The 136438-nt window shown below is 44.4% G+C and overlaps 3 protein-coding genes and 2 long non-coding RNA genes across 7 annotated transcripts; 2 read left to right on the top strand and 3 right to left on the bottom strand.

Annotated features, from left to right (window-relative positions):
* The first annotated feature begins 2205 nt into the window (after positions 1–2205).
* Positions 2206–24596, top strand: LOC138107731 (uncharacterized). Its single transcript, XR_011149671.1, has 3 exons — positions 2206–2419; positions 24160–24299; positions 24419–24596. It is a non-coding gene; the product is annotated as an uncharacterized lncRNA (long non-coding RNA).
* A 547-nt stretch (positions 24597–25143) lies between these two features.
* On the top strand, positions 25144–76885 carry XDH (xanthine dehydrogenase). Its single transcript, XM_069009302.1, has 37 exons — positions 25144–25448; positions 32849–32906; positions 35313–35409; positions 36569–36677; positions 37730–37856; positions 38664–38725; positions 41500–41568; positions 42371–42439; positions 42896–42982; positions 44240–44381; positions 44968–45060; positions 46015–46166; positions 46987–47080; positions 47906–48015; positions 50794–50978; positions 51760–51928; positions 52374–52463; positions 53140–53309; positions 55729–55852; positions 56263–56382; positions 57872–57968; positions 58979–59103; positions 59839–59972; positions 61390–61477; positions 62111–62197; positions 63622–63813; positions 64289–64434; positions 65030–65111; positions 65678–65773; positions 66474–66602; positions 67613–67687; positions 68541–68593; positions 69699–69813; positions 70463–70528; positions 72091–72279; positions 72719–72886; positions 73625–76885. The coding sequence occupies exons 1-37, from the start codon at positions 25395–25397 to the stop codon at positions 73673–73675; spliced, it is 4074 nt and encodes a 1357-aa protein (XP_068865403.1). The 5' UTR covers positions 25144–25394; the 3' UTR covers positions 73676–76885.
* LOC138107729 (carbohydrate sulfotransferase 14-like) lies at positions 74407–81366 on the bottom strand. Of its 2 annotated transcripts, XM_069009304.1 has the most exons (3): positions 81055–81366; positions 80311–80445; positions 74407–78891 (listed from the first exon to the last, which is right to left on the bottom strand). In XM_069009304.1, exons 2-3 carry the CDS (start codon positions 80405–80407, stop codon positions 78092–78094), a joined length of 897 nt encoding a protein of 298 aa, XP_068865405.1. In that variant the 5' UTR covers positions 80408–80445; positions 81055–81366; the 3' UTR covers positions 74407–78091. The 2 variants fall into 2 exon arrangements, with proteins under 2 accessions (XP_068865405.1, XP_068865404.1); XM_069009303.1 differs by lacking the exon at positions 81055–81366 and having other exon boundaries at positions 80311–81029.
* A 5481-nt stretch (positions 81367–86847) lies between these two features.
* Positions 86848–91512, bottom strand: LOC138107733 (uncharacterized). 2 transcript variants are annotated; one of them, XR_011149673.1, is made up of 4 exons: positions 91390–91512; positions 90786–90878; positions 87981–88043; positions 86848–87116 (listed from the first exon to the last, which is right to left on the bottom strand). It is a non-coding gene; the product is annotated as an uncharacterized lncRNA (long non-coding RNA). The 2 variants fall into 2 exon arrangements; XR_011149672.1 differs by lacking the exon at positions 86848–87116 and having other exon boundaries at positions 87699–88043.
* Positions 91513–102201: 10689 nt separating this feature from the next.
* EHD3 (EH domain containing 3) lies at positions 102202–132991 on the bottom strand. The gene is made up of 6 exons (XM_069009305.1): positions 132006–132991; positions 125177–125353; positions 120336–120433; positions 106770–107182; positions 105605–105769; positions 102202–104241 (listed from the first exon to the last, which is right to left on the bottom strand). Exons 1-6 carry the CDS (start codon positions 132230–132232, stop codon positions 103714–103716), a joined length of 1608 nt encoding a protein of 535 aa, XP_068865406.1. The 5' UTR covers positions 132233–132991; the 3' UTR covers positions 102202–103713.
* Positions 132992–136438: the final 3447 nt, after the last annotated feature.

Raw genomic sequence — 136438 nt, forward strand, 5'->3', positions numbered from 1 at the left:
GCAAAACAGGGAAGATAGAAACACAAACCCTTATTAGAATGGACAACTATAATAACATAACAGCTCCTAGGGCTGTGATGTGTAGGCAGCATCTGCCAAATGTGGCATGGGCCAGGAATTAAAACTCAGAAAGGAAGGAACTTTAAGGAGGAAGAGGGCAGGAGGCAAAAAGCATCTCAGATGTACTGACTGGAAATGAGGGAACAAGGCCACTGTGGTTAACAAAATGCAGACTCAGGTTTTGTTCTTCAGCTTGCCACAGGCCTCTTGAGTGATCTTGGGAAAATAATTTAATTTCTTATACCTCATTTTCACACTCTTTTTCTGTCTTACCTATTTACATTTCAGGCATTTAGGGCTGGGTCTATGTACTTACAGAATGGAGGAGCTTATGATGAATTTATTGGAACATATTGATGTGATATGAATAATGCATTGGAATGATGCACCATCCTAATGACAGTTTACACAGGTTCCCTTCTTTCTGCAGGGGAGGTTAAATGACCTCTGTGGCAGCAATGGTGCTTTGAATTGCTGTGCTTTGCCTAAAGCTGCTCACCCAGTTTATGACAGGAGTGCAGTGTCTACCCAGCCTGTAGGGTCAGACCAGCTTCCCAAATTAACTGAGCTGTCAGGTTTGAAAGAGTAAATAATTCCCTGGAAGCATGTGTGTTTAAATGCAAGGCATAGCTGTGTGATCCTTCATTTGGGAAAACAGAGGAATGATAAATTTCTGCTATAGGAAAAGCTTTTTCCTTGGCTAAGACTCCCATCAGGATTCAATGCCTCTTGGGGGCTTATGGGGCAGTTCAGGTTTAATGTCTGCCCCTTCCCTGATTCCCAACACATGCCATGTGTTGTCTTCACAAGTCTTAGCATAAACATTTATTTTCTCTGGCCCCAGGAGAAGGGAAAAAAGGATCAGAGATGTTTTTGCTGATCCTTTTAGGTGGGGCTGTGGAGCAATGACAGGAACAGCAGACGAGGCGAGCACATTAGTGTGCTCCTGACTGACAAACTGCTGGAATCAGAGCTGAGGCAAAGCATTCCTATTAAAAGTAAAAAAAAAATAGTAGAGAATGGTAGGGAGGGAGGAGGCTAAATAAGACTTTTTATCTCCAGTGGTACTCTGAGGGCCTTGCCACAGATGGGCTGGGTTAGTAATAAACTGAGTAGAAATAAATGCAGAGGAAAGGGAGGAGGAGGAGGGCTGGCTGGTGGCTTCTCCTGTACCTGTTCTGGTATTTCCAAGTTTTGGTGGGACAAACTGTGGCATCTCTGGATGGGGGGAGGGGCTGTAAGTTACCTCTGCTGGTGATCTGAGCAGCCCAGCAGCCTCTGAAGCTCTTTGGCTAGTGGAGTGCTGTGGCCACCACAGGTCCTGAGTGCTTGCCAACAGCCTCCTGCTGGTGGTAGGCAAAACAGCTGCGTGCTGCCAGCAGGCTGGAGTCCTCTGCCTCCTCTGGGGAGGCTTTTGATGTCTGTGCATGTGCTTGTCTTCCCCCATTTGAAAGCAAGCAAAAACCTCTGGTGTGTCTTGAATGGTGCACTGGTAGATCAGTGCTCACTCCTGCCCTGGGCTGACCCCACTGTTTTAGGTGGAGGCCATTCCTAGCACTTTGGGCAGTGTGGCCCACCTGCAAGTGGGGCCAGGGTCTCTGGCTGTCCCTGCTGGGTGTGGGGTGAGGGTGACAGCCCTGCAGTCAGGGTGAATGTCACCTGGAGCTCTGCAGCCCTGCATCAACTCTGCACTGGAATGTCCTGGGAGCAGGGCTCCAGAGGGGCTGCTGGAAGCAGTGCTTGCTTGAGGAGCCAGCCCAGTGGTTCCCACTGGCTGCCTCCCTGCTGCAGGGATGAAGTGTGTCCATGGGCTCCTCCTCAGGAATCCTGCCAGCTTGTGCTCCTGTTAGTGTTGAGGAGCTGGCCCTGTCAGAGGGATCTGTGCGTTCCCATGCATGGAAGAGCCCTGTGTGTGAAGAGGCAGGTGCCTCATGTCCTGGCCTTTCAGAGGGATGGGGCAGAGCAGTGTGAGGTGGTGCATCCCCTCTCTGTGCCCAGGGTGGAGGTCCTGGGGACTCTGTCTCACTGGCAGCCTGCTTAGGGTGACCTTATCATAAATGAGGTTCACGTGCTTGAGTCTACACAAAAGGGCCTTAAGATAAATGAGGGGAGACTGATGTGCTCTGTAACTCCACAGCTGGATGGTGCCCTGGCTTGGCCTCAGCAAATAGTCCTGGGATGCTGCACCTGTGCCTTAACCCCCTGTAATCAGGAGCAAAGCCTCTTCCTCTGTGGCTGGTCATCCCTGGCCCTGGATGCTTGGAGTACCTGCCTGAGCACTGCCAGAAGTTTGGCAGCCCTGGGTTTGGTCAGAACTGTTGGTCCCCTCCTGCCTGTTGGGCAACTCTGGTAGCTACTGGTGAGTACAGGAAATCAAAAGAAGACCACACAGATAATGATCTAGGAGGGATTTACTAATAGTTAATATTTGCTGTCTTCAAAAGGCACCCCTGGTTTCATTGAATTTTCTGCCTATGGTGTAACTTTTTCTCTTTTATTCAGCATATTCTTTTCCCTGTTATCAAAGGCCAGTTAGCAACTAGGTGTCTCCTTCAGGAGCTGAGAGTACGAGAGTCTATTAGTTTCCCTTTGAGAATGAGAGCAACTGCAGTGTATTGTCGGAATCACAAAGCTTCGAGGAAAAGTGAAAGCCTCAGCCTGCAACCTCCAAAGATCATTAGTGAAGTTTTTCTTTATTTCTGTGGGAATAGAAGAGTGTCTGGGCAATTAGCAGTATTGTAATGCAACAGATTGCTCAGTGAGTACAGAGGAGCCCTGATAGCTGTGCTCCTTTGTAATAGCAGATGAACTTTTTAAACCTTTGCTTGCCAAGTTCAGCTGAGGAAAACTTGCCTGATATATTGCCCAGGTATAACTTCTGTGGATGCTCTGCAAACCTCATTAAAATATGAGTTAGTGACTTTAATATTAATGTCATAATCCGCCTGCCTACAGAAATGCAGTTATAGGATATGCCTTTAGGATGGGCCGGTGTAAGTAACACAGTGCAAACTCATCCCCAAAGTTCCATATGTGTGTGAAGTGTTTAGGAAATGCAACTGTGAAGTTATAAAAATCTCCTACGCATAATTGCTTCAAACTACATCCCACTGATAGACTAGTCCTGGAGGAAGTTAATTAGAAAGTCTTTGGCAATCTGCTCAGTTTAATTCTGGTTCTACATCCTTCTAGGTCAAAGTGTCTGGCTGCTATTACTAATTGTCTTCTAAAAATGCTGGCATGTCTGAGGAGCTGCATGTCATGAATACCTGCACCTTCACTGCAGGTGTTTTTACATATTATCTGATCAGATTTCACAGTTAGAGATACAGCTGCACTTACCTGCCTGGAAAAGTCGTGAGTGGGCTGAACTAATATTGGGAAATAAGAGGAATGATCTTTCTTGATTGGTTTAATTAAAAAACAGAACAAACAAAACCACAGGTTCCACCCCCCCCCCCCAAAAAAAAAAAAAAGTAGTCTTAATCTCACAACTTTGTTATCAGTTCTGTGGTCTGACTTGCCTGAGCTTCTGAAGGGCAAAGAGGTGCCTGAAACAGCAGAGTATCCAAGAGCTACAGGAAATACCTAAGATCTTTGATCTTAGATATAAGGGGCAAAAGTACTACCTTAACAAGTTGGAAAGCAAACTTTTTAGGGTGAGTCTGTACACTCTACATCTGCATTCTTTAGGATATCTAGCAAAAGAATCTGAAGGAGATGTGATCAGTGTAGAATAAATCCAAGGTATGATCTTGTTTTTCTGGTGTAGTCTGAAACTGGGCACACTATCCCTTGGCTCTACTGATGCAGCAACATGTGTGGTGGAAACCAGGCCTCTTGTACTAGCTGCACGAAGCAGTTTTTGTCTGCTGATGTGATCTGCTGATTTCCACTGGCTAAAAAGCACTACCTCGCCTGTGGCTATAGGCCAGGTGTTCACTGCATCCCATAGATGAGCATCAGAGAGATGTCCTTGCCTTGGGCTCAGCTGAATTTCCTGGGACAGGTAACTTGGGATTTAGGAGAACTTGGGTGTGGAAGGGAAATGCCAGGATACTGTAAATAGTTGCCTTTGCAGAGAGCACAGTCTGCATCAACAGCACAGCTGGGTGACAGACTGCAGGGATGTGCTTTCCTGACATTTCCAGTAAGGGTGTGGGAGCTAAGTACCTTAGTGAAGAAAATCTGTAATGTGGTAATGATGATGATGTGCTTGAACATGTTTTGGTGTTGCAAAGTTGATGAAATGGGAAGCAAAGAGTAGACCAAAAAAATTGTATAAATAGCTTTTGAAAGGTAGTCACATTGTCTTTTTGAGACAGGAGATTAAATGGCCCCAGAGAGAATTCAGGCAGTGTTTAGCCAGGGTAAATACTCACACTTGCTACTTTACACTGCTTCTAGAGGATGATGGATACTCACTTTAGAAGTATATGAGAACCAATTTTTCAGGGAGTGCCTGTCTCAAAAATAGATTAGTGTGTCCAGGAAATTGTAGGTGTGACACTTGAAATTGCAAGAAGGTGTGACTAGAAGGCTTGAAAAGCTCTGCATGGTTGAATACACGTCCGTCATGAAACAATCAGAGACTACATGAAGTAGGAAGATATTCAATATCAGTTTCATTTTCTTTTGAAGGGCACTGTGTGCTTTTTCCCTTTCCTTCATCACTGATGTGAGAAACACATGTAATGCTTTCCAAAAAAGGAGAGCATATGCATATGTCCCCAGACATGGCTATATTAAGTGTTGTAAGGAATACTAAACTAAGGAGGGGCTAGGTGATAATGCTTTTCTTAACAAGTTCTCCCCTGAAGGCATAAGGTAAGGCAACTGTGACTCTGCTCTTTCACCAGAATGTGTTTTGTAGGCTCTCACTGCATTTGGACAAAATCTTTTTGGGAGCACTCTTGAAAAGCTTTAGTTTCAACATTTTCTATTTCTGCCATTTGCCAGGAAGATTAATGACATGGGTGTGCCTGTCATGAATAATCTTTAAGCCAGTTGTGTGCTGTGGGAACAGTGAAATACTTGGTGAATATTCTGAAGTGCATGGGGTCTGCTCAGGGTTGTGCCGTTTACCCTGAATGGGGAAGAGGCTGGAAAGTATGGCAAGCTGCAGCTGATAGATCATCTAGGTGTTTGCTAGACAAGGCTGGATCAAGGTCATGATAATTATTCACATACTCATCTCAAGACAACAGGTTACTTAAATCAGACTGTGTCTGCCCTTCTGTGATTGTGAAGGGAAAACATACATCTGTAAAAATGCCCTCCTCACAGTGACACTGGGCTTGGAGGTGTCACTCACCTGGAGGCCACACTTGCTGCTATTGTGGTGAAGAACGAGAGGAAACTGGTCAGGTAGTAATGAGCACTTTCATGTAACTTATTAAAGTGCAACATCGATTATTTGTTGCAAATGATGAATTTATAATCTAAAAAGATCTCATGATAATGGACATTTCATGACATTATTAATGGAAGTGGTGAAAAAAGCAGAACTAGTTTAAATCACTTCAGTTTACTGTGTTCTCACCAAGTGAGTAAACACACCTTTGTATTAAAAAATGCCCTGGGGTATATTACCATGTCCCGCAGCTGTAGGGAGGAGGAGGAGAGAAGATCCAGCAGGCAGGAGTTGTGCAGTAAGATTGATTTATTTAATTATTTTACAAACTTTTTTATAGACTTTTCTTCATAGTCTAATTGGACAAAGATCAACCACCCCTTGGGGGTGATTGGCTAAAATCCTAAAACATCCATTGTCAAAATATTTTTCTACTATACCATAAACAAGACTTTTCAAGGTTGCAGGTGTTTCATTGTTTACAGAACTCGGCTACTATCTCTGTGGGAGAGAAAAGTCTCTCATGGACTTAGAAAATAGCAAGAAAATCCTTGCTAGCAGCATTTTTGTATCCACACCTTTGTAGGACATTTCATTATCTGAGCTGCATATAGAATTGACACCATTACCTTTAAAATCATCGTTACTGGCTTGATGCCACTACTAATTGTCTTCATTATAACGAGGGAATCCAGTGTCATCTGTAGGCTGCACTTCAGGCACAAATTCTCATGGTACTCAGTCCAGAATAAACATGAGTGTCTTATTGATTACATCATTACCAGGATTAGCAAACTTCAGGGTGTCAAACTTGTTAACACCAGGGGGAGAATTAATTTTGAGCCTAAATGCAAAGACCAAGGTTGTATTAATTGTCCAACCTAGAACTACAAAGCTTTATGTAGAACTTCTGAGTGTTAAAATTGAATCAAAATCTTAGCTAGTATCTTGCTAATTGCATTATCTTGCTGATTTTTATCAGCATTAAACTGAATAAACAGTAGAAGTCCATCACTGGTATAAATCTAGAAGGAGTAGTAAGAATAGGTATACATCTCTTTCCAGCAGCAGCAAATATTTTCAGATTCTTAATTGGCATAAATCAATGAAGATCACTTTGGGTTGGACATGTTCCCTGTTTAAAAAGAAACTTCAAGGGGCAGAATTGCCAAAGACTGGAGAAATAAAAGGTAAGATTTAACTGCAGTAGAGCAGGTTTAACTTTAGGTAAGGGCTCTAGTTATCTTAGATGAATTGGTAAAATACTAAAATTTAAAGAGAAAATTAGCAGCTTAATTAAGCACAAGGTACTGATTTTTACAAATGCTTCAGTTTTCACTTTATTCTATGTTTTGTCTTTGAACCAGAAGCAAGTTAACACTGGCCCATCGTACTGTAGGAGAAATTTGATCAGCACCACTCTTATGCAAATAATTTGGCAAGATAAAATGACAAATAATACTCTACAAAGCTTGTGCAATTGGTAGTCCCTGGAGCAATCCACATAACTGCTCGCTCCTTGGTGAAGGACACCAAGCTTTTGCAGTTTTTGATTGAATGGACTTTTAATAGTCCAAAATTAAACCTTCAAAAGGACTATAAGCACATGTGATGGGAGTATTTGAAACTGATATGTGGGCTGGGTTTGTCTGTGCAGGACAATTCTTCCTGGACGGCCGTGTTTGTTTTGGGAGGGTGTTCATTGTGTCTCAAGTGTGTGTGGGGTAGGATGAGACTGGGGACTCTTTTCCCTAAGTTTGTGCATGCCAGGTGCTCCTCTGAGGAGGGCTCTGAAGTTAACAGCTCTGTTCTGCTCTAAAAATGCCAGAGCAAGAGGACATACTAATATGTGGGAAGGTAACTGAAAATACTAGATGATCTTGGGTAACACCTGGACAAGGTAGTTATTGGGAAAGAGGAGGAATTTGCAGGCAAAAGGAGAGTGAAAAGCTCTAGCTGTAATCAGCAATTTCTCCTGTGGTCTGTTGCTGGATCAGCTGAGAGAGTTTGATGGAAAACTCTTCTTCCCTGCCCACCATGCCCCAGAAGCAGGTGGGAACAGTCTTAATTTAGCTCTGAAGTATTGCATTTGCTGTTTTCTAATAATTTAAGAAGGAACCTGGGTGTTTCTTGAAAAAATCCAGACTAAACGAAAATCCAGGCCATCATTACTGGGCAAAAAGCTATAATATAAATTCCATCAAATTATTTTGAAGCAATATTTTGAAGCAATAGAATTAGTTGGATGGTTTAGTCACTTAAAGGGGCTTGGCCAAGACAATGTAGAAATGGGTTTGTGGATTTTTTATCGTTTTTCCCATGCTACTGCTGATTCACTGTATGATCTAAGCATTTCTTTTAGTGTCTCAGCTTCTTCTGTGTGTAAAACTCCACATACCTATATTACAGGGTGTTGTGCCAATGCTTATTAATGTTCATTATATTATTTTATCTCTTTGTAACATAGAAACGTGAAGCTATTACACAGAAAAATATGTGACCCAGCACTAGTGATGTGCAAAAATGAATTAATATATTTGTTAATGTTTGTAAAGGATAGATCAAATCAACCTTTAACACTGGGTAAAGTAGACTTAAAGGAATTCTGCTATTTCCTACAGGCTCTTCTCAAATTATTAATATGCACACTGAAGATTTAAAATTTCAGGTTTGAATTATAACTTTAATAATTGACTTGGGAAGCCTAATTGGAAAGATATGGGATTCATAGGTCCAGCTTCATAACTCTCTTGGGGATGTATACCCTACAAAGGCCCAACTGAATTTAAGGATTGGTGGTTTGAAGAAAAGAGATTCTGTATGTGGAGTTTTAGGTTGTTTTTTTTTTTTAGGAAGCAGTTCAGTTGACCAAAACTACCCTTGGCAGTGCTCTGCTGGTTCCTCTGTGATGATCCCATTCTACAGCCATGTACAGGGATAGCTTTGCAGTCTCTGCTGTAGTTGGCTTATGTGTGTCAGCTGCATCTAGAGTGTAACACTCTGCATAAATGCACACAGGCATCTTCGTTCTGCAATTCTTTTTGACAGCTTTTATGCCCTATTATTTTTTCTTGCAATGTTTTCTCTGGCAAAGCATCAATATTTTTGTATGTACTGTTTCATCTGTAAGGTGTAACTTTTGGCCTGTACCTGATAGGTAAATTGGGTTCCAGTTAGGTGGCTTTAAGTTTACTGTTCATATCCTATTAATTTCAAATCCACACCAGGAGGATACAAAAGGATTATGCTTGAATGGGATGTCTCCTTTGGTTTGACAGTTTATGAACAGTTCCTGGGTAATTATGAATACTGGTATAAATTTTCCAGAATGACACATTTGACAGTATATCATTGAGTCATTTGAGGCATCCTATTGTATAAGTGAGTCAGAGCAGAAATCTTATTTGCTTTGTTTCTGGTATACTCTTTGAAGGATTGGTCTGTGATGTGTAGGACCCCACGTCTGACTTTACAGTTCCTCTGCTGTGTCTGTTTCCCAGATAGGTTTTACCATTGTGGGATTGCATAATTTAATTTGAAAGAGGAATGTGTTGTTTCCAAATGCTGATTTCTCCTTGCATCTCCAGCTGGGGCTGTGTGCCATCGTTCACTCTGTTCCAGTGGATGCTGAGGTGACACTCCAGCCCCTTGCTTTCCAGCAGTCAGGTAGCCAGCGTGGTTCATTGAGACTCAATCTCCCCATCAGTATTGCACTTGGGCCATGCAGGCAATCCACAAACCTCACACACATTCCTTGCAGTGGTGGTTGTGGAGGGCTGGAGGTGCTGCCTTGCTCCTCAACAGCGTGGGGTCCCTGTTTGGCGGAGAGGGAAATAGGTGTGGCAGAATAAACGATGGCCAGCTAGAGACACAGAGAAGGGAGGTGTCCAAGCATTCTATCAAGAAGAGATCCCTGTGCCCTTTGGATTCCCACTGCTCTTGTTTAACTGATGCATCTTGTGGTGGGGGCTGGGACAGAAGGGGAAGCTGTAACTGGCAAAGGTGTGCTTTGTTAGAAGAATTTGTCTGGTATCGGATCCCGATTCTTCGGGTCTCCCGTCGGATTATTCAGTTAAGAGACAGGATGATACAATTACTCAGGATTTATTATTTAAAATAACAAAACACATCAGTTTCAAAGTGTAAGATTCACAATACCTCCGAATAATGGCGACTAGTCACAACATTTAGAGTTACATCATAATTTATAACTTTCTAATCCAATAGGCACTTGAAATGACACTTTGTTTGACTTTATGACCTACCACCTGTGGCACTTCTCACTGCAATGCAGCTGTCTTGGCCAATCAATTCTCATGTCATGTACACACAGATGTCTCTATTATACCATCTAAATTCTTAACTTAAGCTATATAAAATCACATTGTTATATTTAAAACCCTTCACCAAAAACACCCATTTACCTATACTATAAAAACACAGGCTTGTGATTCTCTTGCTTAAGGTTTATAAATCTGTCAATTAAGCCAGACCTAGCCTCTTCCAGGGTTGCAAATCAAAACCTCCTTTAATTGCAGGAGTTTCTACTCCTCTGTGTCCCACAGTCTGGGGCTAGAGAAATCACAGCTAGCTCTCAATTTCTCCTTGCTAATTGTATGCATATTGGAAAAGTTACAGAGACTGGGCAAAACAGGCATGGGTGCTTCATTTTGGCGTTACCTGTCTAGCAGAGCAGTGACTTTAGACATGGAGTTTGTGAAACTAAATCTGTATAAAAAGCAAGAAGGGTCTCTGAGAATAATGAAAGACTCATTTAGGGTCTGCTGCTGTTTATGCCTGAAAAGCTTGTTGTCATCAAGCTGCTTGCTTCTAAGAAATAGAAAAATAGTAAACTATTCTGGACTGTAGACTTTTTGTCTTTAGACTACTGAGAGGGTGGCAAGGAAACCAAAGTTAACCATTGTTTGTTTGGCAGAGACCATGTGTCTTCCTCAGAGAGGACAGCAGGTGCCTCTCAGTTTTCTACCTCTCCAGGGGGAAAGAAGGCACACTGTCTCTGCTGCTATTTCTGCTTCTGTCTTGGTGTCTGCAGTTCTCCACCTTGGTTTTGGTCCTGACTTGTTGGGAACGTAGTTCTGATACTTTTGTTAAAGGGTGCCAGATAAGAGGTACCAGCCAAGGTGAAACGTGCCAGTTGCTACAGCTACTGCAGGTGGTGATTGAATTGCCATAGTGGCCATACATGTTTGCCACCTGTAGGACAGTCAGGCTGGAGAAAGCCAGCTGGCTTGATCCTGGAATGCAGGAACACAGCTGCAAGGAGAACCCACTTATCCACACCAAGGAGCCAGACACTGACCATCCCACTTGGCAGATGATGCTCTTTTCTGCAACCAAGTCTCCTCTACGCTGAGGTCAGAAATAAGAAGGCAGGTGTAGAGGAGCACTGCATAGCCAAGGATGGAGGTCTGCTGCCTTCACCCCCAAGGAAGTCAAGCATAATTAATCCAGTCTTTGATTCAGTGGACCAAGTCTTATGGGGCCTGGGGTGACACTCTGCCAGGTGGACATACTTGTGAATTCTTCATCCTGATGATCATGTTCTTGGCCACTTTTCCTGGGTTTGTAAGCTGCTTAGGAAATACTACAGGGCTCAGATATTAAGGTTGGAGTTGGCCAGGTTAATCCTTTAAGCTGAGCATAGAAGCCTAGGTGAGGAATGCTTAGTTGAGTCAGAGAAGCTGACTGGGGGCTGTAACTTGTTTTGTTATGGGAAAAAGTACTGCCAACAGAAAAACTTTAACTGGGGTTAAAAGGACAGATACAAAGGAGGGTTTAAAACATTTTTCTGGATGCTGAAGACTGAGAACCACAAGAGGAAAACAATGGACTGATCAGATTATGGGCAATGGAGGAGTGCTGAATAGATGACATGGTACAGGCTTGCTTTGCACCAAATGGAAGAAGCTGGTTATGCTTGGCATGAGGAAGATAAGGGGACTAAAAGTTACCAGCTGAGGAAAAAAGTGTAGAGAATCTGTCAAAATCCTGTTTGTGTTAGGAATACTTTTTAATTCAAAAAATGTTTGATTTCCTTCATGGAAGAGGAACCAGCTGACAATAAAAGAATGGAAGTTAGTTCCAGTGAATGTAGTCATGAAAGATTTCCTGAGGAGAGCTCAGTGTCATAGGAGCAGGAGGGAGGGAAAACAGCAGAATCAGATGTCTGAATGAGATATTAAATGTATGTGTCTGGTTACTCAGGTACTGATACTTAGGTGTCTAAGTACTTGTTTAAACATGCTGGTCAAAGAGGTGCTTCTGCAGTCAATCTTTCTTTTAAACAGCGTATGCTTTTTGTATGTCCACAACAGACCTGAATGCATGTGCTTGCACCATGTTTTTAGCCTATCTGGGCAGGTTTTGGCTGCTGTTACACTGCCTTAAGAATGCCCAGCAGTAATCAAAAGGGAAAGGAAGTTTTTGTTGATAAAATGTGAATGGTGAGTTGTACCAGCAAAAAAAAGCAAAAAACAAACAAGCCACAGAACCTTACCGAGCACAAGTTTTGAAAAAGTCAAATAGAAGACATTGCTCTGTTTAACATGGTCCTTGGGAAACACAGCCCAGGAGAATGAAATTAAATGAGGGAAAGACCTCCAAGCAATGCCAGGAAGACTGTATGAAGGAGCAGTAAGCCAGACTTGAGTCAGTAAGCTGCAGAGCAAGTAGGCAACTGAAGAGTGGAAAAATATAAGGAAGGGAAATATGTCATCATCTCTGCAGACAAACAACCTGTATCAGAGGGGTAATCACCCTTCTGTTGTGGCATGGTCAGAAGTTGAGGCAGCAGTGGTCTGCTGTGGAGTGTGATTCTGCAGTCTAGCATTGCTTCTGCACTCAGACATGGGCTGAAGAGTCTGAAACACATGGCACGAGTCCTGAATTAATTTGGGTTTTCAGTGGAGATACACAAGATTTTGGGATAGATATTGTAGTGGGATCAGTTCAAGAAATTTCTTCAGGGGAGTCACTGTCAAAACCTATTTATGATTATTCTGTTTAGAAACTTCAAAGGAACTTTTGAAGTGACAGTTCTATATGAATCAAAGATAAAGTGGATTCTGAGTAAAAGCTCAAATGAAGGCAGCAAGAGTTATGGTCTTAAGATAATTATTATGGAGGAGATAGACTAAAAGCTGAAGGGGATGAGGAATGAGAAAAAGGAAGCATTAAGATCCATCTATCCCAGCTTTTCCTTTCTTGCATCTGGAAGTTCTGTGGTGCTAGATGGGAGACTCAAAACACCTGGTCATAATCATAGATGAGATGTCTGTGTGAACACTGTGACTCCTGCCTGGCTTAGTCTGTGGACATATTTATACAGACAGTCTTCTGCTGAATTTGGGTACATTCAACTCAGTGTAGTGCCTGTCTCCAAGAGTGCTGTAAAATCAGTTTGCCTCTTGTGGAACTGCGAGGCCCAGGCTGAATGCTATGCTACCTAAGAGAAGGCTTAAAATACAGAATAATGCATCAAATAAGTGTCCTCTGACACCTCAGTTGAAAAAAAGCTCTAGACCTCTTTTAACATCATAATCCACTTGGTACTTCTTCATCAGAACATTATCATCTTTTTGGAGAATGTCTGCCTGTGCTTTTCCAACTATGGGGTTTGCCCTGTTAAAAAGGTGTCATCTGGAGTGAGTTCTCCTTTTCCTTGAGGAAAGGTAGTTCCAATGCTTTGCCATAACTTGGCAACCAGATCATCATTCTAACTCTCACTTTTGTACCTCAAAGGTGCTTGTTTAAAATATTGTGTTAGGGGTGGGATAAACAGGTCAACAGTTTAATAGCTCTGGTGTGTGCAGTGATCTTGATACATATTTAACATGGAAAGGCTAAAAAAAAAAAAAGAGCTAAATTTGGTCTTGAATTTTTCATTGGGAGTCAGTGAAGAGGGTTATAAAATCTCACCAAGCAGGAGTGACAAGAGCTTGCTTTCTCCAGGCAAGGAATTGAATACTCTCAATTGTGTGATGATATTCAAATGATTCAATAGCATATTGTCTATGAGCCTTCTCAGTCTTTTTACGGGATGAGAGGAAGGCTGTGGATAGGTAAAAAAACTGTCAGGATGGCCAGGCCCAGAGAGTGGTGGTGAAAGGAGTTAAATCCAGCTGGTGCCCAGTCACAAGTGGTGCTCCCCAGAGCTCAGCACTGGACCAGGCGTGTTTAATACCTTTATCAATGATCTGGATGAGGGGATTGAGAGCACCCTCAGCCAGTTTGCAGATGACCCCAAGCTGGGCTGGAGTGTTGGTCTGCTGGAGGGTAGGAAGGCTCTACAAAGGGATCTGGACAGGTTGGATTGCTGGGCTGAGGCCAGCTGTACAGATTCAATAACGTGAATCCGAAGTGCAGTCCTGCACTTGGGCCACCGCAACCCCAGGCATCGCTACAGGCTGGGGGCAGAGTGGCTGGAAAGCTGCCTGGTGGAAAAGGACCTGGGGGTGCTGGTCGATAGCAGCTGAATGTGAGCCGGCAGCGTGCCCAGGTGGCCAAGAAAGCCAGTGGCATCCTGGCCTGGATCAACAATAGTGTGGCCAGCAGGACCAGGGCAGTGATTGTCCCTCTGTACTTGGCACTGGTGAGGCCACACCTCAAATCCTGTGTTGAGTTCTGGGCCCCTCACTACATGAAAGACATTGAGGGGCTGGAGAGACTCCAGAGAAGGGCAATGGAGCTGGGGAAGGGTCTGGAGCACAAGTTTGATGAGGAGCAGCTGAGGGAGCTGGGGATGCTCAGCCTGGAGAAAATGAGGCTCAGGGGAAACCTTATTGTTCTCTATGATTACCTGAAAGGAGGCTGTAGCCAGGTGGGGTCGGTCTTTTTTCCTGACACAGGACAGGAGGAAATGGCCTCAAGTTGCGCCAGGAAGGTTTAGACTGGATGAATTTTTTTCATGGAAGGGGTTGTCAAGCCCTGGAATAGATTGCCCAGGGAGGTGGTTGAGTCACCATCCCTGAAGGTATTTAAAAGATCTGTGGATGTGGCACTCAGGGCCACGTGGTTTAGTGGTGGACTTGGCAGTGCTGGATTAACAGCTGCACTCGATCTTAGAAGTCTTTTCCAACCTAAACAATTCTGTGATTTTGTAGTTGTAGTCAGTCATAATTGTTTGGAAACTTTTTGTGTTGTGGGGAGCACTTGTAGAAGTTTGCGCTATCAGTACATCAGGAACAATTTGCTGAAATAATTTGTGAAGAATTTTTTTAAATAGGAAGCTTGCAGGAAAACTGTCATCTACTTACCAGAGCATAAATTGAAGGGAAAAAAAAGGAAAATCATTCATTTATCCTAGTTTATCTAGATTGTCAGATGTATCCTTTTAGCTTTTATGATGGAGTAAATAGAATAAACAACTATTTTTGTGCTGTCTTTTTTGTTGAAGTTCAATATTAGTAAGGCTGTATGGCAGAATATCGATGAATAATTTAAAAAAATTTTTCTTCCAGTGTAGGAGTTCCATATTGTAAATTGAATTTACCTTATGCTATGTTTGTTTTCCCCATGTTTTCCATTTCATGTATAAAAACGTAGAAGAGGCCCATCAGCTTGCTGAGGTGTATTCTGGGTGTCCCAATGTAACATGTCTCAGTTGCATAAATGGATTTTGTAATCTTTTGCTATGTTGCTTGCACAATATGGATTAAGTTAATTATTTATAGCTTGTCAGGGCAGCTGTTGAAGTGTCCTGTGCAATGCAAAGTTGTGTTGCACAGGAAACCGTCCTACTCTGCCTTTTCAGTCTGGGTAGGGCCAGAAGACTTTTTAATTGATAGCTGAAATAATTTAACAATCTTTTTTGTTTCCCCAGAGAAAATAATCTATTGTATTTGTCCCATCAAATAATTTTTTCTTTGCTCACTTTTTCCCTTTAATTTAATTTTTTTAAATTTTCCTTTAAAAGTGCCTCTGGTCTTTCCTAGCTGCTTCTCTCTCTAGCCACAGGTTGTTTTAGCTTTTGGTGGTTATGTTACCTACATGTCTCTCTCACAGCCCTTCTAGGAAGAGCAGGTGCTCCCAGGCCGGACAGTTTGAGCCCACGTCAAGCTGGAAAGAGCAGCCACTAGACTGAGGTAGGGACAGGGGTCACTGAGGCTCCAGACAGTGTTGGTCCTTGCTCCCCATTATCCTTTCTACAAGCAGTGGGGTGTCTGGGCTTTTTGCAGGTCCTCTCTTCTTTTAATGTCTGCTTGCGAGAAGGTTTGCTGCATTTAAGCTGGTCTGCACCAAGTCTTAGCCTGGAGCAGTGATGGTAATGCATATCCCAGTGCAGGTGTCCTGCTGAAGGCTGTGGAGTGACCAGAGCAGGGCAGGCAAGAGAAATACCCTGCTGGTGCCCTGTTGGCCATCTGTGCCTGCCCTCACTGGGAGCAGGGCCCAGGCACTGTCTGCCAGGCCCTTGACCTGCCCTACAGTCCTGCCGCTGACCTCTCCAGCTGACCAGCCCTGGGATCCTCTCCCTCTGCTCACCCAATAGGGGCCTGTTTTTTAAGTTGCTGCTGAGTCAGGCTTTTCACAAATAAGCAGACCCTGACCGGGAAAGTTCTAAAATTGTTTTTCCCTTTCATTTATCCTGAACATTGTGTCACCTTTCTGCATCTAAAGTTCCCCTGACGTCAATGTAGGTAAGGGATCAAGGACAATTATATTTTTTTCTTACAAGGAATCCTGGAAACTGGTCAGGTTAGCAGACCTGACAAACTCAAAGCACAGGAAAACAAAAAATCAAAGAGGTCATCAGTAGTGCCCCAAAACTGGTGGGTACTTAACTAATAAAAAAATACACATAGATAAAATTGTTTTATTGTAAAAAAAAAAAGTTCTTCTGCTAGATAGATTTTCCTGAGATACAAGAAAGAAATGTGAATAGCTATAAATTGAACCATTCCATTTACATCTTAGGAGACTGAAGCATTACTTGAGAGTCTGCACTCACTAACCAAACTCTTTAACCAAATAAGATATAACAGACATATTGGAGTTGTGATAAGACAATATGCTTTGAACTCTAAACTCTCCTGCCCTTGGAAATTCACTGGATTATGCATTGTGGAATAAGCTAGTTTATAGCTGTTTCTTCTTCCAGAAAACAAACCAAATCACTCTTCCAGGAAAATTGGTAGTATTTTTGTTATTCTTCAAGCTTATGTCGTTTTCATGCTGCTCAGGTCAGCGTGGAAAAACAGTCTGTTTACTTTTGCTTAATTGATCTTACTTTGGCTTTGCATCATTTTTTCTGGGGCATCAGTCCTGGGAACTGTAAACAAAGTGAAGATATGTACATGTTATGTTTCAGTCAACAGGGTACAGATTCTGGGTTCAGATTCTAGTCTCAGTGAAAGCAGTGGGTGGTTTCTCACTAGGTGGAATTATTCAGAATGCATTTGATGTTTATTTAACTTCTCTCCCACTGAGTGTAGTGAGAAAGGAGCTCAGCACTGAGTACTCTTGAGCATTTCACTCTTGTTGTCATCACTGTCCTGCTGTTTGGTCAGGTTTTCCAGCTTTTGTACTGCAGCAATTTCTTTTCTAAGATGAAACTAGCTTTTTTATGCACATAGAATTGGGAAGTGTAATGTGTATAAAAGGCTGGTTTTCTAAGAATGTTCCTTTTATAAGGGTGGCTTTGTACACTCTAAAGAATGTAAAAGGTAGATATAAAAGAACAATGTGTCTTTTTTTGTCTAAGTATTGGTTATATTCATAGAAAAGTCGAGACTATTCAATACATGACTCCAGTAATGTAATGATGGGTCAAAGGGGGGGTTTGAAGGCCAGCTTGGTTAAGGTCTTCATTTTGTAAAGGAAGAGGCAAGTATAAGAAATGGCACCTGCCTTTGAAGAATAAAATACAGCTTCTGGAACAGTGTCTAGTGAAAACCTGTCTACCATCACATTTAGCTGTTTCTAAAGTAATAACCATCACATCTCTAACTGGCTGCCACTCCTTGATCTTACGGGTCTTCTGCTAGTTTGTGGTTCTTCCCCTATTCTGCAGCTGCTCTGTCTAAAGTGGAAGTGGCAGAGCAGAGAATAACAGACTGGGGCCTTGTTCCTCATCTTTGTTCACCATCACTGTAAACATGGCTGACAGCAATAACCTTCTGAACTAAGGAGATTAAATGGGAACAAGTGAAATCTAGGAACACATGCAAATATTTGCTGGCCAGTGCAACAGATCAATTCACTAAAATAAAGATGTGACTTTCTGCCATGCACAGCTGTGATATAGGATGATGTGATGATGGAAAAAAAGAGGGTATTTCAGATGACCATTGAAGTTCCTCAGGGACTGGGTATTTGGTATCAATATCTTGGTGTCGATGATGCTGGAATCCTGTCAGCTTTCCTTGTGGTGTTTCAGCTCTCAGTGCTGGTTACTGTTTGCATCTTTGTCCTTAACATTCTGTAAGGCATAGAATATGCAGGAGGTTCAGTGTTACAGGCTCCACACTAGTCCCTTCTAAAAGCTATTATCTGCTGCAGTAATTACTGCCATAAAAATAGTAAGAAAAGAACTAGGTCTTTCCTCTGGGCTATCTTAGCCTATTTTTCTTTTCTTCTGAAGCTTTTGTTGTAGATCACAAGCTTTATGACACAGAAATTAAATTATCTCCCTTGTATCTCAAGTATTCTATTGTGGTGATAAACGAAATTATAGTTTAGGACCACTGCTGCAGCTTCTCTGGGACAGAAATGCTTTTATGTATGTAATCCAATTAGGATTGGAAACATTATGGTCTTCAAGGGGAGATGGATTTGAAGCTCTGAATTCCACTCCACTGTGTTTTTGCTTATATGGAATAGCTTGTACTTTGTTCAAGGGAATAAAACCTTTTTTTTTTTTTTTTTGTGTTGTCTTTAACAAAGTGAGTTGGCTCCTTTAACCACTTAACTTGAGTTGCTCTTCTAGAGCTGATTTATCTCCTGGAAGGATCGCTGAAAAATCGTCAGAGAAATCACAGGTTTATTCAGCAGAAGCCAGACACGTGTGATTGGACACTCCTGTCTTGCTGTCAATAGAGATAACAGAGCAGGAAACAACGAGCAGCCTGTTAACAGTTTCTGCAGTCCCAATCTTGTTAATCATTAGGACACAACTTACCTTGTCCTGGGAAAAGAAAATCTGGGATTTTCGGTATACATACATCTTTATCCTACTCTTTCACCACTTTTCTCAAGTATTTTTCTAAGCTGTTTGGTTTAAGTCCATCTTGTCATCTTAATTTAACAAGGTTGTTAATTATGTTTACATCAAGATACACGGTCAGCGTACTCCAGAAAGTGCAGGTATATCTGTACTCTAGTTAGTCTTCATTAGTCATGCTGGGTATTTTATTGCAACAGCCTGTAATTAATTTGTGAGTGAAGATCAAAACCTCACAGTGCCTGCTTGAATGCTGCAAAGTAGACTCCTGCCAACCCATGAAAACTATCAGCTCTGCCTTTTCTTCTCAGATATATAATAATATTGGATATAAAATGGCAGTGGGGGAAGCCTTTTTTGTTAGAAAAGGAAGCCACTCCAATTCAGAAAGTAAATGAAGACTTTGTGATACTTGTCATCAGGTGGTACAAAGGGTAATCATGTAAAGGATCAGAAATATTAGAGATCTGCAAGTTCATCGTGCAAATGTTTGAAGAAGCACAATGGAAGTAATATATTAATCTCTCTTTTAACTGGTTTCCAATTCTTGAAAAGTGGAAGTAACTTGTTCTTCACGAATTAGAAAGCTTCAGGAATGATGGCATAGGACTTCTGTTCAGTGCCCTTAAATGTTCATACTTGGGCATAAAGTCTATCACTGAAAACAATGAGTCTCACTATGAGGTACTTCTGTTTGAAAATGATCCAGACAATTAAAAATAAATCTTCTAAGTAGTCAGGGATTCAAAGACACGTTTTAGATGTTCATCATTACAGGCCGTCTACATACAGTCAGCTTGCTTCCCTGTCCATTCTTAATAAACTAAATTTGATGCTATGAAAGCTCTTTTACTTCAAGTTGAGACTGTAGGCTATCAGGAACATGACTTGAGAAAGTCTGTCTTATGGACATTAGGTAGGATTGGAGGGGAAACACAGGACTTGAAGTAATTTAAGCTTCAACTTCTGCAGTATGTGCTTAAGATATTATCCATTTTGTAGGCTGTTCAATTTTCATTTTGTAAGCAGTTCATCTTTCTTTCATGCACTGCTTCTCTTGGAAGGGCATTCCTGAATGTTACTGCTATAATGTTTATGGCTTTTCTAATTTTCACCTTAAATGATGCATGCTGGGTTTATAGCAACTGCTCTCAAGCCAGAACTGTCTTTTTCTTTCCTGCCTGATGTTTATTGTCTGTTACTATTGCTTGGTGGAAAATTATTTAGAATGAATTTGTTTTGAAGAGAAATTAAGAGAGCCTGGGGGATCCAAGCTGACCATGATGGCTGCAGTTTGAGACAGCTGGCCTGTTTCAGTGATGATGATGGCATCTGCTCTCCTGCACTATGGTAATAACAAAACTCTCCTGAAAGTCTCTGTGGGACTGACTTGCCACACTTGTCCTCTCTAGATAAGCCATCTTAATGGCAGAATCTAGATGGGAGCAAGAAGGAAATAACAGTACAGGGTACTAAGATGTGCAGGTCTCTGTTTAGGCAGGGTCTGTGGAGAGAGGCAGTCTTTTTCTTAGGCAGACTTACGTAGTTGGAGGATACTCACAAGCTTTTGGCATACAAATCCCTCCTAGACAGAATGGTCAAATGCTCAGTTGATTCAGGAAACCACCTTGGTTCTTTGTTACCAGAAGCAGCTGTGGAAGATTTCTTGTCTTTTGAATGAACTGCCCATCAAAATACTGCATTCTGAAATGAGAAAAGGATTGCCAGCAAGATACACAGGGGCAGCCAGAGGATTTGTGCAGATGCCCAGGCAGGTTTAGGATAATATATGAAATAGAAATTTACTTCATATAGCTGGTGTCAGCGTTTTGACAAGGAGCTACATGCTAGACTGCATCCAGTGTATAGACAAGAGAAAACTAGGTATTACTGTCTCCCAGACAAAATTAATTCATACCTTCACAGGGGCAGAACAAAACAAGCAAGGCAGACCTCTGTATAGAGACTCTCTCCTGTGAGGAAAAGCAGTGAAAATTTAGCCATGCATGAGTATGGTATGGGAACTAGTTTTCACTTAGTTAACCTGGCCCAGAAGCTCCTACTTGCCTGTGCAGGGATCTTGGAATATCATGGTATTGTTAGATGCCAGAGAGGCAGTGCTTTAGCAGCTGTTCAGATGCATGAAGAGCCTTGTGTGGCTCTTGAAGCTGCTTCCCTCCCCTTTCCTCTTCAGAACACCCACTGGAGACAATGCTTCCACCTGCAACAGGGGCAACAGCCAGTCTCTGCAAGTGAACTCTGCCTCCTTCTGGGACAGAGATACAATGTTTAAATACAAAAGATGCCCCTAAAATGTCAACAGATGAAGAGAAAGAAAGATCAAGAAGAAGGTATGATTTTACTGAGTTAGGTTATCGGGACTGGTGTATGAAGTTTCTCTCACATGGCACCTGGAAGCAGGTAAAAGACAACTGATAGGTGTCAAGTTTGGTGCTGCTAAAGGCAAGGAACACACATTAATGAGCCTACTTGAAAAGAAGTTGCTTTTCAGGTCAGATATCTGAAACATCCTTTGTTTAGCCCACTGGAAGTAGGCAATGGAAGAAATACTGAATGAATTGAAATAAGTCTTGCTTTGCTAACTGTTGTGAAGAATAGTGGCAACCGGGACTCCTCAACAGAAGGCTGACTTAGCAAACTTTGTTCATTTCCTGCTCTCATAGGAAGACAGGTGGTAGGACAAAGAAAAGAGCTGTAATTAAACTCCACCCATCTTCAAAGGAAGGTGAAGATAAATCCATGCAATTAGACAATATTTGTACAATTAGAAGCTGAACACTGAGTGATTAGTGATTCATGAATAATGAGCTAGTATCCACTCACAAACCTCAGTGAGGAAATCAACTTTGTGTTTGCTTTGTGACGGTGATCTTTCTCAAACCTCTATCTGTAACCAGAAAGGCATTTAGACACCTCATAAGAAAGTGCATGAACGTAATTTCTTTTTTATAATTTCTGAGAAATGCCTTTGAAAAAATGTCCAGTACCTTACTTTCATAATCATATGGCAATTTTATGTGGAGATTTTTTTGGGTTTTGGTGTTTGGGATTTTTTGGAGTGTTTTGTAATTGCAGAGTATTAAGTTTACTGTCTGTATTAGGATCTCCAAAGGTTTTGTTTCTTTGAGCTCTTTTTGGAGACTTTGATAATAAAGTATGAATGTCCCTATCCAGTAAGAGATTCTTTCAGGAACCTGTCTTCACCAGTGGTTCATAGGTGACGCCAAAGAGAAGAACAAACATCCTCAGGCAACACACTCTGTCTTTACACCTAATCTGTAATCATTACTCTATGATTTCTTTTTTAAACTCATACAAAGAACATTCAGAACAAAACCCACAATCACCACTAGCTGAGGCCCTAAAAAGGAATTTTTAAGAAGTAAGAGATGGTGTGTACAGCTCTAATTAACCTTGTATGCCCTCATAGATGACCCTGATAACAGCAGGTAGAGACCTCTTGAGATCCCTGAGGAGTGTCCAGTGTGTGCCCCCACTAAGATACATGTGCCAACAGAAGAGGGATCACCAGAACTCAAGCAAACAGGTTGTTTCCACTTCAGGGGAAGGATGTTGTCTGCAGTGGTTTAGCTACAGTGGCTCCTACCAGAGGGGCAGTGGGCACACAAGAGTGAGTGTGCAGACACTGGAAGCTTGATACAGGGGGTACTGCATTAAAGCACTGACTAGGGACTCTGTTTTCTTTCATGTTTGCTTTACTAATTGCTCTTCATAAATCCCTTCACAGAATCCTTTTCAGTGCCACTTGTACTTTCTTCTCTCCTATTTCCTGGAAGAGAAACATGAGAACAGAGCAACAAACCTTCTGACTTCTATTTGTTTTTAATCTTCTCCTTTATTACCCCTGGCATTGTTTTCTTGTTGTACTTTCATGCATTTACCTAATTCTGGCAGTAAACTCTTGGCAGGAATGGTGTTTCCATAAATTTCACTGTATTTATTGAGCTACACATGATTATCTGCAGAACAGATTATTATTATTATTATTATTATTATTATTATGATTGCAACAGCCAGGTCTCCAGGATTAATCAGTCAGAATGAGGAAAGTCAGCTGCTTTTTAAAAAATATATGTTCTTGACTAATATCAACTGCTTTCCAAGCTCTATAGTGAGGGAATGAGACTTGCAAAGAATTTTGAACTTCTAAAACATTCCCACCTCAGAGTTATGAATGGGCAAAGGGATAATTTCTAAAATGGGAAACTTGCTAAACTTTATCTGACTGGTAAGTCAGAATACTTTGTCTCATAATGAATTTTTGTTTGACTGAGGGAAATTTTCCATTTTAGCTCACTTAAGGGAGTTCTGGGTTGAGCATTTTGTGAGCTGGCTTTTTTTAGCTTTCACTTTCTTTTCTGTGACTTCTGGTAATCTTCTGTTCTGCTTCAAAACAGGTGGGATTTCAAAAAATGGACAACAGATTTCAGTAGCACAAGCTCTCATGCTCCAGAGTTATTTGGAGCACTAGGAAAATTCCTGTTCTATGTCTTGGTTCTCTGCCTTTGAAACGGGCACAGTAATAGACTATCCCATCAGGGTGATGAGAGAATGAGTGACTTTGGTGTTGTGTGATCAGTCACTCTGTTGAGACGAGGTCTGAAGTTTTAAATTATCATGTAATCTACATATAGAGATCATTGTCATGGTTGTCTTTATCTTTATTTTTGCCTTATGTATATAATAGGTTGAGGGATCATAAATCAATAGGTTGATGGATCAAATTCCTGTGATGGAATATCATAAGGTGCTGTTTACTGATTTAGCAGAAAGGGATTGTTTACCTTTAATATTAATCACCGAGCCTAGGCAAAAATTTGTGTATGGGCTTCCTTAAAAAAGAGATGACATGATTGCAAGTGTTCTTTAAACCTAAGAACTGCATCATGCATTATGGAAAACACAGATTGGGAAACTAAACAAGTTTGATTTTGGCGTTAATGCTTTAATGGCTGGTTGCTTTAAGATTGCTGTAATAACACGTTACTTGTGGTTATGAGTAATAACTGTTATTTAAAATATTACAAAACTATTAATGAGTACTAAGCTTGCGTACACTGATTTTGAGATTGAAGCTTGCTACGTGAGGGTAGTGCTTGTGTAAATTTTGCACATAAATACAAAGCAACAGAGCTGAAGATTACTTGGAGAAAAGTGTTTTTCTAGTACTCTGATACTGCAAAGTGGGAGGTGCCAGACAATAGGTGTCAGCACAGGTTCAGCTATGCACAGCTTCACTGCAAACGTAGATTAAAGCAGCTGGTGTTAAGCACACGTTTGCTGTGAACTCTGCTTTTAGCAAGCTGAAATGCCTGTAAAGAAGTGCTGAAACAGTGTTTGACAGTTGTTATAAAATAGCTTTTCTTGGGTATAGACTGGGAAACAGAATAAATGAGTCAGAAGATAAAAGCTGGTAAAAATAATGTATGTATTGTATTCACTGTGAAATGTTTCCACAATACTTAAGGGAAGACTGTTTCTGAAAATTGTAATTTAATTAGGTTTTGTTGTTTCATGAATTATTCAGGGCGGTTTCTGAGAAGAAGACTTTGATATGGTGCTTTCCCAGGGATTGTAAAGAAATAATAAAAAAACCTAATCAAAACTAATTGGAACTAAAGAAGGAAAGCAAAATCACAAGAATCAGAATGGAGCAGACAGGATAAGGTACAGTGCCAGGAAACTTCCACAAGACTTTGGAACTCTGCTGTTTTGTGGTGGAATTTTAAACTAGGACTAGAGGCTTTACATATCTTGTTCATGAAACCAATGCATGCCATATGCAGGGGCCTGTGGAGGAATCTGCAACACCTTTGGAAGAAAAAGCAGGAAGACTTCACGCAAAATGTGTGGTTGTGTAATGGAGAAGCCAGAAGAAACCACCACCAGGGAAATGGAAGGCAAAAAGTCCTTGGTTTTCCTCTGTGTTTTACTGGCAACATGTACCTAGGAACCAGGATGTGAGGCTTAAGCCAGAAAAGGTAAGACTAAATGCTTTAAGAGCCCAGTGTAAACATTATGGTCTTAGCCCAGCACCTCAAAAGAGGTGCTGGATCAGAGTGCCAGTTCTCTAGAAATGCTGTTATGTGGACAAACACATACCTGTTTAAATTATGTCCTCACAGGTAGAGGGTACTGTAGCTTTAAAACTGTGAGGAAAAATAGTGACATAATCTTGCAGTCAGTCTACCAGCAGATGTGCACATATCAAGGAGCTTTTTAAATAAGCAGGTGCCGTCATTAGAAACCTCTGTGTGGTGAATGCCAGGTGGATGGCTGTGCACAGAACAAGGGAGACAGCTTTTTCTTGTCAATATTTGTGAGGGATAACTGGGAGAACAACCCCCTCCCCCCCTCCCCAAAGTTTGCATTGCATTGCAAAATCCTGTGAATTCCCTGCTAGCAGCTGTGTCAGTGGCACAGGGCGAGTGCCCCAAGCCTGGCAGGATAACCTAAAGGAATGCAGCTGAATTGTGAGCCACTGCTATATAAAAGGGGGCGAGTCACTCTGCTCGTTCCTGCTCCCTTTCTGTCATTAGGGCTGCAGAAGCACCAACCAAACACAGCTGGCACGCCTCTTCATTGCCTCTTATATAATATGGGGTTTCACAGGGCACTGATGTAGAAATAAAGTCAAACATTGTTGAGGCAGACTCGTATTACTTGTGGTGTGGCTGGTGCTCACTTCGCTCTGGGGTGTAGGGCTGCTCTCACAAGGGTGGTCTGCGGCCCCGTTTGAGTGAAATTTGGAAGGTGTGCAGGATGGCTCCAAACGAGGCAGGGGATGAACTTGTTTTCTTTGTGAATGGTAAAAAGGTAAGGAAGATCCCAGCTTTCTGTCCAGCTTGCTTCTGGATTGTGGCTTGATTACTTACTTTTCTAGTTTTCTTTTTCCTCCTCTGAAGTTTTCTGATACGAACACAAATTCCATGGATTTTAGATATTAAATTGTGAAGACTACATATTGCTTTGCTAAGTGGCTTTTTCTTTTCTTTGACTTTACCTTGTGAATTATTCTGAGAGTAGCTCAATTACATAATGTTTCTTTTAGAATTTAGATTTGTTGGCAATAATTTACTACAGTTCTGAGGTAACTACTTATTTATAAGTGTGCACTGGTTAATACAGGCATTTCTACTAGAAATAATTTCAGTAATTACAACAGATCTGGAACATTTAACTCAAATGTAAGCATCCATATAAAATTCATATGTTCAATAAGTAATTCTGACATATGGTTTTTGAAAGGGATTTAGAAAAATGGTTATTCCATTTCTATTTAAGAAGCTAGAAAACTCTTCAGAATCAAAGCCCTTTAACTGATACTGATTCCTGACAATAGCCTAAGAAGTGACTGTGTCTCACAGGAGGCTGGGGTGCTCATTGCACGTGATGGACACATTTGAACAGTTTGTCCCAGAGCCCCCTTTCCTCACTTTGGACTTTGCCTGGCTATCAATGCAGCCTTGCCCCTTCAAAAGCTTGTAACAAGTCAAAGCTGACTCTTTCTTTGACCAGTGGCTACCAAATTAATTCTGTTTCTGAGCTCAGTTCAGAGCTAACATTGCCCCACCACCTTCCCCTTGCCTAGATATTTGGACAAGGAAACTTGTGCCAAAGCAGCTTCCTGCTGGGAAACCTGGGGAGAGGAGAGAGTTGCATAACCACTTGTGTTGAGCCAAGTGTTTGCAAACCTTCCCTGTGCTTAGGGGTAAACCATGCTGCACTAAGTTTGTGCTAGACAATTAATTTTTTAATCCCTTGAGGGATCATACAATACTCCCGGTTAAAAAGCTCTGTGCCATGCCTTACAGACTGGCACAGAATTACTATCCATTTTGCTTTTGTTGGTCTTTCATGCTGGTTTAATCAAGTGTAAATGTGGATGAGAGTGTGGCTACAATTAGGGGTTTTAGTTATGAATTTGGATCCCAAACTGGATTGGAATTAGAACTTTCCAAGGTCCTAGTGGATTTGATATCAATGCTTTATTTTATTGAAGTATCAACAGTTTACTGAAGAATGAAGTTTATCTAGTATGCAGTAAAAGTCAGTCATAGATCTGTTGAATGTAATACTGATGTAGAACCCAGGCTTGGTTCTGAGGTTTAATAGAGAAAGATGGCAACTGAAGCTTTGCTCACACAGATTAGCAGTGGTTCATATGGGTTAATTGATGTATCAGCTGTTCATTGTTTCTGGAGGGAGATGAAAACTTGAAGCTCCAAGTTAATTGCAACTAGATAATTGCATCTGGTAATTGAAATCATGGCACAGAATGGTCTGTGAATTTTATGTGATGAATTTTCTGCTATGGTGGGCACAGGTGGTGCACCATTAACTTGTCGTCTTCTTGCTCTGTGAATTTTTAGTGAGATTCCTCCTTTGTGAACCTCAGTTTGTAGAGGGCGAACTTGGGGCTCTTTGGATCTTGCAGTAGGAGGTTCCCACAAATGTGTTGGGTAATGCAGCCCCTGATACAGCCAAGTGTCCTGTCTTGTTTGGGCTTTTTTTCTGGTATGCCCTAATGAAAGAGAATTGTAGTGCTGGTGCCAGATCAGCTAAGGTTCAAAATCAATATGCCACTCATGGCAGGTATGAAGAATTTATAAACAAATCCCTACATGCAGTTACAAGTGGTGCTTCAGCACTGGCTGGTGCTCAGGTATTACAAGAGCACTGCTCTGTGTAAACTGGTAGAAAAGTCCTTCTTCCTGGAGAAAACTTTTGGCTAACACATGAGAATGTCCATTAGTCAAAGCCCAGGGCTGGCCCTATGGGCCTCCCTTTTATGCACGTGGGTGAGGCAGAGAAAGAGAGAAAGAGGAGCCTAGGCCCTGAAGGCCATCAGCAGAAAACAACCTGTTCATTTTGGATCTTCTGTCTGTCCTTGCTGTGTCCTGCAGATAATGAACCTGCTGTGAGTGACGCTGGCCTTGGTGCATTTCAGCAATTTTTATGGAACTGCTGTTTCTGTTTACAAAAGCCATCTCTCAGAGCTGACTGTGTGCATGTGTAAAGGGGTTTATCACAGTGTGATCTTGGCAGCTTGGCTAAAAAGAACCACCAAGGGACGATTAATATTGCCAACGGTACCAACTCATTTAAATGTCAAAGCTCTCTCAGCATCCTTTCCTACTGCCCCATGGAGCAGGCAGTGCTAGTAAAGGAGCAGGTTTCACTTGCTCTACCTAGAGCCTCCAGTGGCTTTGTTTTTCTATTCCCTTTTTTGAGTGTGTTGCTAAAGTGGCTGAAGTTACAACCCCCCAGCCAAATGCAGGTTTAAGAGAGAGAATTGAACTCATAGGGCAATCTGATCTGTGGCAATTTGTTGGGACATTGCTGCATGTGAAAAGTTATGTGATGGGAAGAGTGGTGGGAAGTGCGTGGGCAATTCTGGAATAGCAGGTAGCAAGAGGGGAAGTGGAGAGGCAGGCATTAATATCTTCTCTCTGGTGACCAGTGGCAGGACCTGAGGAAACAGCATGAAGCTACATCAGGGGAGGTTTAGGTTGGATATTAGGAAAAGGTTCTTCACCCAGAGGATGGCTGGGCACTGGAACAGGCTCCCCAGGGCAGTGGTCACAGCACCAGCCTGACAGAGTTCAGGAAATATTTAGACTTTCACACCATGCTTTCAGGCACATGGTGGGACCCTTGGGCTGTTCTGTACAGGGCCAGGAGTTGAGCTTTGATGGTTTTAGTGGGTCCCTTCCAAGTCAGTATACTCTGTGATTCTAAGTTAGGATATGGCTCTATCCATCTGGGGCCCTGACTAAATATTCCAGTTGATTCACTGCAAAGAATGTGGCAGTGTGGCCAGTGGGAAAGGTTACTGCTGTGTGAATTCATGGCCGCTTGACCTTGCTAATGAGCTGCTGATATTCTATCACTGTACAAAACCATGTGATAAGAGGTGGTTTGTAAGATAGGGACATGGACTGCAGCAAATTTTTCTCTCTTGCATTAGCCCAGTCTGCACTGTTGTCAAGAAAACGTCTCCTTGGAACAGCTGAGCATACTTCACATTCAGGACTTTTTATTTTAACCACCTGTTTCCTTCACTGGGCATAAAGCTTGGCACACTACTAACTCAAAGTTATCTTAATAGTCTGCCTAGACTAGAATGCAAATCAGCATACTCAATTGAAAGCTAATAGTGGCAATCTTTTTTCCCTTGGCTGACAAGTCTGTCTCATGCATATGTAGCATGTAATTTTAGTTTAAGCATGTGGAGTGAATATTTCTATTTCTCTTCTGAATGCTGAGGGAGGATCTATGCTGGAAGCCACAGCAGACCTCTTACCTCTTCCAAAGTCTGTAGATGTTTGATTGCAGATGGGGCCAGCTAAAAGACAGGATTTTTTGAGCTTTGGGACCCTCTGGGTTCTACAAAAACAGTGACTTACGAGCTTTCAGTGTGCTGGTTTAAAGCAGAACAAAATGTTCTCATGACCAATAGCAGATTTACATTGTGTGGTTATATTCAGTTTGTTCATCTGTGTTCTAATCCTTTTTCCTAGTAAATGCATTTGAAATCTCTCATTGACTTCAGGAATAACACATTCACAGATTTTAAGGTCCTAGGGGACCTTTACATGGGACTGGTCTGACTCGCTGTGCGCTGGTCTGGTTAAAACCTTTCACTTTCTCTTCTTGCAACTTGCAATCACTGGGGACTAGTGATTGAATGGGAGCTTGTCCTTCAGGAAAGCATCTGCTTCTCATTTATAGGCCCCAACTGATGGAAAGCTTAGCATGTTGTTTGGTAAACTAGGAAAGTTTGTTTTCTCTTTCTTTCTGTTCCTCTATTTACCTCATTCAGCTACTGTTCCTTTAAATGGAAAAATCTCTAACTTTCTGGGAATAATAATTAAAATATGATGCTTATGTTGTAAGGGCAATGTTATCTTAATTATTGAAAGGTGGGTAGAGAAGCCAGAAAACAAAATATTTATTGAGATTGAAGTCTTGTACATGAAATTATGGGGAAGTGAGCTCAACATCTCTCTGGACAAGTCCATGGGCTCTAAAGGTGTAAAGTACTGCTCCAGAGCCTGTTCTGTATGGTACTTAACAGCACAAAGAACTGCAGGGCCAGGCTGGGCTCCCTGCTGAGGTGGATCTGAGTATTTAAGAATCAGTAGGCAAATAGACACGTAGTACAAACACAGCAGTACAGAGCAAATTTGTTGAGAGTCATTTGACTGTCTGTGCCATCTTAACATTTTCAACAATGTTTCTTTCTGCATTTGATTAATAATTAAGCTACCAAATGCAGTAAAATCCAGTTTTGAATCTCAAAATGTGGCTGTCAATCCAATATACCTGTAATATGACATTTGATTAAAAAAAAAAAAAAAAAAAAAAAAAAACCAAAATAAAACAAAGTACCAAATACTAAAACCCAGTAACTTACCAAAAAGGAAACATTTCTTTAACTGTGGTATCTGAGTTGTCTGATCCTACAACCACAGAAGGCAACGGGTGGATTTCAGTTTCCTTCTGTACAAGGACACTGGGGGAGGTGAGCAAGAACTGTGATATTGAGCTGTGAATCATATTGTACTGGGCATCAGACAAGATGTTATCCCCACCCACAGGGTTTTAAAATATTTTAAGAACAAATCACAGCAGGTGATTGCAACAAACCACTGGAGGAATGATAAGTTGGAGGACAAACCAGCATCAACGACAACGAGCAAAAGGCAAGAACAGCAAAAAATTCTTACTCTGTGCCCAGCAAGAGAGACTCATCAACAAGCATCCTCCCACCAGAGATCTGAAGAGAAATGGCTCCTTGATCTCTGATGTGTGAGATTTGTGTTAATCCAGAATGTTCTCCAAACTCTTACCCATTATCTCCCTCTGATCCCCAGTCTCTGCCAGAACTGCAGATACACAGCTCCAGTGGAGTAGTTTGAAGTGACTGAAGTAGCAATCCCGGGCTGTTGGCTTGAAAAGAGTAAGGGTGTGCATTGTTTGGGATGTGGTGGGAGACACTTCCTGATTAAGTTGAGCAAAGCTTTGACTTTGGGACTTGACACATTTTTACTTTACTGAAAGTGCATGGAACTGAGTGATTAAATGAAAAATGAAGGACTAGGCCTGTCTTTTATTTCCTACTTCATGAAAAGAAGCCCGTGGGCCAAACTTTTAATTGCTTGGTTTGAGTACATAAAAGAGTGCTTCTTGGACTTTTTCAAGAAAACCTCTTGAGATGTTTTCTTTGATATAAGCACAGAATAGTCTTTAACTGTTCTGAAGTTTTTTTCTCTTTGCCTGGCTATCTTGGAAGTTGCTTTGGAAGGGTTTGCAATGGCCATTGGCACAGACATGAGGAAGAAACTCAGCATGACAGTGACAGTGGGAATTGCTGGGAAAGGCTCTTTGCTTGTGGGATGGCTCTGAAAGGCCATTTGTCCACTCTCAGTCACAGGGATGTTTGGAATTTCCTACTCATGTCTGCCTGTTTGCCAAACTGCTGCAGAGGGATGTATGGGCTTACTCTGAGCCAGATGGTCATGGAAGAGCCACTGCATGCTTTTATTTGTTTCTATGCATCCAGGAGGTGAGGGAGCAAGGGCACTCTGCTCTGAATAGCAGCAATGAATGCTGCATGATCTACAGTATGACATTCCCAAACTAGAATGGGCTCTTTTTTCCAGTAGATCATCCCCAGTGCAGGAATGAGATGTGCAAAAAGTGACCAGTTGGGTTTTGTAGCAGCAGTTTAATCAGTTAGTTCTAACAAGATGAACTCAAACAGGAAGTATGAACCTTGTCTTATTAAAATGCCCTAGGGTATATCACTGTGTTCTGAGCTGTAGGGACGAGGAGAGAAGATCCAGCAGGCAGGAATTGTGCAACCAGATTGATTTATTTAATTATTTTACAAACTCTTTTATAGACTTTTTTTCATAGTCTAATTGGACAAGGACCAGCCACCCCTTGGGGGTGATTGGCTAAAATCCTAAAACATCCATTGTCAAAATATTTTCCTCCTGTACCATAAACAAGACTTTTCAAGGCTGCAGGTGTTTCATTGTTTACAGAACTCGGCTACTATCTCTGTGAGAGAGAAAAGTCTCTGACAGACTTAGAAAATAGCAAGAAAATCCTTGCTAGCAGCATTTTTGTATCCACATTGTCTCTTTAGAATAACCCTGTCACATGTCAAAAGCATAAAACTGAAGCAGTACAGAGGTTATGAAGGTTTCTTATCAGTAAAAAAAAAAAAACCAAAAAAACTTGTACAAATGACCCCTGTTTCAATTTGCCCTTCAAACTGGGAGTGATTGATTTAAATAAACTGTAACTATTGTACGAATAAGAGCCAAGAACATGATTACATTCTGGTACACAGTGAATTTGGAAAAGTTTCTTGACACTTTATTAATAACAGAAGAAGGGGAAGACAAGCCCTGTGACCATTTGGAGGCGAGGGCAGAACTTTGGTTTCTGACCACTGAGCAGAGGTTGAAGTAAAATCTCTAATGGTTATTTTATGTCTAATGAATAACTACTCATTCTGTTGTTTACTAATAGGTGGGAGCTGCCTCAAAATGTGCAGCAAAGCTTTCTCCTTGCTTGGAATGTCATATTCCTGCATTTGGGATGGCTACTAATATAATACAGATTGATTTAATGTTGCAAGGAAAGGAGTAACTTCAAAGAGGATTGGTTCTTGCTGTCCATCCTGCTGCACCCATGTTGTCACATTATAGTTCCCACTGTTGGGTATTTTTCTCTGCAAAGTCTGTTACTGATGCCCTTTCTGTCATTCTGTTTACCTGCTCATTTTCTCTGCCCCTTCTAATAGTAAGAGGAAAGGACAGAGTTCAGTTATCCAGGGTTAGAAAAGATAAGACACCATTTGGGACATGTCAGGAACCCAAGACTCGAGTACAAAATACAGTTTTTTCCCTGCTCACTACTAATTCTGTTTGCTGTTTTTGGTGAAGGGTTGTTTTAGATTTGCCTCAGTGTGCCATGACTGCAAAACTCTGATGTATATAATGCATATACTTTCCTCTGACACAATAAATTCAAGGAAACATTGCATCTGGATACATGACCAACGTTGGTGAATCTATCAGTGATTTTGCTCCCTGCCTTGGAAAAGAAGTTGCAGAAAGACCAAACTTTCCCCTTTCAACTCACTTATCTGTGTTGTAAAACATTTCGTGTTTAACAATATCTTTTCCTTCTTGCAGGTGGTGGAAAAAGATGTGGACCCAGAAACGACCCTGCTGACTTATCTACGAAGAAAATGTATCCAGTGTCAGAAGAAACTGCAAAAGGCTTTAAATGCCTACAGCATTTCATAATTGTTTACTGTTCTGTCACTTGAGTACTGGGCAGTTTTTGCACAGAGTGTAAGAGGGAGTGCTTTGCATTGTCTGGTATTTCTTGCTGGCAAAGATTACAGCTGCTATTCCAGGCTTCAACGATAACAAATTTTAAATAATATACTTTAAATGATTTATTAACACTTCAGAGGAAAAATTTTTAATTTCTCAGAAATATAATATGATGGAAAGGAAGCAATAATGAGATGGCAATAAAACTGAAGGAAATTTAAGTTTGTTCCACACAAACCGTAAAGAATTTTCTGGCCAGAGCATCACAGCCTCTTGAGATCCTGTCTGTATCATCCAATGATTTGGATGTTACTGGCTAGCTAATATCCCATAACTTGACAATTCTGTGCTGTTTATCAGATGGCCCAGGGAGGCAGGCTCAGGGGCAGGGGTTCCCCCCACGTTCCGCGGGCCTGTTTACATAAGCAGATACAAGCGATCACGTTTCACCCCTGTTTGAAACCCATCAACACGTGAGTCAGTACAGCTTCAGGAGCTGGGTAGCTATTGCTGTGATGGCCAGGCTGGCTGTACCAGGTCTGCTTCCGTAGGTAGTGTCATTCCCTGTTTTCTGAGTTTTTGTCTGGCCACCTGGGTGTGTACATGTGCCAAACTGTTCGCAGCTGTGCTGGTGTATCCCTACCATGCTGCTGCGTTCCATTTGTCTGGGAGCTGAAGGAAGTGCAGGGATATGAATCACACTCCTCTTTGAGGTTTCCAGCAGAACTATCAACAGCCCTGTTTATCTGAATATACCACAGATGGGCAAAGGTCAAGAGGAAATGTAAGTGGCAGGACTCTTGTGCCCAGGTGTGCCTGTCTTACCGCTCAAACTTTTATGTCTGAGCTTGTTGATATCTAATGCAAATAGCTTTGTAAAGAGAGAATCTGAGCTTTTCAAAACCTACTGATCTTCTACATGAGCATTCTGGTGAACTTACTTTGTAGATGTCTGATTAGGGTCAGACAAATACTTTGAGAAACATGTATTATTGGGGCAGGTTAGCACTGTCATCAAGGGAAACACTGGATGGCATAAGAAAGCTGTATTTCTGCTCAAGCTGGCACATGATGGTATGAAAAGCAAAGGTGCCTTTAAGGACATGATTTAATTGTGGACTTGGCAGCGTTAGGTTTGCATTAAAGACATGGCTTAGTGGTGGACTTGGCAGCATTATGTTTATGGTTAGACTTGGTGATCTTAGAGGTCTTTTCCAACCTAAATGATTCTGTGATTTCTATGATTCTCTAGAAATGGTCAGTTCCATAACGTTTGCAGTGAAGTAGAGGATGAATTGAGTTCCCTGTATCACAGTGCCTGTTACTTTTCCAAAGGTGCTGTGATACAGGGAAAGGCACTTGTTGTCTCAACTCAGTGTGTCCATTGCCAATAAAATCAGCAGTTTTTAAATCCACCAAAAGTCTCTCAACATTGGCCAATCCTCTTTGCAATACAGAATAGTGTCTACCTTCTGGTGAGTGAAGGAACCTAAGCAGAAGTGACTCAGGGAATTCTCTCCTGAACTTCCTTTGCAGAACATTTGATTTAACTCCTCATTGTAAAGCGTGGCCATGAGCTCAGCAGTCTGTGGAGGAATCTGCTTAGGCCAGGCCATACGCTCTGTGAGCTACCAGGTGTCTGTGTAGTGGTTCTGTGCATCTCCACCAGCTCTGGCTCTCAGTGTCTCCTTCCTATGGTTTTATGGGATCCAGGCTCCTGGGGACTGTGCTTGACTGGTTTTGTCCCCCGCAATGGGCAAGCCATCATAAAGGGGGTGGCCAGACCACGGCTTTTGAGATGCAGGTAGTTCGTGAGCAGTTCAAAGCAGCTCCCAGTCAGTGCTAAACTGTGGAACTTGTGGCCCTGAGTGACTGCCCTGCCTGGGAGCCTTCTGGGTGGTAGGAGTCACCAGGTGTAGGAAGAAGTCAAGCCCACCAGTGAGAGGTGCTGAAGGAGATGCCACTGTGTGGCTCAGGGATGTGGCTGAACAACTCCTGCTCAGCAATTACCAGTGCTTTATCTCCCTTATATAATTTCCTTTTCTAAGTAATTGTAAGTGGGAACTGTCGGAGTTCAGGATATTTTTTTGTCTATTTCTAAGAGTCTATTGTAGTGTGGGCTGTGTCCTTATGAGGATTTTGGGTGCTGATCTCAATACTCCCATGCCAGCTTTTGAAACTTCGCTTATGTTAAATTATTAAGCAGAAGAAATGAGTGCTTTGTTTCCAGCAAGAACTTGTTGCTCAGCCTTGATTGATAACTTGAGCAGGTTTCCACCAACACTTTCCGAGTTTTCCTTAATTCCTGTTCTCTCAGTGGGCCTGTGTGGAACCAAACTAGGCTGTGGAGAAGGTGGATGTGGTGCTTGCACTGTTATGATATCCAAGTATGATCCCTTTCGGAAGAAAATCCTGTATCCTTTGCAATCTGAACTCTGCAACTGAGAAATAAAATGGGGACAGATCCAGGTTCTTGACATACCAGACATAGTACTATTTAAAAAAAAAGTTATATAATGAATGTTTCTGCCAGAACATAGTTTTTCATCTTCAGAACATAAGCTCAGAAGGCTAAGATAAGAAAGTACTTTTCTTAAAGCATTGCACAATGCTGATAGGGAACTATTTCTTTGTGCCCTGCAATACCTGCACTGATTCTAATGTAACTTTTTCCTGTGAGAATCCAAAAAATGATTCCTGTGATAAAATCATAAAATCTTAATTGTTATTGTATTGTGACAATAATCTGGTTTCTGTTAAATTATTAAGCAGAATATTAACTTCTTTCTCTACTTGTATTGTAACCTTCAGAGTTATTTCCTGAGACAAAATTTCCTCCTGTTCTCACTTAAATTTATTGAAAGGGGAAGCAATGGAATCAAACAAAAATGGGAAGGGAGAGAGGATGAGACAGAGAGACAGGGCCCAGTTTATTTTTACTGTGGGGAATAGAAAGCGCTGAAATCTTTAATAGATTTGGAATAATTCTTGGAGATGCTTTAACTTGGATCATCTAACTGAGTGGTTCTGCTCAACTGCATGGCCATGAATAGGATATCTTTAGGGTCATTATTCTGTCTTGATGGAAATGAGATGAAATAGCTAGTTCTTGTAAGAGTTTTGGGAACATTATTCTCTTTTACCTTCAGTCTAGACTTTTTTCCCATGTTTACCATCTAGAAACAGCTTTCTAGGTAAAAGGCTGAGAACTCCAAGTTCTTATGTAAATTTGCAAGTGTCCAGCTGTACAGCATCTTGGTATTTGCAGTGTGCCCCTATAAATTACCTATATGAGTTCTGTAGCTTAGTGTGCAACAAGGATGTTTAAAGTTGTTATTTCTAGGTGAAAACCTATGATGTATGCCCATTTCAAACTTCAAGTGAAATTGATGAGAACTTCAGATGACCAGGTGCTATAGGATTTGGCTTGTAACTAACACTTGTATCACATCTATTTAAGTGCTTCTATTGTGTCCACTGCTGTAGCTTCCAAGTACTCTTCAGTGCTCCAGTTCCCTTTTCCCTTTGCTGAGCAGCACTGTCAGATGAAATGACCTTAATTTACTGTTTTAGCCACCATACTGCCAATGCTTGTCTCTTCCCTGTCTGTGCCCTGCATCACGTAGCCGTAACTACTGTTGAAGGCATAGGAAACACAAAATCCAGGCTGCACCCGGCCCAGGTAAGCTATTAACACTGGTAACTTTCAAACCCTCTATGCACGTTTTCATATGTTAATTAAACCTGTCTCAGGGCACTGGGACCTCCACCACAATGCTAAATCCACGAGGCTGACTCTGAGCAGTCCTTACTTTCAGGAATGGCTAAGTGACAGAATCAAACTCCTGGGACAATGCTGCAGCTCTGTTATGGGCCTAACAAGTTAACTGGTGCTATCCTGGCTGAATTCCCAGTGCTTTTGTTCTAGGGCTACATGGCTGTATGGGTCCACATCCTGGTCTGGGAAGGCTGATGTTGTGGGGAAAGCCAATATTATGACCTGGAGCTAGGAAATCTGAGATAGGTTTGGGCTCTCCTGTGGCCTTCCACAAATGGCCTTGGTTTCTGATCTTGCATAGTTAGGAACCTTCCCCACAGTAGTGAAGTTAGGTTTGGTTCAGCAATGTTTCTGGAGTCCCAAAATATTCTTGGTGAGAAGGAGTGATGGGAACATGAAGCCTTGCTCTTGTGGCCAGGTGCTACAATGCAGCCTTGCCTCCTTGTCAGAGACTCTGCTCCCTTAAGGTAAACTGTGCTTTGCCTCGGTTTGCACAGTGGGTGGGACTTGTGCCAGTATCTGAGGAGTAAACAACAAGGTGAAAAATAAGTTACATGCATGACTGGATGGCAGCCAGTCTGACCTTCATTTATTTGTCTTCTTTTCCCTCCCCCTGCCTGCAGATTCTGACAGCTAAGTTTTGAAATTCAAACTCAGGGCTAAGCAGGTAGCCCCAACCTTCCTAGCATAGTAAATCTAAAGAACTCCTGATCTCGCTGGAGGCTTCTAGTGGCCTTCAGTCACATTTTGATTTGAAGCCTAGGTGCAAACTTCTCAGGCTGCTCTTTGTTTTGAAGTCTGTCTCACAGATTAATTGAACAACTCATCAAGGAACATCTGACGATAATCTTAGCTCCTCTTGTGATATTGCTTTTAATAGAGATATTACAGAAACAAGAACAACAATGAACTCACCTCGATATTATGGGCTAATGGTGGTTTTTACTTTCTCTCAGGAGAGAATAGCAAAAAGCCATGGATCCCAGTGTGGCTTTTGCACTCCAGGCATTGTCATGTCCATGTACACATTGCTTCGGAACAACCCCGAGCCCCACATGGAGGACATCGAAGATGCTTTCCAAGGTAAAACACACAGCCCTGCAGGGGTGCAACCTGTTCTGCTTTTATTACATCTGCTTCACCCAGTGGGATGGAGGTGCACCTTTATTTATTTAATGTATTTTGTTAAAAATAGCTGATTGTTGTTGAGGTTAAGAAGTAGCTTTTCCACTAGGAGACCGGCCAGGTGCTATGAAGTGAACATTGTAGTTCATAAGCAAGGGCAAGTGGCCTCAGTCTGGCATTAGGAACCCACTAATTTTAACGACAGAACAAAAGGTGGCCTGTCCCTAAGGGGCTTAAAAGAGTGTCCTTGTTTATTCATTCCTGTCACAAGAGCCTGCAGAGGTGACAGAGAACATGTGGGTCAGGCAACCTCAAGTCAAGGACCAAGACAGCAACATAAAATGATGGAGTGGGGCAGAATCCAACTGTGTAAATCCTGTGAGAGGCTGCTGTTGTTGCTGAGGTTAGAGTCATTACTGTGCTTCCAGCGGTGAGCTGAGAGGAATGATGATGCAGGAGAAAGCAATCTCTGTGTAATTCAGGAGACAGACTAGTTGGTATACTGATAAGACTCACACAATTGAGATAAATGAATACTGAATAAGACAGATTGAATTTGTTCTAAATGAATTTCAATTTAAATTTCAACAAAAAGGGATGGTAGGCTTGTGCAAGGTTCCTAATGAAATTTTCCTCCTCCCAGTTTTTTCATTAGCTATATCAAGATTTGACAAGCTTTTGTGAGAAACAATAAAATGTTCTAAAAGAAGAGAATTTTTTAGCCAAATGACACTAAATCCTTATCCTTTTGCTCTGGCAATGCAGGGAACTTGTGTCGGTGTACAGGCTACAGACCCATTCTGGAAGGATACAGGACTTTTGCTAAAGTAAGTGGCCTCAGATAATGTTTTAAAAAAACCTGGAAGGTTGGTTGTCTTTCTGTTTTACTGAAACACACCATGAGCTCAAATGGGGAGGAAGGAAATATATGTGCTCCAACAACCCAGCTCCAACTCTTGACCTCTTTGTATGTGATTCATGCATTAATAATTCAGAAAGACCAAATCCTTTACTCACTGCACATGCTGGGAGACTTGAATAAAGTCCACCTGATGGTCACTTTTTGGATCACAGATAATCAGACTCTATAACTCTTTTCCATGAGTCTCGGAAGAACTCACCCTTTCTGCATAATACAGCTTGCAGCTGATCCCTGGTGTGGACAAAGTGTAAAGGTATGGTGCACAGTTAGGGACATGCTGTGAAGGAATCTGGTGAGGAATTTGCTTTCCTGAAAGATCAGCTGCGGAGCAGGAATAGCTCTGGAAAGAAGTTGAAGTCACTGTTGTACAGCTCTTGCCCAGAATTCTTCTGCTGCTTTGGGTGAGGTGTGAAGCTTTGCCATAAATTTTCTCTAGTCCCTTTGTGCCTGAAAGAGTGCTGGAGGCTGTGAAGAAGAGTAGATCATTATGTACTTCAGTGATTACCAACTACTCCTGGGTCTACGCTGGTATTAAATATCAAAAGAAAAGAATTTACAATGATGCCCATTAATTTCATGTTATTATTTTATTATCCAGAATTGCAATCAATGAAAGAGAATACAAGCAGGTGTGAGATCCTTTACAAATTGTTGATAAATCCAGTTAATAAAAGCCTACTTGGATTTCCAACAGGCTTTGCACAGTGTCTCACCAAAAAACTTTTAAGGACAATATGGGCTAAGGGGGAAGATCTCTGTATGGATAAAAGATTGGTTAAAAGGCAGGAAATGGCAAATAGGAGAAAATGGTATATTTTTGCAGTGAAGAGAGGTCACTGCTGTGGAGTTCTGCTGGGACCTGTGGTGGGAAGCAAGGCTGTTGCAGCTATCCCTAAATGTGGTTGAAAAGAGTGTGACTAGGGATATGAGAAAATAAGCTAACAGATATCAAGTTAGTCTGGGTAGTGAAGGCAGGAATTGGCTTTGAGGAATTTCTGAAAGACTTTATGAACTTGAGAGACTGGCGAATAGAACTGGATACAAAATTCAGGGCAAATACATGCAAAGCAACTTATGGAGTGAAAGGCAGTCATTTCACATTTAAAACGTAGGCTGTGAACAGACACGTTTCCATGCAGGAAGATGATCTTGGAGATCTGGGAGGCAGGTCCATGGAAACATCAGCTCAGTGCTCAGTGGCAGTGAGAACATTTCAAAGGGTAGAGGACAAAACAGAAAGCATTGCCATGGCTCTTCCTACACTTGAGTACTCTGTGGAGTTCTTCTCTCATCTCTAACAGGGTATAGCAGAATAGGAGAAGATTCAGAGAAATGGAACAAGGTTCACATCTGTGGCAATCTGACTTCCAGACAGGGAAGCACTGAGTGCACCTCAGCCTCAAAAAGAGATGCCAGGAGAGGAAGGGACTCTACATAGCACATACAGTGGTTTCTGTTGAGCTTTAGTAGAGATCAGCAAAATTGTGATTAGCAGGTGGAATGGGAATAGGCAACTGCTATTGTCATACATGAAATCCCTATTTGTGCTTGGTCTTTGCATATTAAGTGCCTTAATTAATTTGAGCTTAATATTTTTAAATTGAATGTTAAATCAATCCATCAGTCCAGGTACACTAATCAAGTTTTTATGGTCTTCCTGTGTTTACTGTATACCTTTACAAGTGTTTTAAGATGTGTTGGATGTATTTTTTTTATGTTTTACTTGTATCTTGGTTTCAAAGCAGATAAAAAAAAAAAAACCCCAGTTGCAACAAACAGCCCAGCCCCCATAACCATACCCCCGTAAGCACATGACCCTTATCTCAACTAATATCACCCCTCTGACCAGGAGGAGCCATTGGTGGACGGAGATGGTCTGTCAGAGGGAGAGCACCAATCACCTTGAACCAAAGGGGTGGGCTGTGGGCGGACTGTGGGCGGAGCAAAAGCTATAAAAGGGAGAAAAGCAGACACGCCCATCTCTCAGTCTCCCTTCCTCTCCAGCTTGCTAAGGCAGTGCTGGAGAAACCTACCCCTTTCTAGGGGCTTTTAGAAATAGATTTCTTTTTGACCAGCCTAGACTGCAAGTTTTTTTTTCTTTCCTCTACCTGAGGTTCAGAGCTGCCTTAAGCCTAAGTTCCTGAATCCCTGTGCTCCTGGGGCATACCTCTTGAGCCACTTGGATCCCAAATTTTTATATTTTGTTAGTTTTTTGCAATTTTTCAATTTTTCTGTTTTAATAAATTGTTTTAATTTCTACAAAGAGTTGTCTCATTCCTCACAGCTATTTCCTGCCTCTCCCAGTGAAAGAGCATTTCAAGAAATGAAACTAATAGGAGTCAGATTGAAAATGAGGGCAGATGATCTGCCTGGTGGTATTGTATGGGCTTGTCCCTTTCAATCTTCTCTGGGTATCTCCTCATAGCTCCAGAGGTACTGGTTGAATGGTCAGAATAGCTCCAAACCAGAATAAGAGGTTTACCAGTAGAGTGGGCATGACCTTGTCATCACACTGCAGGATATTGCAAGAGAAACACCTACTTGCTTGGCACCTTCCATTTCCCACTTCTGCTTTGGATATAATTAATGTGGGATCAATTTCTCTCAAAAGGGGATCAAGCCTATTTTGTTTCCTTGGAGTCTGCACTTTTTTTCTCAGTACAGTTTTTGTTCCCACAGGATGTGAATTGCTGTGGTAGTGTTACCAATGGCACTGGGTGCTGTCGTAGTGGGAGGGAAAATACCATGGTAAGCTGAATGTTAAAACCCATAACCTCCATTTTCAATATAGCATTGGAGCTTTGATGTATTAGCCACCTCTCTGGCTCTGCTGTGATGCAGACATTCAGAGCTCTCTGAGCTGTTTTCAGTGTCTGTCTCTTGGAAAATGCTGGTTCTGTGTATGTCCTGTTTAGCATGGATGGCCATCATGAGATGGGTTTTAAAACAGTGACGTTCCTTCTGAGTCTACAAGGTGCAACCCTCCCTTGAAATAGCATGGTGACAGCTGTGAGCAGTGTGTTACCAGCTTCTGGTGCATTGAAGTGATGCATCTGTCTGTGAAAACAGATCTGAATTCCCCACTATGATCTTTCCCAAACTTTGCTGTCCAATGGTGAAGTAATTTCCTCTCTGTTCCAAAGCTGTACGTTTGGAACCTTTTGGAACACCTGGAGGGAAAAAAGTTAATCACGTTGTATGTACCAGTCTAGGTAAAAAACAAATGAAGGAATGGAAAGAAGAAATTGGTGCATAAGGTAGTGCGAATATAAAATGAATTTAGGAAACAGAGAATATAATGAAATCCATGACCAGAAATTTCCAGGAAATTTCTGTGGATTCTTTTTTTAGGAAGCATCCAGTGTTGCATGGAATACTCCAACAATTCAGAGTGCTTGGGGTCCTTTCATTCAAGCAGTTTATTAATGAAAAAGAGGACTGCAAATTTATGAAATTCAGGGATTGATAAAAGGGAAGGACTATATTCTGTCAAAGTTGCAATGTTCTGACTTTGTTTAGAATAGCTGAAGTGTGATTGTTTCTTCTTCAGAATGGGGGCTGCTGTGGAGGAAAAGCCAATGGTCCAGGCTGCTGCATGAATGGAAAAGAAGACAGTGTGGTAAGGTGCCTCTCAACTATTAGATTTTTCTTTATTTCTGATGTTTTAAAGTCTTAGATCTGACTTCTTGTATGCCCAAGCCCAGTGCTTTTATTTTAGCAATATTTATGCAAAGCAGTTTAGACTAGTTTATATTTTATGGTCAGAAGAGCATACGTCAGAAAAGGTATCTTTGACATAATTTAACATGCCACTGTGAAAGGAATGTCACTTTTGATTGACAAAAACGTATTAGTGTGTTCAGGGTTGAGGCTTCTGACAAGACAAGCAGGGGAATCAGAAAAATATGACTGAAGAACCTTGCATGCTGAATCAGGTGGCATCATTTTGCTGTGTTTGCCATGTTTTGCTCTATGAAATAGTAACAGGGATTTGAGTAGAAAGAGGAATGAGTTATGGTTGTATGTGGAGAGCTTTCTCCTCAGTCACTAGCCATTTGCATTTTCTCTGTCACAGACAATGACATCCTCCAGCCTGTTCAATTCTTCTGAGTTCCAGCCACTGGATCCCACACAGGAGCCAATCTTCCCACCAGAGTTAATGGTAAGTTCATTCAAAAAGAAATAGCAGTGATTTGTTGGCTTTGTTGTTCTGTACAAGGTTTGAGTGACTCTGTCCTGAGGAAATGGCAGGGCAAAAATGGCTGCTAATAAAAGAAAATGCATGGGCATGAACCCTTCCCTGTTTTATAAAACAGAAGGTGTTTCAGCCAGGGTGGTTTAAAAGAAATATGCAGGCCAGGTGCCTGCTCCAGCTGTCTGGCTTTCCTCTCTGGTTCTCACCATATGTGCCTCTGCTCTTGGGTTGCCTTCCTTTCCAGTCACTGCCTGTCTGGGGGTGGAACAGTTGCTAAAATCCAAATGTCAATTTACTAGGTCAGATGGGAACTTCTACATCAAATATGGATATATCTGAACTTGTCTCCCTGTGTTCCCTTTATAGTGTAGGAAGAGAAGTAGGAACTACAGGATGTAGCTGAATACTTGTCCCAAATAGCTGACTTTTCAAAAAACTTCTCTCACCATAGCAGGAGGGAAAGTTGGTTGGCTCACAGTGACATTAAAAGTTAGGTGAGATTAGTTTCTCTCCATGTTTCATTCCTGTCTTTTCTGGGGATCCTTCCCCTGAGCAATGTGTCCCAGCAAGGAATCTAATCCAGCACATGACGCATTTACAGCTTCCTTCACATTTAACAACAACTGAAATTCAGTCATTAGTTCTGCTGCTGTATCCAGCTTCAATGAGTCATGAGCTGCAGCATGAGTAGGTTCTCTTAGACCATAGCATGAGATATATTCAGCTTGAGATAGGGCTCCTCTGTTTCTTCTCCAAGATGTTCTCCTGCCCAAGGGTTGATCTCACATTTTCTTCAGTCACGGGATGAAGTAGTTAAAAAGGGAATCAGAACCTGGCCTACCAGGTAATTGCAATTCATCAGTACTAAAGACTGACATTTTTGGATTGAGATGAGAATGGAAAACCCATTGAAGCAACTGAAGCCATGGGCCAGAACCTTGGTCAGATGGATCCTGCTGGCACAGATCTTGCTAGGGAGATGTGGCAGCAGGATGCACCTGGCAGTATCAGGAAGGGAGAACTTTTGTCAGCATGAAAGACTTTCATCACTGCTAGCAGAAGGTTGGGGAATGGCAAACTGCCAACAACAGTGTGGATATCCCAGCCTCCCTATCAGTAACTCAGCTGAGATGGAGCCCAGTGTGGCACAGGCATGGGCAGCATGTGAGCAGGGATTCTTGGCTCCATGTTGAGGTTGAGCTCTATCTGAATTCCCTTCTGCAGACTCAGAGTAACAAACAGCAGAAGCAGATGTGTTTCAAAGGTGAGCGTGTGATGTGGATCCAGCCCACAACTCTCAATGAACTGGTGTCTCTCAAATCCCAGTACCCAAATGCCAAACTCGTTGTGGGGAACACAGAAGTGGGTAAGAGAAAGAGCTGATGCTTATTATGAACAGTTAGAAAACCTTCCATTAAGTATTTTGTGAGAACAGTGCAAATGTAAACCTCTTTCATGTCATTGCTGTTAAAAACCTATTTAATTTTCAGGTTGCATGTAGGAACAGATTTTCTTCTCAAGTACATTAATCTCACAGTGAATGTTTTTTCCTCATTCTTTGCTGTGTCAGGTGTAAAAAAGGCTAATCCAGATCCCTGAGCCTTTGTGCTTATTTTGTGGAATTTTGAGAAGAGGGGAGGGACACAGCATAAAATATCCCCATAATCAATTGAATTCAGTCGTGACAGGTGCATTTTGAAGGACTTTTCAGTGAGCAAACTCTCAAGACTTGAAATCTTACTGTTTTCTCACACCAAATAGATACTCCTGAAAACATAAGGGCTGAGGAGGAAAGTTCAGACATATTTAGTAATTCTGTTGTCCTGAGCAATTAGTTCATGAAATAATTCCTAAGTGTTGTAGAGTTCATTGTATTAATTTTTCTTTCCTGAAGATGTTATGTACAAGAGTAGCCATGTTATACAAGTACCAAACAGCATCTTTTCCTTAAGGTATCGAGATGAGGTTAAAGAACCTGCTGTATCCAGTGATAATAGCACCAGCATGGATCCCTGAAATGAATGCTGTTCAGCACACGGAAACAGGTGAGCAAAAAAAAGGCAGAACACCTGCGAGGTGAGTGGGGACTCCATGGAATAATAAAGAGGGTGTGAAGGAAAATCCCCAGACTAAAGATTGCTTTCTGCATGCATTATAACTTTCCCATGCAGGAAATCAAGTGAATGACATGTAAAAAAGGTGAGCTGGGGATGTTTAGCCTGGAGAAATGGAGGCTCAGAGGTGGCCTTATCACTCTCTACAACTACCTGAAAGGAGGTTGTAGGAAGGTGGGGGCCAATCACTTCTCCCAGGTAATCAGTTACAGGACAAGAGGAAATGGCCTCAAGCTGTGCCAGGGGATGTTCAGATTGACATCAAGAAGAATTTCCTCACTGAAAGCATGGTTTAGGATTGGAATAGGCTGCCCATGGAGGCAGTGGAGTCACCAACCCTGGAAGTGTTCGAGAAATGACTGGATGTGGCTTTTAGTGCTATGGTTTAGCTGATGTGGTGGTGTTCAGCAGAGGCTGGACTCAGTGATCTTGGAGGTATTTTCCAACCTTAACAATTCTATGATTCCATTTCCTTTAGCTTTGTGATGGAAATGGGTCAACCTTACAAATAGAAGTACCTAGGACAATGTAGGCCCAATGTCTGGTATGGTTTTTAAAGTGTGGAAACTGAAAAGGAGTTGGGAGTTTGCTTCCCAAAGGACAAACTAATACCTATAGGAGGCCAATATTGTTAATAATACACTGATGCAAAAGGGTGATGGGTTACTGTCATGTGGGAGACAGCATCAGCATGAGCTGTGGCTTAAAGGTGAATTTTGTTTAGAGGATGTGATGTTTACAGGCAGTGCATTCTAAATAGTCTGATATAACAGAAGGTCTAGCTAAACTCAGTGGCAATCTAGGCTTTGCAGACACAGTTGTAACCATCCTTCTGTACCTCAACATTTTGGAGAACAACAATTCTTTTCCTTTGTTTGTTTACAGGGGTCACCTTCGGCGCTGCCTGTACCCTGAAGTCAGTAGAGGAGGTGATGAGAAAAGCAGTGGCAGACCTTCCTCCATACAAAACAGAGGTCTTCCAGGCTGTCCTGGAACAGCTGCGGTGGTTTGCAGGGCCACAGATCAGGAATGTTGCTGTAAGTGACTCGGGAGCACCAGGGCTGTAGTTGAAAGCTCAGTCTGAGGAGCTGCCCTGCCTCGTGCAGTGCTGGTGTGCCCTGTGCTTCTCACACGAGAACATTTGCAAACCTTGGGAAAGAAACCAGCACACAAAAATCAACCCCAGAAACTGGTGGGGTCTCAGCTGGTGTCTGTGCTGCACTGATGTCACACATCCAGCAAGCAAGGGAAACATGGCAGTTGACCTTCCATTGCTGTTATCACCAAGTGGGGGAAGCTGTAGTGAGATTTGACTAATTTAACAAAAAAGGTATTTAGAGTGCGGGACAAACTTCAAAGAAGCAGATGTGTGTATTATTGCCATGACAACTAGGGCAGTCATAGTGTTAATGTATCAGATCTGGCAAATTTTCCTCTAGTTTTAAAGGGGAAGGTGTGTTCAAACTCCGTGTACTCTAAGAAAAAAATATCAATCAAGCAGTTAAATCAACCTACCAAGCAAGAACTTTAGTTCCATGAGATACTGTGCCATACATCTGTATTGGAGGCAAAAACCTTGGGTTCCTGACTGGTACTGAAAAGACCCTTTATACTATCATGGATATTCCCTTAATGGCAGCTACAGTCATTGAATTTTGGCATGGTTGTGCATACAAGGTCAGAGCATAACATAGTCTTGATGCATTAACAAAACACTGCTCTAAATCTGTTTCAGGCAAATGTTAATATTGTCTGAGACAGCAACTGATTTTGTGGGCTTTAGGTTTTCCCAATTAATTAAAGGTCAAAAATTGCTTAGGTTTTTAATATTTATCTGGTGCATTATTTTCACTCTAGGCTATTGGTGGGAACATAATGACAGCAAGCCCAATTTCTGACTTAAATCCTGTGTTAATGGCAAGTGGAAGCAAACTTACTTTGATATCAAAAGGTAAGTTACATTTCCCTCTGGCACTGAGGGGAGTGGGACAGTCAGCAGTCCTCTGCCATGGGTTGTTAGGTCAGGCCAGAACTTGAAAGTGGAAATTAACATTATTAGTCTGAGTCTTCAGTGTTTTTACCCTTTTTGAGACTAAAGTCCTAAAGCTAGGTCAAAGGTTGGCTTGCTAAAGAGTTTTGAACTTCTTTGCCAGATTGAATATCTGGTACTGCCTATGTACTTACAGATATGTCCTTGTGAAGAGCTGGTTGAAGATGTGTATTAATGAAAAAGAATAGGCATGAAATGGTTTCTGTCACTATCCTACTTTAATCCTTCTGGTTTGTTCAGATAAAGACTGAAGCTTATTATGATTTTCTATGAAGAAAGCCAAGCATCTTAGTTTTTATTTATTCTTAGGAATAATTTTTTAAAATAGGATCCTTGAAGTAAGTGGACCGTCTGATCACTGAATTGAGTGCTGGTTTGTGTGTAGGCCATGGAAAGGAGAAAAAGGGCAATTTCATTGGACTGTTGGAAACTCGCTCACCTGGAAGCACAGCTTTAATTAGAGAAAGAAGGAAGGAGGTCTCTTTAATCAGTTCCTGTGCAAAGAAAATTTAACATATAGGCAGAGGCTGCCATAGATTCCATAAATACCAAAGTAAATCTGAGAAGTTCTTCCTGATTTGGTGAAAAAGGAAAATTTGTGGAGAAATGAAATCAGATATCATATGAAGACTGATTTGTGTAGGTTGAAGGCTTTTTCACACATATTTTCACACATATTATTGCCATTCTTCATCTATTCACCATTGATGTCTCTTTGCTCTATAGAGGGCAAAAGGACTGTCACGATGGATGAGAAGTTTTTCACCGGGTACAGAAAGACGATAGTTAAGCCTGAAGAAATACTTCTCTCTGTTGAAATACCCTACAGCAGGAAGGTAAGCTTGTAAGAAAAAAACTTCACTGTCTGTGGAGCTAAAATGCTCTTATTTGAGTGTTGTTTTCAAAGTTAGGCACCTTTTTCCTGACTGACCTCCAAATGCTTATGTAGTCCCAAGTGGACCAGGAAGCAAGTGAATTATTTGGAGAAAATCTAGCAGCACGCTATTTTTGACAAGCGGGGAGAGCAGGGCTCTATGATAAAGTATGGCAAGCCCAAGAATTTTTCTAGTGCAAGAAAGACAAATTTCACTTTATTATCTGAAGCTTTTTGAGTGCATTTGGTAATGATGAAAAGTGTCAAAGTGATGTTCCCAGAGGTAGAAGTTCAGAAGAAGTAGTACAGAAAAGATTTTAGCAGTTCCTGATGTAGAGTGACGTTAACGTGCCAAAGATTCCTGCTTAATTTCTGTGAGCTGAAACAGGAAAAGAAATGGGGAAAAGTCCATATGGGTAAAAGGGAAGCTCAGTTTCTGCATTTTGTCTTGCAAGATATAAACCACAGGGACTGACAATTAGGGCGTTTTTGCCACGTGAACCTGCAACTTCAAATGAGGCTGCAAAACCTGCTTCGAACAGAGCAATGAGTGCTGCTCTGCTGTAGCAGCATAAACATTAACAGAGTGTCTAAGAAGTAAAATCCTTCTTTTTCCTTTAAGGCTGAGAACATCAGACTGTAATTTTATGCTTATGAATTTTATGCATTGTTAGAGCTTGTGGCCTCAAGTCATAAGATGCAAGGATTTGCAGTATAGCGACACATTTTCTTTATAAATGGAAAACACAGATTTACTTGAAATACAATTGTATTATGGGACAGAACTAATAAATGCCTTGTCTATCCTCTCAAATTTTTCTATTTAACTACTAAGGGAAAAAAATATTTTATTTAGGGTGGTTTTCCATCTATTTCTGAGTGATCCTTCTTTGGTCTTGTGATAAAAGCATCGCTTTTTGCCAAAATGAGCAACAAGCTTGAGGCTGCCAATGGAAAACACCGTATTCCTCCACCCATGTGACAGTCACATGGCAATTTCACAAACCAAACAAATGCTTACGAGCAGGGGCAGTGGCTTTAGCCCTAGGTTATATGCAGCTCATTGATCTGAAAAACTAAAAGAACTTTTGAACTCTCAACTTCATGGTTTCTTGGCTGATCTTTGCTCACAAGTAGGGAGGCTGAAGTTCTTCAGGGCAGGTCTGAAGGTGCTGGCATGTGTCAGGCAAAGTTTTCTGCAACTGTGATTTCCTCATGAATGGAAGCAGGGCTGTGTCAGCACACAGCTAGATAGAATTTTTTGGTTTGTCTTTGTTTGAAACTGATGTTACGCCTTGCATTCATGTAACTTGTCACACCAAGGGTAAGACTGGCCGAACAACAGAAAGAATTAACGTGCTCTGGTTTTTACCAAGAGACCCAGGCAGGCACGGCAGCTGATGGGATGGTTCACTTACATACACTCCTAGTGAGGAAAGGTTGTGAGTGCCTTTCCTCCCACAGGACTCCGAATCAAGAAAATTAAGGTGTCTTGTGAGGAGAGAAGGCAAATATTGTTGTCTTTTTGCAATCATGTTATTGGAAATCTCTTGATTACGCAGTAAGAGAGGAGGCTGCTTTTTCTCCTCTTTGAAAGCTAATTGTTTTAACAAGCAGAGTGGCAGAATGTCCTCACTGGAAGGATGCTATTGATGCTCCTCTGCTATTATCTGCTGGCTGCTGAGTAATTATTTGAATTCAGGAAATGAAGCACACCCTTCAGTTATATCTGCAGTAACGAGTCCTTGATGCACAAAAGGGGCCTCTTGTGAAACTGTTCTCATTGTCAACAGAAGAGAAATTGTTCTATCCAATAATGAAAGAATTGCTGTCCACTTCAGATTAGAAGCAATTAATGGAGCAGACTGCTGTGCTGTGTGGAGTCACTTGGCTGAGCTATTAGAGAAGAAACTTGTCAGAAAACTCTCCAGAAGGGCAGTGCAAAGACATCAGATCTGATTCCTCTCTTAGTCTGCAGGGTGCCTGAACAGCAGTTTGTCCTAACCTGCAGTACAGGCAAGAGGACTGACCATGCTGTGACTCCAGGGTGACGCTGTTACACGTGTGTCTGGTAGAGTGTTAATCTCATATTTACTGCCACTCTTCATAGGAGAGCTGCTGAGTTTTGTGTGTAGTTGCTGGTGCATTTAAAAGAATTTCCTCTCTCTGTGGAGACCAGGATAGTAACTGAGAATTCTATTTGCAGTCAACAGATTGAATTTTTCTGTTTTTATTAATTAGTCTGGTCTACTCTAGAACTGAGTGATATTTGTGATTATTGATACCAGTTCTTGCAGATTTCAAAGAATTCTGGAGGGAAGGGGTTTAGGATATGGGTTTTACTGATGAGACTTCCAGCCTAGCAGCCTGGGAAGAAGAAAAACTTGCTGAGAAACTGTAATTTTGTTTATGTACAAATAATCTGTCTTGGTTCTTCCTCTTGAGATATGAAAAAATGTGACAGGTATGAGCAGATCTCTGTCAAAGCTTCTTTCCCCCCCAGTTCTAGGTTGGCTAGTAACTGATACTGAACTGATACATTAGAATTAATAATTGAATTATGTGAAAATAAATAGTGCTGCCTCAACAAACATGTCCTGCTTGGCCCTGCAGAGTGAATCAACCAGATACTGTTCCCTGGAATAGCTCGTTCATGTTGAGATAGGTTAACAGCTTGTCCACATTTATACTCCAAAGCATGCCAAGGTAGAGAATAAAGAAATATTTTCTTGTCTTCCAGGGTGAATATTTGTCAGCTTTCAAGCAGGCTTCCCGTCGTGAGGATGACATTGCTATTGTGACCTGTGGGATGAGAGTCCTGTTCCAAGATGGCACAAGCCGAGTGGAGGAGATAAAACTAAGCTATGGAGGAATGGCTCCTACCACTGTCCTGGCTCTAAAAACTTGCAAGCAACTCACTGGCAGGTAGGAGTTTTTCTGTGATAAAAAGACTGTCTAATGGAACTGTGCTGATTTTTACAGGAGCAGTTTAAATATCTAAAAATATCCTAAATCCTCTTTAAAAGTTAAAGAAGAAAGGGGAAGAAGTATAGTTATGCTTCTGCAGCAGTGTTTTGTGTAATGCTTTGCTTCCTCCAGTATTCCTTGCCCTCAAAGATCCATGTCATTCTCTCATTCAGAGAGCCATTTTCTTGCCAATTGTCTCATCCATTGAACTGGACAGAAGCTAGATGCATGCATGACCTGCAAAACTGGGTTCATTTCAAACTGGCCGGAAAAATTAATGCTTTTATAATGTCATAGCTTTGCCACATCTTTAGGAAAGATACCATGAGCCCAAGATGACAGCAAAGCACACACACGTGCTAAGAACAGATAGAACTGATGGCTGTTGCTTGAGAGCTTGTGGGAACAGCATGAAGCTGTGTCAGGGGAGGTTTGCTTTGGATATTAGAAAAAGGTTCTTCACCCAGAGGGTGGTTGGGCACTGGAACAGTGGAACAGGCTCCCCAGGGCAGTGGTCACAGCACCAAGCCTGAGAGAGTTCAGGAAGCCTTTGGACAACGCTCTCAGGCACATGGTGTGACCCTTGGGGTGTTCTGTGCAAGGCCTGGAGCTGGACTCGATGATCCTGATGGGCCCCTTCCAACTCAGCATATTCCATGATTCTGTGTCAGAAGAGTTAGTCTCCCCTGGTAAATTTAGGTCTGAACAAGGGCTCTGTGTCACCTTTGTTCCCTTGCAGAGACTGGAATGAGAAGCTGCTGCAGGATGCCTGCCGCTTACTGTCGGGTGAGATGGATCTGTCTCCTTCTGCGCCTGGTGGGATGGTGGATTTCCGACGCACACTCACCCTCAGCTTCTTCTTCAAGTTCTACCTGACAGTCCTTCAGAAACTGAGCAAGAGTGGCACTGTGAGTGCTCCTTGGGAAGGCAGATTTGGGGAAGGAGAACCTCTTTGTGCTGCCTTGGTGGGGAAGGCACGGGGAGGGTTCAGATTTGAGCAGAGTCACACCTGATCCATGCTGCAATAGCTGCTAGAGCTACTCTACTGCTTGCATAACAGTGACTTTTGTATCTTCCCACTTGCTTCCTCGTGGCACCCTCACCTTGTGGTGGAAGGGTGTTGCTCTGTGGGTTCACAGGATGATTCCTGGACTTCTCCCATTTGCTACATTACAAGTGGTTCTGTGGCTCTGTGGTTATGCTTGGCACCGAGCCTGAGCCTCGTTTGCCTTTAACTCAGTAGATTATGGATTACCTTAAGTGGAAGATGGAGAATGGAGAATATTCTGAGCTACCAGGGAATGTGAGAAGAATTGGAAGGGAAGGTGATCTTCTTTAATATGTCTTTGGCAGAAAAATATGTGTGAGCCCGTCCCTTCAAACTACATCAGTGCTACAGAGCTGTTTCACAAAGATCCCATTGCAAATGCCCAGCTCTTCCAAGTAAGTAGAAACTTTCCCAAGTAAGTAGCAGTGTCAGCATGGCATAGATGCAGGCTTTTCTGTAGCTCAAACTGTGCTTCTTATCTTCTTATCTCCCTGAGTATGGTCATCACATAAACTTACAAAATGCCATGTGTGAAGCTTGTATTTGGGTCTCAGTCCTTTCCTCACTTTAGGATACAATTCTTTCCTACCATTGCCCAAGACTGTTGCTGACAGCTTTATAAAAATCGCTTTTCCTCCTGTAGCCAGCTCTGTATCCAAACTGAAATTCCCCTTTGGCTTTCCCCAGTTACAGCCTGCCTTTCTTGGCACCTCTCAGGCTTCAGACTCAGGATGTATCTTCTTTCTTAATTCTCTGTTAGTGACCCGTTCTCTTCGGCGTGGAGAGTAGAATCCAGTTTCAGAACTTGAACCTTCTTATGCAAGCTGTGAAATCAAACCCTTCTCTTCCACAGCAATTTCAAAACCCAACCTCCTTTCACTTCATTCCCTACAGCTCCCCTCTGTGTAGCTGCATCTTCTGGCATCTTGTTTACCTTCCTTTCCCACAGGACTGAGCCCCCGTCCCATTCCCCATTCACTAGAATGTCTCACACTGCCTTTTGCTCTCCCATCAATGCTTCCATCCCCTTCCACCCAAGCCAGTAGTAGTCAGCCCTGTGTTTTACTCCAGGAAGTGCCCAAGGGGCAGGCCGTGGAAGACATGGTGGGCCGGCCTCTGGTGCACGTTTCAGCAGCCAAACAAGCCAGTGGAGAAGCTGTGTACTGCGATGACATCCCTCACTATGAGAACGAGCTGTACCTAACGCTGGTGACCAGCACCAAGGCCCACGCTAAGATCCTGTAAGTGTCGCTTCTGACTTTCAGATGTTGGAAGCATCCGGTGCCTGGTGGCTTAGAAAACATCAATCTGTCAGGGTGTGGGTGAGGGAAAGGTTTTTGCTTAGGTGGGAACTGCAGTTCCTTGCACATTGTTACATGGAGGCGAGCAGTGTGTGTGACAGCTGCCTTGCAAGTCTGCGTCAGTGGGAATATGAGAGAATTAACACCAAACTTTGGGCTCTGCTGAAGCACAAAAGCCCTCAGCCTAGGCAAACTTTCTGCATTTCCCATCTCTTATACTCAGGCATGCAGGATTAAAAAGGAGCAGGGTAGGAGAGCACCACAGTGGCTGAGGAGATGTCATTTTAATCACTAACCAGAGCATGCAGCTTGAAGATTCTCCTGTCTGCCTGAAAAATTAGGTTGTAAGATGCAGTTCTACCAGCACTCCTGCTGATGAGTCAGCTGTGTGCACTGGGTTTTGCCTTGCATGGTGCTTGCCTGCACTGGCTGTGGTCAAACCCCTCTGCACAAAAGTAATTTGTGAATTGGCTTCAGCTACAAGGTGTAGCCCTGCTTGTGTTAGGCTGTAGCAAGGTGGACAGGTCAGCATTTGGATGTGCAGCTGTCTCAGAAAACATCTTGTCCATGCAGAGCATGACTGGTACCTAATTAATAACAATAGTGACTAACCAACTCCAAAAACACAGTCCTGCAGGTAATGCCATCTACATTCTCATATGAATTTTAATGCTGTCATATTGCAGGACTGACTGCCCACACAATCCCTAATTTTGTTTACATGGTGGTGTCTCTGCAAGCTCATCTGCCCTCAGCTGCTTTGATGTGGGACACTCTGTGTTGCACTGGCTCGTGTCATCCTCAGCAGCCTTGCAATGTGCTGTTCATTCCTTAGGCAATACTTCCTGCCTAGTTAGGCTTCCTGTCCAGAGGTTTCCCATTGTGGCATGGGCAGCATGATGGTCATGGATGCAAGGATGTAGTAGTTGGCTCCCAGGTTATGAAAGAAACTGCTCTGTCATCATAGTTAATTTTCAGGTGTTGCAATGTGCAATGCAGACACTTAAGTGTTGTTACTACCACCAGGGCAGATGGGGAGATAGAGAAAGCATCACATCCATGCTTGTGACCACAACATGCAGTGTTTTCTAGAGGTTGCTGTACACATTCTCATGCATTTGTGTTGTGTACACATATTTCAGGCTGGGACCCTCTAATATTCTGTAGAGGAAGTAGTAGAATATTTAATCAGGGGGCAAAAGTATCTCAATGATTTTGGCAGTCAAAATATTGAATCTGAAAACTTCTACCTCATCTGAGTTAGATTTTGAGCACCAAGTGTAAATCAGACATCATCTGCCTCTGCATTTGTAACTAAGGGAAAGTGTTAGGGGGTTGTTTATGAGCTACTGCTGCAGAAACACAGGAAAGAGAACTTTCCAAAGAAAAACAGAATTTTGTGTTCCTGCTGTCTAAGGGTTCATGTAGGAAAGTGCATTCATATATTTAATGTCTTTTTTAAAAAGTCTGTGGCTCACTGGGATGCAGTAACAGCTGCTTTCAGGCACAGTTTATATCAAAGTTTCAGGAATCTAAACAAGTTGCTGAAAAAATTGCAGCAATTTACAGAAGGCAATAAATCATTCAGTCAGCAAAATCAAAGCCACAGCTCTTCTATTCACAACTGTTTCTGTAAAGCCAATGTACAGAATATTGCATGAGGAACCTGAAAATCTTTTGTAATGTATTTTTTACTAAGTTCTCCATATAAAAATCAAATTATTGCCCTTTTTTAGTTATTTTGTCTCTGAGTTTTAAATCTATATATGATTCAAGCAGGCAAGCATTTTGGTTAGATACCTCTTTTGCTGATTACCAAAGAAAGCCTTTCATGAAGGTTTTTGTCTTTTTGAGCGTCACTTCTTTTGCATCCTCTTAAAAACCCTGAAGCCTCCTTGTGATTGATCCTCAATTTCTCCCTGGTCCACCCATGAGAGATGATACATGTCTGCACTAAAAATTCATATTTATGAATAAACAGGGAATTCTTGCCTTCATGGCAAAAATCATGGCAGCTAAGAAGACAGTGGAAGCACAGCATCACTAACACCAACTTGTCATCAAAGAATCTTTAGTACATGTGGCAACTGGATCAAGTTCAGATGTGTCTTAGGGAAAAGATGTGTGACATAGTCCAAAGAAGCAGGCTGGTGATCAGTCTCACAGTCAGGATTAACATTTTTATATAGATCCCAAAAGATTTTAGTCTAATACGTTTTGCTTTCTGTCACGGTCTCGCATGATATTCACGTGGCATAGCCAGCCTTGAGGGAATCAGGCCTGAATTTGTATTGGAATCTCATAATCACTTACACAAAGAAAAAATGAGAAATAACACTCTCTCTCCTTCTTTCTGTAGTTCTGTAGATGCATCTGAAGCTCAGAGTGTTCCTGGGTTTGTGTGCTTTGTCTCCGCCAAGGATGTTCCTGGCAGTAACATCACCGGCATCGCTAATGATGAGACTGTCTTTGCTAAGGATGTGGTATGTAGCTAAAAATAGCCTTCTTCAATCATGCTGCTCAGGAGATAACATTTCTCATATTGTCCAGTCAAGGCCTCTGCCTTATGCAGAGATAATTCTAACTGCACTGGGGTCAATGGAAATCTCGGTGCCAAATTCAGTAAGGCCCAGGTCCCTTTGCCATGTGCCCCTCTCCTCTGTGTTATCTCCACGATTCTTCTCTAAGCTGCAGCCCCCTGGGACAGGCTCGCTCACTCAGTTGCTGTCCAAATTTGCTTGTGATCATTTTCCCTGGGCTGATTTTAAATAGACTGGTCTGAACAAACAGATGAAAAACTGCATAAAAGGAATAGACAAAGAAAATTATCACGAGTTTCTCGTTACTGCATACACACACCCCAAATGATGGTGGGTCCTAATCTTGCCTGTAGGTCACCTGCGTGGGTCATATCATCGGTGCAGTCCTTGCAGACACACAGGAACATTCCAGGAGAGCAGCTAAAGCTGTGAAGATTAAGTATGAAGAACTTAAACCTATTGTCACAATTCAGGTGAGATGGCTCAGGTCTGCACCTGCAGTTGGCTTGGGACACCCTGATGTCTAGTTCTGTTCTCACACCTGTGGTTACTTAACCCCACGTTGTGTTTGTGGGTGCAACAGGATATGGAGAGAAGGAATAATTTTGTATTTAAATATACAGAAGGCACATCTTTGATGCCCTACTGATTTAGAGTACATTAACTTTTTCTGTGCTATTTAAAGCTGAAACAAATAAACCAAACTCAGGCAGATATATTATGCTCAGCAGAAATTTGTTTAAATGAACAAGGTTACTGTGAGTTACATTCTTACCCACAGAGACTTGCTTTTAATGTTGTCTGGTATGACCCTGCTGGCTTCACTGATATCCATTCCCTCTTCATTCTCTCATTTATAACAAGCAATAACAAGGTGTGAAAATGTCTTTTCTAGCTCTGTCACTGCACTGCTCCTCTGAGATTTCTGCAGACCACTTGTCAAGTTTCTAAGATGATGAAATTAATTTTCAGATGTTCACTCCCCACTGTGAACTGTATGGACACAGTCTTTAAGTGGCTTTTCTCTAAACTGAAGAAATTAATGTCAGCAATGTGTGATCATTTCATGCTTTTTTATTTTTTCTAATTAGAAAATTTGTTGACAAGATTTTCTTATCGGACAGTAAAAGCAAATAATAATATCTACACAGCATTCATATCTAGAAATGAGAAAGAAAAATCTATGAAGCCATTCTTAGTGGATAAATTAGAACCATGGGATTCTAATTAAATGTTTTTAATAGTCAGTATTTCGTACCATGTATTTTGTAATGTGAATTGTATTCATGCAAGAAGGAAGAGTCTCATGGAGACATTGGTACTGTCATCTGAGGACAGAGATTTTGGGTTGTTTGTGTGATTTGTGGATTCACAAACAATGTGTGAGACCTTTGCCTTTTCTGAGGCTTCTAGTTGTTTGTTCAACCAGGGAACATGAGAATGGAGCCAAAAATGTCCTGATTTTTTGGTTTTTGTTGTTTGATCATTCTGTGAGGTTTTTTCATTATGGAAAGCTTCAGTTTTGGCAAAAGGAAAATGCCTTTGTAAAACTTCCCTTAGAAAGATGATTGTATATTAGCTCAGAAGTGAACTACTTCTGAGAGATTTAGTTTTCTCTTTGTGTCTTTTTCTCCCATTCTTCCTATTTTCCTTATGGGCTACAGACAAGAGTTAATATAAGTTAAAGCTCTGGTGGCTTCAGGCCTTTAGGTTCCGGGTTCACAATGTAAAATGAGTCACAAGGAGTACCTTAACATTGTCCTATTATGGTGTTGGTTGTGAAATTGCTGTCTTGCCAAAAGTTATTTTGTACTGCTTTTAGTCAAGTCTCTTGGCTATTCCCTTAGTTAGTGTCTGATAAGTTCTTGTGCTTTTTATCTCGGGTATTTCTTCTTCAGTCAGAGGAAGTTTTGATTTCATTCCATTTACACAAAAATGTCATGGTGTCCTTCTGTTTCCTAGGAAGCTATTGAGAAAGAATCCTTCTTTAAGGATATAAAGAGGATTAATAAGGGAGATGTGAAGAAAGGATTTGAAGAATCTGATCACATTTTGGAAGGTGAGAATAAGCATTAATAATTCTTTTAAAATAGAATAGTTTGTGACAAAAGAAGTCAAGCTATCAGCCTCTTTTTAATGCATATGCTACTGAGAATAAGGCTTGCGGGAATAAATTAATCTCATATAAAGTTTCAGGGCAGTATACAAATTTTATTGTTTCAAACAGACCTGGATGCTCCCAGCTGTGCGCCAGAAAACACTCTTTTCCAATTAAAGGACACATTTTTATTGAGCAAATATTCTACAAAGTGTTTGGGTTTTTTTTTTCCTGAAATGTTTCCCTATCCAGACATAGTCTGGTCTGAATCTTATAGACAGCCAATTTCCTTTAATCTGGTGTATGGCTGTGTCTTAGGAAAATGGGACACAATGAACAGATCAGGGCCAAGACCAAGAACAGAGGTTGATTCTGACATTTAATTATGTGTACCATGACTGGAAATTGTACTCTCAGCACTGACAGGTAAGATGTCCTGGGAAAGAGCCACATGCAGTGATAGAGTTGATTCCCAGCTGGATCATCTTAAGGCATTTTTGGGTTTCTATTTTTGTTCTCCCGTTTCAAAGTCTATAACCTTGTATTTTGTCGACTCAGACTACACTGGATTTATTTTTTTTCCTTATCTCAGTGGTGTTACCAGTGTAGCCTTGAAAGGCACCAAATACTGCATCTTAAGGGATGCTGGATCAATGGCATGGTGTACAGGCTGATTTTTGAAATGCCAGCCACTTGTGTTTTGGAATGAAGATTTCTAGAAAGTAGAAAGGAAGTATGTCTGAATTTTTTATTGTGTTTTGTTGTTTTGTTTTGAGTTTATTTTTTGTTGTTTTTTAAACATTGAACCAGAAGTGTCCATTTTAGAGCTAGTGATATCCAGTGCTGGGCAAAGCAAAGGGTTGTCACCTAACACATGTACAAAGGCAGTAGATTGAAGACAACATGTCATGGGATACCACTTATAACACCAGGGATGCCCTTTCTATGGGGCATTTCTTTCAATTTTCTAGGAGAGATGTACCTTGGTGGTCAGGAGCATTTCTACCTGGAAACCCACTGTACTTTGGCTGTGCCAAAGGGAGAAGATGGTGAGATGGAACTCTTTGTGTCGACCCAAAACCCAATGAAGACACAGGTACTTCTCATTAACCTGGTGCCTAAAAGGCAATTGTTTCTCAGTTTCAGACTAGATGAATGGTTGTTTTATAGTTGCTCTTATTTTATTCTTCAGTTAAAAAACACACAGGCTTGGAGTTGAGTATGGGATGTCCATATCCATGGAGTTGAGTATGGGAAAGTCCATATCCATCCTGCTGGAGTCCTGAATCTCTTTCCAGGAGATTCAGAGAGATTTCTGTTGGCAACACATCTTTTTCAACAGCAGTAACAGGCTTAGCCCTTTCTGGAGAGTGTCCCAGCTGCTCAGGTGCTTGAATGACACATCAGAAAGAGAGGGGGTGAAACCACTGGCTGTGCACCAACTCTCCCATTCCATGAGATAGGCTGCTGGCACCATGGGGTGTCCATGGCCTGCTTACTGGCTCACCAAGACTGTCCAAAGGTCTCTCAATGCAGCAAGGGTGGTATGGACATCAAACCCTGTGCTAAATGAGATCTGTGTCTTGGTAACCTCATCTTGTGTCAGTCTTTTCCTGATTCTGGCCCTGTGTGCTGCAGAACTGTGCCTTTTCTCCTCAGGGATCAAACGCTGGCCTTCCCCTCAGAGATCAAATGCTGGGCTTATTGGCTCCAATTGCATCAAATCCAGTATTGGCACTGCTGCAATGGTTTCAGGAAGGCAGTGTGTTGGCATCTAGTTCTTAACACCAGCTGAGCTCCCTACATGTTCTGCTGTTTTGTTTTTCTTTAGGAGTTTGCTGCTAATGCTCTGGGAGTGCCTTCAAATCGGGTTGTGGTTCGAGTGAAAAGAATGGGAGGAGGATTTGGAGGAAAAGAGACTAGGAGTACTATTTTGACATCTGTAGTGGCTGTTGCAGCCTTCAAGTAAGTTTGGGTGTGGGGAAGAGGGATTTTTTCCTTCAGATTGTCCCAGGCTGCCTCTTTCTGGAGCACCATTTGCACTGGAGCACTTTCAATACTCTCCATGTTTTCTTACTGTACAACTTACAGCAAGCTTGGAATTTCCCAAAGGAGGTGTTCTCAAAGGGTTCTTAGCTGGTAGGAGGGATTGAACCTGCCCAGAGGGGCTAAGTTTATGTGGGAATGTCAGCTTTTAATAGGAAAGGGGGAAAATCTCCTTACTCTATTCCTTTGGTGCTCTCTGAAAACTCTTGTATCTCAAACCATTTCAAGATCCAGCACCAGCCATGTTTATTGTTTTGTTTAATAGAGGTATGAGAATCTTTTCCTTGTTCAAAACTCTGCTACACCAGTCTTGCTCCATTATTTGTCTGCTCTTCTGCAAACTCCCTCTTTGGATTTTTCCCTAGGAAGGGTGGCAGGCCTTGGAACCCACGCTTTTCAAACCCCTAAAAACTCAGGGAATGAACCTAGGCTGAAACCATTTGTGAAGAGCAGATTGGAAATGTGCTTCTGGTTTCTGGAGTTTTGCTGTGGGCTCATGTTTAACTCTGCAGGTTTGGGGTGAGCATGGCCTCTGAGATGACATTTCTGCCCTGCCTGTAACCCTGCCCTGCCCAGTACTGCCCTTACTGGCAGTGCTAGAGGGATCTTGCAACACAGCAGCAGTTTGATACAATACCTTTGGAAGAGAACAGCCAAAATGAAGCTCTGTTTCTAAAGCGACTTTATTATTTTTTCTGTTCTGAGCAAACAACCTGTTTTCTCTAATTAATCAGTAATACATTTGCATTCTTTTCTTCTCTTTATCTCTGCCAGCCAAACCACTGTTTGACATCCTGGAGGTTACAAAATAACATCTATGACATTCCCTAGATACTGGTACAACCTGAAGACAGGCACGCAGAAAGCAAAATTGTTAGGAAAAAAAAGAGCAACTCCTACTCTCCCCCTTGTTTTCCTCCTTGGATAATAAATAAGCAAATACAAACCAAGGTCAAATTGAAGGCTAGTTAGTACTTTACTTTGCATTATTATATAATTCCTATGGCATCCTCTCTTTCAAAGCCAAAAGAGTGCCTTGAGAAATAGTCTGGAAAACAATGATTGCTCAGTTATTAGCATCTGTCTCTAGAAGAAATTACCCTTTTTTTTAAAGACAATACTCTTTGCAAGAGTTTTCACAAACAGGTCCCAACTTTGGAGATGTTTATTTTTTTTTACTCAATCTTGCCATTTTCTTAAGAGGAAGACACATAAACCAAGCAGTTTACCCTTAACTCTCCATTGCCACTCTGGAAAGACAAAGAGAAGAGCCTTGTTCTGCAGGAAATGTGTTGTGCATTTCAGGCTTTGCCTAAAAAGCTGTGCTCTTTAACAGAACGGGCCGTGCAGTGAGGTGCATGCTGGACCGAGATGAGGACATGCTGATAAGTGGTGGGAGACACCCCTTCCTGGGGAGGTACAAGGTATGCACACACATGAGAAGAATACATGTGGTCTCAGTGTTGTCCCCTGAGACATCAGAGAGCAGTAAGATTTTGTTAAAAACTTGCTGCTATGGTCATTTCACTGCTGATCTCCCCCACTGCAAATGGGCCAGGTCAGATGGGCTATAGCATTTTTCCTGTTAAAGTGCTGCTGAAGTTACTTTGGCTTGCAGGGTTCCCTTCCTGTGACCTCAGCATAAATAGTTCTGCCTTCCTTGCAACCAAGGCTTTGCTCCTGTTGACAATCCCATTGCTCTTAGAGGCTCCCCCATTCCTTTAAAGCATCCTTTACACAGCAGTGTGCTTTGTTATCTTCCTTTCTGCTTCACTCCCCATCCAACTGCTGCTGCTTTTGAAAGCAAAAACTTGTTAAGGAAATTGTGGCTGTGATAAGCAGCCAGCACTTAATTTAGAAGAATTCTCTGGAGCAAGATTGAAACATGCATGGACCCTTTACTGAGGAACTCCCTCAGTTGCTGGCTGTGCCTGTCCTGTGCTGCACTGGGGACAGCCAGCCCTCTCTGCCTGTGAGAGATCCATTCAGTTTTTGGAGGGAAGCACAAACCAGAACATTTTGTAGAAAACTGATTACTGAGGAGACTCTCTTGACAGGTTGGTTTCATGAAGAATGGGAAAATCAAGAGTCTGGAGGTGTCATACTACAGCAATGGGGGCAACTCTGTAGATCTCTCTCATGGCGTAAGTAAAATTTTCTGATGGCTAATTAAGCAGAAGGTGTTTTTCTGTGCAACCTTTTGCTCTAACTTCAGAGACCTTTTGCCTACAGCCTTGCTTGCACATGCAGCTCTTTGACATGACTGAAAACAGATTTTGAAGGGGTTTTGGAGCTTCTACAAATGCTCTCTGAGCCAACTGACCTGCCTTGGCATGTGCCACATAATTCTTATGAATGCTGTAATAACTCTGAGCAAAGGGATCAAAAATGTTTGCTTTGCATTACAGAGGGCTGTGATGGAAGAGTAGTTGCACAATGCAAGATGACTGATAGATCCCCAGCTCTGGGGAAAGATAATTCCTTGGAAGGAGAAGCATCCCAGTCAATAGGCTGATCAGGGCAGAGTGCCTAAATCAACAAGCTTGTTAAGGACTGGCTGAAGCCAACAGTGTTCACAAGCAGTGAGGACAAAAAATGCACCTGAGTCCTGAGTTTGTCTTCAAGAAGTTTTGCACTGATGAGTAAAAAACTCTCCTTTTCTGCCATGTGAGTGACCAACTCAATAGCCTAGTGTCACTCAGGTTTATTCTAGCTCACTTTCTCCAGTCCACTGAGTCTTTGATAATTTTCTGCAAAAATGGATCCGTTTCAAGAGGAAAGAACTGCAAGAGCTCTCTACCAGAGCCACATTTGATGCTGGTAATGTGGCTGGTGCTGGGCAGAGCAGAACAGCAGGCAAGTGTCTTTGCATAAGCTGAGAGCCTGGCTGACAGGACATCTATGTAATTGTCTTTTTGACTGTGTCTGAATCAGGGGACTGGAAAGTGCTCCATGTTGAAATAAAGTTGGGTTGTGCATAACACCGTCTCTGTGCTGCTGCTGGAAGGGAAATCTGGAAATACAACCCAGAAAGAAACTCTGGCCCTCTCCCAATGTGGACAAAGATCTCAAATCTTGCAGTTCAGATGTAGTTACTGAAAATCTTTATTTCATATAATTGCCCTTACTGCCATAGCCCAGTGCTGAGTCACTTGATACCAGCAAGATTTCTTTTCTAGTAACAGATTACTCAATATAATGAAAAGAAAACTGTTTCTTCCAGACAGGTAATGGCATTTAGTAACTGTTTGACTCAGTGTGAACTCAGGGCCAAAAAAGGACTTTGAAGCTCAATCTGTCCCAGAGCTGTAAGTGTCAGCAGAGAAGTGTGCTTATTGTCGTGTCCTTCAGGAGGACACCACTTGACACTCCACTGCGCGTGGGAGGCAGTTCTGGCTGCACTTCAGTGCTCATCCAGCTGTGTTGACTTCAGCCCTGCAGGGTGCAAGAGAAAGTGCTGATTGTTGTAAACTAGCTTCAGAGCTTCCAGTCTGGTTTTGGCACTGGTGAGAAGTCTGACATCCAGTTCATGTAAAATGTGTCTACCTCCATTCCTTCTCTTCACCAGGTCATGGACAGAGCCCTGTTACACTTGGATAACTCCTACAACATCCCCAACGTGAGCAGCGTGGGCATTGTTTGCAAGACCAACTTGCCTTCCAACACAGCCTTCCGTGGCTTTGGAGGGCCCCAGGGAATGATGATTGCTGAGTGCTGGATGAGCGATCTTGCTCAGAAGTGTGGCCTGCCACCTGAGGAGGTACAGACCCACTGACACCTTCCAGGGTGGTGCTGCCTTTGAACAAGCTCTGAGAACTGGATCAGCCATACAAAATTCTTGAGCATAAGAACTTTTGCTTCATTTTTGCTGAGCTCCTAGCAGGATCTCAAACTTGTGTGACAGATAAATTCTAGCATGGATTATCTTCTGTTTAGTTAAGTTCCCTGTTATCCCAATTTTGTTACATCTGCTTTAAGAATAGATATTAAAAAAAAAGTCCAAAGGCACTAGGTACCTTAATCTTACTGACAATGTGCTGTAAGTCCCAATCTCTGAAAACTCCCAGCCTTAATGTGTTAGTTCCTGTTTTCCCATAAACAGATATATGCTTGTTAATTGTTTTGCTCTGTAGAAAGAGCAAAGGGGTAAAATTAGGAACCAGCACGCTTTAGATCTCATCCCTCCTTGCCCGAAGCATTAAACTTGGCCCGTCCTTTCTATGTCTCTTTGGAAGGTGCGGAAGCTCAATCTCTATCATGAAGGAGACACAACTCATTTTAACCAAAAGCTGGAGGGATTTACTCTACAAAGATGCTGGGATGAATGTTTGTCCAGCTCCAGCTATCATGCCAGGAAGAAACTGATAGAAGAATTCAACAAGTGAGTGCTCTGGAGCTGTCTTGTTACTGGGTGCACCTGCTGCCTACTAATTTCTGAAGTTCTTTTAGCAACTCAAGTGCTGTGAAGTCAGACCTTATATTTGTAGAGTGACTTCTAAAAATTTCTCTTTTTGAAATCCCTTCATGCTCACTGTCTGAGGAAAACTCTGTCAGTGAGCTGGTAGCATAAATAAGGCCGGAATCAGACCTAGCATGGCATGATTTTGTAAGTGAAATGTAGCAAAGAAGAGGGAGTCTCTTAAGTCCAGCTAGGATTTTCACACAACTGACTATCAAGGCAATTTGTTTAGGCTTTGCCCTGCCTTATAATCTTTTTTAGCTGGCTTGTGTATACAACTGAACAGTTAACAGTATGGACAACTGCTTCTATAATGCTTGGGGAAAGCATCTTCAGTTGGAATTTCTTCTTGTTGGAACCCATTAAGAAAGACATTCCTTAATACAAATTAGTGATTAACTCTGTCTATATCACAGTTAGGTATTTAATTTCTATTTGATACACAGTCAGAGGGAAGCACAGTATTGTTTTGTGGTAAAAGGCACCTGGGCATACCAATAATGTTCTTTCCTTGCAGGCAGAACCGCTGGAAGAAGAGAGGGATGTGCATCATTCCTACCAAATTTGGCATCAGTTTCACTGTCCCATTTCTGAACCAGGTCCGTAAATATCTTTTGCCTTTTTGCTAGAGAAGCTGCATTTATGCTGCCTCCCCCAGGCCTTCCTCCATCTGTACCAAACTGGAGCTTCTGGAAGAAGTAATAAATTAGTTAAGAGCAAGCATTTTTTAAGCCAAAATGAACAGCACAAGAGTTACCAGTTTATACTGCCCAAAAGACACCACAACGTAGCTACATTTCCGTGGTATTGTGTTAGGTTAATTTCCCTGCCTTTCTCAATAGTAGAAACAATGCTCCTGTGTTTGAGCTGATTTGATGGACTGTCAGCAGTGTTGGCAAGTTCAGGTGAAGAGTGCATCTGTGTTTCACAGGGGCAGGATTGGATTACTTCACCTGCTTTCTGAGCTGAAAATACTGACTGGGGTTTGTTATGCCTTTGGAACTTCCAGTGAGTTGGTGAGACTAAACCAAACTCACCTCAAGTGTAAACAAGTGGCTTTAGTTGCACCAAAGAACAACCTTAGTCTGGTTCTGAATGAATTCTCTCTGTAGCCCGCTAAGTACTCCACTAGTTAATTTATGATGATTAATGTTCCCTGTTGTAGGCTGGAGCTCTGGTCCATGTGTATACAGATGGCTCTGTGTTACTTACACATGGGGGGACTGAGATGGGTCAAGGACTTCACACCAAAATGATTCAGGTAATAATGAGTTTGGGCTTAACTGCATAAGACATCTTTTCAGGTGAATTACACTCTCCCTACAGTATTGCCTCAGGCAGCTTGACACTTCCTCTGTGTGCATGCAGAGGGTAAAAAATCATTACTAATTCCTCTTCATTGTTTCAGCAGTAGTGCTAGATTTCCAGAGCATTATCACAACTGAGAATTAGATTCTTCATCATCTTAAATCTCATTACATTGATAATGCAGGTTATGCTTACAGTTTATCTTCTCTGGCAATTTCATTTCACCCTATAAAGGTACAGTTTACATCGATTTTATACGAAAATTAGTGGTATTGCAAACATAGATATCTGCATATGCTAGTGCCTTTGTAGTTTAAAAGGCTTAAGGGAGCAGGAAAATGAAAGGAAAATCTCATAGGGCTATTGATCTTCTGATTCTTTTAATTGTTGAGAGAAGAATTTAGTCTCACAATAGTGCAGTGAATGTCATTGTGGCAGAAATGTAGGGGCTCACAGGCATTCTGTCTGTGAAATGCAAATGTAACAATGTTCTGGCTAGTTCTCAGTCACAAACAACTTGGCCTGCAGGAAAAATGAAGTTCATGGTGGGAGAGGGTAGAGGTTTCAGTGTGGGTCCTGGCAGTGCAAGCAATGACTGACAATGCTCATGGATAAAACGTGCTGCTTACCAATTGTTCACCTTTGTTCCACAGGTTGCTAGCAGGTCCCTGGGAGTCCCCACCTCCAAAATTTACATCAGTGAGACCAGCACAAACACTGTCCCCAATACCTCCCCGACAGCTGCTTCAGTCAGCGCGGATATCAATGGAATGGCCGTCCATGTATGGAAGCTGAGTTATTTAAAGGAGTGGGTCACAAGAGAGGGCTCCAGAGCATGAAAAGATGTCCTGTATTTATTTGTTGCTTAAGGAAAACAACCATCAAAAGGCAGCTCCAATCTAAGGATGCCTCATAACTTCTTTACCTGTTATAGCTACCAGTGGCACTAGATTGTGAATGACTTTATTTTTTTGAGTTATTCAAAACTCTCCTTCAGTCCTTTGGTAGCTCTAAAAATAGAGTATTTGGGATTGCTCGAAATGAGCAGAACAAAGCATCCATTTAAATAGCCAGCTTCTAAGTAATTAATGCAGCCTTATCTATAATAAATGTATTTTGCTGCATGTGTTAATAGCAAATGGTTTGAGAGCTGTGCTCCACAAGCTCTAAGTGTTGATCAGCTCAGAGCAAATGTTGTGCTGTAGCAATGGCATGGTCGTGGCTGTCTGCCATGGTGGAGTTACCAATACATATATTTGCTGGGTATGTGGCTTTTCCATTCTAGAAGAACAGCTTAGCACTGGCCATTCTCAGTTTAAAAGAGAAAGGGAAGTGTAACCTGTAAAGTAAAATCATCAGGCTGTTTGTATTTTTCTGCATGGCTTATCTGAGTAAGTTGAATTTTGGGGAGAAATTTTTTTTCCAGTGTTAAAGGATCATCTTGTAAGCTATGCTGAGCTGTCCTGTACAGACTTGGTACAGATAAAGTTAATGTATAAATGAGTGGACTTCTTATATTTTGTGTCATGGTCCAGAAAGTTCTGTGCTGAATTTGGGATTCCTTTCTGCTATCAACACAGCCAATCTCCTTTAAAATTCTTTTCAGGCAACATTTCTTCCTATGTAGCAAGACATTTGTTAGTGAACTTTGTTTCTTTTTATGATTTGCCAAAGTCCTAAAGGCAATATTGATTTAAATAGAAGGTTCTTTGAAACTCTTATAGGGCTCTTAATACGATAAGCTGGCTATTCAAATCTTAAAATATTTCTTCTTCTCTCTCTTTGTTTCTAGAACGCCTGTCAGACTATCTTAAAAAGACTTGAGCCTATCAAACAGGCTAATCCCAAAGGATCCTGGGAAGACTGGGTAAGCTGTTTGTCACGAGACAAGTGGACATTGTCAGAGATTGTTTTAACCATGTGTGCAGGTGTGTCCTCCAGGCCTTCTGCATCTTGCTAGCATAAGTTTGAGCACAGACAGTGAAACACAAACCTGGCACGGATTTCCCAGTAATTAAAGCTTGCAAGAGGGCATCCCCAAGACATCCGTTATTACTGTAATCCTGAGATTTCTCCAAATTTTGGGGCCTGCCTAGGACAAACTTCATCAAACAAAAGTCTTGAGTGGCTATATGTATCTTTCTAGTCAGGCTACAGTCTCGGACAGAAGGAAACCTGATTTTTAATGAAGGGATTCTGTAGCATAGACAACTCTTGCTGAGCTGCCATTCAGCCCCTGTAGTGCTCCTTGCCTGCAATATCTCTGTATCTGCAATGATAAGAGATGGGTGGGCTGTAAGGCTCTCTTCAGATCCAAGCTCTGCTCTTCATCAGACTTGAAACTCTTCAAATTTCAACATCAGTTTTGACTTTGATTTGGAAGTCAGGATAGAATTTCCCTCACTGAAGTCAAGATAACCTGTCAATTTAACCTTTGTCTCTAAGGTTAAAAGTCTAACCTGTAGCTGAGAGAAGAACAAACAAAAGCAGGTCTCATCCTCTGCCAATGGTTCAAGTTCTGCCCTTGCTAGCTGCTGACGGGGCTATTTGGGGGAGTAGCTGCAATCATGCTGTTTGGCAGTGCTGGAGCTGGGTAGTGTGACAGCTGTCTGTCACTGGACATTTTCTACTTGAGGCTTCCTGAAAATGTTTTTGTGCAGTTGTGTTGAGAGTCTGGTTGTACAATCACAGAGTTTTCAAACTCTTGTTCACTTTGCCAGATTAAAACCGCCTACGAGAGCTGTGTCAGCCTGTCAGCCACGGGGTTTTATAGGTGAGTGAAAATTCACACTGCAGAGGCACTGACTCGATTGCATGGATTGCATCCAGGGAAATTCTGGGAAGATTTACAGCCCCCAGCCCCCTGTCACTGCTCTAAATTAAAGCTGCATTCCCTCTCCTACCTACAAGTGGTAAGCTGAGGTTAACAGTCTCCTGGCTGGCGAGAATCGATTCCTGTTGGAGCACAGCTCTGAGGACAAGTAAACCTGGAGTAGATCTAACTTCATTCCAGCTGACCTTGGTCTGAAGAGGCATAAATGAAATCAGAGCTTTGCCTGAGGCTCTTCTCTGTGTCAACCTTGTGACCTAGTTTTGCACTAGAACCACCATGCAGGATAAGAGGGGTTGTCCTTGAGGAAAATCCTGTCTCTTATGGCATGAGCAGATAAATACCAGTGTTTCCAGATTTCTTCTCCCACTTCAGACTCTTGCTGGGCCCTGTGTAGTTCTGAAATGAGGCACTTCTCATAATCAGCTTTACTGCTGGAGGAAAGCAGAGATCCATCATCTTTAAGGCAGAGGGGTTGACATAAATAAACACAGTGTTGAGAAGAACCTATTTAGGACTAAAATACACTATGAGTTCATTTCTTTTGCATGTCTGAAATGTATTTTTTTCTCTTAACCAAGTGACTTGTCTGTATTTTAATAAACCAGTCTTCAGATAAAGTATAAATAGCCAGATACAAAGTTTGCCATGAACTGTGCTTAAAATCAGTTCTTAGCTTAACAGAGATTTTGCTTTAGCTTGACTATGTTCTGAAATTTAATGGCCCTAAAGAAATGTTCAACTGCACTCTAAAAGCAATGGATTTGCAACTAGGTTGGTGAGAATGAGTTTATAACAGTCATCACAAGCCCTGAGATTCATGGGAAGATAAACACGGCTAAAGCAGTTTGATAGTTTCAATCAAGTTTTGGAATACAGAGCAGATTTAGCAAATTTCTGTTTATAGTTGTTTACAGTTTTCCTTTCTGCATGGGCTTGACAGAAGGAATAAAACAAAAGTGAATGAGAATTTTGATAAGTTTCAATGTAGTTGTATTTGTTTTTTTCATGGAATGAAATGTGTGGTTTTGTTTCTTTTTGCATCAAGGATTCCTGACCTTGGCTACAACTTCGAAAAGAACGAAGGGAAACCATTCTGCTACTTCAGTTATGGCGTTGCTTGCTCTGAGGTTGAGATAGATTGCCTGACAGGTGACCACAAGGTGAGGGGTCAGCAGTGAAACAGCTCTCTGTGTTTTGGTGAAGGGAACATCCATGGGGAGTTAGAACAAATACTGGGTGTCAGCTCATTCCTGGCTCTGTCATTGGTCTGGTGTGACCTTCAGCAAACTTCTTAACTCCTCTGTTCCACAGTGCAGTAATCCATAAAGTGTAATAAAGCAATAAACCCTGTGGGGATTTGGGGCTTCATGAATGATTGCAACAGTTACTGGATTTGCTTGAGTAAGAGATAGCAGCATTGTGTTGGCACAAAAGTACAGAAACATCCTGGAATTGAGTTAATCATTAAAATAACACTGAAGGCTACAGGAAAGAAAGAAAAGAGAAAAAAAAAAGAAGAAAAAATTATCATCAGAATCGACCTAGCTGGTTATGCTCAGGTACAGACCAGCATCTTGGATTTAATATTAACTGGGCCCATTGGACCTCTAGGGAAAACTGCAGTGAGTTCCTCTGATTTACTTTTGGGGTGAACTCGGATTAAAAGTCAGTATGAGGAGTTGATCTGAGATAAGATTATAGAACACTGTCCAAGTGTGGGATAGTGTTTGGATACTCCTCCTCACATGAGACCACAGTGTACCAGTTTCAGTGACCTGTGTTGATTTACCCTTTATTCCTGTGTTTTAGAACATTCGCACAGACATTGTTATGGATGTTGGTACCAGTCTGAACCCAGCCATAGATATAGGACAGGTAAGTGAAAAAGTGTTGCTATTTCCATCATGTTAAAGCAATCACGCTGCTCTCTGGCTTTTCTATTTATTATCCCTCTCCAGGCTGTGCCTTTGCAAACACAACCTTTTAAACTTGGCGCAGAATTACATAGGGGAATATTCTGTTAGGGTTTGGGGTTTTTTGGCTTGGATATTAAGACTACAGGATATTGTCCAGTTACCACTCCAGTGATGTTTTTCAGGCTAAATCCCACACCTGATATTTATACCTCTATCTGTCAATATTAAGTTTATTTAATTTAGTGAAAATTCTCCTGTGACTAAGGAGTGTGGCAGACTGTCCTCCAGCTGCTGCTGTGTAGAGTTCTCAGCAGGAAGTTGGACCAGGTACTTATCTTGCAAAGTCCTTGGGCAGGCACAAGATTACTTCACAATTTTGTGCAGTAATAATCACAGTATCTCTTAGCAGATAAAGGTAAAAAACACAGGGTTGTTGGACAGACCAAGAGATGAATTGTTAGACATATGCTTATCTAGCCATCTTAGCTCCCTGGCTAACTCTAGATGTTGATACGGTGTAACTCTAATGAAACTGCTGCAGGATTTGGGATGACAGGAGAGCATGAGTTGCAGAGCTCTGCTATAGCTAAAATGAAACCTCCTTGAAAGTGACAGTTTTTCTGAAAGAGATTTTTTTTTGTAGTGTCCAAGGGGAGAAAGAGATTTTCTGTCTTTGCAGCTTGTCACTTTAGGTTTGGGAGTAGAGATGGGCTAAATGGAGCCTGTCAAAGTGGTCTTAAATTCCTGTGTCCTTCCATGAATTGCTGCAGAGGATCTGGGGGCATAAAAGAGAAAGGATGTGGCCTGAGTGCAGGAACACTGGTACACAGAGATGGGTCAATGAATGCTTGTGCCAAATCTTTAGACTGCTCTGGCTGTCAAATATCTCAGTGGGCACAGAGAGCAGAGCTGCTCTCTGTTCAAGCACATCCTGCTCTCATAATGTTTTTTCTCCTAAAATTCACAGCAGAAAAAATATGTAAAGAAGTTTTTTAGTACTTAAATTGATATGGGAGTGTTTTTGCAGGTGTCTGTGCTGGTGACCTGATAATACTTAGCAGCACTTCAGAAATAATTTATACTGAAATAGAAAGCATGAAATAGTTTGTCTTCAGATGTTTCATCTTTAGTCCTTTTAGTCTACTTGTCCTTTGAATTATCATGTTCAACTCATTCAGTGTTCACCTGCCTGGGAAGAAATCAGTATTTTATAACTGATTTTATTTTTTTTTTTCTGTTGCTTCATCAGAAAATTCCTGTCCTGCGTTTACAGAAAATCTGTTTGCGTGTATTTGTAAATTGCTTCACCTCCCAGGGAAATGCAGCCACATTTATGTGGGAACACAGGGATTGTGCAAAGATTGTACCCAGCAGAAGGGACAAGGGTTTAGAGATAAAAAGCAGGATCTGACTCAGGTGGGGAGGGTTGAAAACCCTGGTGGATGTTGTAACTCTTTGTCCTTGTGCAGGGAAGAACAACAACAACAAAGGGAATGTAACCTTGTTTGGATGTGTTTATAGATAGAAGGAGCATTCGTCCAGGGCATTGGGCTCTTCACCATGGAGGAGCTGCGCTACTCTCCTGAAGGGAACTTGTACACTCGAGGGCCTGGCATGTACAAAATCCCAGCATTTGGAGACATCCCAACAGAATTCTATGTGTCTCTTCTCCGGGACTGCCCCAATAGCAAGGCAGTTTACTCATCCAAGGTACACCTGTGAGATCAGTTTGCCTCTTACTGCCCCATAACACTGCGAAGCTGAGTGGGATGAAGTAATGATTCTGTGTGTCTAAACAGTTCATCTCATTATGCCGTGGTTACTCTGAGGGCAGGATGTTTTTCTGTTTCTTATCAGAAATGTGTGTACTATCCTTTCTAGTTAGGAAGAACTGAAATAACCTGCACATTGCTGCCGTGATTGTCCATTAGACAGAAATGAAGTGGCTTTGCTGTGTCAGAAAGCTTGTGTTTTCTTCCTGTTTCTTCTTTAATTGGACTGAGGGTTGTTTTAGCTCAGTCTTTCCTCACTGTTCCCACCTGGCACACTGGAAGCTGTTTTAGCTTCATGTTTCCTCACTGAGCACATCTGGTAGACTGAGGTTCCCATCTGGAAGGCAAAGCCTCACTCTTGCTTGTGCTCTGTCTAGGCTGTGGGAGAGCCACCTCTGTTCCTGTCTGCCTCAGTGTTTTATGCCATTAAAGATGCCATCTACTCAGCAAGGAAGGACTCTGGCCTGACAGAGGCATTCAGGCTGGACAGCCCTGCCACCCCAGAGAGGATCCGCAATGCCTGCGTGGACATCTTCACCAAAATGGTAACAGCCCCTGGTGTCACAGTCTGTTCCCTGGCCAGCCTGTCCCACGGGGAGCGTGCCTGGAAGTCACAGGGGCCTGGGATTAGGGCAGGATGGGGAGGCTGTGTCCCTGCTTCACTAGATGGGTTTTGTTTTGTGGGTGTTACCTTTCATTTAACATGCCACCAGCTGAGAGCCAAATCCGCAGCCCAGTACTGCTAAGGCTCCCACTGCAGGAAGGGCTGCTGTGCAGTACCTTTGAAATTCAGTCCATTCCATTCTCCAAGTATTGTCTGTGGAACAAAGGCACTGACTGCTTGTCCTGATGCTCCTGACTATCATCTCTCAAAGAATCATCACATATGGTGAGGGCCATGCTGTGATTTAGTGGTGTCCCTCAGAAAGGGAGGGAGAGAAAGGCAGTCCTTCAAATACTCCTTTCTTCTGAGTGTTATGGCCACAGGAGTCTCCTTAGAGGCTGTGGACTTGTACTGAAGGAGTGCAGGAGTTATCCCTGTCATTGGCTCCTCATGGGCTCCTCTATCATAGTGTTGTCACAGGGCTCTGTAAGAGTTGACCATCAGGCCTCTATCAGAAGTGCCATGAGGCAAACATTTCTGTGTTTGGAAAAACTGGGATAGGAGCTCCTATCATCACATATACAAAGTCCCCCACCTCAAAATCAGCATGGTGGGACATGCTGAACCCTGGACAAGACCCTCATTTGTTGCTAATTCAATTATTTTTTTCTCATTACAGTGCCCTTCTGCTGAGCCAGGGACCTTTAAGCCATGGTGTGTGCGTGTGTAAGAGGAAAGTTTGAGGAGTAAACTCTGCTGAAACTGAGCTTACACCAGAGGAACCACAAGGCAGTAGGACTATAATGGAGAAAAAAAGTATCTGTGTTCATGTGGCTCACCCACTGGTTCATGGAGCTTTCACATTTAATTGTCCAATCATTGTTTTCTCTGCGAGAGGGAATTGCTGCCAGATTATAGCTGTGATGTAAATTCAAATGAAGTGGAAGGTGATGTTATCCAGGTGTAATTGAAAAATCTTATAGGTTTCCTATAAAATTGCTGCAAGGACGCTTCTTAACAGCCAATGTGAAATAGCAGGGTGGTTGTTTCTTCTTTTTCCTGCTAAAGGGAAAAGAGGTATCACCTTGTGATGCTATGCCAAAAAGGACTTAAATGTGTTGAGCCCAGACACAGAGCCCTCTAGCTAAGATGGGGGAAAGTGTAAGAGGTGCTGAGGGCTGGACCCTGCTGTGTCCCCTCTGCACACAACGCCAGGTACATCCTAGAGGGAGATGAGCAGGACTTTTGATGTTGGCTAATGAAGATGGTCTTACCTGTGTAACAAAAGTGTTTCAGAGGAAAAGGCTAAAATGGGACCAGTAACTGATTTACGCCAAGTTCAATGACTGCTGCTTTGTCCGCACCTGGGCTTTAACGAGATCTTAGTTCAAGTGCTACCTTGTCTTCTTTGATTAAAGATAAAAACTAAATATACCAAGAGGACTTCCAGCAAGATGGTGCTTTGTTTGACCCACTCTTTTCCCATCCCCCACCTTCGCATCTTTCCCCATCCTTTAAATAAGAAAGGACATCAGAGACCTTAGAGTAACAGAGAAATTTGCTCATCGATGTTCCCAAGGCAATTTATACCAGCCTTAGCAAGGGGTACCAGGAGGTTGGACACAGCTGGGGATTAGCTGGCTCTGGGTGACCTCTAGGATCAATCCCTTGCTGTCATGGCCTTGCCTTCTTTCCAAGAGAACTCTTAGTTTTGCTGAATGTAAGAGAATGGGTACATTTTGCCACAGGGACTGCTTGTCTAAAAAATGTGCTGACTGTGTGATGACCTGGTGTCACTTGGATTGAGTATATTTTTCATGTTGGATTTAGTGCTGGGCATCCCTCCCAACAGGTTTTGTCACTGTCAGATTCAACACTGGAGCACCATGTTATCTCTAGATGGTGTCAGCCATGTACTATGCCTGCTTATCATTTGCAAACTTTTATCTGTTTCTCTGGCCCACAGCTGTATTAAAATGTCCTTTTTCTCTTTGCACTCCCAGGGCCATCAAAAAATATGGTGCAAGAGGATGTAAGTCCTTATATAAAATTTTGCTCACATACAAACTTCTTAAAGTTGGCCTCCTGCTTCAGTGTGAAATATTTTTTTAAGCACTCCAGGGTATATTGCTTGGAAAGGTGTAGGTTTATTTCTCAAATATTATGGATCTACCATCTAGAAGAAGGGAATTTGTGTATGTGAGTTGCAGGAAGTATTTTGTTGGGCTTGCTATGTAATTGTTTTACTAATTGAAATACGATAGTGGTGTTTCTTAAGCTCTGAGGTACTGGGCAAGAACACGTTTTTGTTTCGTCCTGAAAGTTGGTAATATGTAAAAAACCTCTCAGAGAAGAAAACGTGATAATTTATGTGAAAGAACAGCTATTGGAGCCCGTGTATCCACATTCATGGGTGACCAGGGAGAGATGCAAAACACAAAGTCTGTAAGGTAGACTGGTATCAGCTCTGTTTCTGTGAATTCCATCTCGTGGGATTGCTGGACATGCTCATTCAGATCAGGATGAGAAATACAAAGGTAATGTGTGTTAATGCAGAGCATGGGGAAACAGACAGAGTGGGATATCAAGGAGCTCCCAGTGTTGTTCCACAGGAAAGTGGCAACTGTTCACAATAGGCCTGCTGCCTGTGAGAGTCCTGGGACATGGTGGGATGTCACCAGCAGGATGAGTAGGTGCTCTTTCTCCCCCTGATTCTGGAATTTTCATCATTTCAGGATGGGTTTGTGAGTAGCTCACACAGTTGCAGTGACTGCCTGGTCAGGTGAAATTTTTTTAAATTAGATGTATCAAGTCTCTGTTTTGCTATTTGCTTTGTGAGTTAATTGGAAGTGTATTTGCCACGTTCTGTGTACATGCAGTGGTCAGAGCAGACCTGTAGGGCCAGTTTTGCTGCAGCATCAGTGAGCCACTCTCTTCCAGGCACCAGCCCTGGCCCTCACACCCAGCCCAGCTTGGGGCCCTCTTGATTCCCTTGCTCAGCTGATGGAGGGAGGGAACACCTTCCTTTTGGGGTGCACTGGAATTGGATGTTAATTATATCAAACACCTGGGGAGGGCAATGGTATAAAATCAGGGTTGCAAAACACTGGTTTTGAGGGTGTAGGGAAAAGGGAAGCTTGGAGGCTAATAGGAATTTACAGAAAGATCATTGTAATACCTGCCTATGCTGTGGGACTCTAAGGAAGACGAAGCTGAGGTTTTCATGTCACCTCTCAATGTCTGAACATTTCATACATTGCTTTCCCGTGGAACTAAATGGCAGGCACCTTAGGAAAGGACTGGGACCTGCTGGGGAGGCTGGCAGGAAGAGGAGATCTCTGACTTGAGGTGTGCTCTGCATTACAAAGCTGTGGGGGAGCAGCTCTCCTGCCCTGAGTGTACAGCACTGTCCCCTGTCAGGTGCTGTGTCCCATCTCCTCACACACATCTTGCTGTGTGGGGTCTCAGCTCGCCATCACTGGAGGGAAAGCTACTCATGAAGAGAAAAATGTTCCTTTTCTAGTTCTTTCCAGTGAAATAGAGCATGGATGCAGGACTCTAATTTAATGACATATAATTGGAAATTTGCTGCTTTTCTTCTTCCAGAAGTCTATCCTCAGAAGAGGAACTATGCCATCTTGCTAGACTGTAAAGTACTGCGCACAATAACGGCACTTAAATAGTAATTACTGCAGCTGGAGGGTTTGTGGGAGTGTGAAAGGAGCCCAGCTGATTGGATGTCTTAATGCTGTTAGTTGCATGGCCTTCTGTGAGAGAGGGAGGCCAAGATTTTGGTAATTGTTTTAGGTCAGTTCTAACTCAACAGTTTTCACCATCATTCTTTAATGAGCATTGTCAAACTGGAATCATGAATGTATGTGGGATTCTCTGTGAATGTTACAACATTGCAAAATAAAGCTGCTAAATACTCTGGAAACAAGTATGCTATGGTAAGAGTCTGTCAGGATTCGAAATCTAGACAAATTCAGCTCATCCTTGTGTTTGTTTGATGAAGATGGATCCTTCCCAGGGGCTGTGAGTCAGATCAGCTCAGTGACCAAAGGTGGGAGAGGGCAGGTGGTTGCTCTGGGCTGCCCAGCTGGATGAAGCAGTGAGCCAGCTGGAGAGACTGGGCCTCTGTCTGGCCACACTGGCAGACAAGTCCAAAAGAAAGCAGAGTCAGTCCTCACGCTTTTCTACAAGCAGGAGCTTGTAGTAGCCACATCCTGTTTTCCATAGCAGCACAGGTGCATTCTGATGCTTCTAGCTGCCTCCACAGGGCCCAGCAGTTGCTGATACAAGGTAGAAGGCAGTCTGCCTGATGCTGTGGGTGGTACCTGGTCCACACTGACACTTCCTTGTCTCAGGGCTAGTGCACCAAGCTGAAAGCTGGCCTTGGCCCATTGGAGTCAGCCCTGGAAGGAGGGGAGGCAAACTCTAAACCTGTGAATGGAGCAAGCATTGGGTCCCATCGCCAGGGCCCACTTGAGCCCAAACACGTGGGAGATGAGGCTGTAAAACAGGAACAATTCACACAGAACAGGTAAGACCAAGCAATGGGCCAGGCCTGACCTTCCCTGAGCATGAAAAGACTGGGAACACTGCCAGTGGTTCCCCAGGAGGGTGTGCCACCTTGTGTCAGATCTCAGCCTCCAGGTGACATGCTCCTTTGTGAGCTCTCCTTGTACCTGTGTCAGGAGCCTTGTCATGAAGAAGCCATTGCCAAACCTCTTGGACCAACATGGAGCCCAGAATAGGAAATGTCAGTGTGGGCACAGCACATGTGATGCTGCTGTGGTTTGCAGCAGGTCCACTCCACCCCACCCCAAACTGCTCAGTTTAACCCATCACAATTAAGTTCATGCAGTTTTCCAAGTCCCAGTGCCACAAGTTCCCTAGTGCCTGCTCTGACCAGGATATGTTTAAACACAATATGTCTTGTTATGTTTAAATACAATTCAACCATATTGATCCCCAGTCCCTGGCAGTGGTCTGTCTTGCCTCTCTGATGAGTCTTTTGGGCTGTGACATGGAAAACCTCACTGCAAGCAGCTGGGAAGCAAAGGCCTGTCAGTATCTTGAAGCACTTTCTTTTGGATTAGTGCTCCCTGAAGCAGCTCCTCCATGCAGGCTATTTCTCCCAGGTCTATGCGGTGATGGGGTGCTCTGACAGGAAACTGCTAGGAAACAGGAAAGCTGCAAGGTCCTCACGGTAGAAATGAGACAGCTGCTTCTTCTGCTGGGCAGACAGCTCGCTGAACATCTGCTCTGACAACCACCTGTAGGTGCGCTGCACTTGCCTGTCAGTGAGCTCGGGGAGGAAGCTTCCCACAGGCAGCCCAGCCCGCTGCAGCAGCTGGTCCAGCTCCTGCCTGAGGAAGCCAAACATCACCACGTAGTCATACTGGATGAGGCAGGGCTGGCACAGGCTGACCAGTGGTTTCCAAGCCATGCTGCCACTGTGCATTTCACTGTCTAGGACTTCCTGGATGAAGCTGCTGAAGGATGGGCTGCTGCCCATGCCTCGCAGGAATGTGGCGATCAGCCTGTGGAAAGGGTCCCTGATAAAGAGCACTTTGGTGTAAGACCCCAGCATGGCCTTTATCTCCGTCTGCTTGAACTTGCTCAGCTGTGTCTCCTTAGCATGTAGCCGGCGGTAGGGGACTGGCGCTGGCAGCGTCACATTGGCCTCCTCTAGCTTCTGCAGAAGCTGCTGCCATTCCTCCACCCCTGTTGATGGCACTTGGCAGTACAGGAAGTCCAGCTTGGTGTTCACCCTCAGACTCGGGAGCAGGGAGGCTCTCTTGACCTGGCTGCTCAGCAGCATGGTGATTTTGTCTGCTGGGCTGCAGAAAGTTCTCAATCTCCTCTTCCTGATCTGCTGGACGTGAAGGAAGGTGTCCAGTGCCAAAGTGAAGCCCTTCTCTGCCTTGGGGGCCAAGTCACCTGGGAAACACCATTTGGAGATGGGGATGAAGAAAGAACACAGTGCCCTAAGTAGGACCCTCAGCACAGGGTATCATAGAAGGCTCTTCTCCAGTTATTCCAGTGTGGAAAGGATATAATGTGGACAAAGATGGGTAGGAGAGGGGAGACCACCCCTGTCTGGCAAAGAGTTTGGCTTTGCTGGGAAATGGGTTTCTGTCCCCATGAACACATGACATTATGGACACTCAGACCCCCTTTCCCCAAATCACCATGTCTGAGGACTGATCTCAACCATAGATTTATTCCACAGGCCCTGTTCTCCACTAAATCCTAATTTTTACTTTTAACTCCTTGCTTGCAACTGAACATCTCAGAGGTGAGTTTACCAGAGAGTAAAAAATATTTTGAGACCAGGCAGTAGTAAATTGGTTTGTAGCTACAAATACACACTATCCTGCAAACCCTTTTGAATCTGTAAATGGGTTGATATCAGCTATCAAATACATCTGAAAGTAAAGGATTATTCTTGTTGGCTCAGGGTGACTTAGGGATCCAAATGACATCACTTCTTGCATCACCCCCATATGTAAATTTTTTCTCTTGTAGATAAAAAGGCAAAAGCAAATAAAAAGCAAAAAAGCAAATAGAAGTGAGACAACAAAAAAGCAAATATAAGAGGCAAAAGCAAATGAAAAGACTCTATGAGAGTCTGACTAATTTCTCAAATTTCAGCTTTGCTTTTTTGTCTTCTTATTTTTGATGTGAAAAGGCCATAGTAGGTTTGAATGTGGAAGATTAATGCCTGCCTTGTTAGTTTATTTTCTTTAGCAGCAGCACATCTGCCTCATCTGCTCAGTGCAGACATTTGGCAGCCTTGGGGAGACAGTTTGATGATTTGGTCTGGGTCCTCAGGAAGTTAAATATTTGGGGAGGTTCTTGTACAGGGCAGAGAAGCACAGTTAAAATTAGGCAGAGGACATCAGGAACACAGGAAGAAACACAGTGGTGCCTGAAGCTATCCTGAGCGGTTCTTTAACTCACCCAGCCCCAGAATGACAATGTCTGCAAAATCTAGTGATGACTTTGCCCTGGAACGATGGGAACTGGAGCGGAGGGATGCATTTTTAAGGCAAAAAATGCAATAATCCTCAACCCCGCTGCCCCTGCTCCCTCCCGCCTTCCCAACAGCATTTCACTGTCCTAGCAAAGATTTGGGAATCACCTCCAGCAGCCTGACACCTGTTTGCCCCACCACACCTGAGATCAGTGACCCCACTAAGGACATAGAGTTGCAGGGCCCACAGCAAGGGCTTTCTCCACCAACACTGTGCAAAGGGCGTTTTCTGTCCTGTAGGCATTTGCCCACCAAGACCCTCTGGAAGAAGCTCCAGGTCACTTCCCCCGTGGCACAGAATCGCCGTGGTGGCCAGGCCTTACCTCCTTGGCTGTGGGCCGGGGTCTGAAGCAGCCTCCAGCTCAGGAAGATGGTGATGGCCAGGGCAGCCGAGAGGCCGAGGCGGGGAAGGAAGCGCATTTCTGGGGTGCGCTGGGTGCCGAGTGCTGGTGAGCAGCCTGGGACCCGAAGGAAGGGTGTTGGGGAACCTTCTGTGTTTACTTAAAACACACCCAGCCAGAGCTGGGTTAAAGTACTCTTTGGGCAGCAGCTCGGCTGGGGGCAGGGAAATGGCCTGAGGCACAGTGGGTGCCTCCTGCCTGCGCTTACAGTGTGAGATTTTGAGGCAGAATCTGCCTTTTTATTCAGTGTCTGTGCCATGTCGGGTGACAGTGCTCCCTATGAGGAACAAGTCCTGCGTCCCCACTCCTGCGCAGGGTCCTGCAGAGCCACGTAGGGAAAGACGTCCCTGGTCCCCTGATACTCCCTGTTTTTGGCACTCAGTGAGGCTGAACAAGCAAGTGCTGGGCCATGGGTCCTGCCTCTGTGGTGCTGGGAGGTCTTTTAGGCTAGAAGCTGTGGCAGGGGAGGTGACACGGTGACAGGGCACAACCAGTGTCATGTGGCAGGTCCACTGGAAGCACGGAACTGCGGCTTGTGTCCTTTCGCTCTATAAAATCCGCAACTGCTGCAGAGGCCCAAAAAAAGGGGGTGTGCTCCCATGCAGGCAGGCAGATGTGCTGCTCCTCCCCTTCCCCAAGGAGCCACCCCGTGTGACGGAAACCCACCTCCCAGGAGTTCTTGAGGGCTGTGCCACGGGTGGATTTGCTGTCCTCTGGAGAACCGTGGCTTTCCCAGCAGAGGGTGCTCTGTGCCCGAGGAAGCCCTGCCCTCCGCTGGTGGAGGCGAGGGATGTGGGCGCTGTCAGCCCTTCCCCACTGCGGCTTAGGGGATGAACTTCACAGCTGCCGTGACCCCATTTGTGCCTTTTAAAGCCTTTCTACAGCGAGGAGGAGAGGTTTCCTCCAGGTCTTGGGGCTAGACCCCGCTGCATGCGTCCCTGCCTTCCAAACCTGGGAGAAACCTGGTACAGCCAGGAGCTGTGGGTATGCTGGGGCAGGAGTGAATGGCCACCCTTTGCTTCTCTTCCCAGCAGAAGGCTCTGGTTTTCCTTTCAGCTGCAGTGCTGATCTTGCTCCTCCCAGCCCGACAGGTGTTAGGGTGACCGAACTGGTGCTCAGCAGTGCTTCTCCTCCCCAGCTCCCAGAGCGGCTCTTGGGCAGCCTCACCTGCGGCCTGGCCACACACCTGAGCAGCAGGGCCCTGCGGGAGCTGCAGCCAAAGCCCGCCCAGCTGCCAGCAGAGCCAGCTCCAGTGCAAGGAGGTCCTTTCGATCAAGAGACTGCGGTGAGATTAACAAATACAAGGGCAGAAGGAGTTCTGCAAGCACTCTTGGTGTAGCAGGCAGCAGCTGCATGTGCCTTCCTGCACTGAAATTCAGTTCAGCAGGGACTGTCCCAACCACAACCCCAGTGAGCCGAAGTGCAACTGCAATGGGTAGGGAGAAATGCAGCTGATTTTTATTTACAGTCATAAAGTGAAAGCAAAGAGACATTCTCTGTCTGAAGGGCAGAAAGAAATAGCAGAAAGCCCCATTTGCTTTGCATTGCAAGGAAACAGAACTAACCAAGTTACATCAGGGTTTCATCTCTCTCTCTTCTATCTTGTATCTGCCATTTAAATGGTGATTTTTAAATTATTTTTTTTCTTGCCCCCTGGGATTTCCGTTTAATTTTTTTTTGTGCTGTTTTCGCAAGTGTCTGTAGACACTTAGTGAAACTCACTGCTGGGTTTCCCCTGTTTGTCTTCCATTCACCGCTTAGCAACAGCCAGCAAGGCTGAGACTGCAGTTCTTGGACTGAAAGGCTTCCTGCTATACACTTGTAAGGAGACAGCAGCCTTTTTGGGCACAGAGGCTGAGTCAGGCATGGAAATGCATTCACATCCTACTGTTTAATGCAATTGCACAAGGGAATTAGTTGGGCAATTCATATGAAGCTTCCCGTAATTTAGGAAAACCCTCCCTACCATGAATATGAGAAAGAGCCCTTTTTTTTTTTACACCAGCAGTAGGATTGCCTGAATAAGGATTTCCAGATTTTCCCCCACCAATATCTTGAACAACATTGCCTTGGCCTCCCTTTTTCTCCTCACAGGACGCAAACCCTTTGGAGATATTCTTATATGTTAATAAACATCCTCCTCTTCAGCCTTCCCGCATTCCTTCCACTTCCAAATTTTGCAAAGTATTGTCTTGTGTGACCATGACCTGCAGGCACTGATGTGATGGTTCCCCCCCTTGTTCCTCCTTGTGCCTGCCTTGTGGGAATGTGAACTTTGCAAAGTGATGGCAAACACTGCCTCATTTGGTGAGGGATGTTTTTACATTGTGAGGAAAGGAAAAGCGGAGAGGAAACTTTCTTATCCCTCTTCTTGTTTGGAAACTTGCATATGACATCAGTGTTTCACAAGCCAGTTTGGGCCCATCTCTCAGCAGAAACATGGGAGCAGTTGGAGGAGGAGCAAGCTTCCCTGCTCCCAGAGCATCATTTAATGTGAAAAGTCTCTGGTCTTTGGGAAGGATGGTTCTGAGAGCAGGGCTGCCAGGCTGCTTGCTGGGGATGCATTGCACTGAGTAGGGAAGGATTCCTTGAAATCAACCCAAAAGGTCAAGGATGTGAGCGGGTTTTTGTGGCCTCTTCTCCATCGCATCCCTGGATTCCCAGAGCTCCTCTCGGTGTGCCTGTGGAGAGCCTTGGCTGCCCAGCTTGCTTTGAGGGTGGGGCACACACCCCATCACCTACCCACAAGGCTACCTTACTCTCAGGGACAAGGTTTTAGCACTTTAGTGCATGAGCTGGAGCCTATGTGTAAGCATCAGCTCCTTCAGTCTCATGATCATTTCCAAATTTGGCCAACTCAGCTGCTTTTTGGTGGGATTTGGGATTTTCTTCACTCTAGCTCCTGCCAGATGTGGGTGAGCCAATCTGCCCATCACCCTGAGTCCATCTCTATCTCCTCCAGCGCTTGCATTCAGCGCTGCCAGTGTTAGCAGTGGGTTAGGAAGGTGGACATCTGTCCTTGGGCATTGGCCAGGGAGCACCAGGCTGGCTTTGGGCAGGCAGGGAGAAGCTGGAGGCCACAGGGACCGCCCCACGCAGCAGTATCCTGGGACTGAGCAGAACTGGACCAGAAATAGTTATGCAATGCGGATAGGAAAGGAAAGAAAAGCAAGTTCCCATTGCACCCAAGGAGTGGAGCAGGTAGGACAATGTTTGGAGTGCTTGTACAACTCTGGTGCTTCCTGTTTTCCTGCGGGCAGGAGCTGTGATTGTCACTTCTTATTCAGCTCCTCATCCTGGGAGGAAGACAGTATTGGGCTGTCCGGGGGCAGCAGGATGTTTATGTGGCAGGCTGAGTCAAGGTACTGCTTTTAATACACCCCAGAGCAGAGTCATTGGGGGAAATGTACATTTTAGATTTGGTTTGGCTTTTCTTTTTTTAAAAAAGACTCATGAACATCCAAAGTGCTTTGGAATTGCCATCGAGCTGTGTGGCCGAATGCCAGCGCTGAGTGTCATTGTTTTCTAAGGCTATTACATGAGGATTTTACAGGGTGAACTACTGGTAGTTTAGGGAGGATTTGTCTAATTAGTGATGCTATATTGAGAGGCTTTGCTTAATTACTCCATAAGCTGTTAAACTTTGCATTGTCTCAGCCAGGCCCACATCAACCGGAGCATGTAACGGTGGTGAAGAGAGGATGAGGCAGCAGTGCAGCCTCTGCCATGTGCCCATCCAGAGGACCTCTCTTTCCCTGCTTTATTAAGGATAAGGGCATTTTCCTGGAAGGGGGAGCCAAAGGACTGAATGAGACTCAACTTTTTAAAAAATATGGGGATTACAGCCATTATCTCTCTGCAGTTGCAGATGGGAATCCCATGGGAAAATAGCATGTGTCTGGATCCATGTGTGCAGGGGAAGGATGCTCATCATCATCAACGTGGCCATCATCTCCATCCTATCATCTGCCATGGGACCAGCAGCCATCCATCCATCCCATTGCCTCTATCCCATCACCTGCCATGGGACCAGCAGCCATCGATCCCATCACCTCCATCCCATCACCTGCCATGGGACCAGCAGCCACCGCCTCCATCCCCGCATCTCCTCATGGAGCTTTGTGGTGCCACCTGAACAGCACAGGACCTTTTACCACTGAGTGTTTCTCCGAGCAGATCTCAGTCTTGCTTTGTGTCCCAAGCTCCTCCTGGCCTTCCTCTCTCTTTAGCACCACATCAGAGAAACCCAAAGTGCTCCCAGACAAACCAGGCAAGGCCTCTGGATGTGTGGTAATTTGGAAAATCTAGCCCTTCAGCTTTTCTTTCTCCTTTATTTCTTAATGTGAATTTTGTTTCATGCAGACACCTCTGCTCTTTGGACTGTTCTTCCCTTTGGGACCTGAGTAAGAGAGGGATCCTGAAAGAGTTCTCAGGAACCACTTCTCCAGCACCCCCAACATGGGGACAAAGCCTTTGCTTGGCCCACAACTTCACAGAGATGGGAGAGTTTTACTTGGGTGGCCAGAGCAGCATTACTTGGGACAGCACAGAGGAGACTGGGGTCTGAAACCTCTCAATCTCCTGAAAAAGAGCTGCTGGTAGTGAAAAACAGGATGGTGGGAAGAAAACCTCTGTTGTAAAACATCACTCATTGGAACGAGACTTTGATCTCCTGCTGCAGTCCCTGATGGGAAGGAGAGGTGTGGGTTGGGAGGAGATGGGCAAAGGAAGAGGGGATCTCATGGGATTTGGGCTTGTCTCCTGTGGGTCCTCTGTTCCTGAGCCTCCACTCTTTGCCAGGCTTCACACCCTGTTCCTGCCCTGTTCTTTGGGGGAGAAGCACTTTTGCTTTGCTACAGCAGCATTTTCCCCTTTTTGTGTAATTTTTTGTGCTGCTGCCTGGTCACATGAGGAAAGCTCTCACATGTGTCTGTTGCTGGACATGGGGGGATGGATTCTCAGGCAGATTTTGAGCCAGGAACTGGCTTTTGCTGATGCTTCTGAAAGCTGAACTTGTCTGAGGGTGCATCCAGACATCTGCCCGCTGTTCTTGGCCTCTCCCAAGGGAGCACTGCCCCATGACACTGCAGGCTATCACATTTTCTTGGTTGCTGGTTGTTTCCATTATTCATACAGCAGCTCTTTAAATATTCAGAGATCTCTTGACTGGTTTTTCAGCGACTTGTGGAGGAGGAGGTGGCAGCATGGCTTGCTGGGGCTACCTCCACACCTGATTTAGTAGGATGCTATTTCTGATGAACAATGTTTTCGGGAACTCTGGAGCCTACAGCCCTGACTCTGTACCAGAAGTGGCAGGGGGAAAAGGGTTTAAGGTCTGTTTGTTTTACTTTTTTGTCCAGACAATAAGCCGGCAAATACTCCCAGGTTGTTTATATTTGGATAAGGCTGCTCGTGTCCTGTGAAAGGAAAATGACACATCTACTACTTCTCCTGGGGAGAGATGGTGTGGGACAAATGGTCTCCTGGCATGGCTGCCAGAAGCCTCTTGATGCCACTTCTGGGATGTGTGGGATGGCCTTGGCTCTGTGGTCCAGATGGGGAGGGCGTGGCAGGGACATTGCCTGGTTTTTCTCTGTTGGTGGCATTAGGTTGGGACCAGATGCACAGGAAGGGCAGAGCTTGGTCCCCAGTGCCAGCCCCACGTTGCTGCCTCCTTCTCTCCCACTGGGATGTGGAGCTGTGGGCACTGGGAGGTAGCCTCATCAGACTTACCATCCAGCAAGTTGTTTTTGGAGTCTGTGGGATGTGAACCACAAACTGAAATTCTGCTTTCCTGTGTTCTTCCCAGAAGCTCAGCCCTCCTGGCGGGGCACTTCATGGGGGAAAGACAGGAGGCATTGGGGTTTGGCTGCAGGGCTTTGGGCTCTGCTCAGCTCCCACCATCCCTAACCAGGGCATCAGGTGCCTGACCCCCCCCAAGGACACCCAGCTGGTCGTGCCTGTGTGTCCCCATCTGTTCTGGCTCCCTCTCGCCTCCCTGCAATGAATGGGATTTAGCAGCTGCAAACAGGACCGACAGCAATTCTGGGGCTGAGCCAGTGAGGATCAGTGTCCAACCCCATCCTGGGACTGGCAGAGCGTCCGCCCTCAACACGAGCCTTGTCTGAGCACAAGTGAGCACAGGATTCATTTGGGCTACACCACACACAGCGTCCCCCTTGTCCTGAGGCTGGGTCTCGTGGGTTTTGGAGCCTCCTGCCATTGTCCAACTGCACAGAGCTGAGGGATACTCTGCCCTCATCTCCTCTATTCCAATCCTCTCCTGCAAACCAAACACGTACCCTGAGGTGTTTTCACAGGAGCTGGGCAGCCCATCATGACAAGTCACAACATTCAGGTTCCAAAAACTACCCCAAAACAGTTTTCTTCTTTTCTAAAATTTATTTTTAAATCACTCACTTTCAGAAAGCACCACCTGCCTGTCCCACAGGGAGCAGTCAGGCAATGGGAAGAATGGGAAGTGAACTCGAGGCACTATGGCCCTGCAACAGGTCAGGGAAAAGGAATTTTCTTGGCTCACAGAGCCTTGGCAGCTCCTGGGGTGGCTCTGCTGGCTTCACCCTGGGGCAGGTGCTGTGAGAAAGCACCAGGAACTCGCAGCTTCACTGTAGTCTGTACCTCCAGCTGGGTCCAACACCCCCTTTCTTGATGTCAAAATTGGTCAGAATTTTTTTTTTTTTTTTAAATTTTCTCAGGGTTATTTTTACCTAAAAGTGAAGAAAAGAGAAACTTCTCTTCCTATTGTTTTTTTTCCCCTAGAGTTTTTGAAAGAAGTAAGAGGGGAAGTGGCTTTCCTCCTTCATTCAAAGTTGGCAAATGCAGCCAAAAATGGCCTTCTCCTCCCATTATTTTACTTCTATTGGTAAATCTTGCCTGTCTGTAAACTAGGCATTTCTGCATCTATTTTTATTCTGTGGAAATAACTAGTCCCAAGCCTCTCCTCTCTGATGTTTGTCTCCCCATACATGCTGAGGTTCATTTGATTTAAATATTTCCAAACAGGCTGGAGACGAGGGAAGCAGTTTCTTGTCACCTGCAGCACCACACTGCCACAGAGCAAAACCATGATGTTACGAATGAAAAGGCCTGGAAACACTGAAAAACCACTTGAGAAGAAAAAATCTGCAAACAAGCAAATCACCATCATTTCACATATGGCCACAATTAAAGAACCAGCAGATCTGGCAGTTGAGGCAGTTTTGGTCTGAAAAATCCCAAAGGATTTCATCTCCATGTCCTAATCCAGGGCTTAAAATGCAGCAGCTGTTAAAAGTCATGCTCTGGTGCTCCACCTGCCCTGAGTGCTGAATTCAAAAGCAGGCAGTGGAACTCTGAGCTGACAGGCCAGGAAAGCCATGAAATGGAGGACCAGGGATCTCTGTGCCTGAAGGAAAGACCCAGGAGGGGTGAACAGCTCTTTCACCCCTGCATCTATGAGCCTTCATCTTACCCTACACCTATTTCCTCTGAATGCAGGGTGTGGGAACAAAATGTATTTGGGAAGCTCTTTGGAAACAGATTTCACATGCACCATTGTTAACTTTTACCTAAGACCTTGCAGCAGGTTTTACCTTTGGAAGCTTGTGACCCCATCTGGTTGTTGCACCCTGGGTGAGCATCCTCAGCTGATTCTCCTGGTGAAGATGAAGAAGGAGAAAAAGAAGAATGATGGAAAGGTGACTCCCTTGGGAAAAAAACCATGAGGAAGGCATCCACCACGTGCCTCAGCCTCTGAGGGAGGGCAAGCCAGCAGGGAAGAGGTGGGAAGGTTCTGTAGAATCCATGCCATGTAGATGTGACCTTTAGGGACATGGCTTAGTGGTGGCCTTGGCAGTGGCAGATTAATTGTAGGACTCAATGATCACAGAGGTATTTTTCAACATAGATGATCCTATGGTTCTAAAACATTACTTTCATCAGCTCCTGAGTGCTGGGATCAGTGTGGGAGTGGTGCCTCAGCCCATGGGGTTTAACTGGAGCAGAGCACTGAAATCCCCCTGAGACCTGGCTCTTGGGTACTCCTGAGGCTTTTTTTGGAATCTTGGCTGGTGGTTTGGTGTTGCTCCAGCACATTCCCACTCTCTTACTGCTTCTCCAGCAGCCCCTTTGCAGAAGACCATGGTGGTGTCCCCAGAGAGCTGCCAGTGCCAGCTGCCTCTATAAATACCCCTGGTATAAATTCAGAGAGCTCCATCCCTGGCAGGTTCAGCCTGTAGGGTGCGGGGCTGGAAACTCAGGCTGTAGAGCACTGCCACAAGAGAAACAGCTGTTAATGCCTTGTTAGAAGGCTTACATTTCCCTTTCCAATTGATTTGTAAAAGTGATGCAGTGGTGGCTCTCTGGTACCTCAACATTTCCATTCCCTTGGTCTTATATAAGTCAAATATTTCAACTTTTCTACCAGGACAAATAATTTTTAGAAAGCCAACTAAGCTCTGTGTGCACGCCACAGTGCTGCAGGCTCTGTGGCAATGAGCCTGGGAGCTGGGCTGAGATGTCCACGTGTGGGTTACACCCGTGGTTGCACTTTCCCTGTTTTATGGAGGAGTCAGCATGAAGCTTCCCATGGTTGCAGAACACATCCTTCCATTCTGAAAACTCGAGTTTCCCCAGAGAAGACAGCTCTTGTCCCCTGCCCTGGGCAATAGCAGCAGGGTATTTCTCAGGCTGACCTAAAGGGACATTTCTTTACTGGGCTGTCCTTGCCCAGACTGATTTTCTGAGTCATTTCACATGGTGAGGTCAAGTCCCTGGGAACAGCCCTGTTGGATCCAAACCCATGTGAGGAGGAGGAGGGAAGCCTCTCTAGCCTGTCCCTCTCTGACAGCTCCCTGCAATGTTAAAGGGTGTCTTGGGGATGGGCCGCAGCCAGAGCTGCTTTCAGTCCTGGGAGCCACATTTTTGACATCCACAGCCCCACTGAGAGAATCAAGATTTATTCTTAAAAGGAAAAAAATAAGCACTTTTCCTTTCTTCAAGAAAAACTCTCACTCCCTTTTGCTCACTTGCCAAGAGGAGCGGCTTGCTGAGGGCTGAGGGAAACTTCTGCTCAGCACCAGGCAAATGCCTGAATTCCTTTTCATGTTCCTCTTGGCACATCTCCTTTTAGCACTTGAGGACTTTTTCCTTGGTCCCAGAGAAAAGCAGGCAAGGAGAAAATAAGAGCTGGTGGGCAGTAGAGCCCTTGCCAATGCTCTTCCTTTCATAAATGATGCTAGTGACCCTGGTGGCTTTGGAGTAAGTTTTTGGTGTGTGAGTATCCCCCCAGGGGAGACACAGCTAAGAGTGATGCCTTTGCGTTACAGGAAACTGACAATTATTGGCATTTGGGCTCAAAACAACCTCTCATGAAATTGTGACAGAGCACAGGCAGAGGTGGGGAGTAGCCCCTCGAGGCAGGTCCACATGTGCTGCTCCTCCCTGCATCTCCAGGGGCTGTTGGGGAGCGTGGGTGTGCTGGGGAATGTGGGAGCTGTGTCATGGGGGAGTGGGAAGGGTGGGAGGAATGACTGTTCTGTGCTTTTATTTATCTCCTGGTTGATGACCAGGCTCACAAAGCAGGATATGCCTCCCTGGAGCCTGGCAAACTGACAAAAATCTACCTGGGAAGGATGCAAACCCAACCCCCCCTACTGAAAATATGCAGGCAAATAGAGATTTTCCAAAACAGAGTTCCAGAATGCTAAACTTGGTGGTGATTCATCGAAGGAGGGGGGCACAGCTGCTTTATTTTTTTTCCCTGAAGGCGAGCAGGAACAATGTAAATCCCAAATGTTATCCACCCTATCCCCTCAGCTGGGCTGCTGTGCTTTGAAGAGCCCATCCATAACCCCGTAGGCACCGGCTTCCCAAGAAGGCAGACCTGCCGCAAAAACAGGAATCCCTTATCGGGCAGCAGGAAATCCTATTTTTACATGAAGTTCAGAATAAAAATAAAAGGGAAATATATGCTCTGTGGGTGCAGGCTAAAATTAAACCTGGAGCTTCTCCCCTGATGGCTGGCTCCTGCCGTTCCCTGGGTTGAGAATCTGACAGTGAACAAGAAGGATCCTGCTGTCCCTGGCTGCTCTCAGTGGGATCTGCTCTGCTGTGGGGCTTTTCTCCTCTCAGTGAGCTCTATGAGTGTGGCTTAAATAAAGTGCTGTGGCTTAAATAAAGTGCTGTGGCCAAGGCTTGTGCCCTGGGCAAGCAGGAAGAGGTTCCTTTTCCTCTTCTTCATGTGGCTCCTTAGCCTATTTCTGAGCCAAATTCTTCAGTTTCTGACTGCCCTGTCAGCTTCACTGACCTATGTCCAGCCCAGACCTTTCTCTGACCAAAATTTCTGCATCCAGGTTTTACCACAAGATATACTGATGCATCATGAGGGTCTGTCTTACCCGAGTTTCCAGCTTTGGGTCTGCTTCCCCACTGAGGATGAACTGGCACATCTGGTCTGGATTTGAGCATTGCCTCACAAAGTTCTCTGGGGTCTGTAGTAATGAAACAAGCCCTAAGCCACAATCCCCAAACCTCTTCCTTTCCTGCAGTCCAACACTGAAAAGCGACTGCCAGGAGAGCGCTGTGGCTGTGTGTTGTCATTGCCACTGTGATTTGTACAACAAATGCAGCCCTTTCGCAGCCACGCTTTTGTTCTTCGACATCTCAGGCCTTTGCCAGCTGAAGCCACGCTCAGGGCTTTCCTCTGGGCTGCACCAGCTTCACCAGCTCTGCAGGGCAGGATGGCACTGAGCCAAATCCCATAGGGACAGTGAAGGTGGCCCTGATGGCACTTTGTCAGCATTTCTGTCAGGCAGCTCATTTCAGACTTTTCTCTGTTGGATCTTGGACCAAAAGGCTTTTTGCTTGACTTCAAACAGCAATTAAACTGGATCCAGAAAAGTCACAGGGTAAAATGAATCATGAGGTGCAGATCTCTTGACTGACCACACTGACATTTTATATATATGTGTGTGTGTGTGTATATATATGTATTCAACCTACCTCCTGTCTGCTTTTTTTTTCTGCAACAAAGCTTCACTCCAAGCCCTTGGCTGCAAAATATATTGTGAAAGGTCGTTTGCTTGGAGTAAATATTTGAGGACATTTTCAGCCTCCATCAGGAGAGCAAATCCCAGTAAATATTGAGCAGAGCAGCCTGAGTTAGCCAGACCCCTGCAGATGCTTAGCAGGGCCTTGGCTTCTCAGGTGCACAGGAGTTTGAGAGCAGAATTTCCTTCACCTGAGCTGGTCTCCTCCTACTTAGTGAAATTGCAGGAAGGTTTGAAAGGGTGGATAGAGAATGGTGGTGTTATTACTGAGAGCCAGGTTGTATGGAGGGAACAGCCCCTGGAGAACAGGTAGGGAAACCAGGGAAGGAAAGGGAAGGTGAATGAAGAGAAAGCATTTGGTGATGGTTTTGGATACTTGTGAGTATCTAGGGCTAGAGGGAGCTGCCTGGGTTGTCTCAGCTGTGGTGTCAATTTTAGAAGATGGCTTTTTGGTTTTGAGAGAAGGTAGAGTTGCAGCATTCACCACTGCTCCTGTTTGTGGCTGGCCTGGGAAGTTGCATGTCTTGAAATTTAATGTTCCAGCATTGTTTCATTTCTTTCTCATGCAATGAAGTGGGTATGTGTGGACAGCTCCTCTCAGCCTTGCTAGCTAATGTGGGCAAGCAATTAAGTTGTTCTGGGTAGCCCTGTGTGTGAATGACTGCATGTGGCTTGCATGCAGTGGAATGAGAATGTCTGAAAGCCCCCCAGAAATGCAGGTCTGTGATCTCTGTTCTGTTGTGTAAGTGCTTCTCACTTCTGCCGTTTACTGTAAGACGAAGTGATGAAATTTGGCTTAAAGGAGAAGTGATGTGAAATGGTGCCCAGTCTGATTTGGAAAAAATCGCTGGCTGCTCTTGCTCCACAGGGTGCAGTGTAGTTTGAACTTCATCATGTAAAATTATCTTGCTTATTCTTAAAAGGTTTTGTGCTGTCAAACATCACCTTGCTGTTTTGCCCCTTTGCAGTCACTGTAAAAACTGTCCAGGCTGCTCCTGTTCTGGAGAAGCTGAGGGGCTCTGGCTTGGCCCTTGTCTTTCCTGGGGATAGGGGCTGCATGCTAGAGGACAAATAGAGCATTTAGTTATTTTTATTTCATTTTCTGGACTAAATTTTCTGGTTGTTCCTCTTTCAATAAGAAGTGATTTTTGGGGATTAAATGTTAAAATCCTGTGTGGTACTGTGGTGCTCCTGGGGGATAATGGTGTATCTGTATCTGATGTTGGATCAAGCCTGTGCAATGATTTTTCTCTTATCTCTGAAAAAGAGAGGCATGTGGAGCCAGTGAAAACAGAGGTACACATGAATGCCTTTGGGTTGGGATTGAGAGGGGTATGTGAGTGAATCCTCTGCCAAAACCCCTTGGGTAAGAGGCTTCCTGAGTAACGACAGCGCCTACAGGGAAGGGGTGAAAGAGAGGTATTCCTTTATTTGATACAGTCTGTTTGGCCCAGATATTGAACTTATGGTCTGACCCCAGAAACTGGGAACAGTAGGTCCAGGAGGTGCACTGAGGTGAGGAAAGGAGTGGGCTTCCCTTGGAGGCCATTGGGACCCCTGGGCTGCTGCAAACACAGGCTGCTCCCAACACAATGTGTCAGGAGAGCTCGCTGGGGACTTTGGGGTTTCAGATGCAAACCTGTGTCCGAGGTCCCCCACATCACACAGGGTAGGTCAGCCATAAGCAGAACGAGCTGCCCATCTGGTTACTCTCCTCAGGAACACAGAGGTGACAGGGATCATGCCACCACAGTAAGAGGGGTAAATACAGGGCTTGTGTCCCTGGAGATTTCAGGGTTTTTTTGCCTTCGCTAGAAACTGTGAGTGTTGCCAGAGTGCAAAATGCAGAACTTGAGAGGTGAGAGCGCAGGGCGGGACTAAATGTGGGCTCCAAGGCCACTCCATCATCCTGAGCTGCTGAAGGACTCCATGTGCTTCCCTCACCTGCTGTCTCAGCTGGTGCACTTGAGTTTCTTGAACCTGGTCCCCATTTCACATTCAGCAAAAGAGAACAAATTTTTCAACACAGCATGTTTAGGGGAGCAGTGGGGGGAAAAAATCTGTCAGTCCTTCCTTTCTGAGATGTTTTGAGAGTCAAATTTTTATCAGAGGGAAAAAAACCCAACCCAAGACTCAAAACAGGAAACTCTTATCAGCTTGCCAGGAAGCTCTATTGCTTTGTGGAAGTGTTACCCTACGGTCATTGCTACTTTCAGTAGCTGTTTGTGAGTAATTTATGGCTTTAAGATGGGCGTCAATCTTCCATGCAAGCAGGGGAGAGGCCCTAAAGCTGGAAGGAGTAGTGGTAGGAATAGAGGGTGGAGGGGAAATACCAAGGAACAGGATTTGTATTATCTCACTACATATATTTACAACGATAAGATTTTCATTGTCTTCTATGGTAAATTATGATCCTGTTTTTGTTCTGTATTTGGATCAGGAAAAAGCAAACATGTGTCTTCAAAAAATGCACAGACTTAGTGTTCAGTGACTGTTATTCAGCAGAAGTAATCGAGGGACTTGGAATAATACGTAACTTCTTGGCAGGGGAATTTCTAAATTATTGACTTATGGAGCTCTGTGTGCTTGAATTCTAAATGTGTGCAGGTGTCTTTGTGTAAATCATATATAAATTTATCTAAAAGCTATTAAAACCTGTCAGAGGGGGTTATCTGGTTCTCTTTTGTGTCCAAGTTTTGGTGTGCCCATCTGCAACACAGAGCACTTGTTATGCCCAGAAGTAATTTCTTTAAAAACAGTGTTCCTGCAAAGTGTCTTTGGATTATGCAAAGTGTCAGTGTTATGCAATGTAGTATCTGGAAACTCTGTGTGTATGCATTTTATGTGGAGAGATCAGGAGCTTGTATCCCAAACCCGCCAGGTAGTTGTGTTGAACAGTTCTGGCTCCTAGCCCAGTGATTCTTTTTATTTTGCCTTTTTGTGCTGTGGTGTGTCTGTTCTAGTGCATTGTGGATTGCTGTCACTCCTGTAGTCACCCAACATGATGGGGATCTTTCCACCAGAGGCTTTTTGTGTCCCCCAAGCTGTATGGGACAGGCATGATGTGGAGAAGGAAGTGCAATGCTGCTGCCAGGTTATCGTGTTTGTCACATTGACTGCTGACTAAAGTGCTTGTTTATCTCTTAGTTTGTGCTGGCAAATCTCTTTTGCTTAAAAATAAGCATTAAACTTTTGTCTGGAAAGCTAGGCTTCTGGGTCATGGAGAGAAAAGATAATTTCTGAGTGTGTAACCCATGACCAAATTCTTAAAGGCATTTTGGCAGTGGGGCTGTGCGGAGGAGCTGGGATATGTCCTGGGTAAGCTCACTGTGCACCACCAGTGATGCAGAGCTCATTTCCATGGGCTCTGGCCTTGCATTTAGAAATACATCATGGTGTGACCAGGCTTTGGGAGTATGGGGACTGATGCTTTTTTGGGGGAGCAATGCATTTCTTGGCATGTCTTGGGCTTTCTTGTCGCTGGAGGAGTCCCTGTAAAATCAGCATCAGGGAGGTGAATCATCTCCATCTTTCCATCTCATCACAGACAGTGAGTGCACTTTAAAACCTGGCTGTGCCTATTGGGTTTTGGGCTGACATCCCTCTCTTAAACACATCTTTTAAACACACAGATTCACCCTTTTTATTTTCACCCTCCAGTTTTTAAATGATGGTCTTAAACCCAGAGCACTCTGTGTCCCCCACTTCTGGGAAATGAGGTTGTTCCATGACAGCTTGAAGTCTTTGGCCAAGCATTGTTGGTTCACAGAGCTACAGCACGCTGACTGCAGTGGTGTGCAAACCCACTTTTCTCCTTTAATATGCACTTATCTTTCTAATAGGGCATTGGAAAACATTTCTCTGAAACCCAGTAATCAGTGGCCTTTCTTACTCGTTGGACTCTGTTCAGTGTTTGCACTAGCACTTCATTAGGAAGTAAATAGCTATTTTTTGGGGCTGTAAAAAATTATTCTTCCTCTCCTTGTACCTTATCTCCTCTTCCTGGACAAAAGTCAAGAGCCTCTTTTCCCCTGCCCCTTCCCTCTTGGATATACAATTGAATACAAATGATCCAAGGAGTATGATATGCCAGGTATTTTGCACACTCATCTCTGGGAAGCTGATAACAGCAGCCTGTCTCTCTGGAAACAGCCTCTTGGCTGCTCCTGCCTGCTGGAGTCAGCAGCTTCTTGCAGGGCCAGGAGGTGCTCCCCTCCCTCGTCCTTCCACTGAAGGACTTTGGGGCAGGCAATGAGGTTGCATCTGATGCCTTGACGTGCCTCCAGAATAATTAATGCTATAAGCTCATTGACATGTTTGGTGGCAGAATTGCAAACCTCTAGCCAGGGTGGTAGGGGCCTTGAAAGGCATTTCCTTAGCTAGAGGGGGAAAAACGGGCTGCTTCTGACCACCTCTGGAGATAGTGGGAAGCCAGGTGGGAAGATGGTCTGAACATCCTCTTTTCCCAGGGGTCTCTCAGTGGCCAAAGTGAGCCCATGAGTCCTGTATTTTCCCAACTTTGTCAGCCTTTCCATGTAAATCACAGTTCTGACATTCACATCTGCAGTGAGAAGCTGGACGAGTAAATTCCCTTCGGGGACAAGGTGCGTGCCTCTCGGGCCGTAACGATGGCCCATGGCTCTCGGCAGGACTGCACCAGCTTTTGTTCCCCTCTGTCCTCCTGAAAGGAAGTGGTGAAAGGGCGCCAGGCCGCCTTTATTTCTGTGAAATGGAGTGAGATGAGTGAGGCGACCCATCGGAAGCGGATCATTAGAAATATTAGTGACCTTAAGTGATCTCTCCAGGGCTGGGAGAGAAGCAGACAGAAAGGACAAAGTGTCCTTGTTTGTCATGTTAGCAGTTTATCATCCACTGCTCTGCTGGGCTTATTTGTCTCCCTTGTGAAGGAGACATCCATGTTTCCTGCTGTGTGGAGAGCAGCTTCTCCAGGAGAGTTGGACAGGTCCTTCACAGAGGCGTGGCCTGGTTTCAAAAAGCTCTAGTTGCACCAGCCTGCTCTGGCTGCATGGACGTGGCACCTTGGCCAACTTCTAGCAGGTTTCCCATGTTTTCCAGTCCCACCTCTCAACCCTGGGACCCTCTTTGTGCCTTTGGCAGCTTCTGTTGAGGGTTGTGCTGGGAAGCCACCTCTGCTGTGTTGCTGGGACCTTGCATGGACTGACTTTTTCCAGAGGCTACAGAACAAGCAACAACACTCTTGCCTGTATAGGAAGGCTTTTGGGCTGTCAGTATAAGCACTTTTCTTCCCTGCTCTCACAGTGCAGGTTGGATGAAGAGCTGTACTTCCCCAAAGCCCTTGTGGGAGAGGAAGGACAGAGAGTGGCCTTGAGAAGTGGAATTTCCACAACCAAAGCCCAAGACTGCTTTGCCCAGGTTTTCAAGAGAGATGTGAAACTCTGCCCCTGGGTCTGTGCTGAAATGCTACTGAGCCTGAGATGATGTGGTGCTTCTGGGGTTTGACTCAGCTGTGTAGAGGATGGAGGGGGAGGAAAAAGCTGTTCAAGCCTCAGCCACTTCATAGGCAGCATGTGGTCTCTTTTCTGTGCGGTTCTGCTGAAGTGCTGTGCTTGAAGCTTGGCAGAGTCCTCTGTCCTCACAGATATGGGGAACAGAGCATTTAAGGCTGGGAAAATACTGCAGGGAAAGGGCTGGAGCAATTCAATCAGCAGAGCTTAAAGGAAAGTACTGCTGCCAAACCTCACTGCTTCATCAGTCTCCATTCCTGTGAAGTGTTTACAGGGGGGAAAAACACCCTCAAACTCCTACAAAAAACCCACCACCAAGAAAGTCGCATGGTTGCCCAGACAGCTGTGGGACTGTGAGGTCCATGGGCTATGGTTTGGTTGCTGTGGGCCTGGATGTTTGAGGCGTTCAGTCCCTTGTGTTGCACAGCATTTCCATACGTGGTGGCTACAGCTGGTAAGGCAGAGTACATGTCTAGAGAGCTGCTTGCTGCGTATGCCACGTACTGCCTGCTTCAAGCTGAAGCAGGTTTGAACTGGGCCCTATAAACCAGGTCCCAATGTGTCATCAGTACTTGACCCACGTGGGCTTTTTGATTAATGCTTCCTGAGAGACTTGGGGTTGACATTCACTTCTTGCATAACTCTTTTTTTGTAATGATCTCCGTTCCTGTACATGCGAGACATCTCTGGGCAGTAAAACTTCTTTCTTAATTGTTCTTCCAGTCACTGGATTTTCTATTGCCCCTGAGCAGCTTGTAAAGCTCTAACTAGCATTAAATGGCAACCACTAGATCACCTCCTTTCCCCTTCAAGGCTGCTTAATTTCAGAAGGAAGAATGAAGCCTTGAGTAGCTGAGAAGCAAGAAGGGCTATAGGTGTGCTTTGCTATTATATGTTGGTGGCTGCTGGTGGGACCTGGGAAAAATGCCACCAGTTCTTTTTATAGTTTAGTTTGCAAGCTGTTAATTTCTTGGCAGAGAAGATGATCATTGGTCTGTTTTTCTCCCTTTGGCATGTTGAGTCATCAAAGATGATATTAATTAGAAAACTAATCTCCCTTGGTGGCAAATGGTGCAAGTTCTCTAGTTTGCCAAGGGTTTGTTCCATGCTAGAATTGGACTGAGGGGTGCTAGTTGCTGTTATGGAAGCTTAAGCTGCTTATGACCTTTCTGTGCATGCAGAAGAATTGAAATTCCCAACTGGGCATATGAAGGAACTCTCTACTGGATATTTAAATCCTAACTGGGGAGCAATTCCACTTCTGAAAACTTAACATACCTGTGAGCTGCCATCTTGGACTGCAGCTACACAGTTCTGATACAAGTGGAGATGTGTGTGCTGTGGGACATGGAAGCTTTAAAGATGATAGGATGCAGGGAATTCCTCCTAGTCTGTTCTGTGAATGGCTTAAATGAGGTAGGCAGACAGGCAGCAAACTTCATTTTCTTACCTTTCCACTGTCTTTAGGAAAAACACTGCTGAAACTCTGCCTTGAAAGCTCGTGGTTGAAGGAGGTCAGAAAATGGCCAGAGAGCTTTCCCTGGGAGCTGTGCTTCCTACTGGCCTCTGAGCTGCATCACCTTATAAGGAGCTTCTGTGATCCTCATCTTACTAATAAATGTGTAAGATGGTGGGTGAAAGCTGTTCAGAGAGTTTTTGGTTGGCATTTGCTTGCAGTGAACTTGTGTGTCGTTAAGGAGAGGAATTCCACACTCACGCCCTTTGTTTGCGCAATGGCCCAGGCAAGGAGGGCGATCTAATCCAAGGCCTATAAATATCTCCCACGTTCACGTCTCTGCAGACATTAATGGAGGCCTCGCTGACGGCTGTTTACAGGACACAGAAGCAGCTGGAGAGAAGCCCATTTTAAACCTAGCAACTCGTGCAGTGTTTGACAGCGAAGGCTCAGTGGAACGGGCACGCCGTGGATGGCACGTGCTGTACTCGGCAGGGATTTCTCTCCCTTCAGGCACTGAGGAATTGTTTCAAAGGCCTGCTTTAAATACTGGATTTGTTACTCTATCAGCAGTGCCCAAAGGAGCTGGAAAGACAATCACACTGTGATTGATTTGCCTGCACTCTAGCCTTGAACTTCTTAGCATGTTGAGATTCCAAACTAAGCCTTGTTTTTCCCCCACCCTTGGAGAGACTGGGAAGGAGGAGGGAAAGGCTCCTAAGCACAAGGAAGGAAAGAGACCAGAAAATAATAGATGCTATGCTGTGTTATGAAAACTCCACAAAAATAACTTGGATGTTACTAGTCAAGCTGCTCCTCTGGAATAATTCAGTGCTGTCCTCCATGGGTGTTCTGTCTGTCAGGCTTTGAAGGACTTAAATAGTCTATGTCCCCTGATTTACCAAAGCCTGAATGTGGAGCCACAGCTTCTCTTTATAGTAAAAGAAACATGAGATAAACAATAGCAGAGGTGGAAACTATCAATGATGTAAGAGGTGTAGTGTGATCTGAGGAGAATTCTAGAGGAGCTTGTCCACAGTTCCAGCTGGGCTTGTAGGAACACTGTCCCTCTCTGTAAGGTCAAACAACTGGTAACTTTTGCTCACTAACCAAAGTCTGCTGTCATATGGACAAAGCATTAAGGCACAATAAGGAGAACTACTTAAAAGAACAGTTTCCAGACTTAAATCTAAATTTCATTGTTGTATGAAGTTTGTGTTGGAACTTCAGGTGATGGAAAAATTGATTCTAACCTTTTCTGTTTAATTAAAAATCCCTCTGAACTTCAGCATGCTGGCTAAATTCCAGCTCCCAGAAGTAATTGCCTTTTGCTAAGCTACACACCTCCTGTGAAATGTTACGCAGGGAACTTAGTGTAATTATTATCCTTCCCTTCAAATAAATGGTTGTATAGCACTGTTGATCTAATCTGCCTGTCATGTTCCACAGTAGAGAGAATTTAATTTTCAAGAAACTCATATATTAGCCCATATAGCATGTAGGTACAGCTGTTTCTGCTCTAGATCCTTCCCAGAGAGAGGACCAAATGCAGTTCCTACTTAGAGGGGTTAAAAAAAAAGACCATTTTGTTCTTCTGACCTTGTGAAAGCTCTTCTATGTGAGGTTGGGTAGAGGACGTGAGAGGATCAGAGAAGTGAGTGGTAGTGGTATGTTCACATGATAAAATCCCCCACCCACAGACAGAGCAAATGAATCTGTTCCTCTGTATAACCTCCTGGGGAAATCTTGTTCAGTAATTGAGAACTGCTCTTGGAAAAAGGAAGCACTGTTGGACACAGATAACTGCCTTTGGAACGTGGCTCTGTGAACTGGCAGGAACATGCCCTGGCTGGAGGCCTGCGTGCAGTGCCTGGAGTCCTGGTGGGCTTGGGAAATCACATCCTTCCACAGATGTGGGAAACAATACAGGTGGCTGGGATTGCCCAGGGAGTCCTAACTTGGAAGGGAAAAGGAAAAAAAAGGGGGTGTGTCCATGTGCAGCTGCTATCTGGGAAGGGGATGGAGAAATACAGACACCTTCTCACGGCCCAAGTGGCGAGACAGGATTTCACGTATTTTTGTAGAGGCAACCTCAGGGTGTTTCAGGTTTAATGTGGGGTTTTGGTGCTTGTTTTAGTGTTTTGTTTGTTTTTAAATTCCCCGAAGAGCCTAACAAAAATGAAATGTGCTGGATAAAGTTATCTAACAATGACTATTCCTAACCTGCCTCTCTGGAAACACAGCCTCCCTAGCAGCTGTCCTGTAGCAGGGTTGCTTTGTCTCCTGTTCTGCTGGCAGACCCCGGTGCAATCCTATTAGGTAGCGGTGTGTTTGTCAGTGAAGTGCTGGTGGTGTTTTCCCCCTCTCCCCACCACGAGTGGGGAAGCCGTGCTCTGACAGCACCAAGTGGTTCCTGAGCAGTGTTGGAAGCAAACCCCACCCGGCAGCGCTGCGGCGGCACCTCGCGCACTGACCTGTGTGGGCAGAGCTCCTGCTGGCCCTTCTGGCTGAATCCTGCTGGAACATCCCGAGAGGCTGGCACAGGGCTGAGAGGAGCACGATGTGTGGAGCAGGCAGGAGCTGTGGAATGTGCTGGTATACCCCAGCCACGGTGTGGGGGTAACTGCTGCCAGCAGCACAGATCTGTTTCCTGTGTAACAGTGGGCCCTTCTCTGAGATTAGTCTGAAGCACCACTGCAGTCAGGCACTGATAACTAACCTACTACACGTGTTTTAACAACAGGCCAGGGGTTTGGTTTGTGAATGCATGAACAATCAGGCACAAATGTGCCCTAGAAGTTGTTTGATTGCTGTTACAATGACTTTTTTGCTACCTGAGCACATTGCTAGAGTGTACAGGGAAAAAAAGACTAATAGACCTCATCTTCTCCCATCCCCGTTGACAGAACCAGTAACGTTCTGCCTTTTCAGGAGTTAAATTTCAGCATATGCTTGGCACAAGCAATGTGCTGTATGTGTGTCTATCAGACAGTTGTGCCCACACAGAGGTAGGGTTGATTCAGGGTGCTCTGCTCAGCCTCAGCTTGAGTCTGATGGATGCAAATTCCTCAGGAAGACCTGGACAGCCTTAGCAGATGTTTACTGTGATGACAGTTAAACTGGGGGTTACTGGGCAGCTGAACTGGAACGACACAGTTTGCTGACTTTTCCCTCAATTTGCATTTATTGCTTTTGCTTTCCACCCTATGATTTCCCCACACCCCTCTCTCATCCTGTACAGATGCTAAATGGAAACTCTGCCAACTACTACAGCTCACACCCGTTCTCTGAGTGCTTCCCCAGGACTATCCTAACTGCTCTCCCTGTCTTACTCAGTGCCTCTCACTGTCCCACCTGGGGGATAACTATCACTGCCATGAACATGTACAGAAAAGAAAGGGCAATGAAGACAGAAGCAGAATTAGTAAGATTTAAGACTGAGGTTTTTTGCATCCTTTCCAGATCTTGATAAATTTGCAGCATTCTCATTGTGACTGGCAGGAGGAAACTGCTTCAATATATTCCTTTTTCTGCTGAAATTTGGTTGTTACCTCTCCCCTGCACTGAACAAGGTGAATCATGGGTTCAATTCCTCTTGCTTTGGCAAGTATGGAGGTTGTGATTAGACTGCCAAAAGAGAAAGATGTTGCAGATGTTAACCAGTCATTCAGCAGTGCATACCCGAGTCCAGCTGGGCTGATCTGTACATTCATGTTTGGAAATGTGCGTAAGGATAATCTCCTCCTTCTGTTGCATTTAGAAATAAGCTTTTTTTTTCTTTTCAGCTGCATTTCATTTTGCTGTGTAAAGAAGTAGACAGATCTGGCCTTTCTTTTTTAATAATGTCTTAGGACCAGGGTACAAAAAAGGTTAATGCATTAATTTTTAAGACAAGTGATAAATGTACTGCAATAAGCACATCCTACATACACAGAATATATTTCTCTATATAATATGAACACAAGAGATATAAAATAAGTTATACTTATCTTGGTTTTTCATCACAGTAGGAGCTCAGCTTATATAAAGTGACAACAGGATTGGAACAACACACTGCTCCAAAGCAACAACAAAAACCAGAAGAGTGTGCGCGCACATGTGTGTTCAGGCAATGAAATAGGAAATTGAGGGATTTCTGCTAAAACTGGGTCTTGAAAACAAAAATTTCATAGAGCACGAAAGAAGTGGGGAAGGTCTCTTGGCTCAGGGTGGAAGTTCTGGAGGGGATCAAGTGTTACTGTGCGGTGAGGGGAGTGTGTGAAGGCTGACATCTTGGCTAGGTTTGTGGAGGCACAGAGCAGAGCAAGCTCTGCCCAGTGCCCCTGTGTGTTCTGCCCTTGTGATGGATCCACCTGGCAGTGTGGGGTTTGTATCTGTACAGTGAGAATGGGGCCTTGCAGCTTTCACTGTGCACGATGAGAGCAAACACGTCACTTCACAGGGGTCACAGACACCATCACTGTTCAAAGAGCAAACACTACCCACTGGGTGTGAAATGTTGGGTGAGCCTGGAAGTGGTGTTCCTCCCTTCCAACCCACCTGATGTCCACCTCTAGGGCCCCCTCCCTCTGCTTCCCTTGGAGGTTGGTCCTCTTGGCCATGCCTGCAAAACAAATCTCCCCTGGGGACTGAATGGGAGGTAGCAATGATTGGGAACTCTGAGTGCCTGTCCCACAGGGAGCAATGAGGAACTCCAGCTGCCCAGTTCAGAGCTCTTTCAGATTTTATTAATGTATTTTTCTTTCAGGACAGGGGAACGTTTGTAAAATTTGCATCTAATGGTGAATCAAGGTTCCTAAAGTTCTTAACTCTGGGGTTTAGTATCTAGTATTTTAGTGTGGGCTTATGTGAATTAGGAAATGCTCTTTATTTTGGCCAATAGCTTGAAGACCTTGTGGTTTCTCTTTGCTATCAAGATCTCAGTCTCCTGAAGTTTGCAAGACCCATTAGAAGGCAGAAGGTGCAGCCAAAGCTCAGGAGTGATACTGGCAGTTAGCAGATTTCTATTAGTGCCTATTCCACTCTCCAAATGCAGCCCACTTCAGGTTTTCTTCTACTCCTGCTTAACAGAGTCTCCTACTTTGCAACATCCTTTTTTTACCTTCATGTTTACAGACTACACATTAGAAAGCAGGGACAGTACACTGGAAGAGTTAATTGCATATTATCATGAAGGATTGGACTTTTTTGTTCTGCTTTAGATTTTGTTCTTCATACAGCAAAGTAGGTATAAATCCAAACGTGATCTCACATCTAAAGGTATAATTTAAGTAAACATGTTTTTCTAGATCTTTTATTTTCCCCTTCCCTTTCCCTCTCCCCTGTAACTTTCCTTTCACTCTGTTATTTTCCTTTTGGATGGAGGGAGGAGATGGGAAGGGAGCTCATTTGGCAGCTCATGACCCTCCAACTTGACTTTAATGAGATGATTCGCCAAGGCAAACTCCTCATCATCCAGCATGCCATCTTTGTCGATGTCAGCCAGTTTCCATATCTTGCCCAGCACGGTGTTGGGCAGCTTAGACCTTACCATCTCCTTCTTGGCATTGGCACCAGTTATTTTACCATCGACAGGCGAGAGTGTGTAGAAGATCTCGTCGTACATGGGCTTGTCCCTGGCCACCACCCACTCGGCGTCATCGATCCCTTCTCCAGCGCCTTCTCCGTAGCCGTGGCCGAAGGGACCGTGCAAGGTGCCCTCGAAGGCTCCTCCCTTCACCATCTGGGTTGGCCGCTGGGACTCTTCCTGGCGGACGAGCACCATGAGCTGGGCGATGTCGTTGGCCAGCATGTCTTCCACGGTCTCCAGCAGCTTGCTCTTCAGAGGCTGGAACTTGCTAAAATCCTGGGCTTGCAGCTGATCCTTAAAATGGGACAACACAGCAAGAGGTGAGCAATGTGGCCAAGCATGGCGGAGTAATGGTGTACAGGGGGATGCCTGCTTGCTGCTTGGCTCACAAAACCTTGCTACTGCAGAGGAGTGGGGAGCTTGGCATTCCTTCCTCTGACAGCCCTGCTTTTAGCATGGGATGGGGTCTCCCTGGCTGGCCTTGCTGTTACTTAAATCCTCTCTTAAGTCCTACAGAAAATGACCAAATAGTTCAAGGCAAACTGGTTGTGTGGCTCTTGCTATATCCTCCAGCCAGTGCTCTACATTCCCTCCCCCTTCTGCACTCTGGGAAGGAGATGCCACCTGGCAAAACGTCATTGTACTCATCACCATGCAGTGCATCTTTCAGATGCTATTAAGGCAGTAGCATGTCTCTAAGAGGTGGTGAGCATGTCTTTACAGCATGGCTCAGATTCTGTAATTTCCCAGCTAAGCAAAAGTGCTCTGAGTAGGGCCTGCAGAGAACTTTCTTCTAGCTGCAAAATGACCTACAGCTTTATCTTTCACCCTCTACTCATTAAATCCACACTACTTGCTCCTATTGGACTGATAGAGTTTTTTTAAACACACATTTTAACAAGCAGTGAATGAGATCCCCTGTTGGATACACTCCATAGATCTCATTCCCAACAACTTAGGGAAAATATATTTTCAAAAAGAAAAAAAATAGGCAAATGCTGTTTTCCATAGGTAACTAGTAGCAACCTCAACAGCTAGAACTCAGAACAGGTTTCTGCTTGGACTGAAGCCATGCAGCAATGCAGCAGTGTCCAGCATTGTCTGAATGTACAATACAAGGCTCTGATCCAAGGTCCCTTGAAGTTTTTGACTTGCATGAACACTGGGCTAGGTCTCAGGTCTGCAGAACAGAAAACCTGCTTCTCTGCTTAAAATAGAAAAGGGGCTTTAATTTTTCACACCTTCCTTTTTTTCGAGAAACAAAGAGTGAAATAGAAGACAAATATAGCTCTTGAGGAATGTGGCATGTGTAGCCTTTTCAGGACACAGCTTTCTTTTTAATAGAAATTAACAGTATGCTTAGGCCTGAAAAATCTACAAATGCAACCTGGAATTAAAAATAAAGGAAAAGAGTGTAAAGTGCTATTCAGGCAAAGATATGATAAATGAATGTGAAGCTGTAATACTTCACATGAGCTCTGTACGTAAGAGGTGCTCATGCCCAAATATAGCCTGTACGTATTTTAAGGCATATTTCAACATTACAGCAGGCTTTTCCCACAGGTGGCAACAATCAATGTCTGCATGGCTCTGTTGTACTCCCTGCAGTTACTCTAATGTTCTTTCCTTGGGTGTTTGCCAAGATGCCACTGCTTACCTGCATTTTTCTCAGATTAGGGAAGTCTCCTGGTGAGATCTGATGCTCCCGTTCAATCCGGGCATAAATATCTCCCAAGTTGTTAACAAGCTCTTTCTTTTTATTGTCTTTCCCAAACATTGAGGGCATTTCCTTCTTTAGGGAACTGATGATGTAGGCATGGACCTGAAGGGAATTAAATTATATGGAATGAAGGCAAATGTTAAATAGCACATCAGAAAATTCTTCTCAGCAGAGTATCTATGCCTAGGACTCAATTCCATCTTGTCCCACCCTGAAGAGCAAGCTCAGCTCCTCAGCTTGCCTGGACCTATGGATTATTATTCCAGTGCTAAATGCTGCTCAGCTGTGTGCTCTGGCTGTGCTGAGACAAGGTGAAAACAAGGTGTAGTCCTGAGCATACAGACAGTGACATTCATATCCACTTTCTGGAGGGAGTGGTGGGGTTTTTTTTTCTTCCACTGGGCATGGCCTTCAAGGGAACAGTCCCATTCCAATCTAAACATACAGGTTGAATGTTTTAGTATGAATACCAGTCCTTAACTTATGCAACATTCTGGCTTTTTTTTTTTTTAATGGTGAACCAAGCATTTTTTCTTGAAATGAAGACTCTTGCACTGAAAGCTTTTGAGGGATCTTTTGATATCTTTTCTCAGTTGACGTGGGGCTCTTTCCTGTATTTTTAGGGGCTTCTTTCACTTCACTTCAAATACTCAGGGATACTTCAGGCTTATTTATCATTTGTGTGAGTCTCCACCTCCTCTGCATCCATCTAAGCCAGGTATCTCTCTTGGCTAAGAAGGTGTAAAGCAGAAGACCTAGAGCTCATCAATTCCCTTGGTTTTTGATTCTGATATACTAATTGGTCCTAACTCTCAAGTTGCTACCACAGAGCAACTACTTTCCAGATCCCTTCAAGTGCTACCTCCTTTGACCTGTAGTTCTCTTCCTCACTCTGGTCTGCTATGATTGACATACCAAGCAAAAGAGGCGTTTTCTTCCCATATTGGCATAGAGCTCATATGCTGGGCCTGAGTTAAATGGGATGGAAAAAGAGTAGGATCCACCAGCTCTGCAAGCTGAACTGGCCAAACCCACTTCTCCATAGGCTGCATGCTGCAGACAGCCCAAACCAAATGCTTGGGGCTTCTATGCCAACACCCACCTTGGCCAGCCGTGCTCGCTTGATGAGATCATTCAGCTTCCTCAGGGCTGCATTGCGGGGCAGGCTCTGGATATCCCTGAACAGGTCCTGCTCCTCTGCCTCGAACAACTTGCGGTTGTCGGGGATGAGCAAGGGATGGGACCAGAAGGAGCCGATGTAGACTCTGATGACCTCGGGAGTGTTGACGATCTTTCCCAGGGACCACATGAGGGCACCGTACACCCGCATCAACTGCTGAGTCTCTATCTGGTCGGCCTTGTTGAGAACAACTCTCATCTTGTCCTCGTGGTTCTTCAGGGCCTTGATGACCTCAGAGAATTCATCAGAGATGTCCAGCTTGTGAGCATCAAAGAGGAGAATGATGCGGTCAACCCGCTCTGCGAACCACTCCAGTACAGCAGCGAAGTCATAACCTGCAAGGGGGGAGGAAGAGCAGAGATGCAGCAAACGTGGGAGCAGAGAGCCTACTTGCTGTACTCAAACTGTATCTGTACCTAACTGAGGTAAGCTTGCAAGGAAGCAGCTTTCCCAGTGGACCAGGTAGCTTGATGAGAGGCACTGTCCTTCACATGGAAATGTCTCCAGGCAGACAGTTAAGGACAGCTCTTGTCCTCTCCACATCAAGACTTCTTTGGGTGATCTCTTAAACTTGTGCTCCAGATCTTCATTCAAATGCATATCAAGGTGAAACTGCTGTATTCAAACACCTACTGCAGAAGTCTTGTATGTGGCAACAAGAAAGGTCTGGCTTGCGAATGACTGGCCATCAGCAACACCTACAAAGGCTGTAGAAAGCTCTGTAATTGCAGAACTTGCACCCAGACTGGTTTGAGATGCATATCTCCACTGCTTAATAAATCTCAGGTCTTGTCTAGTTGTGCAAGACTAACTCTGTCCCATCCAGTTCAAATTCCAAGATGCAAATAACCTTCCTTACCAGAGCAATCATCCTGTCATACCTGCTGCATGTGCACAAAGCCAAATGATTTGTGTTCACTTAGCCAAGCACTGGATGCTTAGCAGACAGCATTGCTGTGAACACCAGAGGCAGACACAGGCCAGGAACAGTGGGTTTAAATTTCATGTGCCTCAGGACTAAGGATAATGGATTCAGTGTCAGACTGGGTCCACCTCTAAGCAGTACAGGGCATGATAAATAGTGTTAGAAGTCCCTAAAACAGTAGTAATGACAGCAACAAAATTACCTTTTTGCCTAGCTCTGTGACATTTTTTAAATCTTCTTTAAAGTCTTGGTGAGAGACTGGTTGGTTCTCTCCCCCTGCTCTGTCAGGCTCTCCTATGCTGTGCAACATTTGGGGTTATCTGAGTCACCAGAGTGCTGCACTTTGTAAGGGAAATCAGGACAGACCAAATGCTATTTGCATTCAAATCCTTTAATACACTATTTTAATCTTGGCTTTCATGAATAAATGCATGATAATTAGTTCAGTGCTTTTTCCTCTTGCTCCTCTTCTTCTTTGTTTTTTTCCTTCTGTCCCCTCTAAAACCTGGAGGGCAACCAGTGCATCCCAATCATTAGACTGGAACTACAGAAGGGAGGATAGCTGAGCTCTGATCTTGCTTTTTGACACTGGCCTTTTCTTCCATATGACTAACCAAACTGGAGTGAAATCCTGGTTTTCATGTCACGAGTAGAGCCTGTATGAACTTTCTCTTCAGCTGGATAAATTGGTGTTAACTTTTTGCCACTGAGAACTTTTATATAACTTCGAAGTATTATTACTGGGCAGTGTTGTGCTTTGGCCAATTACAGTTTGCCCCTTACAGGAAAAGGGGGTGGCAGAGTGTGGGTGTGTGAGGTGCGTGCTCTTGGATGTGGATGCTTTGCCCTGCTCTCTTCCATGGGATCTACAGAAATCTCAAATGAAAGACAGACGTTTGTCTTACCAGTGTCCTTCTGCTCACTAGGACATGAGTGTCTCCTCTGACAAGAGCAAGCAATGCTGGGCCTTGGCTCTTTGCTCAGCTATGTTTGATGCTGAGAACTTCAGAGAATTCAGAACTAGTATTAGCTTTGACAAAGACCTGCTGAGCATTCAATATATTATATTGATAGCCGTGTATCTTGCTCAGTTCATGCGTCTGACCTCAAATACTGTCACAAGTCAGTCTTTCAGAACTGAAATAAACTTAGTCCTGCTTGCTTTCAGATATTAGCAGCCTTTTTTAACCTTAGGTGTTAACCTCAGCTTTTTAACCTTGGGTGTTCTGGCTGCAGGGAGCTCCACTCCACTGCTCTAATTGCAAATCTGCTGCAAAGATCAGTGTGCTGACTCCTTCCTAACCTGTGCTGGGGGCAGTGCGAGCAGGACAAAGTCGATGCTGATACCTCATTTCACTTGGCACGGGTTCAGGCTGTCAGCAGTCCCTCTGCAAGCAGATCAATGTATGTGCAAACAGGGGCCTCCCACGCCCCCTCAAACTTTGCTAGATAGGATACACAGACTTTATGTTCACTTCTGCCAGGGCTGGAAGTCATCTGGCATGGCAGGACAGTTTATTCTTCATACGCAGAGCTACACAGCTTGCTTTTTCATCATGGAAGCAGTGAGTCAGGGTGACTTTATTTGGAGATGTTTGTGCATTTAATCTTGTCAAATCTCATGGACTGGGATGTTTTCTTGTCAAGCTGGCACATGTTTGAATTGTACCATAACTACTTTGTCCAGTGTTTCTCTTGGGAGAATCCAGGGGAAAACAGTCATGCTCTCTAGGCTACCTTGTAATGCTATAGTGATGTCCTGTCACAGAGCATGTGGATGGTTTCCCTCTGACGGCAGAGGAACAGTCACTGCTATGCTCTCTGTTGTGTTAATAGGGGCTAGGATGAATTGGGGAAAGTGCACCTGACACTCAGCCCACCTTTGATTCAGTAAAAGTGGGAAGTGATTATTTAAAAGAAGGGAGATATAGGAAAAAAAGTGTAATTGTGGTTTTGGTATTAACTGAGGACTTGGGAGACTGACCTTCGCCCTTTGATCTGCCTGGGTCTCAAGGTTTGCTCAAAAGTAGGTGCTTAGCTCTCATGAATTTTATTCCGTAGCAAGCCTGCATCCACAGTAGCACTTAGAAGGTATCTATTTCCTGAGCCTCTCTTTCCTAGTAACAAAAAAAAATGTTGCTCTACCCAGCAAGAAAAGGAAATTAATATCTGTTCAGACCCTTTGTGTATTCCCAGCTGCTACAGTAACATACAATGAGTCTTGAATGTCCCTGTGGACTTCATTAAATGTCTAGATTGATTAGCAGACTTTCTTTCCTGGCTCCTTTGCTTGTTCAGAGATATTCTCCTGACAGCTGTCCTGCAGATCTCCATTAAAGAGAGAACAAAGCCCAGGAGAGCAACACTTGCTGTTCACTGCTCTGAAATATCACCACAGCCTCACTTGCATCCCATGCTGGGACAAAAGTCCAACCCAAACTCTCCCCTTGTATGTCCCACTTGCTCTGGCACTTAAGGAACCTCTCCTGTTGGTGCCCAGCTGAGCAAGAAATGTGTCTTCTGTGTGCAGTGCTGCTGATCACAGCTGCATTCCTCTGTATGGAGGTACTTGGCAGGAAAAACAAGGTGGAAGTGTAGGTATTCTGTTCTTAAGTGATAGAGCACTACAGAGGGAAAGAGAGGAAAATGATCCCGAGTGCTGTATAGTTCCTTAACACGCAGCATGACGTGGCACAGACCTCTGTTTACAACTGTCTGCTTGGAGTCACTGAGTGTGGTGGTGTTTTTGCACACAGTGCCTAGAGAACTGCTACAGATGTGATTCATGGGGCTGACTTTTTAGTCTTGTTTTTAGTGTATAACAGATTCTTACTAAAGCATTTGGATAGCAGGATGACAGTGTAAAATGCTAAGGGCAAGCTATTAATAAAGGTGTTTAAAAATAAGGCCTTAGATGAGTATTTTAATGTTTCGTTTGGAGCCTTCATTTTTGGAAGGCTCTTCAGTGGCATATAGAACTCAGGGCATTTTGCCTGGCTCCAGCCAGAGCTGGGGGTGTTCAACACCTGAAAACATGAGGCTGATTCTGTAAGTAAATTTAAGCATTATAGCCTCGTTTTGGTTTCTTCCCTCCTGCCCCTTTTTCATTTCACAGATGCACTGGGCCTGCCTCTTTCTTCTGGCAGGTTATTAACTGTGTGAGCTCAGACCAGGAACCGATCTGCATCTACAGTCAAATTAGGAGTTTTCATAGTGCCCCTTGCTCATTCCACTGCAAATGCATTATGTCTCCCTACGCCTCCCTGTGTTGTATGGCGTTGCTAAGGCCTCTCACAAAAGCAGGCAGTCACTATCTCTGCTTTGGCAGTGTTTCAGGGATGGGTGAAGCTGTCCACGGAACACAGCACGGTTTTATTGTGAACTTACAGGGTGGTTGGGAAGCCATCTGCTTGCCAAAGCTGCATTAATGCAAAACCATTATTACAGGGATGTTCAGACAGAATTGTAAAGGGAAGAATTTTCTGTTCAGTAATTCCTGTCTGTTGTACTTGCATTCCCTGTTGAAAAAATGCTGCATATTTAAACATTCTCTAACATCACTGATGCAGCTTCTTTCACAACCTCCAGATAAGGTGAACGTGAAGAGAAAATTAATCCAAATCATACAGTACTAGGAGGACAAGATGAACACGATAACAATTTTATCCCATCAGATGTTTTTTCATGGGACAGGTTTCCTTTTGACAGCGTGAAAAGGACTCAACAGACTTCACACAAAGCTGACAAGTCAGCAGGACTGTCAGTGGGTTCAGCCTGCAGAGAAAATGATCTTGCAGACTCCCTGCCACCTAGACTCCATAAGGCAGGCTGGCCTAATGAATACTTTGTGCACCATTGGAATACCTGGCACCATGCATTTCACCAAGATCTGGCAGGATTATGCAATTACATTCTGTCAGGTCAGATCAGGCATGATACAGTCTTTATGCTGACTGTGGGAAGATGGATGATACCTGACCCAGCATAAAATCTGCCTGGCTGTAAGATTTCAAAGCCAATTTAAACCAGCAAGGAGTGGGCATGCACTGGTTCAGCACCTCTCACCATGTAGCTACATGGATTGTTGGTCTAGCTTTGGTTTTTGTTTTTTTTGGTTTGGTGTTGTTTTGTTTGGTTTTTTTTTGTTTGTGCTGGTTTTTTTTGATTAGTAGCAAGCATAGTACTGATTTCCTGTCTTGTGGAACCATAGCCACAGGTCCTGTGGTAGTGGAGTTCAGATGGCATCGAATGGGAACAGTGAGATCATGAAGGGCCAAAAATCCCAAAGCTTCTGCTTTGCACCAGATACCTCACAGCTTGCTGTTACTACTCTGTAAATTGTGCTGCTGCTTTTAGCAATTCACCTCTTTCCTGCTGAGTTTTAGTCACTTGGAGCTTCTTTCTCATCTTTCTAAAGCTGGTGTTATCCAGAGATGAAAGATTTACCAGATTGTGCCACTCTATAAGGCAGAGTTTTATGGCAGTGTCCCTGTTTGTCAAGTGGGAGACTGGCTCTGAATGTCCAAGGACAACATCACAAGATGGGACAGCTGACACAGTGAACACTGACAGCCTAGAGAGGGAACAACTCCTGGGAGATGAAATGAAATGAATGCTGATTCCAGGGAGCTTATGACTTAAATTTTTACAATTGAGTAAGAGGGTTTTGAGGATTAGTCTAACTGGTCACAGCAATGTCCTGCCTGAAAGCCTTTCAAAGTCCAGGGAAGGAGGCTTATGTCACTGCAAAAGAAGCAGGCAGCCCACACTGGAGGGGGAGAATGTGCCAGGGAGGGGCAGGTGTTACCCAAATGTGACAGATGGCTGTGAGCAAAGAAGAAGGAAGGTCACACGATGGCCAGAAGAAGAAAATGAGGGGAGGGAGGGGGAAGTGACACACCTCTTTGAGGACACACAAAATGAGTGGGAAGCTGGGTTGGGTGGCTGTTGTGAGACTCAAGAGAGTAGTGGTGTCCTAGAGAGAGAAGGGTGCTGGGTAAGAGTATGAGAGAGGAAATAACTGGGACTGGGTGGAAGAACAGTGATTTGAGCAAATTTCTCTCAAGGTGAGGAACTGGTGGTGCCAGCAAGGAGAGGACAGAAGGGATGGGTACTGGATACACCTCACTGCTGCTCATCCTAAAGCACCTTTGTAAACAGCTGCCATACTCCTCTCTGGAAGAGGCTGCCTTCCAAGGGAATATGATGAGATTCCTGTAATGTGTATCTGTGGGTGTGTTGGGAAGTAGACAGAAGTCCTTTGGGATGAAAAGATTTCTTTGAATGTCACACGGCCTAATTTCTAGAGCAGGCCCCAGCTTGCCAATCACTTCTGCTTGTGCCTATACTCAAAGAAATAATTGGTCCTGGAGCTGCTGATTCAGACCACTGGGAGCTACATCCTCCTGCCAGTGCTCTGCATTTCCTCCTCCATACCAAGAACTAATGGAAACATTAAATACATTTTGGAGGCTTTAGGGTTTCCAAAGCAAAGGCAAAAGGACTCAAAGCACAGCAGATCTCTGTTCTCAGCTAGCAACAATGCTAACATTTACATTAACCAGTACCTGGAGTGCCAGACTGTGTGGCCTTTTGCTTTCATGTTGTTTACTGCAAGGGCTTCAGGGTGGGGAAGAGACTGGGAGCCTGACGGGGCTCTTGCTTTATGTCACTGGGAAGTGAACGAAACCTCACTCGGCACATTCAAATCAGGTGGAGTAAAACTGAGGAGAGCATTGTCCAGAGCTAAGTTTCCCTATAACAGCCTGTTCAGCTCCTATGAACAGAGAGCAGAACCTGTCCCCATCTACAAGTTTATATCTTTGCCACTTGTTGACAGACAGGCCTGGTACTTGGGCCAGTTCTGAAAACAGTTTCTAGCCAGATTTTGAGACCTCAGAAGGCACCTGGATGCAGGCCAAGTTTTCCTGAGAAGTCAGTGCATAGCAGCATTGATGTGTAGCTGGGATTCCACGAAGTTTTTTTACTATAGCATCTAAACACAAACTGAATTCTCCTGTACTCATACTTTAAATTTTGGGAGAAATCATGTTTGAAAAACTGGCCTGAAATGGCCACCAGTAACTGATAGCTCCCAGTGACCAGGAAACACATTCCTTCTCCATTGTTACTCAGGAAGCTGAAAGAATGCATGATGGGCATAAATAATGCAAATTGATGAGATGCTGATGGCATGACCATCTTCCCTCAATGCAATAGATACTTAGAATATTTCTGGAGTGCACAGTGCACAACAAATGGACAAGCTGCACAGCTGTTGTAAAAATCAGACTTGTTTAGTAACAAATTAAATGCTTGCTGTATGCTAACAGGAATAGAAACAAGCACAGCCCTTTCTGTCTGTGCCACCATTTAATCTTGTTCTTTTTACTATTTTTTTGCTCTTCCAGTTCTGGAACTGCAAAATATATCCGTATTTCCGACCCAAATCATGGAGACAGTCCCTCCCTCCTTCAACACCTAACAAAATAATGGTTTGGTTTTCTCAAACCCCAAATATAATCTTCACCTTTTGTTTGTATGCTGCTTTCAGGTCAGAAGAGTTAGGCTCATGGCTTCACGTATTTCTAGAAATAAGAACGAGAACTGTGCAGGCTTTGTGCTCATTTTTGTGTTGCTTTTAAGAGGAAGTGCAGACCAGTGTGCCTGTAAGAGCTGAGCATTTCAGTGGAACAGTATGTGTTAAGTGAGACTGTGATAAAATCAGGCAGGCTGGCAGAGCAGCTGTAATGGAGGTGAACTGGAAAGTCCAAACTAACCATTGCACTTTCACCCTCCCAGGCAGAGTGAAATACAGAATATAAGCAAACATCACCAGTGGGGAGTATTATAGCAAATATTTGAAATGCCTCCCTTTTAGAGGCTTTCAGGGTGGATGCCTTTAGTTTGTATCATGCTGTTGCTAGCACACGTGACAAAGCTCCTCAGAAAAAATATTTTTTGTTGCCACTGTACCCTAAACAGCATTGCATGAAGTGGGAGAACATTAATTCCCTTGGTGTTTGCCTTTCCCTTCCAAGCACGGCTATTTGCGAGACAGCCAGGCTGAGAGCTCTGCACTGCCCAAGACTGTTGCTATTAGCATTTTTCTTCCTGCTGTCAGGCTGGTGAGTGACTAAGTGTCCCTGGTGCTGAAGCTGCTGGTCATTTGGGAATTCTGCTTTCCCAGGAGAAGGGCGCAGCTGGTGGGTAGGGTTTTTTTCCTTGGTTATGGGATGCTTAGGCTGCACTGAAGCCAGCAGAATGGAACTGGGTGGAAGGCTGGGAAAATGCTGGAAAAAAAGCCAGTGCAGAATGACACTGCCAGACCTTACCTCCTGGCTAGGACCCTGTGGTCACTGCTAAGGCAGGAAAGGGAGAAGGTGGCAGAGAGGGTGAAGATGAAGTAAGTGTTCATGATATATCCAGGAAGTACTACCCCAAAACAGGGATCAAATACAACTTGGCCAAGGTGTCACTGAACTTGGCAGATTTGGATCTGCTCGGCTCAGGGCAGATGTAGGTTGAGACAGATGGGCAGCAGAGCGTGCAAGGCTCAGCCCCCAGGGATGGCACTGCCAGTGAAGCGCATGAGTTCCTGTTGCCAGGTGGCTCCATTAGCAGGGCAGGCTGCACAAGGTGGTGAATTATGGGGAAGTCTTCACTGCTGTCCTGGCTCTGCTGTACTGTATGACCTGATCTGTGGTCCTCCCCTCTGTCCTCATTTATTTCAGTACAGTCATCCCCTCCTCATTTTCCCTCCCAGCAGGCTGGCCTGAGCTCATTATGTGACACCAGAACAGTTCTTTACAAGTGGATGGCATTTCTATCATTATCAAATTGTCAAAGGAGACAAGACTGTACTGTTCTGGTACAAACACCTCCCCTATGGGCATCTCTGCAGCCTCATGCTTCCCTGGAAACAATTAAAAAAAAGGACACAGAGCAAGGGACAAGGCAATACAACCATTAGTTCTTTAAATGTGGACATAGATTCATGCCCCAGTCTGTAAAAAAGATCAGAAGAGAAATGGCTGCCTTCCAGGCAAGGATAATACAGAAGCAGTGAAAGACAAGATGCTCTGGGCCAGGACATCCTGGAAATATTTCCCACAAAGCCTGTAAATGACACCTGTGTATCCTAGGGAGTCTAGCTGCCACACCTGTGACACCGTGGGTGCCCACCACAAAGTAGTACATGAGTCAGGAGCTCAGTAGGTCAAATCAGCGCAGGCAGCTCCTTGGCTACACTTTTTACGAGAGCCTGAGAGCAGCAGCAGCTGCTGTGTCAGTGCTGGTGATGTCACTGCATGTCAAAGGGATGTGCACTTCAGCTATGACAGACTGCATCACCCTCAACTGCTTGATAGGCCTAAACCTGCAGCTCTGCTACTGGGAAACTTCATGGGCTGCTCTGTGGGGGAAGGGGGCTCTTTATGGTCATGCAGTCCTGGAAGAGAGCCAGTGTAGAGCTTTGTTTCCTGGGATTATACAGCATTCCTTGAAGCAAAGCTTGGTAGCCATCTGCAAAGCCCTGCTGCTAGCACTAACACCAGCGCCCTGTGCTCGTGCACACACTGGCTGTGAAGGGGAAGGGACTGTCAGATCTGTCGCCTTTAACAGCAACAAGGCAGTGAGTTTAATTCAGAGTTGAGTTCAGACAAATGAAAAGCTTCAGAACCTGGACTTGGCCCCAGAATCAATCCTTTAAACCCTGTTCCCTTGCTCCTGCTCTTTGAAACATGGATGCAATGACAGGAACAGATACTGGTTTGAAATTCAGAGGTGTAAGGTGGCTCTCATGGATTGCTAAACTTTGACAGCATGGTATTCTGCTAAACTGACACTGCATAGATTAGCTAATGCTCCTGACTTCTAATGGGGAAGGAGACGGACTTGTGATGTTCCCACTGAGAGGAATTTCCTATTTTTAGAAATGCTGCTGGTTCTCATGGGATGGACAGGCTGGGAAAGCCTACCACATCTTTTACATCTTTACTTTCCCCCTCAAATTTATGACAGAATGCTGCTTCACTATCTACTCTCTTCCCTGACTTTGCATCATAGGTACCCCAGTCTGATGGTCTTAGAACCTACTACTATCAGTGGGGGTAAGAAAAGCATTCCTTAACTTAAAAGAAACTTAAAAGTCTCTTGGAAAACCTCTGTAAGACTCTCTCAGGTATTGCTTCACTCCCAAGTGAAATCTGAGCAGGCTGGGAAGGTACAGAAGGAGCAGAAGAACTTTGTTGTGTCAGCAGTTTTTAGCCCTGTCTTGTTTCCTGCCTAGAAACCATGTCACTGCTCTATCTGCCTCGAAAACCAACTTACTGATGAGGTCAGCTGGCTTGTAAGCTTAGTGGCAAAGGTGCCAGCCTCACCACTTTTTCCTATTCCTCTTCCATGGGACCTGGGAGGTGAGTACTCCCTTTCAAACACCTTGAGATAAGCTCAAGCCAATGCCTGGCAGCAGCCCTTCCTAAACAGAAGAACCTCAGCACTCTTTTGACTCTTCCTGCTCCCTGTACACAGAAATTACTGGAGTTGTCCCAGCCTCAACAAAGCCATGTTCATCTAAACCAGATGAGGATCTTGTCCTGTAGCTATTGCAAGGTCATCTGGCCTGGCCCACATGACCACTTTCAGCCTATCCTGGGTGTAAATGGTGACAAAGTTCGATCCCACCCACACTGTACTTTTAACTACTGTGATTAAATCAGTTGACAGGTTGTGACAGCCCCCTTGTCTGGCTGGAGATACAGCAGAGCAAATTCCTGGGGTGGCAGGATGATCAGGAGATGGCTGTACTCCATTGAGAGTTGCCTCCTGGCAAAAGGGTCAAATGACCACACAGTGTAGTCACAGGGTCAACGTGACAATTTTCTGCCCTAAGTGCACTCAATTGTGCTAGGGGCAGAAAAGTTGTCCAGGAAGAACCTGTTCCACATGCTGAGACAGGCCTCCAGTTCTACAAACAGGTATAGCGTGCAAAAATGTACAGAACTGGGACTCCCTTTTAGCCTCCTCAACTGTTTCCAAATGTTTGCAGAGGCATTACTGGCTTGGGTTAAGGTACACCAGTGACTTTCCTAACAGTGCACAGCTGTGCATCAGCATGTTCTGGCATTGCTGGCATTTACTAGAGTAGCTGCAGGAAGCACAGAATTGTTTAGGTTAGAAAAGATCTTTAAGATCACTGAATCCAACTGTAAACCCAGCACTGGCCTCAGACCATTGGTCTGTCCCATCAATTCAGGACCTCTACAGATTCCTCTGCAGAGCCATCCTACCCTCCTCCAGCAGACCAACACTCCAGCCCAGCTTGGGGTCATCTGCAAACTGGCTGAGGGTGCTCTCAATCCCCTTGTCCAGATCATTGATAAAGGTATTAAACACGCCTGGTCCAGTGCTGAGCTCTGGGGAGCACCACTTGTGACTGCCTGCCAATTGGATTTAACTCCATTCAGCACTACTCTCAGCCTGGCCCTCCAGCCAGCTTTTCACCCAGGGAAGGGTGCACCCATCCAAGCCCTGAGCAGCCAGTTTCTTCAGGAGAATGCCAAGGGAAACAAGGTCATAGGCTTTACTGAAGTTTATGTAGGCAATATCCTCAGCCTTCCCCCATCCAGGAAATAGGTCACCTTGTCATAGGAGAGCAAGTTGGTCAAGCAGGACTGTGCCTTTCATAAGCTAGTGTTGCCTGGGCTGATCCATGATGATGATCAGTTCCATGACCTTTGCCAGCACCAAGGTCAGACTGATGGGCTCTAGAATGGGATACCAAGACCCACTGGAAAGCTGACAGAGAAATTTTTGCAGAAAGAGCAGCAAGAAGTGCCAGTCTATTTTGCAGGGGGGTATTTTTAGCTCTGTAAACAGATGAAAAGTAGGAAAATCTTGCAATATATGTCAGGATTTGAATTAGTGAGGAGATTTGGAAAAGGGGCTTGAAATGGGTTCATTTTGACTCACACCTTCTTTTCATTTTTTTTTAATAACAAAAATATTTCCTCCTAAGCAAGTTTCCTTCACTGTGATAGTTTCACAGAACTGTTTGCTTTCGGTGGCATTTTTTGACTGGAAAATGTCTACACCACATAATACAAATTTTTTTTTATCTCTATAATACTTTCTGCTGAGGGGAGGAATGCTTGCACAGCATATTTTTCAACCTTCTCATGAAGGCTGGCACACCTTGGAATTTCTGATCCCCTAGCAGGGCAGAAGCCCACAGTGAAAAAGGTTAATGTGAGTTTTCAAATAACTGTAGCTGTACTTTATTGACACTTCTTTGCTAGCTAAGGTTCCTGTGCTGGAAAATCCCAGCAAAACAAACAAGACCTGGCTCCATGCAAGGTAGCTGCTCATTTAAAAGAAAAAAGTAAGTTTCCAAGAAAAATTTCAATGCAGAAGTGTCATGAAACTTGGAAAGCCATGAGTCATCTGAAATCTTATGGGATAGAACATGGAAATACAGGAAAGGCCTCAGCACTCTGAGGTAGAGCCTGTGCTGCTGAAACTCAACTGTGCACTGTTCATAGGCAGCGTGCATGAGAACTGATCTTCTCAAACCTGAATGTGGAAATTACTAGCCTTGGCTTTCTTCCAGTGAAATGACGCATAACTCCCAGCTTTATCTAAGGAACCTTCTAGAAATGCAAGCTACGCCACCGTCACCTTACAGAGCAAGAAAGTGACCACAGATGTTAGGTTTGAAGTATAAAGATGCTGCCCACTTTAGAGGGTGAGTCTGAGAGTGACCTCAGAAGTTCACTAAGAGACACTGTGCTATTCATCAGCTCCATTTACAAGGGTCTGTAGTGACAGGACAAGGGGGAAGGGCTTTAAACTGAAAAAGGGTAGGCTTATATTGGATACTAAGAAGAAATTCTTTCCTGTGAGGGTGGTGAGGCACTGGCACAGCTTGCCCCAAGAAATTGTGGATGCCCCATCCCTGGAAGTGTTCAAGGCCAGGTTGGATGGGGCTTTGAAGTAAGCTGGTCTAGTGGAAGATGCCCCTATCTATGGCAGGGGGTTGAAACTAGAGCATCTTTAATGTCCCTTCAAACCCAAACTACTCTAGGATTTTACAATTTAGTGTTCACAGGCTTTCCAGATTCCCCACTGCAATGAGCAACTTGGGTGCCAATGGCTCTTAAACCCAATCCAGTCCTGCACTAGATTTAGGAAGCCTGGACAGTGCAAGCAACCAGGTTGATTACAATGGGGGCCTTGGCTATGGATCATCAGTAAGCCACTGAAAGCAAGTGTTTCTACAAAGCAGATAGTTACTACTTGACTCTGATAGAAATCTCTTCCATGGGGAAATACTGGACTGTGCCACAGGTACTGCTGACCCTGTCAGCAGCCTTCCCTGAAAACATTTAAATTCTCTGCAGATCAACAATGTTCCTTTGGTCTCTATTTGCAAAGTCACGTTGTAGTTCTGAGAGGCTCTTACCACTGCTTTTATCCACAGCTTGTCTAGTTTGAAGTGAAACTCATATACAGTTCCTCTGGTTTTCATTACTGTCATTTAGAAGAGAACTGAACTTGGGACTTACCTCTGCTAATTCTCTGCTTTTCTCCAGAAAGGATTCCTGGTGTATCAATGACACTGATGCTTTCTAATACGGGATTAGGTAGCTGGGCACAGACGAACCTGTGTGGAAAATAAGTATTTAAAAAAAAAGGCAAAACATACTTATGATGTGCTGAACATCACAGGCAACATGGGACAAGCCAGACTCTGATCTCTCAAGTCTTCAGTTGGAAACTGGAGCTACTGTTACTTAAAGAAATGAGAAAGAGGAAAGTGCTTAGTTCTAGTTTCTGTTTTGCTGCCTCTGGAACATGGGCCTCAGTCATGAACTATGACAGGTTTTTTATATGGGCCCCCAAATTGTGAATTATGAAAACATTTGGATTTTCATTTATGTGCTGTTTGGATTTTAACAAGAAGTGGTACTTGTTTTTCTTTGCTTAAGCATTCCCCTGTAGAGTCCTGAACTCAAGTGAACTGAAATAACTTGGTTTAAAAAAAACCCAACAGCAATGCTGTAGGACTTTTGTTCTCTTTCAAATCTGGTCTTAAACAGACAAAAAATGTGCTATTATTGCACCATGGAAGTACTAAAGCATAGGCAACATGACATCTCAAGAGGTTGCTTAGTCTCTCATCCTGCCTCAAGGCAGGATCAATCAGGTTGTCTAAAGTGTTCTTCAAATCCATAACAATGCAGACTCACCAACATTTTCTGGGAGTCTACTCCATTACTTAATAATCTTTACAGTAAAGCCTGTTTTTTTAATGTCTAATCTAAATTTTGTATGCTACAATGCCACTCAGTCACAAACACAGTAGATGTGGAAAATTATTTACTTTCCCCTCTTGTCACAATGTTCATTATTGTCATCTTGCTCCTCTCAGTCTTTCCTCTATAGAAAACAGTTCGGTAGTTGTTTTTTTCTTTTTCCCATCTCTTCCAGTTCTCTCTTAGCTGCCTTTCCAGCTCATTTCTAAATCCCTGAAGACCCTTGCAGCCTTCCTTTGGGTCCTCTCAAACTGCTTCACATATTTCTTCAGGCATGATGCCATAAGCTGACATACTCCAGCCATGGCCCTGCTAGTGGTGAGCAGAGTGGATGGATTGCTCCTTATCTCTTACAGATGACAGTCCTGTTTATGCATCTCAGTGACATGTTTGCTTTTTTAACAGCAGTATGACACTGTTAACTCACATTCAGTTTGTAATTCACTGCTCCCCCCTCTGCAGCTCCATTTATGTGTAATTGCTCTTTAGCTAGTTGTTCCCCATCCTGTATCTATGCAAATCACAGCCTAAGAAGAGTCACTTGTGCTTTGTGGCTGCAGCTCATCTATTTCAGTTGCTAGTAACAGGAAAGGACAGTGAAAGCCTATCTGCTTCTGTAGCTCCTGGTAGCATTTCATGGATAGCCTTTTTGTGATGGCATTCCAGGCACACAAGTGCATGTGTGTGTGTACATATGCATATTAATAGGGTGGTGTGACATCCAGGCACAAAAAAACATGTGGGAGGAGGCAGAACCACAAAGGATGGGGGTTGGCAGAAGGACCACTCAGTGCAGTCAAGGCAGATGGGGCCCTGCAGTGCTCTGATGAGTGTCTGGTTCTGCAGAAGCCCCTGCATCTCTGAACTCCTCCAGGCTATGCTACAACCTCACCCCAACTGTTCTGCTTGTACGACTCCAAGGAGATTCTGACAAGAGTGAATCCTCATGGGTTAAAGAGTGTCTCCTCCCCGAAGCTGTCAGCTATTTCAGACCACATATTACAGCTTCCCACATCCCCAGCTTGGCAGGTGGTAACAGGGAGCATTTCTGAATGTGTAATACCTCATATCAAAGAGGGGGACTGGCTTGATTATCTTGTTGAGTGCCAGGCACAGCAGCAGAGAACAAAAGGCTCAGGAGGTCATGTTATTCCCTTGTCCTGCCAACCCAGGTTTGCTCTCCATTGTTACACCCCTGAGTATTCCTTGTGCTGTAATATTAAATGGGGCAGGGGTATTTTCCACTGGTTTCTCTAGGAGAAGTACTCCACAGGAGATTTTAGATATAAGGTCAGAGGCCAGCATGAGTGAGTGCTTTCTGGCTCTGTAGGGCAAAGTTAAGGCTGCTGCCTTCCTGTTGTGCCAGCAGAACTGCAGGACCTCAGGGAGCATGACCTAATTCTGTTTGGGGCCATATGAAGGGAAGAACATGGTGCCAAACTAGAGTTTCACTACCTCTACAGGCAGAGCATAGGGCTGAAGGATCAACCTGTTATCCACCTCTCCTGCTGTTCAAAACACAAAACCAGGACTGACTCCACCTTAGCTTCCCAAAACAAACTTTGGGGATGGGGGAATTCTTGCAACCTAGTCAATGTGATATGAAAGTAATGGGCGAGATTCCTGATTTTGCTCCAGGCCCTTGGTGCCAAACAAGTCTTCCTGATAACAAGGTGCAACCTCTAATCTCTCTGGAATCTTCCCAGAGGTGGGGTTTGGCCAGCCAAGTTGGAGAAAGGAAAGGAAGCCCTTCTCTCAATGCCCAGGAACGACCTGAGGCAAGAAGAGCAGACAAGAGACAGGATTCTGCAGATCTGCTGTCCTCCTTTCAGGCCTGAGCAGCCCTATCTCCCAGGTATGGGCAGGTGCTCCATCTCCTGGGAATGGAGGGAGGGAGGATACAGGCTCTGAACAGCACAATTTGCTTGTCTCCCAGCCAAATCCTGACTATACCAGTCTTCCCTTGCTTCCTGGAAAGCAGCAGATCCCAGTCTCTGCTGGGGAGGGAGTCCCAGCTAAGGGTGGATGCTCACTTCTGGACCAGCAGGCTCTGCACCCCACAGGACACAGTGCTGGGGGCCGCCACCTCTCAGCCAAGACCAGCTTGGCCTGTGTGAATGCTACTGCCTCATGTTGCTGCTCCTTTTCACTGATGCTCACAGTCAAGTGTTACCTTTAACCATCCATGGGCAAAGCAGACTTGCTTTGCTAGTCACTCTTATCTTGGCTTAGAGGTGTGGCTCCTGGAGACTAGCTCCCTTCTGCAAATTTCTTGCTCACAGCCTCCTAGCTAAGGTCATGACCTTGGCATATACATGGCAGCAGCAAGAGATGTGCAAGGCAGAGATAGCTCTGCTTGTCTCCAGCAAAGAAGCCAGGTCCACTGGAGAAGAAAGTGTGGGTGGCTTGATCTGGTCCAGTGGGTGCACCAGGACTTACATCTGCTCAATTTCCGGCCCTCTGAGCCAACTCTTGCATGTGTTTAATTTCCTAATTAGCTGGGCATTAGCATCTGCATTTTCAGCACTGTGATGCTCATATAGCTGAGCTAGTCCCCCTTAGTGTCTCCTCTGTCAGTTTAGAAATCATTACCCCCTCTTTTTTCATGTCAGCAAGAGAAAGTTGTCATTAGCTGCTGTGGCTACTCCCTGCATCACTAGAAGGACTGCACTTATGCTGCTGCTGAATCACTGCTGTGTCCCTCTGCCCTGCTGTCCACACAGGCTTGACTCCTTCCTCAGGAGAAGGAAGAGTAGAAGAAGCACAACAAGAGCACAGCACGATACAGTGAACTGGGTTAATGCATGCAGAGATTCCTTGCTGTATCAGGAGCAAATTGCATTCAGGACACATCCATCAGGCTAGTTCAGAAGTGTTTGTTTTTTGCCCCCCATGCCTGGCCTAATGTTCCTTCTCTGCAGTGAACTATCTGCCAGCTGTGGCTGCTCTTAGCTATCAGCTGAGCTGCTCTGAATGATGTCCTCTTTATCCGTGATCTCTGCACTCCAGGCAAGAGGCCTGTTGTTTTCTTAGGGGAAATCACCTTTCTGCCCTGGTGTAGGGAGTGGGCAGTCACATGACCTAACTGTTGGTCAGGTGCAGATGTTCTGGGCCCTATGAAACATCAAAAACTTCTCCACGTCTCTCTGGTGCAGGATCATATTGATGCATTTAAATGATGGTCCTGTGCAGTGATCAGATATTGCTTCCAGAGTCACCCTGAGGCACTGTGAGGTTCTCCACACAGCAGTGACTCCAGCTAGGTCCCTCTCCTGCCAGCAAGCTTCTCCCCATGCTTCTCTGCAGGTCCATTCCCTGCCTCTCTGCAGCCTACACCAGCACTCCTAGGGTCAGTGCTGGTAGGAGATGCTGCACCCTCTGGACAGTCATTCTCTAAGCTCAAAGACAAAATGGGAGCCAGAGCCCAGCCCAGCTTTCTTTGGCTGAGCAGCTGCCATGTTTCCAGTGTCTCCCACACTGTGTTAGCAGGGAAGGCGTTGATGATGGGTGTAGTCAGTTTGTTGCCTTCTGCAGCACAGTTTGTGCTCATCTAGGATATGGGTGTGTGCTGCTGGCTTCCTGCAAGGCCTAGATCCAAAATCTCCCTATGGCTGGGCAGGGTCTAGGGGATGGAAAAGGTTATATTCCTCATGTCACAGAGCCACTGTCCAAACACCCTGCTACATTTTTTTTACAGGAAACACATTAGAGTGGTCATCAATTTGAGGTTGTATGTGTAAGGCATGGGAACAGAGAGAGCCTGGTTTTGATTGCAAATGGAAGAAGCTAGAAATACTGAAGCAGGGGAGAGCAAGTATAATGAAGATATTTACCTCTAGTCTCCCGTAAAATGAGCTTAGGCTGTGATGTCATTTTTGTTTTGTTTGTTCAAGTAAAATGAAGGTTTGTCCCACTTGAATTTATCAGCCCTTCAGCAAATGACTTATGTGCATCTAGTAGGACAGGATTGGCTTTGCATCAGCCATGTGGATGGGAGGAAAAGAAGTGCCTTATCCCTTGACACTACTCGCTGTGCTGCTCATTAGGTTCTAACTTTACTCTGCAGAACAAGGGAGTTCTTGAGTACTGACCTGTTCAAAAAGGCATTGCCAAAGGCGTTGAGTTTCCTGAACGGTTTTTTGGGATCCACCACCAACGCATTTCCAGGAACGATTCCTTCCACATCTCCTTGCATAACTGCTATAAAGGAGTCAGTTGTAGGCTCTGGTCCAATCCTCATCCCTGGGAAATCCTGTTCCAGCAGGTACCTATAAGTCAAAAAGCAGGGTGTGGGCATGAGACATGAGCTGCCTAAGTCCTAAGGGAGTTGTACTGAAGATTGCAGCACAATTATGAAGCTCAAGAGCATGGATCCTTCCAAGACTATTTTTAGCACTGTCACTGAATTCTTTGATAAATGTCTTAGTATCTTTTCTACTTAGGATCTCAACATTGAAAGCTCATTTAAGGTGGATTAAGAAATTGAGATGATTATAGCTGCTGGGAAGAGATTCTCATCATGTTGCATCATTTTGTGTACTTCAATCCTCAAGACATTGGAACAGACTTAGCCCAGTGAAGTAAAAACAGCAGTTCACTGCAATCACAGAGTTAATCCAGAAACCCTACTGGTTCTTGGTGCCAGTATCAATTACTTCGCTGCAGCTCATTTCAGCAGACTCATCCAACTAATGTGCTTAGCCCCCAGTCCAAATCAGTTGCTTAAATGCCAACTTCCCCTGCACTTGACTGAAGTCTCAGTCTCTGTCCTTGTGTGCTTCTGAAATGCAGCTACAGGTCTGCACTACAAACTGCTCAAGCATATTGAGCGCTACGCATGTGGGTGGGGGAGTATATTCCAAGCTGTATATCCAGCTAGATAGCACAGTAAGTACAGCATCCTATACTGAAGGTAATTTGGCAAATTTCAGGGAAAGATAGTCACCCGTGGGGTTGTAGGACTTTGAATAGGACCCTGGCAGCATATCCTAACTTACCCTGCCAAATTCAGGGTGGGTTAATGCTGCATGTATGGGACAGTTCCCTTTGACTCATAGAGGTGCCAAATGCCATTGCTGAGGCCAGGTCTGTGTTTGTGCATTTGGGTGCAGAAAACCACCTGCTGAAGCTGTGCTGAAAACTAAGACCATTACATCCATGTGGCTTGCAGAAGGTAGCTAGAACTGGTCTAGCCCTCAGTATGGGATGGTGTCAGAGGGAAGTGACAAGTGATAAGCTCTGGCTAGTTACATGAAGAATAGAATGACTACCAGACTATGAAGGTTAGTGTAATAACGTGTTGCTTGTTGCCAAAGGGTACCTGGCACTCCCTCTTCCATTGCTTTGACCTAATCTTTAGTAGGTAGAAAGATTATTACAGAATTGCTGTGGTGTTAAAAGTAGATTATGGGGATGTGGAAAAGGAATAGGAGAAGGACTGGAGATTTTTTTCATGACTGTGACGGATATGTCTAAGCACCAGAATTGGTTCACTCAGGTGAGTCTAAGTGAGGGAAGTCCCTGTGAGGGACTACAGGACCATTGGCATGAAGGCTTGTGATAACTTTTTAGGAGTTCCTGCTTTCACTGTCATTTTAACACAGGTAATCACTATCCAGTGTTTAAGAAGCAACAAAAAAAAAATTGTGCAGGCTATTTATTGATACCATATCAGCAAATATGTCTTCAGTTCCCAATGGGCAAGGCCAAATCAACTGGATCTAGAGGTAAAACAACCAAATGTATACCCAGGACAAGTCACAGCTACTTATCTGGTTTGGTACACACTCATACTGCAACAAGAATACCTCCAGAAATAACATCCACAATTCCCTTAGGAGCTGACCACACCTCCTTTACTGGTGTATTATCCTGTATTTTCTAGTATCTTTTGTCCAAAGTGATTTCCAAGTCCCACGCTCACCAGAAGGCCACCAGAAGTGACTCCTTAACTGCAGAACTCCGAGATGAAACAGCAGCTGTTGATCAGCTCCTAAAAGACCTGAAATAATCCAGGAAGAGAGCAGCCCTCTGACCTCCTACATTAGGGTGGATATATCCTATTTATCTAAACCATACAGGGGTTTCTCAAACTTTCCTATAAAAGTGGGTCATTACTTAAGCAGACTGCAGGTAGTGCTGGTGTGTGCCACCTCTCTGGCTGGTGATTACAATACACCTTCCTGGCAGCTGTAGTAACTCCTCTCTAGCTTGAAGCACCTGAGAACAAGGTAGGGCTGCTTCTCTCCCACCAAGGGCTCTGTAGATTGTCATATGAATGTTCCTGGCTTAATTCCCTGGAAAGCTCTTTACACTGACACACCTATTTGCTAGGTTAGAAGCCACTAGGTCAGACTCTGGAAACTTAAGTTTGTGCCTCCTAGATGGCAATTCAAACCCTAGCCCCTGATGGACATTGCTGTCAAGCCAGTGGATTTACATAATGGGAATTCACTGAATCCATAGAAATAAATGTTTGCATCCTCCCCATGCAAATACTAGAGAAAAGAAACAGGCAGTGTTAACAATTGTCAAATGCAACAAGTGAAGTGCTTTTGAGAAAGGCCCCTTACTCCCAATGTCAGGTTGCAGCCTTGCTGTAACAACCACTGTTTTTCTTTTTTACAGGCTTGAGATGCACGTGTAATATGTCAACTTTTGAGCAGAAGTAAAAAATAGTTGAAGGGGGGTGTTTTGTTATTTATAAACAAAGCTTCCCAGAAAGTCTAACCAAAAGTCCTGTGTGTAATAGCAACACTCCTCCAGACAGCCTGCTTGGAAGAATTTTATCATAGCTCTGCTCAGCTAATGTTTCAAAGCATTTCTGTGTTTATTTCTTGTGTAAGACTCAAAAAAATACAAAACAAAAAATCCCAACAAAAGCACAAAAGAAGTAGCGACACACTAATGTTATTGACTTAATGTGCAACAAGTGGTAGGAAACCAGGGAGATGAAGATCTGACTGCCCACTATCACAGCATCTATTTTAAGTGAGGCCTCTCTGGGAGATTTGGGTACATTGTGCAGCAGGGTGTCAGCAGCACAAGAATCTCATTGTGCAAAGGACAAATACAAGGGGTTGTATTGACACTGCCTGATGGGGGGAAGCACTTCTGCTCCGCAGTGACACAGCCTGCCTGGGCTACCAGAGGCAAGCTGGAGAACACATGCAGCTGTCACATTTGTGGGGATTTCTGGGAGAGAGGAGCAAACAATAGCTGTGGAAAACACCAACCCTAGCAAGCAAGTGCTGCATGCCTTAAGCTGAACGGCTGAACACCTTTAAAGGCATGGGGGAGTGACCTCCAGCCAGGTTAGGGAAGTCTGCAGAGTACCCCAGGCAGGAGGGGAATTGGTTTTTTATGACCAATCTGCTTTTTAGAGAAGTGTCTGGAGTCGGTGTGTGGCTGGAAGCATCATGCTGTTTGCCCATTGCAGGCCTGTTCCTGGTAAGGGACAGGGCAGGAAAGCAGCTGCATTAGTGCCAGCCCAGCTTGGGGTCTCCTTTCCCAGGCAGATTTGGAGATGGGTAAGGAGAGGCCGGGCTCGCTGGGCAGGAGTGCCGCAGGATGTGGGGGAAGGGGCTGCCTGCCCGTGATGAGTCATGCAGGAGCCCTGCAGGATGCCGGTGAGTGTGGCAGCAGAGGTGATGCCGAGCGGGAAAGGGAAGAAGGGTAGAGCAGGAGGAAATGGTGACGACTGCCTGATGCAGGCAGAGATGAAAGGTTCAGGGCCGCACGGGGAAGGCACACCAGAGCTCTGAGTGTAGCCTGTGACAAAAGTGTGGAGAGGCCAAGACGTCTAAATGATTAGCTGTAGGAGGAAGGGGTGGCTACACCAGAAAAGCAAGCTATGTTGACAGTCAGTAGGGCTCTGGCAGGCTTGTTTATTTTATTAGCAGCATGGCTGGACTCGAGCCAGGATTATTTTTAGAAATGACCAAGGAATCTAAGTTAATTAGGAGAGTAATGTTCTGTCCTGCACTCCCACCCTCTCACAGGAAACATAAAAAGCAATAACGTTATAAAGGCAGGCTCCAGTGAGATCCTGCTGTGGCTGTCAGATATTCCCAGGTAGAGGTGTTGCCTTGCCCTAACCAGCACTGACTTTCAGTCCCCAACCCTGTGGAAAAGCATCAGCCAAATACATGCCAAGGAGAAAAATGGGAGTGAGCACAAAGAGATGATACAGCAGGAAGCAGGAATGGAAAAGCTGCATTAGCAACACCTTTCACATAGCAGAGAAAGGCTCAGTTCTGTGTCCTGGTAAGCAGAAAAGGGAACAGACTGGTTCCACTGAAAACAAACCTTGCTCTGGTCTCGCTTCACTGGCGCTGACCCACACAAGAACGTTTCTCACTGCTGACCTTGACTGCCTTTTTTCTGCCATCAGCTCCTCACGAGAGAAGCCTCACTGCAAGATGCTGCAGCTTCAGAGCCTTGCACTTCTTCCTTGTTTCACCTCAGATTTCCCAAAACAAGGAAAAAGGTTTGGAAGATGGAAATTCCTTAGGTAGGTGACTAAGGGTCTCTTTTTTTTTTTTTTTTTTTTTTTTTTTTTTTTTGGTAAGGTGTCCTGGGATCCAGGTAAACTGGGACTGAGTTCTTTCCACATGATTGTTTAGTAGCATTAAGTCATCTCCCTAAATTGCATGGCAGTACAAGCAGGATGCAATTTAAGAGTGGAATTGATACGTAAGGATAACACTAATTATCCCCCATCCTGACAAGATTATGGGAGGAATGTCCAGAGGCTGTTTCTTGCTTCACTCTACTGCTAAGACATAATGGTTGTCAACCCTCCCACTTCCTCCCCCAGCCCCCTTTAACCCCTCCCTGCTCTCAGCTTTAGCTCCCACTTGCCTTCCCACAATAACTCTGGACGCTAATCTGGTGCTTATCCCAGCTCTTTAATGACCAGTGCCTGCAAGCTCATGCTGGAAGCCTATCACGAGCAACACGAGGTTTTCTGGTCTTTGACTGGGAACACACTGGAGTAACAGACTCTCACAGTTCTCCTACTGTTAAGAAACCCTGGGCTTCTACCAGAGTTCTCAACTTTCACCTTCTTAGGTACTATTTTGAAGAGAAGACTGCCTTTTTGGAAGGCCTTCTCAGGTCCATTTGGTACTCCTGTGAAGCAGAAGCTTCCAAAACTCTTGGTCACTTCTGCTTGACCATAGTCTCATCTCAGCCCTGTGCCCAGAAAAAACTGACAGAAGAGGACACAAGCTCAAGTGAAAAGCAGCTGTCAGAGAGGCTCAGATCCACTTGCTGACAGCAAAGAGGTTGTTGCTGCCACCCCACATGAGCTAAGCCTCAATCTTCTTTTGCCTGGACCATGCTCTAGGCACCCAAACTTTCTGCAAGAGAGGCTGAGGCTTACAGGAAAAGGACTCCACTGAACAGAGAGGGGCAAAGGCAGGAAGTCTCTGCTAACAGTATGCAGGTGAGACTGCAGGGAAACACATGCTGGCAGTCCAAAGAAAAGAATTAGGAAGAGATGCTTTAGTTAGACAGCCTTTTCAGGAATTCAGCAACCTCCTCGTGGTCAGGCTCTGAGTGTCTGTAACCCAGACGACCGAAAAAGCTTTTCAAAGAGGTTTGGTACCAAGTCACAGAACAAAGATTTGGGTTGGCACCAGGCAGCTGTGCCATCCTCTCTATTTTTCCCTTTGCAAACATGTACAAAATACTTTTTTGGGTCTTTTGCACCCCTTCACCATCCACCTGACCTTCTCATATGAGAAAAACCTTTTAACTCTTCAACTTTGTTTGCCAGGTACATGCCAAGGTAGCAGAAATGCATTCCGTTCTTGGCTCCCGACCAGGAAATTTAGCAGCAGGAATATTACAGCACATAAAAAAAAAGCCCCTGCATTTCTCAAGGTCACTCCTTTAGAGGTACAGTCAATTTGATTCACCTCTCTCTGCTCTCTGCAGTTCCCTCCTTCACCAAGAAGTACTGGTAGAACAAAGGGCTGGCTGCCTGTGGCTCGTGTCCAGATTTACACTGGGGTAATTCCACAGATTTCAACACAGCCACGCCAGAAAAAGGCTGGAATTTAACGCTTAGCTTATGAATCACATAGGAAACACAGACAGCGCAGCTTCAGCTATGATCCCGAGGGAAAGGCTGCTGCAAGTTGAACTATCAGCATGGCTGAACAGATTCCTGCAACCAAGTCCAGTCGGAAAAGTTTAACCCTCTCTGCGACAGTTTCACATCATCGAAATGAAAGAGCTGCTGGCAGCTACTCTTTCTTTACAGTTCGAAAGGAAATTGCTGCTCCCAGCATCTCGTCTGAGCAGGACACAGTTAAAACAGGGCTTTACTTCTGGAGCCCTGAAGAGGGGCAGGTCTCTGTGCACAGGCACACATGCTTCTCTGAGCGGGTTCTGAGTGTTGTCTGGGACAATGCAGAAAAAGACAGATGCGAGTGTGAAAAAGACCACCTGCAAACCGAAGCACTCCCTTTAAAGCTGCCTCCCCATTCAAAAGCTAAAGCAAACTGAAAAAGAATGGCTACTAAAAGGGTCAGCCTGGGCAGTGCAGGCACGGGAATGCCCGCGCGAGGCTTCCCAAAGCCTTTGCACTTTGAACGGCCAGGAGGGCCCCAGTGACTCACATCTCCACACTCCTGACCTGCCTGCACTCCTCAGCCCTGCCCTGGGCTACTTTTTGCCACGTCGGTGTTCCATGGGACATCTCACGCCACTCTGCGCTTGTGAAGGAATGCTCCGTGTTTGAGTGGAGGTGACTTTTCAACGAAAAGCTGTTGAGGGGACGCGAAGGGGGTAAAAAAAGGGGTTTTAACGCATAGCACGGGTAGCAGAGACGCGTTCTGCCCCACCCCGGTCGCCGGGCGTTGAGGGTGCAGGCATGCCCGGGAGGGGGGGAGACAGGCAGCTGGATTTTACCTGATGAAGGTGGTCTTCCCAGTGGAGTACTGCCCCACGAGGAGCACCATGGGCTTGTTGTCGAAGTCGGCATCCTCCAGGGCGGGCGAGTGGAACTCGTGGAACTTGTAGTGTTCTTCCAGCGGCAGCAGCTTGGTCTTGTAGAGCTTCTTCAGGCCGTCGCTGACCGTCTGGAACACCTCCGGGTCCTTCCTCCGACGGTCGTCGGTGCCCAGCCAGCTGAACATCTTGTGGCCGCCTGACGCCAGCTCCGCAGCGACCACCGGGGCTGGGCTGGGCTGGGCTGGCTGCGGGCGCGGGCTACCCGCGCATCCCCCTCAGGCCGGCCGGGCCTCACTCCGCTCCAGCGCCCACCCGCGAGGGCCGCCCGTCCTCACGCCACCTGCGCCGGCGATTTCAGCCAGAAAGCAGTCCCCGCGGGAGGCTGGAGGAGAGGCTCGTCCGCGCAGCCCCGGCCCAGCGGCACCGGCGGGCACCGCCTCCCCTCACGCCGCCGGCTCCCGGCGTGGGCATGGCGCGGAGGGCCGGCCCCCAGGAAAGGGGCGGGCGCCGGAAGTCGGCGGTTCCTGGCAGGCGCCGCCCGTTCTCCCCGGCGGGTGAAGCCGCGCCGGGCGCCGCCATGTTGGACAGCGGGGAGGGGCCGGGTCCCGCCGCGCCCCCTGGGGGCCGTTGGCGGGATTTTCAGCCCGGCCGCCATTTTATTCTCTTTCTCTCCTCGCTTCGAAATAGACCTAAAAAATCCACTGAAATGAGCCCTGCGAGTGCAAATCTGAGAGGGAGCCGGCTGTTGCTGAGCACTGCCAGCCTCAGCTGGCTCTCCAGCCTTTCATAGAATGGGTCAGGTTGGAAGGGAGCACAGTGGGTCATCTGCTCCAAGCTCCCTGCTCGAGCAGGGTCATCCCAGAACACATGGCAGAGGATTGTGTCCACATGTTCTGGAATATTTCCAGTGAGGGGCACTCCACAACCGCTCTGGGCAACACGTTCCATGTGTGGTCATCAGCACAATAAAGAAGTTTTTCCTCGTGTTCAGGTGGAATTTCCTGTGCATCAGTTTCTGCCCATTGCCTCTTGTCGTGTTGCTCGGCACTGCTAAGAAGAACCTGGCTCCGTCCCCTTGACACCCCCACTTGAGATATTTATACACATTGATGAGGTGTGCTCTCAGTTGTCTCTTGGGCTATTCTTTCTCCAGCCCAATGATTTGGCTGCACTGCTGCCCCTCACTGCATGGGGCTCGTGGCTCTGGCTGTGCCTGGAGGAGTTCTCCATCTACTCAGATGAGACGGGCAAATTATCTGCTGTCCCCACTCCTTTGTTCCTCCAGCAGTGAGGGGTGATAGGACAGCCACACAGGTTTTCCAGGAGTAGTCTGAGGATCAGCTTGTCCTTGGGGCTGGCCATCAGCTCTTCTGCCAGGCTCTCCTCATCTCCATTGCACAGCTGGGATAATAAAGCAGGATTTTTTCCCTAAAATGTCTCCTAAAGGCTTTTTCACTTTAGTCTGCCCCACGGGTCCAAAAAATGTGGCAAGAGGCAGTTTTGGAAGCGGTCCCGCCGTGTGGCAGTTTTGGAAGCGGTCCCGCCGTGTGGCAGTTCCTGCCCTTTCCCAGCCCTTTACTGCTGGGAGGAGCACAGACCTTGCATAAGCAGAGGCAGCTCTGCATTAAAACCTTTTTTTTTTCCACAGGAAGGGGGACACATGGAGACTGTGTGGCCTTGTGTGCCTGAACAATGATCCAGGTCCATTTTTATGCCTTCTACTACAGGAGAAGACACCTTCCTTGTCCCCGTTGTGTGATCCCAGGCACTCGTATGCTCTCTGGCATGGCCTGACCCATGAGGTGCAAGCAATAACTCCAGGGTCCAGTTTTCTTTTTCTGGAACAACATAGCAGGCTGACTGTATTTTCTGAAGATCAGACTTCTCTGCTTTCCTGCCAATGCCTAGAGCTGAAAGTGGAACTGATGTTTTGAAACCTCCTTAAGACTAATTTAACTCATTTCTTTAGTTTTATAAATAGAGGCTTTTGGCTTTAAGAATTTGATGACTCCTTTCCAGTGAAAACTCCTGAAAATGAAAGGCCCCATAGAATTCAATGTTTTGGCAAGAATCACTCATTTTGTAGGAAGAATCTTGCTTTCATCTTTTAGCTAGTTCTGCCATTTAAGGGCTGTGCTCCTCCGATGGCGCTCTGGCATTTCTACAGCTATATATGGAGTCTCTTTGGTGCTTGCTTGTGTTATCCTCGGAGCTGAGTAAAGGTCAGGCCAGGAAGCCTTTGATTGTAAATCTCCCCAGGCCATCTTGGTGCCCTTCCTGAATGCAGTGAATGGGGAGCAAAGCAAGGTTTCTCTTGTGCAGGCTGCAGGAGCTGACTGCTACAGGTGTGGCAGAAGCACGATTGTTCCCCGTTTACAAGGTGAGGATATTAATCATTAAAGTGCACTAATCATAAATATGCATACCCACTGGCCAAATGGCCAAAAAAAAAAAAAAAAAAAGAAGTTTCTTTGCCTTGACCAAAGAGAGTCCCTTTCCTGTGGGTTCATTATCACTGGGGCAGATCACAATGAAACTTGACAGTCTTTACAGACTTTCTTTAGGTGTCTCACAAACATTGCACAATTTTATTTATTTTTCAGTCTGTTTTCCTAGCCATTTGAGATTGACTTCCTCAGTAACTATCTTTACCTTGAAGTATAGAGCTTGCCAAAAACAAAGGGAAGTAAAATTAGGTTTTTCTTTCTGGCAGAATCAAACTGAAAGTTTTAATCTGTTTTCACTATTTATTCCTTTTCTTAATCAGAGGTGTTTTAATGGATTGTTTTCTGTTGGGTAGATTGGTCTTATGGTGCAGTCTTGAGTAAACTGGGGTTTTAAAAAATGATTTACATTTTTAAAATGTAAAAGCTCTCCCTTGGCTGGCCTGCACAGAAGCTACTCTGCTGCAGTACTCAGAATCTACCTCTGTCTGATACTGGTGGGGATTGCTACAGTCCTCTAGTATAGAATTTGTCTTTATCTTAAAAGATATGATGGATTTAACTTTTAGTTCTGTAGTTTCTCAGTCATGTTCCTGCTGTTGGTACACAGGACTGGCAGTCACTTAGCTGGATGCTTGCCTTGACCAGGAGAGAGAGGCTTGCTGGAAAAGATTCACTTCCACTTTGCTGAAAGTCAGTGAGGCTGGACTAAGTCATGTAGCATTTGCACACGAAATGAAACCTGGGGTTTTGGGGGCAAAACACAGTGTTGTATAACTGAATGTTGTGAAATGGTGACAAGTGTGTTTGCTTACCTGCAGCCTTAGGTTGGTCAGGTTTACTTCCTACAAAAGATCATCTGAGGATGGGGATTTTGAAGACACAGAATTTGAAAAGAAGTGGTGACTCAGACCATAACACGTCAACGGTTTCAAGAAGCTTGTGGGAGCACTGTAGTTCAGTAAAATTAACTTCCTGCCAGTGCAGTTACTGCCCCTGTTTGTCCATTACCATGTATGAAACCTGAGGAGACAGTGTCAAAAGTTCAGGTGGTCATGGGTTCAACAGGGAAAAACCAGGGTTGTGGGAAAGGAAAGAAGGGAGAGGAAGGTACAGCAGGCCCCCAGAATTAAACCAAATGCAGTAATTTGATGAGTAAGGGAGGGAGAGTTTCCTCTGGTTCAGCTGCATCAAAATTCTCAAGTGCCTGCTGGTGCCATATGGCCTATATGGAGACGTAAAATCACCTCCAGCATAGTCTATTCCTTTCCTCACTCATTGCTTTGCCTTTGCAACTCAGAAAGCTGCTGCCTTCCTTCCTCTCCTGCCCTCACTGCTCATTCATATTCCTCCGAAATATTTCCTGTTACCTTTCTCCTACCATTTTCAGGTGTCTTGGTACACCCACAAACACAGAGTCCTTTTCCCTACCCTCCCCATATTGCTCTTAGCCCCTCATTGCCTGAGGTGGAACGAGGTGCTAGTACCCAGAAGTGCCACCAAAAATGGGGAATGTGGGGCTGGATAATGTACATCCAGTGAGTGGGAAGCATTCTTGCTTCCAGAAAGCTCCCTCCTTAGATCTGCTTGTCAAAGAAAGCTGCTTGTATTGCACACAGGGACCTGACTGATGGGATGTCTGTCAATGCTGGAAAGAAAAATCCTCTGAGCCCTTTGCCATCCATGCAGTGCAAAAGCTTGGTCTATAACTCTTGAATGATTTTGTCTGTCTCTGCCGTAGGACATACACCTCCATCAAACTTACATAAATGTTCTTTGTAAAAATTGTTATGATTAACTGATTGACCAAGTGTCATGTCCCCGTCTGTTCTGAGAAAATATGGGGGTTTTGAGAGTATTTCCTCTCTGAACTACTTCTTACCTGAAAGCAGCAATCCTGTTAAAATGTATTAAGACACAGTTGAACACACCTTCCTGTTCTACCTT

Source organism: Aphelocoma coerulescens, chromosome 3, assembly GCF_041296385.1.
Source record: "Aphelocoma coerulescens isolate FSJ_1873_10779 chromosome 3, UR_Acoe_1.0, whole genome shotgun sequence".
Taxonomy (NCBI): Eukaryota; Metazoa; Chordata; class Aves; order Passeriformes; family Corvidae; genus Aphelocoma; species Aphelocoma coerulescens.

Coding starts and splice junctions, on each gene's coding strand:
- XDH (XM_069009302.1), top strand. CDS start 25,395: ATGGCTCCAAACGAGGCAGGGGATGAACTTGTTTTCTTTGTGAATGGT. Junction 41,569..42,370: donor GTGGGAGGGAAAATACCATG/GTAAGCTGAATG, acceptor TTTCTTCTTCAG/AATGGGGGCTGCTGTGGAGG. Junction 64,435..65,029: donor CTGATAGAAGAATTCAACAA/GTGAGTGCTCTG, acceptor CTTTCCTTGCAG/GCAGAACCGCTGGAAGAAGA.
- LOC138107729 (XM_069009304.1), bottom strand. CDS start 80,407: ATGCGCTTCCTTCCCCGCCTCGGCCTCTCGGCTGCCCTGGCCATCACC. Junction 78,892..80,310: donor CCCGGCCCACAGCCAAGGAG/GTAAGGCCTGGC, acceptor GGTGTTTCCCAG/GTGACTTGGCCCCCAAGGCA.
- EHD3 (XM_069009305.1), bottom strand. CDS start 132,232: ATGTTCAGCTGGCTGGGCACCGACGACCGTCGGAGGAAGGACCCGGAG. Junction 120,434..125,176: donor GGCAATGCCTTTTTGAACAG/GTCAGTACTCAA, acceptor TTTTCCACACAG/GTTCGTCTGTGCCCAGCTAC. Junction 105,770..106,769: donor AGCGAGCACGGCTGGCCAAG/GTGGGTGTTGGC, acceptor AATTCCCTTCAG/GTCCATGCCTACATCATCAG.